The sequence below is a fragment of the Tasmannia lanceolata genome, unplaced genomic scaffold (genome assembly GCF_043159265.1).
Source record: "Tasmannia lanceolata isolate RefF3 unplaced genomic scaffold, GAP_Taslan_0.1 ptg000007l, whole genome shotgun sequence".
Lineage (NCBI taxonomy): Eukaryota > Viridiplantae > Streptophyta > Magnoliopsida > Canellales > Winteraceae > Tasmannia > Tasmannia lanceolata.
Window position 1 is genome coordinate 22,620,423 of NW_027518684.1, and position 144,179 is coordinate 22,764,601.

A 144,179-nucleotide genomic window follows, 5' to 3' on the forward strand; every position below is an offset into this window, starting at 1 on the left:
ACGAGAGCTTTCCCCTAACAAATACAGCCTTTTAGATTTCTGATTCATTGTGCATTTGGATTGCGAGAATAAGCATTGGAATTCAATAAGGGCCCGTTTGGATGCCGATAAGATTTTGATTTGAATTTCTCACCTTTGTAGCTCTTTTTTGCATTTGTGGTTTGGATCTGGATCAAATCCTTGGGTTTTCAAATCAGCATCTGACAGTGAAAAAAAATCAGATTTCCAAATATGCAGTGGAAATAAGTAATTAGAAATCCACAAATCTATTAGTTTCCTCCATCCTCTTTGCTCCTCAACCTCTCCCCTCCAGTAGGAAATATCACCTTCCCTCTCTGTCTCCGTCAACATGAGCTGGCTGATCTATTCATTTTGTATTCAAAACTCAATTCCAAATACAATTACAAAATATGAGTATCCAAATGGGCCCTAAGGGATTCAGTTGTGATTCTAACTCTAGAGTTTGGTAGCTCTAGACCAACATCGGAATGGAAACAAATTCGCAAATAATCCTAATCAATGAGTCTTATTTTTTCCTTTATTTTTGCAAAAAAAAATAAAAAAATGTCAGACAACTAAATCTAATTTATCATGAAAATCGAATCTTATCTTGTCCTTTATATTGCATAAGCTAATTTATCATAATAAAAAATATTTGGTTTCCAGACCTCTCTCACCGATTCTAGAAATTAGTTCAACTCAAAAAGATTCCTGGTTTCTAGACATGGCATAAATCAAACCAGAGAGAGAGAGAGAGAGAGAGATGCTACCGGTCAAATGGAAATCTGCTACAACGTAAAAGGGACCAAGCTTTTCTTAAGAAGTAACCCAGAATAGCACAAGAGAGACCAAGCTTTGTAACTTTGATCGAGAATAGAGAAGGGTGGAAAGTGGGGTTTTATTTTTGGAAATATGGTTGGCGCTTGAGAAAGACGTGTCATTTATTAAGGAAACAATGTTCCATCAATATTCCTGAGACCAAAGGAGAAAGTTGAGCCATGACTCAAGAGAACTTCATGAGAAAGTGCTCTCTCTTTAATTAGGATCTACTCTAGAATCTAGAAATTGGTTAATCGGTAAAGATACATAAAGATAGATATACTTGATATCCCGTGCAAGAAAGAGAGATTATGTATATGCTGTTGATCAGTCTATCCAAGCATGTTTACCCTTCTCATAGGATTGGGAATAACCTCCCACCATCCCTCGGCTAGCTCATTGGGCAGGGACTACAGAAAGGATCCTTTTTTTCTTTTCATTGTCGTGCCGAGTACGTCCTCATTTGCCACCCACCGGTCTCTAGCAAGGTAATTGAATGCTAAGGTGACTCGGAGCCCAGAAGAAGGTGACTCGTGCAGACACCTAGCCTCTTTTCAATAGAAAGGATTAGCCAAACCAACCCAGTTTGTTGGTCGATCTAGAGTTCTTAGCGACCAATCCCAACATTACCAGCACCAGAGGTTTACTAAACTTCTTCCTTAAACCTACTAAGGTGATAGGGTGAAAAGGTTTGCACACATGGTTGAGCCCTTGAGCTCATTCTCCTTTTTTTTCTTCTTTTTCCTTTTGGCCTATGCGGCTTCTCGCATGTGAAGGGTTCACATCAATCTGACTAGTGCTAAAATGAGTTGATTTTTCATGTTCCTACTTCTTCCTACGAATGTTCGTTTTGTAAACTGTTCATTGTTTATAAGCATTTATTCAAACTTCGATATTTGAACCATCGTGCCTACTCTTATCTCTGGGGCAAGGAGTAAGGAACCCTAGATCCACTTATGAAACACCAGAGCAAACTCTAGGGGCCTCCACCAAATGTCATTCACATGGCTTTGCCTGGTAAATAAATGGCTTGGGAATGACATATTTGCCCCATTTTCTCCCCGGGATGGCCCGCTTGTAGGGTAAAAAGAGTAATCATAAATACAGTAGAGGGGGTGGTCCGGGGAAGAATAGGGGGGCGAATATATCACTTCCCAATGGTTTGGATCATTAACCGAGTGGCCCTGACTCGTAATCTTTTGGGGATAAATGCAACTGAAATACTGAGATCCTCCCCTCATATGAACACCATTGATAACAAAGAATGAAAACAACAAACGCTTTTATTGTAATCAAATTAAATTACAACTAGAAGGGGACAACAGAATTCAAGATGGGAGGCATAAGGAATTAGATTTCTTCAATTTCCTGCAGAAATGATGTTACATACAAGAATAAATTAGGTAGAAAAGTTAAAACCAAATCAAGCACAGATTAGTTTAACCCCAGAACTGACCCTTTAACACAAAATCTGGACCCAGAATCCAGTTTCTCCAGCATATCTATACAATGGACTCAGACAATAAAAAAAAAGTCCAAACCCTACTACATCTTCCAATTTCCACAAGTTCTTTCCATTAGCGACAACTGCGAAACTTTTTGCTGTAAGGAACTGCTTAATTAAATGTAATTGGATGCCGTTTCTCCGCTACAAAATCAAATTTTCAGTAACCAGATCAGCCAGCGAATCAAAAGGAGCTTTAACTATTTTGATTTCGTAGAAAACGACACAGAAAGGAGTTACGCAAGGGGCCACCTTCACTCAGAGCCACAGTTCAAGCTATCAAAGTACTTTGGTGAACTACTTTTCTGCTAAAATTAGAGAGAGAAACAATCCCAGTTGCTCACAAAATGGTCAGAAACCTATATGAAATTCTTAAATCGATGGAATTGCCCTTGAAAATTTCCGAGACAAAATGTTTGGAAGCAGTTGTCACTGTTTCAAGGGCCACACTTTTATAAATTTTGAATTTCATGTGGTTTCAGTAGTTTAGCAAAAAAAACCCAATGTGCCATCAATGTTAAGCATCTCTTGATCAAAGGGAAAACAAGTAATAACATCAAGGTGCTTACCTATGGAAGACGTGTATCCCGGTGCCATAGATGAGAACTATGTTCCTTCAGTCACTTCAGCTTCCAATGATCGAATCTTATTCCACAGGTTCCCACTTCGGGTCATTATTGTACAAATGGGTTTTCTTAGCCACAAATAAGATGATAAAATCAAGCGCGCCAGAATCAAAAGAATAATCCAATATGCTCAAAAGCCTGCTCCAAGTGCCGGCTCATCTGATATCATATACCATTGGCACGGCCAAGAGTCGAAGAGCAAGGACTAGGGTTTAGTGATGGATTCGACTTCAAATGATCCCACAAGAGCTGCTGAGAAACGCGATCGGCCAACACGGATTGACCATTATACAGTTCCCGGGTCTCCTCGTGGAGCGCCCTTCCAACCGGATTTCCACGGATATCATTTTCGGATGACATAAGTTCCTGGAAGGCATGAGAACCTGGTTGCATTGCTCGAAAAAGATCAGGGTTGGGATCATGATAGGTGAAGCCATTGGTGAAATGACTGTTAGGGGACCTTGGCATGCTTCCAAAGCCTTCATGTAGGTAGGCTGATTGTTTCAGAAATGGGATGGCGCCATTACCACCAGTCAGAGGTGTGGACGAGCCAGAGGTGGTTCTAGGACTGGATATGGGAGAAGGGGACATCCTTCCATTTACATGTTGTGGAGATCTTGCACGTAGAAGAGGGCTTCCGATGGGAGAGACTGGGCACGATAAGTTGTTCCTTGGAATATTGCTGTCACTGAAAATCAGAACACATTCAAAAGGATCCAATTTAATGCATGGTAGTAATAATTCTTTTTTGAATGGTTGTAATAATTGGTGAAATGGTTTGCAATTATCCAATCTACTTGAATCAGGTGGTCAACAAGTCACCAAAATCAGAAATTTCGGCAAGAGTCCCAAATTTCAGCCGAAATTTCGGTAATTTAGGCCAAATTTTCGGGAAAATATGATTTTTAAGTTTTTTTCAAAATTTCGGCTGAAATTTCGGTACATTAATGAAATTTGCTTCTTTTTTTACCGAATTTCGGCCAAAATTTCGGTCTCGGCTATGTCCGAAACCAAAACCGAAATTTAAATTCTTGGGTGAGACCACTAGCAAAAACGTAGTACACAACGGTCAGATGACACAGTGCCTCGCACACACACAATGTCAGCTCCTATGAACAGTTCTAAATCTTTGATCAAATGTTTGAGATGGTATACATACACCTTTCTGGTCAATATTCTGCTAAAAAAAACAAATCAATCTCAAACTCGAAAGCTAAATACAAGGGGAAAAAGAATCTAGAATTTTATCCTGATATCCAGCTGATGTAAACTCATAACTTCACTAATACATGAGAGAACCCACATCTTGAACATGTGTGTGTGTGTGTGTGTGTGTGTGTGTGTGTGTGTGTGTGAGAGAGAGAGAGAGAGAGAGAGAGAGCTGACCCGGATGGTGGATAAGTTCTTCCCCCTCTAGGTTGCTGGATTGCTAGCCCTTCAATGTCCAAGGAGGAAATATTTCTCGCATGTCTAGCACCCTGAAAAAATATCATGCAAAGATTGAATATTCAGAAAGCAACCACGAAAGACAACAGCTTATGTAATCACAAAAATACATATAGTTAAACCTGTGCAACCTTAGTATATGAACTAGAGTTTAAAACTTGGACTCAGATGAAAAATTGGCCACGGAAAAAAGGAGCTGACTCGGCGAATCAAAGGAAGTTTTTATTTATTTGATAGGGCAAAAATGGACTTGGATGAGAACTCGGTCAAGGCAAAAAGCAGTCAACTTGGGCGAGCCGGTGATTAGCTCGGGGAAATTTTAAACCTTGAGCTCGCAGTTTCGATCCCAGCTTACTCACCAAAAAAAAACATTATCAAACTTCAGTCCAAATCTGTACAAGTTTGTATGCAGTGCAAGCCATGGCACTGTGTTCTATTCATGCTTGATTGTGCTATGAGCTTATGTTCCTTGGTTCTCTGAGAGAGTTTCTTCTCAGAAAAAGACAATAATTAAGAGCTTGAGTAGAGCAACAACAATTCTGAAACTTCAGGCCTAATCTCTAAAAGTTTATATGCAGTGCAAGCCATGGCACTGTGTTCTATTCTTTTTTTTCTTTTCTTTTTTTTTTCTTTTTTTTTTTTGAGTGGTAAAAGATTACATTAAAAGGACCAGATGGTCAAAAAATACAAAAAGAAAAATCCAGAAAGAGAAGGCACAAGGCTATAAAAACAGATAAGAATAAACGAACATAAAGATCAAGGAGTTCCAAAGACTCCAAAAGAACCCCTCTCCTAGCTAACTTCTCTACGACTCCATTGGCCAATCTCCTAATATGAGGGAAGGATATACTAGCAATACCCACAAAGTCCTTATCTCATTGAAGAAATCCGCAAATCACCAAGGAAAGATACGAGAGCCGGATAGCCATCGAATCGCATTTAAGGAGTCACCTTCCACCACCAATCGATTGAAATCTTCCCCCACTAGAATTTAACGCCTTGATGGACCGCTCGAACTTCCACCTCGCATGGTTTTAAATTTCGGCCGAAACGTTTCGTTTCGGCCAAAATATTTCGGTTCGGTGGAAAACGAAACGAAATTCATAGTGAGTCGAAAAAGTACCAAATTTCGCCGAAAAGTTTCAGAAATTTCGGCCAAAACGTTTCGTTTCGGTAAAATTTCGGAAATTTCGGTGAAACGTTTCAGAAATTTCCGAAATTTCACCTCGGTGAAATTTTTACAAGATTTCGTCCGAAATTTCGTACCGAAACCGAAACGTTTCGGTTTCGGTTAGGGGTGGCCAGAACCGAACCAGAACCGAAGAACCGAACCGGAACCGAACTGTAAAAAAATATTTTTGGTCCGGTTCGGTTCCACTGATGAAGAACCGAAAAATTTCGGTTCGGTTCCGGGTCTAATGTTCTCGGTTCGGTTCCGGAACCGAAGAACCGAACTTTAAATATATATATATATATATATATATATATATATATATATATATATATATATATATAATATTTTTATATTTCTATTATACATATACTTAATAATATAAATTACTTATAATATTAATAAGTAATAGTTAATACTATTCTTATAATAAGAAAGTAACTTATATTATAACTTTAATTAAAAGTTTTTATAAATTATAATTAATAATTAATAATTACCCATTAGAACCGAAGAACCGAACCGGACCGAACCGATTATGTTCGGTCCGGTTCGGTTCGGTCCTACTGTGTAGTACGGTTCGGTTCGGTTCTTACGGTTCATGGAACCGAGAACCAAGAACCGAAAAAAAATGAACCGAGAATCGAGAACCGAACCGGTTGGCCACCCCTAGTTTCGATGATGACCGAAACCGAAACCGAGATTTAAAACCTTGCCACCTCGTTAGAGTGAGCAACTCCAATATGACCCGCAAACTCCTACCTCGCCACACCTTCCTTATCCCTAAGAACTCCCCCAATACCGGCCGAGCCCGAATTTCCAAGACTAGAGCCATCAAAATTAAGCCTGAGAATTCCCCTCTGCGGCGGAATAGGAGAGAATGGAAGAAAAAGAGGTGGGGGCAGACCGAAAACAACTTGGGTAGAAACAGTGAGAAAAGACTTTATGGCTAGTAACATAACAGAGAACATGGCCTTGGATAGGAGAGAATGGAAGAAAATGATCCATGTAGACGAACCCAACTAGTGTCAGGATAGGACTTAGTCAATTTGAGCCGGGTAGATTCTTTCACCTTCTTCATGAAAAACTTCTAAAGGATCCATTAGCCGACCCCAACTAGTTTGGCACAAAGGCTTAGTTGAGTTGAATTCCGGCAGCTCCCAAACTTGAATTATAGGAAACTTGCTCTGAGAATAAAAACACACCCCCCTCCATCTATTCCACAACTCAAGGGCGGAAACAAAGTTAAAGCTTGGAAGGGATTTAGCCCAAAAGACCTACGCCATCACCTTGGAAGATAAATAGGAGGCACTTTTCGCAAGATCCTTAAAGATTCTTGGGTTCCTTTCATTCCATAATACCCAAATTCCCGCTAGGAATGAGATACACCATAAAATCTTACCTTTCTTCCGCCAAGGGGATAATTGCCAACACTCCAACATCTGGAGGAGATACTTGGGAAAACCCCAAGAAATTCCAAATCTCTCTAAAAGGATGCACCATACGTCCTTAGCCAATTTACAATGAATAAAAAAATGATTCACCAACTCCCCATCTTCAATACAAAGAGCACAGTGGTTTATAATCAACATTTTCCTCTTATTTAAGAAGTCCACTGTCTGAATATGCACTTGAATGGCGGCCCAACCAAAAAAACTCACTCTGGGGGGCAGGGATGGACCAAATTGCATTGTGTTCTATTCATGCTTGATTGTGCTATGAACTAACGTTCCTTGGTTCTCTGAGACAGTTTCTTCTCAGAAAAAGACAATAATTAAGAGCTTGAGTAGAGTAACAGTAGAGTAACAACAATTCTCAAACTTCAGCCCTAATCTCTAAAAGTTTATATGCAGTGCAAGCCATGGCACTGTGTTCTATTCATGTTTGATTGTGCTATGACCTTATGTTCCTTGGTTCTCCGCTGAGAAACTAAGTTTCTTTTCTTTTTTCTTTTTTTTCTTTTTTGAATAGCTGAGCACTAAGTTTATTCACAGAAAAAGAAAATAATTAAGAGCTTGACCTACAATAATCATATGAAATTGCTGATCAGTCTCACAGTAAGTTAACTTGAAAGTTTTATCATGCAATCACAAATAGCTTCCTACCATACCAAATTCGATATATCAAATAATACTAGACGGTAATATCATAAAGTAACAATAAACCATGAGCCATTCAAGATCCCAGGATGTTGAATAAAACTATAGAATTTCCTAGAAGCCATACTCATGCACTCAGCATTCACAGTTTTTCTTCCTTTTTTCTTGTTCGACAATGACCAGGGGCCAAGTTTAGTGGCTAAACCAGACTACGAAACCACCTCTCTAGCTTGGATATGCAACTATAGAAATAACAACTCTTAGATCTCATCCATAGTATGACCAATTCTCCAAGGACCTAGACTACACAATGGCGTCAAAGAAATAACAATCGAAGAATCACCTTCCACGAAAAAATTCTCACCTAATTTTAAAATAAAGAGGAAAATATAAGAGCGCCAAGACATCCACTTCATCAAAATCTTCAACTCCACGCACCCCCACACACACATGACACAAATACTCTTGACATGGGTGGTGGGGACAGTCACGAATATCTACAGTATTTTTGAAAATATCGTGATATGTTGCAGTTTTTTTTATAGAACTTCAGAATCTCGAGATTTTGAAAATCATTGAGATGTCTTTATATTTTATTTTTACTATGAAAATGTCACCATAAATTCAGAATATTATTTGTTGTCCTAATTTGGTTCTTAAATTTTATATTTTAAATATTATATTCTTCAATTCTTTCCCGATATGAACCTAAATATAACAAAAATAAAATGAAATATCCCGAGATAAATCCTAAACAAGAAATTCCTGTGATGAATATTTGTGACTGGATGGGAGGGGAGAGGGAAGCCTGGGTTCCAAAGAAAGTTGGCATCAATTTTTAAGTTTCAAGGATTTATTTAGGAGAAAACACATCACCTCAATGCATCTCTATCCACTACATTCTAATAAGGGCAAAAGATGATTGAGGTACTAATATCGTGCATTACATTCTAAAAAGGGCATACTTTCATCTAAAAAAAACTCTTCTTGCTTTCATTCCATAATCCCTAAAGAACAGCCAAAAGGAGAAATTTCCAGAAATATTGTCACTTCACACCAAACGGTTTGCCTTTTGATTCACCAAAATACGTGTAGTCAACTTGCAAATGACTGAAAATATAGTTGACTAATTCTTGCCCTTCCTTGCACAAGAACTACATCTTTGCCAACCGGAACATTTCTTCTTCAATATAGCGATCATATGTGATCTTGCTAGCGACCGGAGTCCAACAAAAATACTTCCACTCTTAAGAGGCAAAGAGCCAAGGTTTTAAATTTCAGTTTCGGTTTCAATTTCGATCACCAAAGCAACGGCAACATTTGAGTTTTGGTTGGAGATTTCGATAGAAATCCTGTAAAATCAAAGAAATGTATGGAAACATGCAAATGATAAACAACATTTATCATTCAAAAAAATGATAAAACAACAACAAACACCTAGTGACATGAGTTGTCACCGTGTTAGATAATTCAGCAATAACACATTTCACATATAATTCATATAAATATATAAACATAATACATGTAATATATTTCAAATGCAATTTGTATACGATGTTAGATAATTAAGCATGAACAATTTTAAAAAATTAATTCAGCAAAAAGACATTTCACATACAATTCATATAAATATATAAACATAATACATGTATTATATTTCACATGCAATTTGTATACCGTGTTAGATAATTCAGCAACAAGCCAATAACACATTTCACATATAATTCATATAAATATACACACACACACACATAATACATGTATTATATTTCACATGCAATTTGTATACATATATCTAGCGTATGCATGCTGATATAGTATACAACTAATACACTTACGATTTTGGTTACGGTATCAATTTTGGTGGGGAGGGAAACGGAAATATTTCGATCGTTTCGTGTCGGTTTCGGTGAAAATTTAAATCCTGAGAAGAGCACTACACACTTTATCGAAAGAAGAAGAGACCTACGAACGAATCTTAAGAAAACGCTTGATGGCAGAAAAAACTTGATGATTCCATGCCCAAATTCTTCAATCCAGAACTAGGCAGCAAACATGAACCTCCTCAAATAACATAAGAAAATCGATCAAACAAAATTGCCATCTTTAACACTTCTCCTAAAGACCAGACTCCAAACTACCCTTCCACTCTCTCACAACAACATTAAAAACCACCCCATAGAAAATAACAAATGTAAGGATGGACATACATATGGTGCAACAGACTATTAGCATACCACAAGCACTCCACAACTTAATACACTCCTGCTCCAACCCTAACCAAAATGCTTATGTCGGGGATAAAAATCATATTTCTTTCGTGCAATTCCCAGAGAATAACAGGAGAATACAAAAAAATATTTGTTTCCTTAGCATGTCCTCATAGAATTTAAACTGTAACAGAGCACTTCCGGTTATGCAACACTGGTATTTTCCAATAATTAATAACATGCATCTACAAATTAAGGGAAGAATAAGGTATGATCTCCTTCCATGTCTAACGTAGGCACAGACAGCTGAATCAGAGCAAACATGCACGGTACCTAGCTATTGTAATAGTTAACTTGAAAATGGACTTCAATATTGAAATAACAAAAAAAGAAGGGCTGTATTAATCTGGTCGACCGATCAGATAACTTATCTGGTCCATCAACCAAAAACAATGTGGGCCCCCACTGTATTTCTGGTCGATGTACCTCACCCCACTGCATCACCCAGATAAGTCGACCAGAAACACCTCTCTCTCTCTCTCTCTCTCTCTCTCTCTCTCTCTCTCTCTCTCTCTCTATATATATATATATATATATATATATATAGGGAAAGGTGTGCGTACTCGGTCGAGTAGATAAGCTTATCTACTCGGTCGGGTTAAAAACAGTGGGGGCCCACATTTTTGGGGTGATCCAAACCATTCATTTGAAAGGCCCTTACCTAGATAGGGTGTCCACAAAAAATCAGCCCCATAGGATCATCCTAACCCATCCAACAGTGGAGGGAAAAATGGGCAGATTTGTGGAGAAGCTGTGTTTGTCCATTTTTCCCCATTTTTCCCTCCGCTGTTGCATGGGTTAGGATGATCCTATGGGGCTGATTTTTTGTGGACACCCTATCTAGGTAAGGGCCTTTCAAATGAATGGTTTGGATCACCCCAAAAATGTGGGCCCCCACTGTTTTTAACCCGACCAAGTAGATAAGCTTATCTACTCGACCGAGTACGCACACCTTTCCCATATATATATATATATATATATATATATATATATATATATATATATATATATATATATATATATGTATATATATATATATATATATATATGTGTGTGTGTGTGTGTGTGTGTGTGTGTGTGTGTGTGTGTGAGGAAAGTGTTCCTGAGCTTGAGCTCAAAAACACATGTGGCCCCACATTTTTTAGGGGTCCAAATCATTCATTTGAAAGGCCCTTCATTGTATAGTGTAAGCCGGAAGGCTATCGATCACCAACGTTTTGATTGGAACCAAACCCATATTGATTGATCAAACCAATGTCGATTGCCTATCATATGAACGGGTTCAGTACATCGCAGTCAAGCAAGACGACTTGGACACTACAAGAGATCCGCGGAACCTTGGCGCACACAAATCTAAAGTCAATCGAAGTCAACCGAAGATCGAAGTCTCAAGAAGCCCAGAAGAGAAGATGTCATATGCGTATTTTAGATTGTAGAGTCTCTCTTGGGTGTTTTGAGTGTTTTGAGTGTTCTTGGCACTTAGGGAGGTTTAAAATAAACTTAGATATCTCCAGGAATCACTCTCTCTAAAGTAGGCTCAAAGTTCGTAGAAAATTCCCTCAAGAATTATTAAATTAAGTGTTCAGGGGAATTACGGACCTCCGGGTATCTGACGGACGTCCGTCTGAAACCTGAAGGTTTAAATTCAAATAACTGAGAATATTGCGGTCGTCCGGGAATTTTGCGGACGTCCGTGGACGGATTTGGGCACGCGTTTGGAATTTCAAACGCTCTATTTTCCGGACGTCCGGACTTCGTACACGACGCCCAGAAAGACAAAAAAAATTATGGTTTTTGTTCTTCTAACCTATAAATATGCTATTTTGAAAAACCCTAAATACCTCTTGAGCTCTTGAAAAGGTGTTAGCCACCATTTGAAAACCCTAACTCTCACCTACTTTCTTCTTGCCATTTATTATGAGAATAACATACATTTACTTCTCTTGAGTGCCATTACTTTCATTCTCCCAAGAGAGATTCATTAGGGTTTATGTTTTGAGTGAGACAAGAGTTATTGCTTAAGTTCTTACCTTTGTATTTGCCTTAACAAGAGGCTAGTGTGCTTTTACTTCATTCAACCATTGTAAAGAAAGGTTGTGACCCTTGGAGAGTTAAACATGGTTTTAAATTTCGGCCGAAACGTTTCGTTTCGGCCGAAATATTTCGGTTCTGTAGAAAATGAAACGAAATACAGATTGTTTCGGAAACGTACCAAATTTCGCCGAAACGTTATGGAAATTTCAGCCGAAACGTTTCATTTCGATGAAAATTCAGAAATTTCGGTGAAACGTTTCGGAAATTTTTACAAGATTTCATCCGAAATTTCATACCGAAACCGAAACGTTTCAGTTTCGCTGATGACCGAAACCGAGATTTAAAACATTGGAGTTAAAGACTCGGTGTTTGTAAGGAGGCCTCGGACCCGGCCGTGGTGTGGTGTCCGGATAGTGAAGAAACCCAAGGACGACAAACTTAGAACAGTGGAGTAGGTCTTTTGAGAAGACCGAACCACTATAAATCTTCGTGTTCATTGTGGTGTGCCTTCTACTATCTCTCTCATCTCTCTATACTCTTGGTAATATCTTAAACCTTACTCTTTGTAAGTTCAAGTTAGATAACTTCAAAGTAATTGATAGAATCTCTTAAAACAAGTTTTTCAAATCAAATTTATACCGAATTCACTCCCCCCCCCCCCCCCCCCCTCTTAGGTTGCATAGTCTATTTTCACTTGGTATCAGAGCTTGGACTCTTAACATAAGATTTTGCTCACTCAAAATCTTACAAGAGTAAAAGATCATGGCAACCCCTCAAGGAAATGTCGAAGGACAATCCGTGACTAGACCACCTTATTTCAATGGCTCAAACTATGGATATTAGAAAACTATAATGACCTTTTTTCCTTCAATCATATGATTATGAAATGTGGGAACTAATCGAAGATGGATATATTCATCCCACAACCGAAAGAAGTGAGTGGACGACAGCTAAAAAAAAGAGAGCCACCTTAAAAGCCAAAGGAGTAAACACAATTTTTTGTATGTTATCTCCCGAGGAGTTCAATTGCGTCTCTACTTATAAATCGGCCAAAGAAATTTGGACCACCCTCGATACTCACGAGGGGAACCACTCAAGTTAAAAAGACAAAAGTAAAAAAAAATTAATGGTGCGGGGAGGGGAGGAGGATTGGTAGTGCCTTGCTTGTCGCTATCATAACTTTGGATGGAGGTTTAGATGCAGAAGGTGCCCACAGGCTATATTGTTTCCCCCCCCTGCCTACTTGGGGTGGGGAAGGAGTATCGTTAGGGAGACCTAAGCATGTCCAAGACAATAGGCTTGGAGCATAGTTTTGCTCCCCTTGTCAATACCTAAACTATAAATGGAGGATTGATTGTCGCTGGTGTCATTCGACCAGATCACCCTTAAAATGGGTTCCTCGCACTAGCTCATCTAGGGTTCAATCTAAGGGTGACGATAATAATCTTTGGCCTGACTCGGGTAAAATTTATCGCCAAAAAAACTCAGCGGCTCCAACTTTATCAATTTCAGGTAAGGAAGTAGATGTGTGAATAGGTTCCCTCAGATCCTGCTTGATTGAGAAAAAGAAAAATCATAATGAGACTTTGCAGGAGCTTTGAAAATTGGCACAAGTGTCCTGGGAATCCCCATCGTTACATTGCCCTTCTTTACTGGCAAAAGATGAAGTTCTCTTTATGTTTGAATCAGAATCTCAGGCATCACAGATCCTAGCTAAGGGATCTGCGGCCTTGGATAACCATTTGCTCTCCCTCTCACCATGGAACAAGGAATTTATTCAAGGAGAGGAGGCTCTTTGGGTTCGTTTTTATGGCATCCTTTTGCATGCCTGGGCTATTTCTACGGTGGAGGCGTTAAGGGGCCTCTTTGGGAAGGTTGTAGAAACCAAGATGGTGGGTAACCATCAGAATTGTATGAGCTACGTTTCAGCCAAGATTCTAGCCCCTCGCTGGCCCTTCCCTAACTCTTGTGTAAAGCTCAAAATCTTTTACTATCCCATTAGGGTTGAGCTCTCGAAGGAAAACATTGAATTTGTCATCTAGGGTCCGGGTTCCTCCTTGGCGGCGGATCGGCTTCCAGCGAACTCAAGGCCCTTGCCTGGCGAGCCGTTGGGCCCTTTTGAGATTTCAAATTCAAATTCAAATTCTCTTGTTGGGAGGCCTAAGAATGAGCGGTTAGCTGTCCTCGAAAAAGGCGTGATGGGATCTGAAGTGAGGAACTCATATTATTTGGGTTTGTTGGTGAGTTCCAAGAAATCTATCCCTGACAATAAGTGGAAGCATGCTTTGCTGGCAGCCCCTTCTCTTCACCCATGCGCCAGGAAGATTCTCGACAATCGTGCCACTTGCGGTTCTTACAAAGGTTCAATTTTCCCCGTCAGGGGGTTAAGTTCCCAAGAGCATTTCCTTATGAACAAATTGGTTACTCTTTTGGGTTCCAATCCGGGACCAAGGAAGAAATTTAACAGATTGTTTAAGCTCATAAAGTTCTATTCCAGGTCTGCTAGGTTTGGCCCTATCTATAGCTAAACCTATAGCTGGAGTTCCCGGGTTGAAAAAGCTATGGCAATTAAAAGTATTTGAATGTATTGACTTTCGTACTTTCTTTGGTAGTTGGGGAGTTGTATCGCCAGGCTCCTAGCTCTCTTCTCTAGGAGCGGAGGTTTCAAGGCTCTTGAGCCCTTCGGTATGCTATTAAAAGGTCCCCTCCCTCTACTATTGTAGAAAGCTTCCGTGTCAAAGTAGGAATGGCTTCCCCTGAGGATCCGGGACGACCAGCTTCCTTAAGAAGTTGGGTCTCCCTTACTCTTTTGTTCTGGGAGTTCGCCGGGAATTTGGGGATCGACTTATGTGTTGGATGGAGACAAAAACAGTTCCAGATTAAGGCGGTGGGTTGCCGTCTAGTGGAGGAGCAGTTGGCAACCAGCAACTCTCTAGAAGTCCTGGTCCCGATTTCTGGGGTTGTATATCTGCTAGTCCCAAATCCAGCATAGTATGGATGAGTCTCTTTCGGTTTTGACGACTTGCCTAGAAGACCAATCTAAAAGACTACCTAAATGGTGATGACAAGTCTGTTTTGGCTCCCCATTATGGCAATTTTGTTGGATTCGATTCAATTGAGGCCATGGGGTAGTGCTATGGAATAATGAGGGAGTGGTGAAGACACTCTAGGCTGTGATCCTAAATGAAGATTTTGGCACGGAAGTAAAATAATTACTCGACAAGTTAGCAGCGCATGGAAGTGTAGTCCTCACCGGAGCGGATGAATTAGTAGATTTTTCCTTTGGTTTTAGCCGGTCTAGGAGTATGCTCCTGACCATCCTTAATTGATTCTATATATTGCTACTTGGGACTCCCCCAATGTAATTTCCATAGTATCAATAAAATTGTCAATTTTCAAAAAAAAAAAAAGGACAACAGTAAATCTTCTTGTTAGCGATTTTGAAGCTTTCAAAATGAAAAATGATGAAACAATTTCCGAAATGTATACTCGTTTCACTAACATTGTCAATGAGTTGGAAGGACTAGGTAAGGTGTATTCAAATGAAGAAATTGTGAACAAGCTACTTTGATCACTTCCCGCTTCATGGGATCCGAAGATCACTGCCATTGAAGAGGCAAAGAACCTTGACACTATCCTCCTTGAAGAGCTTGTTGGGTCTCTCATTACCCATAAAATGAAGATGGAAAAGAGAGCGGATCAACAAGGTCAAAAGGATGACATTAAGAAGAAGGGCGTCGCATTCAAAGCCAAAGCGGATAGTGAAAGCGAAAGTGAAGGAGAGAACCTCCAAAACCTAGGAGAAGGTCTTGCACTTCTCACGAAGAAGTTCCGTCACTTTTCAAGGAGAAAGAAAGGAAACTTCAAGAAAGGCAAGCCGTCATAGAGAGAGAAAGACGGAAAAGAAGAAGATCCTCCAAGATGAGATGTAAGAAAGTCGGACACATCCGACCTAATTGCCCCCTAAACAAACAAGAGGACAATTCAAAATGAAAGAAGGAAATGAACAAAAGTTTCGGTGCAACTTGGGACGGACTAAGTTGCTCATCCGCAAGTGAGTCAAGCGAAGAAGAGGATCTTAACGTATGCTTCATGGCACTTGAATCCCATGAGGAAGGGTATATGTCGAATCTCTTAAATCTGATAATGAACTAGTTAAAAATGAAAATAACCTTAACAAATCCTTTACATATGATGAACTCTTTGATGCGTGTGAAAAATTTCAAGAAGGTCTTCTTCTTGAAGTCTCGAGGACCAAGAACTTAAAGAGTTCACTTGAGAAAATTACCAAAGAATTTGGAATTGTAACAAGGCAACGAGACTCTCTCGACTTAACAATTGGAAGCTTACCTATGAAAATAACTCTTTGAATCGAAGAATTGAGAATCTTATCTTGAAAAATAAGGAATTGAAAGAAGAGAATGACAAGATATATGAAGATATTGAAAGACTCTATCTTGAAAATAAAGAGTTGAAACAAGATAATGATAAGCTCCAACTAAAGCTTTCTTGCGGAAAATCCAAACTTGATGAAATACTTGAGAGAAATTTTTCCAAAGGAATAGCCGGTATGGGATACCAAAAATTCCAAAAGAAAGAATCTCACAGGAACAAGCTTGTCCAACCGCATAGATAAAAGAAAACTCCAAGGTCATATGTAAAATCTAAAACATTTGTTCCCACTTGTCATTATTGTGGAAAAATTGGACACTACAACTATGCTTGTAGAATGAGAAAACAAACAAATGTGAAATATATATGGGTTAGAAAAGATAAATTGTATGATACTAACATTGAAGGACCCAATAGAACTTGGGTACCTAAGTCAAGAGCATGAACTTTGTCTTGTAGATTTGCTTAAAAGGAGGAATCAACACCGACAAATGGTACTTTGATAGCAGGTGCTCAAGACACATGACTGGAGACCCCTCCAAGTTCTCTTCGATCACCATGGGAAATCAAGGTATAGTCACCTTGGGGACGACAAGAAAGGAAAGATCATCTGTGAAGGTACGATTACTTTTAAAGATATTACAATAACTAATGTTTTGCTTGTTGATAGATTGGCTATGAATTTGCTTAGGATAAGTCAACTTTGTGATTTTGGTAATGAGGTTACTTTTAGGAATGATAAATGTATTGTCAACGGCACACACAGTAACACTGTTAGTTTTACTGCCACTAGAAATAACAATGTTTACACTCTTGCACTAGAATAACTCACAAGCCAAAATGTTAAATGTCATTCTCCTATTGATAACAACTCTTGGACTTGGCATAGAAGATTAGAACATGCACATATGGAATTGTTATCTAAACTTTGCAATAAAGAAATAGTCAATGGTTTGCCTAAGCTCAAATACTTTAATGAAAATGTTTGTAGAGCTTGTCAAAAAGGGAAACAAGCCAAAGACTCATTTAAACCCAAAAGCATCATGTCTACCACTAGACCACTACAACTTCTTCAAATGAATCTTTTTGGTCCTATGAAAACTTGTAGCATCGGTGGCAAAAAATATGTATATGTTATTGTTGATGATTTCTCTAGATTTACATAGGTTATTTTTTTGAGTAGCAAAGATGAGACTTTTCAAATATTTTTCACATTGTGTAATAAAGTTCAAAATGAAAAGGGAACTATAACATCTATAAGAGGTGATCATGGAACCAAATTGAAAATATTGACTTTGAAAATGATTGCACAAAACATGGAATTGACCACAACTTCTCTACACCTAGAACTCCCCAACAAGATGGAGTATTGGAAAGAAAAAATAGAGCTCTTCAAAAAATGACAAGAACTATGTTAAATGACTATGGCACCCCTAGACATTTTTGGGCCGAAGCCGTTAATACCGCATGCTATGTCATTAACAGAGTTCTAATAAGACCAAAAACTCTTAAAACTCCATATGAACTTTGGAAAGGAAGAAAATTTAATATAAGCCATTTTAAAGTCTATAGTTGTAAATGCTATATCCTCAATATCAAAGACAACCTCTATTAATTTGATCCAAAGTCTTTTGTTGAACTTTCAAATGAGGGGGCGAAAATCTACTTTTGGCCCAATGATGACATTGCCTCCACTGGCATTCCTCCTTCCACCGTTTATGCCGATATTTGCAAAGCTTATGACCCTTCTGTTGTAGTTAAAACCCATCATCTTTTGGGCACTGCTCGTATCTACCACTTGATCATCTACAGCAACATCACCCCTAGGGCCGGGTGCAAGGATGAAGTACGCCCTCTTGAGGCGTTTCTCACCTTTGCCCATCTCACCAACACTCCGGTGAATCTTGCATATATCATTTTCCGTCACATGGCCCGAGTTCCAACCAAAGCCCACACTCATCTTCCGTACGGTCTTCTCCTCAACCGTCTCTTTGCATTTCTTGAAATCAATCTTGGAAATGCAAAATCTTCCACCGCTTCCATCGACATTGATCGGACCACTCTTCTTCGCATGCGTATCCCTCAAGTTCTCACCGATTCACCTCCTGCGCATGCCGATTCCGATGTTCATGAGGATAGTCATGATGAGGACGATCCCGTCGCTCCTCCTGTCGACCCAATACCTCCACGGTCGTACTCTTACACCGAGGGTCCTCCTCCACCAACGTTTACTGGCACGGCACGTGACTTCGATATCCTATACCGCGGTCTTCAGAGTTCCTTCGTGCACCACTATGATAGGCTCCAGCATTCAGTGGAGCAACTTCAGTTGGAGAATAAGGCACAGTATGACAGGCTCTCCGGATCCTTCGAGACCCTGTCGGTTGATGTCACGCACCTTCATGAGGAATTCACTGCGTTCCAGGAACGCTACTTTGCTAAACCGCCACCACCACCAAAGGATTAGGACCTGGGGTCCTATTACATTATCTTGCATGCCCGCACTTTAGTTTACACTTCTCTATTCAGTTGGCATGTATTATTCAGGTTCACAGAATGCTTTTACTTTTTCTCTTCCCTGCATCATACTTGATACATTCTAAGGTGCTTTATAGCTCCTTCTCCTGGTTGACTGCACTTTATGGTTGGATGATAGAGTTTCTATCTTCCTTTGGATGTTGTGGATGCAATAGTTTAGATATTTCTTATGTTTGGATGGTATGGATGTTTTGGATGGTAGAATATTGTCACTGGCTATGTTTCCTGCTAGGTTTCTATCTTATTTTGGATGATCATTGCTTCTTGCTATCGTGCATGCCATGCTTGCCTCGGTTATTCCCTTTTTGTTTATGTCAAAGGGAGAGAAGATATCTATTGCACTTGCTTTTATAATTCTATGATTGAATGATATGTAATCGAAGACTCCGAAACTAACTGGCTATTGTTGAGGGGGAGCTTTTGTTGAGGGGGAGCAAACATAACATTTATTCTTGTCTCCTACCTCTCAATCAATCTGGGTTTTGCCATCAATAAAAAAGGGGGAGATTGTAAGCCGGAAGGCTATCGATCACCAACGTTTTGATTGGAACCAAAACCATATTGATTGATCACACCAATGTCGATTGCCTATGATATGAACAGGTTCAATACATCACAGTCAAGGAAGACGACTTGGACACTACAAGCGATCCGCGGAAACCTGACGCACACAAATCTAAAGTCAATCAAAGTCAACCGAAGATCGAAGTCTCAAGAAGCCCAGAAGAGAAGATGTTATATTTGTATTTTAGATTGTAGAGTCTCTCTTGGGTGTTTTAAGTGTTCATGGCACTTAGGAAGGTTTAAAATAAACTTAGATACGTCTAAGAATCACACTCCCTAAAGTAGGCTCAAAGTCCGTAGAAAATTCCCTAAAGAATTATTAAATTAAGTGTCCAGGGGAATTACGGACGTCCGTCTGAAACCTGAACATTTGAAACTGGATAACTGAGAGAATTGCGGACGTCCGGGATTTTGGCGGACGTCCGTCTGAAACTTGAAGGTTTAAATTCAAATAACTGAGAATATTACGGTCGTCCAGAAATTCAAATAAGCGGGAAGGCTATCGATCACCAACATTTTGATTTGAACCAAACCCATATTGATTTATCACACCAATGTCGATTGCCTATGATATGAACGGGTTCGGTACATCGCAATAAAGTAAGACGACTTGGACACTACAAGCGATCCGCGGAACCTTGACGCACACAATCAATCGAAGTCAACCAAAGATCGAAGTCTCAAGAAGCCCAGAAGAGAAGATGTTATATTTGTATTTTAGATTGTAGAGTCTCTCTTGGGTGTTTTGAGTGTTCTTGGCACTTAGGGAGGTTTAAAATAAACTTAGATATCTCTAGGAATCACACTCCCTAAAGTAGGATCAAAGTCCGTAGAAAATTCCCTCAAGAATTATTAAATTAAGTGTCCAGGGGAATTACGGACGTCCGGGTATCAGGCGGACGTCTGTCTGAAACCTGAACATTTGAAACTGGATAACTGAGAGAATTGCAGACGTCTGGGATTTTGGCGGACGTCCGTCTGAAACCTGAAGGTTTAAATTCAAATAACTGAGAATATTGCGGTCGTCCGGAAATTTTGCGGACGTCCATGGACGGATTTGGGCGCGCGTTTGGAATTTCAAACGACTCTATTTTCCGGACGTCCGGACTTCATACATGACGCCCAGAAAGACAAAAAATTAGGGTTTTTGTTCTTCGAACCTATAAATATGCTATTTTGAAAAACCCTAGATACCTCTTAAGCTCTTGAAAAGGTGTTAGCCACCATTTGAAAACCCCAACTCTCACCTACTTTCTTCTTGCCATTTATTGTGAGAATAACATACATTTACTTCTCTTGAGTGCCATTACTTTCATTCTCCCAAGAGAGATTCATTAGGGTTTATGTTTTGAGTGAGACAAGAATTATTGCTTAAGTTAATACCTTTGTATTTGCCTTAACAAGAGGCTAGTGTGCTTTTACTTCATTCAACCATTGTAAAGAAGGGTTGTGACCCTTGGAGAGTTTAAAGACTCGGTGTTTGTAAGAAGGCCTCGGACCCGGACGTGGTATGGTGTCCGGATAGTGAAGAAACCCAATGACGACAAACTTGGAAGAGTGGAGTAGGTCGTTTGAGAAAACCGAACCACTATAAATCTTCATGTTCATTGTGTGCCTCCTAGGCTCCTTCTATCTCTCCATACTCTTGGTAATATCGTAAACCGTACACTTTGTAAGTTCAACTTAGATAGCTTCAAAGTAATTTGTAGAATCTTTTAAAACAAGTTCTTCAAATCAAAAAAAAAAAATTTATACCTAATTCCTTCCCTCTTAGGTTGCCTAGTCTATTTTCATATAATGTGTGTACCAAAAATTAGCCATATAGGATCATCCTAACCCTGCCATTTGTGGAGGGAAAAAATGGGCAAAAACATGGACACACAGTGTCTGTCCATTTTCCCCTCTACCTTTGATTGGGTTTGGATAATCCTATAGGGCTGATTTTTGGTACACACCCTATCCATGGAAGGGCCTTCCAAATGAATGCTTCAGATCCCCCCAAAAATGTGGGGCCACATGTGTTTGTTAGCTTGAGCTCAGATAAGCTTATCTCTCTATCTCTCTCTCTCTCTCTCTCTCTCTCTCTCTCTCTCTCTCTCTCTATATATATATATATATATATATATATATATATAGACACACACATGTGACTTAACAATAACCACAAGCTAATCACCTTAGCAGATCCTACAACTTCTACAACACAATATTACATGGGCGGCATAAGAGAACAAAATTGTAGAACTTATCATGAGGAGGAATTTTTCCATACTGTGCATCTTATTCCATTGGTAGCTCCAGAATGGGGTTCCAACGACTCGGAACCAGGAATGGGTCTTTCCAGTGGTGCTGCATTTTTCACAAAAGGGTGCTCCAAAAGCTGAGAAGCCTTAGGACGATGTACAGGATTGCGTTGCAAACATTGCTTTACAAAATCCTTGCCTTCATCAGAGAGATGATCAGGAATTGCTGGAAGTTCCTTACTATTCCCAATCTTAAACATAGCAGCAACCTTTGGAACAAAACAAGATTAAGCATCAATATGATAAACCAACAAGACAGTAAAAAAATCCAGTCCAACAAGAACTCAAAGTGAGACAGTCAGACGTGCAAGAAACAACTAGATTTCAAATCAATCTATAATAGAATATAAATTAAAAAGCAAAGTCTTCCAACATTAATATCAAAAGACTGACCCCTTCATACTGGCTCCAGGGTGGTTTTGTTGTAGCCATTTCCAAAACAGTGCACCCAAGACTCCAAATATCGACAGCAAGATTGCATCCGTTGGAGTTTTTTATGACCTGAATGATCTATGCTTGTCAGAAGTGCAAGTGGGAGTCTAGAAAGCATGTCATGAACAGAAATTAAAGGCTATGGCAAGAAAATATTCCAACCTCAGGAGCCATCCAGTAAGGGCTTCCCTTGGATGATAGTGGACATGATTGCCCAGTAATCTGAAAAATCGAAAAAAGTGTTGAGGTGTAGCACAAACCAAATCAAGAAATAATAAGAAAGATAGAAAATACAAATATTTATAGTGCAGAAGTATGAATGTATTTTGGTGCCTCATAAATAAGTCCTTAAACTTCCCTCGAGAACAAGGATAGCTTGAAAAGCATATCTTGAGCATGGTTTTAAATTTCGGCCAAAATACAGAAATTTCGGATTTCGGTTGGGACCGAAACCGAAACTACCAAAAATCCAAAATTTCGGCCAGAGTCCAAAATTTAAGCCTGAATTTCGGAAAAATATAATTTTAAACTAGGTCCAAAACTGAAACCGGGATTTTAAACCTTGATCTTGAGACTACATATCTAATCTGGTATACAGTGAAATTACACCACTGTCGGCATCTAGCTTAAGAAACCAACCCATATATGCAATGAGAATTATTGTCACTCGATTCCCAGGCTATGTCAAACCATTCTGTGCTCAGGCATGACGTACAACATTTGTATAGGTACAGTTGTGAAATTTCTCATGGAATTACTGATATAGTTATGTGTTCTCTTTATATTTATACACATTCATGTTGCAACTGTCGTTAATTAGGAGCATAATACCTAAAAATATATAATAAAAGAAGCACTCGCAACCTCATTTTGCCCATCCACCTGTGAATGCAGCAACAATATATGGTGGCTGAAAAATCTTGGGTTCACTTACAATGTTAGGTAGTTGTATCTCACTCTAATTTAGAAGTTGTTCATTAAATATGTAAATATATAAGGAAAGTGTTGGTGAGCTTAAGCTCACCAAACTTATGGTGCGCTAAAGCACCCAATCACATGGGGGCCCACTTTGTTAGGATGATCCAAAGCATTCATTTGAAAGGCCCTATCATAGATGGGGTGTGTACCTAAAAATCAGCTCCATAGGATCATCCTAACCCATCCATTTGTGGAGGTCAAAATGGACAGACATTGTTTGTCCACAAATCTGCCCATTTTTTCCCTCCACAAATGGAGGGGTTAGGATGATCCTATGGAGCTGATTTTTGGTACACACCCTATCTATGATAGGGCCCTGCAAATGAATGGTTTGGATCACCACATAAAATGTGGGACCCATATGATTGGGCGCTTAAGCGCACCATAAGTTTGGCGAGCTTAAGCTCACCAACACTTTCCTCATATATATTATACACGCACTCCCATGTTTTAATGAATACACTCCTCTCTTTATAGTGGACTTCTTTGAGTAGCTGTGATAGGCCATTACAATTCACAAACAGCCATCAACAGAAAAGGAAAATGTTTAATAAAGTGAAGGAGTGCCATTTTCACAACAAGGGAGTGCATATATCCCATTTCAAAAAAAAATAAAAAAAACCATTTCAAAAAAGGGAGTGCATATATCATTTCCCGATATATATAGGGAGAGAGGGCTAGGCGATATCAGAAATCGCATCTCTCTCTCTCTCTCTCTCTCTCTCTCTCTCTCTCTCTCTATATATATATATATATATATATATATATATATATATATATATATTGCAGAAGAGAAAAGGAGAGAATTATTTGAATTTCTCCCAAAATTCTAATAGAATTACACATCAATTTTTTTGACTTTTTTTAACAAAGGCACCCATTCAACCCACATATTTTCAATCCTACCCCCTCCTTTATGCTTTTTAACAAAGGCACCCATTAAAGCCACATTATTTCAATCCTACCCCCCTCCTTTATGCTTTTGTAATAAAAAAAGGGTGATGATATTTTCACCCCCCTTGCATTACTTGCACACTCCCCTTCTAACGTGATTTGACATAAAGTTGCCTACTTTTCACGTCAAATCAGGTTATAAGGAGGGTGTGCACGTAATGCAGGGGGAGTGAAAATATCATCTCGCTAAAAAAAAGTGGACAAAGTTAACATAGTGACGTTTTTTCTTTACAAAATTACGAATTTGGTACATATGTTACATAATACTACGGATTTTTGTGAACATATTACATAATACTACGGATTCAGGACGCCTTTCAAAATATTGACGAATTCCGGGCACCTTAAGAGGAACAACATATTATGGAAACCTCTAAAGATTGGAGGGCTAGGATCAGCCTATGGAAATGATTTTACGGGCACAACCTATTTCTGTTGTGTTCCATCACATGGATGGTATGGATCAACCTATGATGTAGTCCATACAGTTCTTTGTCCGCCCGTGCATCGCACGGGGTTTTTTACTAGTGTGTGTGTGTGTGTGTATAGAGAGAGAGAGAGAGAGAGAGAGAGAGTTAAGTGAAGCTACACATACGTGTAGCTAACTTAGCTACACCGACAGCTTAAAATATAGTGGGCCCACATTGTTTGGGTGATCCAAACCATTCATTTGATAGGCCCTCACATTGATAGGGTGTGCCCAAAAAATCAGCTCCATAGGATGATCCCTACCCTTCAAACTGTGGAGGCAAAAATGGACAGATTTGTGAAAGTTTTTACAAGTCCATTTTTGCCTCCACAATCGTAGGGTTGGGATGATCCTATGGAGCTGATTTTTTTGGCACACCCTATCTATGTGAGGGCCCATCAAATGAATGGTTTGTATCACCCAAACAATGTGGGGCCCACTATGTTTTAAGCCGTCGGTGTAGCTAAGTTAGCTACACGTATGTGTAGCTACACTTTTCTCATATATATATATATATATATATATATATCAGAAATTTTGGATACATAGATATCAGAAGTGTGGCGTTTAAATAGGCCCCATACATGTATTGCGAAAATTTTAAGTCATCAAGTGATTAGTGCTTTTGTTGAGGGTTTTAGAACTTCTAGTTATCTTTCTTTTCTTATATATATGTAGCCTCATGGCACTTTTCTAGAATGCTATGCAATGGAATGAACAAAGATTTGAAGCTTCTCTCTCTATCTCTCGTGTGGATTGAATGCCTTTGGAAGTGTGGTGCTTCATATTAGGTCAGTTTTCTATCCATAAACTCATCGTTCTCTCTTTTTTTATCTTCTCCTCCATATTTTCTCCTATCACTTTTCTCACCCTCACCGGTTGGGTATATAAATCACTCTCTTTTTTCTTTTCTTTTTTGAAAGATGACATATTTTCATTGATAGTATAATAATTACAATGGGGACCAGGAGTCCCACCTGGCATTACATAATATCAAATAAAACTGGTCAGGGCATACCCTAAGCCAGAAAGACTAAAACAAAACAAAAACTGGGCCCTTTCTTTCTGACAGTCATATCATTTGCAATTCTTACACTCCAATCAAAAAGAAGCTTTCTTCCTCCACCTACATCCACCATCTTCCTCCACCTACATCCACCAAGTTTTCAGGAAGTTTTGTTAAATCTATTGTAAGCCTACACCAAAAAAGTCTCTATTCCTTTGGGGAACTTCTTCTTCACCCATCCTTAAACTGGCCCCCCAGCATATTTGTCTAGCCCTGGAACTCATAATTAATAAACACAATATATGCTTCCTCTTAATTGTTTATGTATTGCATTTATAGTCCCTCCCCTCCATCAAAATCTCATTGCCACGCCAACCCTGTAGAACTAGACTAAAATGTGCATTTTCCAAGTTCGTCCAGAAGACTTTGAAGGTGGGTAATCGGCAGACCCATGACAACCACATCTAGATTTCTTTCCAAAAAGCCAGGACTTCTTTGAGTTTCAATTTCTTCCTCCAGATGAGCAGTAGCCACCTCCCTCGAAAGGTCCCATAGTCTCTTCTATCCTCTAGTAATTCTCCAGAGATCTCTTGATGTGTGGGGTCGTTGATGGAGGCTATCATTTCATCATAAGTCATCATCCTCATCCTGTGAAGGATTTTTTCCAGCACCATGAGCTCCATGAACAACTTCCTCTTGCGCCGCCCTGGGCATGAAGATGATTGTTGCTGCAAGAGGTCTTGTTCTTCCATCTTTCCTTAGATATGAAGGATACCCATAAAATCTTGCATATTCCAGTCAGTTCGAATTATAAATTGTGTCAGTGCCATAAGACCACTGATCGTGTCCCATCCCGAAATACTTTTGCGGTTACAATTAATTATTACTTTTGGCGAGCCATCCCATCCGAGAGAACCTTCTCACCTTCCCAAGATGAGGATTGAAAGCAATTGCATGGGTCAGAAATTTGAAGATGACTTACGCATTTTCCAAAATAGAAATCCCCCTGCCCATCCCACCTCTGACCCAAAGTTAACTAAGGAAAAAAATTAAGCACTACTAACCCAACCCTAGATCCAAACACCTATCCGGCTCCAGGGTATAGACCCAAGACTAGGGGTAACAACCAAAGCTGGCCAAGGAGGCCGCAATGGAGTCCGTGTCATTCACCTTAGTTTTGGAGGTTAGCTTCTGTGACAAGCAATGGGGTAAATTTCGAGGTCTGGATCCTAACCCGAACGGATGGGCAGGGGGATTTCTGTTTTGGAAAATGCGCAAGTCATCTTCAAATCTATGAACCATGCAATTGCTTTCAATCCTCATCTTGGGAAGGCGAGATAGTTCCCTTGGATGGGATGGCTCACCAAAAGTAATAATTAATTTGTAACGGCAAAAGTATTTCGGAATCGGACACTTGGGTTCAGGTCAGTGGTCTTATGGCGGTGACATAGTTTATAATTCGAACTAACTTGAATATGCAAGATTTTATGGGTATCCTTCATATCTAAGTAAAGATGGAAGAACAAGACCCCCTTGCAGTATGAACCATCTTCATGCCCAGAGGGGGGCGCAAGAGGAAGTTGTTCGTGGAGATCATGGTGCTGGAAAAAATCCTTCACACCAACATTCAAAGTCTTCTGGACGAACTTGGAAAATGCACCTTTTAGTCGAGCTCTGCAGGGTTGGGATGGCAATGAGATTCTGATGGAGGGGATGGACTATGAATGCAATACATAAACAATTAGGAGGAAGCATATATTGTGTTCATCAATTACGAGTTCCAGGGCTAGACAAATATGCTGGGGGGGAGGGCAATTTGAGGATGGGTCTCTCTTTTCTATCTCTATCTTTCGCTATTTTCTTGATCTTGATCTTCTTTTCCTTTCTTGATCTTGATCTCTCTTCCAGATCATGATCACTCTTCTTGATTTTCTCTTCATGATCTTGATCACTTTTTTTTATCTTGATCTCTCATTTGGATCACGATCAATTTTATTGATCTTGATCTCTCTCTTCTTGATCTCGATCTCTTTTCTTGGTATTGATTCCCTTTTCTTGATCTTGATTTTCTACTTCAGTTCTCTCTCTTTCTCTTGGTTGTCATTGATTCATATCATATATCGAAGTGGAGAATCTAACAGACCACTAAACTCCTTTATCCCCAGAACCATCAAACTATGAAGGAGAAATAGCTGCTTCCTCTCCTTCCAAACTAGCCATAGAGTAGCAACCAAGGTTGGACTCTAGAGAATCCTACCTCTCTCTTAGGCGACAGGGCATAAGCGCATGCGCGAATTAGCTCATGAATGTGCTCAGGAAGGACCCATTGAACCTCAAAGATGGATAGGAGAAACCACCAAACTCATTCATAAAGCAGCAGTGAATGAAGATGTAATACACCGTCTCTTTGGTCATGCCACACAAGCAGCCACTGTTTGCTTTTGAAATATATTTGGCTACGTACAGTGTAAATATTGCCAGCCATTAGGGGTGTAAACGAGCCGAGCCGAGCCGAGCTTGGCCAGGCTCGGCTCGGCTCGTTAAGCTCAAATACCAGGCTCGGGCTCGGCTCGGGCTCGAACCAGGCTCGGGCTCGGCTCGGCTCGGCAGGCTCGGTCAGGCTCGCGAGCCGCTCACGAGCTTTGGGTTTATCGAGTTTCGCATATGGCAAATGGTGGTAGCAAAGGTAAAGGTTCGTAGCAAAAGTAGGGGTGTCAATTTTGGCTCGGGCTCGGAGGCTCGCTCGAGCTCGGCTCGAAAAAAGCTCGGCTCGAGCTCGGCTCGAATCCTTAACGAGCCGAGCCGAGCCGGCTCGTTAAGCTTAACGAGCCGAGCCCGAGTTAGGCCAGGCTCGGCTCGGCTCGGCTCGTTAAAGCTCGTAAAGTAAAGATAATATGAAAAAGCAAAAATAACGTACTGATCGTAGGTGAGGGTAGGTATGTTATGTCAACATCACCGCAAATCAAACGGTTCAAAATTAATTTTTTTTCGTAATTGTCATAATTTTTATCATTTTTTGGTATTTATTTATTAATTATCATAACATAGTGCCTGTTCTTCGTAATTTTTCATTTCAAACTATATAAATCAGCTATTTTACATTTTCAAAAGTAATGATTACTTTTTTTTTTACTTTTGCTACGAACCTTTACCTTTGCTACCACCATTTGCCATATGCGAAACTCGATAAACCCAAAGCTCGTGAGCGGCTCGCGAGCCTGACCGAGCCTGCCGAGCCTGGCCAAGCTCGGCTCGGCTCGTTTACACCCCTAAGCAAAAGTAAAAAAAAAAGTAATCATTACTTTTGAAAATGTAAAATAGCTGATTTATATAGTTTGAAATGAAAAATTACGAAGAACAGGCACTATGTTATGACAATTAATAAATAAATACCAAAAAATGATAAAAATTATGACAATTACGAAAAAAAATTAATTTTGAACCGTTTGATTTGCGGTGATGTTGACATAACATACCTACCCTCACCTACCATCAGTACGTTATTTTTGCTTTTTCATATTATCTTTACTTTACGAGCTTTAACGAGCCGAGCCGAGCCGAGCCTGGCCTAACTCGGGCTCGGCTCGTTAAGCTTAACGAGCCGGCTCGGCTCGGCTCGTTAAGCTTAACGAGCCGGCTCGGCTCGGCTCGTTAAGGATTCGAGCCGAGCTTTTTTCGAGCCGAGCTCGAGCGAGCCTCCGAGCCCGAGCCAAAATTGACACCCCTACCAGCCATACAACCTCAAGAGAAAGTGACACATACATTGGTATTACATCACATCATACTAAGTTTGTGTAGTTCTTACCAATTAAGAGAGATACAAAAGGGATTTATGAAAATATTTTGATGTGTGCATCAAGTCCGAATTCAGAATTAGTGAGTTGGATTATGAAGATAAGAAGGGATTTTTTACTAGACACGAACCTATATCTACATTTAGATCGAGATCTACGTGGCTACATCATGATATCAATCTATAATTCTATATCAATGTTTACAAACTCCCCAAGTCAATCATCGAATCTTCCAAGTCAACTCAATTTACCTTGTCCGAATACAAAAAAAGACACTTCAGCCCAAAGCACCAACTTCAAATGTAAGGGAGAGGAAAAGAAGATTCAACTAAAACATCTAGTTTTACAAGCTATAATAATATTCAACTAGGGTTACTTCAAACTAGTTATATCGGATGCCTTCTTACACAAGCGAAAATAAATGAGGGAAAAGTTCATGTTCTAAAGCATGCGTCAGCAGAGCTCTGAAGCAAACACAACATAAACTAAGTCATGCAACAGCAGCAGTAGTTGAAACTATATCTTTCTTTTTTTAATGGTAACTTCTTCTTTTTTGAAACTATAACTTATTAGCCGCATGTCACAAATATAAATGACATACACAATATGAATTCTTACATGCTTTGCCATCCCAAAATCTGCAAGCTTAACACGGCCATTGGGGTCTACAAGAATATTTGCACCTTTGATGTCCCTGAAGAGGAAATATGGTTTAGCTACAAGTATGAAGGATGCCTGCCTAGAAACAGGAAAATCATACAGGAACCATGCAAAAGAGGTTATTAATATTATTATTAAATGCTTGGAAATACTAAATCCCACCTATTAGTTTTAAATGAGTATAAGAGTTGGAAGTACACCCACCTATGCACAGTATTCTTAGCATGCAAATATGCGAGACCCGAAAGGATTTGTTGGGTGTAGCTCTGAATCGCTAGTTCCCCGAACTGCCCATACTCTTGAAGAAGCTTATAGATGGAACCACCAGATACATATTCCAGGTAGATATACAATCTGTCATCAACCTGTTCATGGGGTGGAGAATCACGTCACTGAAAGAGCACTAAACAACTCTGACATTTGAGCACAAACAGCAGCTTGATATATTCTTAATTGAAAGAAACTCCACAGGTGCAATTTAAATACTATCAAAAATTGATTATTCAGATCTTGGCATAAAAAAAAGAAGGTTCAAAAGTAAAATCCTTTAATTTGTGATCAAACTGCAAGCAACAGAGATAAAGTCTTGTTAACTGTACCAATAGACATTTGAAATTAATAGCGAAATAGAATGTGGATTTCTACAAGGCTGTGTTTGGATTACAGAAACTAGGAATCAGAATCAAAACCAGGAATCAGAATCAGTATCCTAATCCAATTCCCATTCTTATTACCTTGGAAATGGAATGGAAAAAAATAAAATAAAAAATATAATTCGAAAAAAATTAATAAAAATTTCATTCCGACCGGGGCAGAATCAGAATATCACCTATTGGGGTGACAAACAGATTCAACCTTTTTTACCCATTTAATTCCACCTCAATGTCATTTTCGCCCCTTTATTCCGTTCCTTTTGTTTAACCAGAAAGCGGAATTGGAATAAGATACGGATTCCAACTCTAATTCTGGCAATCCAAATGCAACCTAAGGTTTATACTTTTAACCAAAAGAATGGACCTCCCTAAGCCTGATGGAGTGGACTTTTGCTCGTCGGACAATTTGGATCGGGTCTTTTTAGAGAAGTCCTTTGGGCAGTCAACATTGCAGATTTCCATCTGTTCGGTGGGGTACTTATATGAAGTGTTGGCTAAAGTTCTGGTGGGGCGGTTAAAGAAGTTCTTGCCAAAGATCATATCCAGTAACCAATCCGCTTTTATTTAGGAGAGGCAAATTTTTTACAGTGCACTGATAGTAAATGACGTGGTGGATTATAACTTCAAGCATAGTATGTAAATTGGACATGGAAAATGCAGTGGAATGAGAATGCTAGGACTATCTTTTGGGACAGATGGGATTTAAGGCGAGGTGGAGGGCTTGAGTTATGATGTGTGTGTGTGTGTGGGCGCGCGCGCATGTCTTCAGATTGGTTCTTCTAGATTCGGGTTAACGGAACACCAAAAGGTTTATTTAAATCTTCCAGAAGCATGAGGGGAGGAAGATCCCTATCCCTTTTTATTTTGATTGTTGTTGAGACTCTTAACAGAATGATAGATAAAGGCAGAAGGCATGGCCTCATAGATGGCTTCAAAATTGAGATCCAGGGGATGGTACCATCTCATCTTCAGTTTGCTGATGATACTGTGGTCTTTAGTGATGCTGAAGAAGAAAAGGTGTTGAAGCTTAAGGCTAGTTTCCAATGTTATGAAGTAGTGGAAGGGCAAAGATTTAAGCTTCGAAAGTCTACGCTGCTCGGTATCCACATCTCAGAGGAAGAAATCGACCGGATAGTGAGGTTACTCGGGTGTTCAATTGATCAATTTCTGACAACATCCGGTTACTCAGGTGTTCAATGGATTAATTTCTGACGACATATCTTGGTCTTCCCCTATGTGAGGTGAGGCCCCAGAAGAGGTTTGGGATCCGAATGTAGAAAGGGTGGAGAGAAGATTGGATACGTGGAAGCGAAATCTCGTCTTACTAAGGGGCAGAATCACTCTCATTAAGGAGGTGCTTGCTAATATTCCCATCTACTATCTATCGTTTTTTTTTTATATTCGATTAGTGTTATTAATCGCATCTAGCAAATTAAGAGACTCCTTTGGGGTGGTTCTGAGGATAAGAACTTTCATCTTGTTAGTTTGGCGGAGGTGTGCAAACCCACCAGAGCTGATGGCTTGGGCTTTAGGAGATTGAAAGGTGTTAACAAAGCTATCCTTGGGAAGTGGTTATGGAGGTATGGAGAAGGAAGGAATCAACTCTGAACTAAAGTCATTTATAGCAAACATGGGTCAGCGCCTGGCAAATGAATTTTTGACGATAAGTACAGATTTAAGGGGCTAATTGTGTGGAAGGACATCCTGGATCAAAAGCACAAGTTCAACGAGGAGATAGATTCAGAGCCTGTAAGGGTGATAGAATTAAATTTTGGCACAATAGATAGTGTGAAGAGACTCCGTTGGTAGAGCTTTACCCTGATTTGTTGGTTGTCGCTTCTAATAAGGATCCTTTCGTCCAAAAGATTCTTTGGAGTTGGTGGAAGGGTGGGTCTCTTGGAAGATTAATTTCAGGCAGAAATTTTTTGACAGAAAGATCGAACGAGTGGGCGAGTTTTTGGAAACTCGAGATTTTTACCATATTACAAAGACTAACAACAACAAAAAGGTTTAGATCTGCATCTCTTCTGGGGTCTCCAATGTCAAATCATTCTACCACATATCATTACGTGTCCCCTTTCCTCACACTTGATTTGAGTGTGGAGCATTCCTGCTCCTCTCAGGATTTGCACATTCGGTTGGACTGCCTTTCTTGATAGGATCCTAACAGTGAACCATATGCGGAACAATAAGATGCTTATTTTGACCATTGCGTTCTATGTGTGGAGGCAAGAGAGTTAGCGAACCACCATTTTTTCATTGCACATTGGCCAGATGTGTGGAGCCGCATCCTAAGGAGACTTGGGATGTCTTGGGTCTTCCCTTCTCGTTTTGTCAATCTATTGGAGTGTAGTTTTTCACCCCCCCTTGGGAGAGGAAAGGGCGAATTTTATGGAATGTAGTTCTCTTGGCAACCAGTTGGGTCATTTGGAAGGAAAGGAATACTCGGGTCTTTAGAAGCTCGGTCAAAGGCTCGCACTTCATCTATTCTAAGTTGATTTTGCTTACCACATCCTAGGTGAAAATCCTTCCTTGTTTCATGTTCATATCTGCGTTCTTAGACATGGTTTGAGAGAGATTGGTGTTAGTAGGGAGCAGGTAGAGACTCATTCAATCCGGTGGGTCCCTCTTGGACCATGGCAATTGAAGCTTAACTTTAGTGGATTGAGTTTGGATAACCTAGAGCCTTCTAGAGTAGGAGTTCTAAGGGACGAGAGTGTTGCAACCAGGTGGGTCTTCTCGGACCCCATTAGGATTACAGATTCCAATAAAGAGGAAGCAAGGGCGATTACAGGGCAAAAGGATCATCGAGAGGAGAAACCTAGGCAGTTTGATCGTCGAGGGAGATTTCCTCAATGTTATCGGGTGGTTGGATGAGAGCCGCCCTCACCCTTGGAGATTTGTATCGATGATCAATTAGATTTAGGATCGAGTGGCGGATCTCTCAATTACATTTCAGCACGTGAGGAGATTTGCTAACAATGACACAAATTGATTAGCCCAGGCAGGAGTCGGAAAGGATATTTTGGCGATTTTTTATTCTCTTCCCCTTGACGGGCTCTGCTCTATGCTGTATTTTGTTCTCTCTCTCTCTCTCTCTCTCTCTCTCTCTCTCTCTCTCTCTCTCTCTCTCTCTCGTTCACAGGGCTTTCCCGTTTCTTTCCTTAATAAATTATCTATCATTCCAAAGATAAAAAATAAAGGCCGGTCCTATCAAATGTAGCTTCCTCTGACACATTCCAAGAGATGAGTGTTTTTACGTTAGTAACTTCATACTTATGAAAGGAGTACCTTTTAACAATTCATAAATAAGATATTATAGAAAGATTCATCTACCCTGCAAATACCATCTTACAGCTAACTTCCTGACTTCGCCAATATTAATATCCAAAACATGACTTCTCTGATATTAAAATCCAAAACCAAGTCACCAGGATACTAAAAGTTCATCAGCACATGTGACAAAATGATGAAACCACAGAGAAGAAAGAAGTTCTAGCAAATAGAATAAGAGAGGGGAAATACAAAGAACACAACTGACCGGGTCATTTATTAGTCTTATTCTCAAGCAGAAAAAAATAACAAAATTTCAGAACATAAAACTCCTAAAAGAGTGAAACAACAATTAAAAGCTACACACTAAACACCTATTTGAACTCCATGTAAATAAAATGCCACAAATAGTCAAATGCCAAAAAGGCAAGGGCTTTTGAATTTGAGATCAAAAGGACCAATAGTGAGCCCCCTCTTCTGATGTCTTCATGGCATCATCAGTTCAGCCTGTTTTCAGGCCCTTCATCTTTCACAAGTAGTCCTGTTATCAGATTGGAGAGGCTGATCAAGTTCAAGGTTTTAAATTTTGGTTTCGGTGTCGGTTTCGGCCACCACCAAAACTGAAATGTTTCGGTTTCGGCCAAAATCATGTAAAAAATATAATAATGATTTCGTTTTTCTTTTTCAAATTTCGATCGAAATGTCTGAAATTTTGGTGTAAATTTCGGCTATTTCGGTGGAAATTTTGTAAAAAAAAAAGGGCTAAAATGAATTTAAAAGAAATTTTGGCGACATTTCGGCGAAATTCAGGAATTTCGGTAAAATTTTGCCTAAATCTTGTAAAGAAACGACTTCATGTAAATTCCATTTTAGCCTAAACTGAAATATTTCGGCCATTTCTTTTCGTTTCGGCTGAAATTTAAAACCATGGTCAAGTTCAGCATTTTAAATAACTGCATGCCATGTAAAACCATATTCTGCAAGTTGAATCGAGTGTACCGCCAACGATAGAGTGGTTCGAGTGATTCAGACCAGAGGGAAACTATTATGTTGATATAGAAATAACGAAATGCCACTGTTCTTTCCGGCCCTTATAAGAGCCTTGCAAAGAGCTATAAGCCTCTGTTGCTTCAGAGGAATCTTTTAAATATCAACTTTTGTATTGGATTGGTGTATGCAATAACTTTTCTGAGTGTCGAAGACCTTTGGTTGAATGGGTTAAAGTTAAACTCCCTCGATGGGAGTGATAAAGGACTGCTCAAGCTCAATTATTTCAGATTATGATTGCTCAGTGGATGAGGGATAGGCTGTTGAGGCAGAATCAAGCGGCACGAATTCAAAACTAATAACGTTAGGAATGAAAGTGATTCGTCTCTAGGAATCAAACTGCTAAAGGAGGCACCAGCCGTGAAGATTGTTTCAACTTGCCAAACAAATGGATTTCTTTCCAGGAATTTGAAGAAGTTTGTCCTGGCAAAATTTTGGCGTAAGTGTAACAAGATTTTTTTGGCGCGCTGTCTCAAGTATTGTTTTCGTTTCGTCCACTTTTTTTCTTTTTCTTTTTTTTTCAGTGGCGGCGGGGGCCAAGAAGAGGAAGGATCAATCAGCAATCAGCGCCATTCCAGTTAATATAAATGTAAAATGCACTAATTGCAGCAAATTGACAGCACTAACCAACATGATAGCAACTAAATGATGGAAGTACATTAGAAGCTATTCTACATTTCTAAATACAGGCATACAGCGATCATAGACAAAGTAGTACTGAATGAATGAGCTTACTATAACAGAAGAAACATTTGGGAATGCCAAAGTCATGAAATAGAACGATGAAAAGTTTCTAAATTTTAATCAGATTTAAAGAATATGCATATTAAAAATGCCTCAAGGAGGTACAAAATAAAACGTTAGCAATTGGCAGAAATCAAAACAGACAAGTGTACCGTCTCAGATCCATAATACTGCACTATGTTCTGATGTCGCAAGCGACTCAAGAGAGCTATTTCCTGTCAGAATAGCAGAGAAAAAAAATAAGAAACTGTCACCAAGAAATTATACAACATACAATAAAAGAAGTTGCAAAAAGGAAAAAATAACAAAAAATAAAGTTCAAACTTCAGGTAAGTACTTCCCCAGTAATTATAGTAATTATAGTAGTTGGGAAAAAACACTTACTTGCATCAATTGCTTGGCACTTTCTTTTGACTTAGCATCATCAGAAAATAGTGTAACTTCCTTCATTGCACACATTTCACCACTTTCACTAAAATCAAGACAACAAAGTAAGAATGTGCATGCCCAGATGGATAGATAAAACACAAAACAACTCTAGGAAGTGCTCGGAAGATGCAAATGACTGGCGTATAGCTTCTTCCACTCCCATTTGGAAAATACCGGAATAACTTGGAAATAGCCTCCCCGAGGAAATAAAAGCAAAATATGCGACCGCGCCATGGTTTTAAAAGGAATAATATGTGATTGGGCCATGGTTTCAAAATATATAGAACGTATGGACAGTGGTAGCTTATTTACGGGTGATTGTGTGCATCCATAGGGATTAGTCCCATCCTAAATGGGTTAGGGATACCCTATGTCATCAAAAACACAAAGGGGGGACTGTGGTAGCTTCATAAAAAAAAAATCCAACAAGCCCTTCACATGAATGAAAACAAATGAAAGGAATAATATGACTACCAACAGCAATTATTTGACACGGCTAACATGTGAGCACACTAAAGCAATAACAAAAACAGTGTATGCAAACATCAATTTCCTTCAAAGTTCTCAAAAGATGAGAAGCCCACCTGTTAAAACCAGCGTAAACATGTCCGAATGTGCCTCTGCCCAGTAGCCTTCCTTTCTTCCATCGTGAACCGGGGCTTGTGGGATTCTCAGCCCTCCCAGGACTCCGTGGAACGGAGGATGAGGTTGCTCCTGGTGAATTTGATGGAGAAAAGGGATAAGAATTACATATTGTTGTTGGGGGAAGTGGAAGCCGGTGGCTTTGTTGTTTCCCATCATCGGGCCAGCTTGTGGGAGATTCCGGTGCTGTGCCTCCAGCCCGAGGGTGCAGAGGAGTGACAGCACCACTATGTATTCTAGAGCTAGGCCCAGGACTTGTCATCATAGGGCTAGGTATTGGAGAACACTCTGGGCTACCCCTACTGGGCTGCCAAAATAACTGTCCTGACATATCTCCGCCCATCGAATTATGGCCAGAACCTGGGCTGGAGCAGTGGCCAGATCCAAGTAGAGAGACATCTGGGTAAGGCTTTGCGGCCCAAAAGGCAGAGGATGTAAAATGTTCAGGGCAAACCACTCTCATCGGACTCCTAGAAGGACTCGACATTGAACTATCAGGAGCACTTCCGATCCCAAATGCACCAGGATGAGGAATCTGTAAGTTGGACGGGTAAGTGTTTAAAAGTCCTTGTTTGGGCAATGTAGAGAAACCTTGGCTATTGAAACAAGGATTAGATGGAATCAGTGTCTTCTTTGAGTTCCTACGGGTGATAATAGAGGGTCGATCCTTATGCATCAAGCTGCATCATAGATTGACAAATAAGATGTTAGGAATGGGTCGAGACGCACAAGAGAACCAATGAAAAATATAATAACAGATAAGAAACCGAGAGTGGAACCAAGAGTACAAACGAAGAAATCCCTACATGCCATATGGCATGAGAGGGGAAGTTTTGCCATTTAAAGGGGGAAAGGCCAAAAAATCAGGACAAAAAATCATTAAGGTGTGAAGAGGCTATTTGTTTGGTTCCACTCACGGTCCACCTCTCATTCTCCATATCATTATTCCCAGATAAATTATACATAATGGTATTTCCTCCGCAACACAATCCTTATCACAAGCATTGTCGTATTCAATCACAACATAAGCAAACTCACTTGGATGGGCTGCTTCCAACAGTTCTGCACCCATTTTCGTACTCATTTCCCTGCGGGCTAAGCAGCCGAGAATCAACTGGGTCCTCACTATCAATGGAGCTAACACTAGAAACAGAGGCAGTAGCCAGGTCTCCATCAATGTCTGTAGCATCTGGCCTATTAAGGATCCGATCAGGTTTTGGAAGAGGCAACAACATTGATGGTTTGCCACATTTTTCAGATGCTAGTCTCGATATAGTGACTCCCGAGGCAGTACGCCCAATGGTTGAGGGGTGCAACCCAGGAAGTGGAAGTGGCTGTGCATGTGGTCTCTCCGCAAAACTTTGACAGCGTGATACTTGAGTAGAGGGTGATGGTGATCTTGACTCTGCTCGGGATCTAGACCCTTTTTCTGAAGCAATGTCACTAGTACGTCTCCTAGGCGCTCCTGGTTTAATATTTCCTTTCTCTTCAGATGGAGTCTTAAATTTACGGTGTAATGTATCAATGAAGTTCTCCTTGCTTGTCTTCTTTTTAACTTCTTTGGATGAAGATTTCCCCCACCATGAAGGCATGTTTTAATGAAACAAAGCTCCTGAAAATGATGACTGAGCTGCACCAACGTTAATGCATTTTTGGTTCAATCCAGGTCTAAAGATACCCAGCAATGCCCAATTACAAGAATTAAACCATCGGACCTTCTCATGCATGTGGCTCGGAATTCATAGTGCCAGCTACAATTACAGGAATAAAAAAATCATGGATGTGAATATGTGACATACATGAGCTCTAATTGTAAAAGTTAGGCTGGCATAAAATAAATTGTACAACACAGTTTTCAGTGGAAGAATCAATAGTAGCACTTAAAATAAGCAGGTACAAATAAACTTATAAAAGCAACCATACGAAACAACTTTGGTAACTGCAGTAAAGTGTAGGTAGAAACTAAAAAAAAAAACATCATCAGGTAGAAAAAAATTAGAAAGACAAGAAATTAGGGTTTTCTTTTCTTTTCTTTTTTTCAGCAATGACTTAAGATATTAGTACTTATACTTTTAGAATAAAGTGGCATCACACTGACATTCTTTTAATAAATTGCATCCCAAACAAAATAAATTGGTGTTACACTTCCAGAGCCCAGTTTGAAAATTCTGGTGATAAGAATTTTAGAAGACTGGGATAGAGAAGAATTGAAAGAAAGTTACACGTGTGAACAAAAACCAAACCCCACGAGCTGTTTGTATTCATTTACTCCCATTCTTCAGCAGTATTATATAATAAATCATCATTAAACCCATTAAACTTTCCCAAGCCAGAGGTCAAAGTGACAAATGATGAAAATCAGAAAACTTGGAGTGGTGTCAAAAGGTAGACTATTTCACAATACATTGGAGCTGAGAGTATAAAAAATAAGATGATTAACTTCAATATACAGATACTCGAATAGAAACAAGAAGTTGACTGTTAGCTTAGTCACTGGAACATCACATGCCTTACGCAACAATCAATTTGCGTATATAAAAAAAATACAATGTCTAACATCAAGAACACTAGAACCAAGGCAAATGCTCATTAGATTCATTACTATAATGCAATCATGGTAGGGTGCCCTGAGAAAACTATGTTGTATGTAATCCAATAAACGAATAAAAATCCTTACCCTCTAGAAAAGATTGAATATGTCAAACCGACTGTTAATGTGTATTGATATTGTGTGAGGATGCAGTCAGCCAGTCACTGAGAAAAAGAGATCCTTCCACTACTAAAATGGGTTTGCAAGCACTTAAACTGCAAGGAGACAAATTCAGGTAAAGTGATAAATTTTGCATACATCATTTCAAAAACACCTTCAACAGCTCAGTTTTTTTTAAAAAGCGCTATCAATGATCCAACAGCTGAGAACTAATACCCATATGGGCCATATCAGCTATTCACTCGCCAATTCAAATTGGTCTGTGTTAATCATAAACTGAAAAGTCAAGAGGTCTTAAAATAACAAAGAAGCTTCGTGGGATGCCAATGTTTAAACACTTGGTGTTCAATTGTTGACTCAGCTGATCTGACACCGTTTCAATAAAAAATCGAAAAAACCATCCGGATCAAGGCCAATGAAGAACCCCTTCAACTCAGCCAAGTCAAGAATTGACTTGGACAAGTTGAATCCCCCGGGCCACTGAAAAAAGCCCATGTCCAAGACTGAGTATTTAAACATGCCAAAACACGAAGAGCATGAGCAATATAAATATTTCATCATCGATTGAAAACTCAAGAGGTCTTAAACTAACAAAATATTTCTTGAGAAGACCAATATTTAAAACAGTTGGCAGGTCAACTGTTGACTCAGCTGAGCGCACTTGGTTTTAGCCCCACCAAATCGATCAAAAAATTGGTCAGAGCAAGGCCTATGAAGAACTCATTCGACTCAGCAAAGTCAGCAAGGTCAATAATGAGTCAACTGACATAGCCATTGAGCAAGTCCACATCTAACAATGAGCAAGAGCAATATAGATATTTGTACATGCTTATATATACACACAAATATATATATATATATATATATATATATATATATATATATATTTATATAAGGAAAGAGAGAGAGAGAGAGAGAGAGATGTAAAGAATAAATCAGACCTATATTTAGTAAGAGTTATGAACGAAAAGCAAGGAATGGTTTACCAACATAGGATTCTATTTACTGATTGGGTTGATAAACATAGCTTGTAATATCGATGGAATTGAAAGTTAATAGGTAACAACATACAACCCATAAAATAGAACATAGGTGGGACCTCAAAACAAGTAACACAGAGAGCAAGAAAACTTCTCCAACACATACACATAAGGACTCATCATGGCACAAGTGTAGTTAAGAACAGGTAAGCAGGAGAGCAGCAGTGAAGTGGAAAATTATAACCTATGCATCTAAGAAATGCACGATTTAGATGCTGGAGCTGTGAACAAAGTAGAATATCGTGCAACTATAAGCCCAACACCAAAATCTCAGACATTTTGTCTCTTTAAAATGTTATCAAGCTTCCTTCTAGTCAATCTTCAGATAATTTTCCATGTTTTCACTGATCCCCCAAACAGGGTATACCCCAAACTGCTTTCCTTTGCTGTATGGCAAAATAGATCATGAACTATGCCAAAACCCCTCCAATTCCATAACCAAATTAATTATAAATGTTATCGTTCATTTTGTGCCCAAATTTATTGAAACAACAGATAAAAAAACAAAATCCCAGAATCTTAAATTAAATCATCAAATGCCAACAACAACCACACAGAGCCCACCTAATATTTTAACTATTCCTCTAAAAAACCCATCAAATTCCAAACTATTACATCACTAATCTCCCATTATTTTGCAGTTTTTTAAAGAAAAATCTGAAAAAAAAAAACATCATTTTTCCTACCATCTCAGCACGCAACTCATCATCATACTTAATTTCAAAATTCACATTATTAAATGCCAACAACAACCACACAGATCCCACCTAATATTTTAACTATTCCTCTAAGAACCCCATCAAATTCCAAACTATTACATCACTAATCCCCCATTATCTTCCATCATGTTAAAGAAAAATCTGAAGAAAAAAAAAATCATTTTTCCTCTCATTTCAGCTCAAAACTAATAATCATACTTAATTTCAAAACTGAATTTCACCAGATCACCCTCTCATATACAACCTACTAAACATTACTCAATCATTGACTTAACTTTACACAGTCATGGATCATTATCAACACAGATCTAAGAATTTAAAACACTACATAAAAGAAAAATACATAAATTAAAGAAAAAAACCAGAAAAAATCCACATAAAATCAAATAAAAAACTCTTACTTACCTATAAGATCCGAAATCGATAAAAACCCTAGAACATACCGATTTGTCAGGAAGACCAAGAAGAACGCAGACCCGCCAGTGGCGAGATCGTAATTTTCACTAAACTGAAGAGCCGAACCAGAGCAAAAACCGGCTTAAATCTTCCGAGCCGGTAAAACCCTAGAATGACCATGGAGTGTCGTTATCAATTGAAGAGAAAAAAACGAAATTTCTTTGATCCTTCAGCTGAGAGTTGAGATCTTGGAAAGAAATAGTGAAACCCTAGAAACCCTAGATATAGTTGAGAGAAAATGGAGAGTAATTGAGGTGGCAGGAGGGGATTTAGAAGAGATTTGGAGAATTCTAGAGGGGCAGTTTTGGAAGAAAGGAGCTCAAAAGAGGAGAAATGAGAGGAGAGAGAGAGAGAGAGAGAGAGAGAGAGAGAGGAGTCTTTGCTGGGAAGAAAATAGAAATGGAGGTCTCTGAGTGAGGATTTTAGTATTGTATTTAAAAGGGAATATTAAAAATAAGGAAGATGAGTTTTTCGCCTCACTGTAGGATAATGCGCCCCACTGGTAACATGGTTTGATGTCGAAAATCGGCAAAGTCTGCCCCACAATTCACGTTTAACAGTGGGGCGTATTATCCTACAAAGGGCGAAAAAATCATGTTCTTAATAATTGAGAAAATGGAATAAAATAGTCGGAGACTCGCTCTGTGAGCGCATTGGGTCTCCTCAGTTTCAATCAAATTCTCTCTCTAATTACGGAAATTAGGTGTAATGTCTTTAACATTTTGTCTGCTTAGAAAAATACTCTTAGTGGGGTGAAATACCCTTTATAGCCTTCTAAGAGTTTATATATTACAGATCACATTTTGAAGTAGGGATTTGCCAGGGACCATCGCGGCAGCTGGCTATTGCATGAGAGAGCAGCTACCGTGAATTAATGAATAAGACAAAATCTCCTTAAATCCCTTTTAAATCTCTTCGAAGTATTTACCGTCGAGGATTTTTTTGCTATAAAATCCTAATTTGCAAAGTAATTTCCCATCTAGCTCAGATAATAGAGGTGTTGGGGTTCCACGCAAAAGCAAATAGTCCCACATCGGTGAAAACCAAGTGGATGTGGTTGGGTTATAAGGGAATGGGCACCCTCCCTCTAATGGCTAGCTTTTAGGGGTGAGTTCTACTCGGTTAAATTCCCTACAAATAGTATCAGAGCGAGATGGTCCACATTGCTTCCATGTGAAGAGGGAGATTGTTGGGGTTCCACATAAAAGCAAATAGTCCCACATCGGTAAAAACCAAGTGGATGTGGTTGGGTTATAAGAGAATGGGCACCCTCCCTCTAATGGCTAGCTTTTAGGGGTGCGTTCTACCCGATTAAATTCCCTAAACCAGGTCCGGCAGGTATTCTAAAGAGCCTACTCGTCTACTCGAGCTTGATTAAATGGGCCTTTTATGGACCGATTGAAATCACGAATTCGAACAAGTAGGTATTCTAAAGAGACTACTCGTCTACTCGAGCTTGATTAAATGGGCCTTTTATGGACCGATTGAAATCACGAATTCGAACAAGTAGGTATTCTAAAGGGACTACTCGTCTACTCGAGCTTGATTAAATGGGCCTTTTATGGACCAATTGAAATCACAAATTCGAACAAGTTGGAAGTGAGAGCTATTCTACAGGGGATCAGACTTTTAGCAGATATGGATATGCATTCTCTCACTGTAGAGGGAGATTCCCTTAACATGATTAAGGAGGTCGAATGGGAGGTCGCCTCATCTCTATAGATTTTCTCAGTTTATTGATGAGATCTTATATCGATTAGAGGAGCTTCCGATTTGTTTTCATCACGTTCGTAGATCGGCTAATACAAAAGCAGATCAGCTTTCTTGAGACGGGCTACAGTGGCTTGAGAAAATTGTAGTCATTTACCCCCTTGATTCCGAAGTTTATTTTGTGGTCTTGTTGATTTTATTTTCTTGTCTTCATGGCCTTCTCGGTCATGGCTTTGCAGATTAATATAATTCCCACCATTTTTTAAAAAAAAGAAAAAAATTAATCTGTGTTCTTCAACCCTCTTATTCTCCATTTTTAGGGCTTGACAAAACGGAATGGGTAGAATCGTGCAATGGTGCAATTCGTTTCAAAAAACAGATGGTTTTGGTTGCTAGGAATTAGATTTAGAGAAATGAGCAGAGCTGTCTGAGTTTGGGGAATATCATCAATTGGAAAGGGTATTTTAGAAAACGTAATTTCTTTTGTCGTTAAATAAGTGGAGTCCACTGAGTCGAGATATATGCCCGAATTATACGGGCTGCTGCCGAGAGGAACGTGTGGGGTCACGTGACTTACACCCCAGCCATGGGCCCACACGGTTGAATTGTGGGACCCTTTCCTTTTTCCTAGCTGGCTTTCTGCCACCTGGCAATTAGCCCCACACGAATTCAAGCTTTCTCACGTGTACACGGAACTGTGAGGGAGTTGAAATTCTTTTTGCTGTCATGATCTACATCTCTGATCAATTGTGTGTGGGACCCACAAGATCCAATGGTCCTAATCTCAACCCATGAGCAGAAATCAGATCGTGGATTGGGGTAGGCCTTAGCAAAACCTATAAAATAATTCATAAGCCATCAATTTGGCACCCCAACCGACCCTACATTTGGATGATCTAATCAATCAGAACTGTCCAACTAATGGCCCACGCTGTTGTGACCGTTCCATCCTAACATATAAATGAGAATCTTAGACATTGAATCGTCTTCTTTTCTTCGATTGTCAATGTCTTAAGCAATGAATGGTTAGGGCACCGCCCCATCGGTCATTAGACTCATTACCAATATGTGTGCCAAAATATTAAGGGTGGGACCTATTGCTCTTCCCTCTTTCTTTTTTTATCCTTCTCATTAGGGGTGTAAACGAGCCGAGCTTGGCCAGGCTCGGCTCGGCTCGGCTCGTTAAGCTCAAAAGCTGGACTCGGGCTCGAACCAGGCTCGAGCTCGGTTCGGCTCGGTCAGGCTCGACCAGGCTCGCGAGCCTTACCGAGCCTGGGTTATATTAAGTTCACACCCCTCATCTTCCCTGGACAGCCCTATATAGTGTAATTTGACTACTTTTTTTACACTATGAGGAGTGGTTCAAGTAACAAATGAGGTTCCTAAAATGAAGTGACATATTTTGCTAACCCCTTTCACTCCCTGGACAACCCTTTTAGTGTATATATTAATATATAATATATATATTTAAATATATTAAATTCTTAACGAGCCTTAACGAGCCGAGCCGAGTTGAGCCTGGCCTAAATCGGGCTCGGCTCGGCTCATTAAGGATTAGAGCCGAGCTCGAGCGAGCTTCCGAGCCCGAGCCAAAATTGACACCCTTACTTCTCATTATTATGTATATTTTCCGGCTGTTCCATCCCATTGGCATATAAAATGCAAACGGCGGTGTTGATACACGCAGAATGCAAACGACTCTTAGGATCGAGAATTATCCGATTAGTCTTTTAATAAAATGTCACAAAGAAACACAATACGGGTGATAGAGAATTAAAGAGAGATACGCACCTGAGAAGATAAATTCATATTTCCTTATTTCGATCTAACAAGTTACAGACTTACAGCTACGAAAAGTAAATGACAGTGCGGAAAAGCAAATGATAAAAAAAAAATGCCGAAAACATGTTTGCATTTGAATTTGGGACCTCTTTTTTCTGAGGCGGTCATCTCTTTTTTTATAACATTTTCATTTGTAACTGCTCAACACTGTCTCACCTTCTCGTGGAAGGACCTTCTAAAAACTTCAAGCTCCATTCTTCATACGTTCTCTTCTTTCATGATGAGCTCTACCCGCATCGTCCAGAAAATGACACTTGGCATGTAACTTGGTCTCCCACAGCCGATTTTAAATTAAAAAACAGGTGTATATAATTACATAATAATTAAATTTGATATTATTGCAATAAGTAGAGGGTAATGATATTTTGACTCCCCCTGCAGTACGCATCCGCTCCCCTTTTAACGTGATTTGACATAAAAAAACGTTAAAGTTGCCCACTGTTAACGTTATATGAGTCCGTTAATTTCAAAAATATCAAGATAATTTTTTATAATTTTGAAAAAAAATATTTTAATTATCTTAACTAGATATGAGAATTTTTTTTCACCCAATCTATTATTTTAATTATATATATATATATATATATATATATATATATATATATATATATATAATTGGTTTTTTCCTTGTTTTTAAGCCACTTCTCTTCCTCTACTCATTGGTGTCCTCTCAAGTCTCATCATCTCACACTCTCTCACCACTTAAAAAGCTTTATTTATCACCAAAAAAAAATTCATAGTTGCCAAACATGGCCTAAATTCTTTGCGAAGGCGAACAAAGAACATATTTGGATTTATTTTTTTTTCATAAGATTCAGACATAAGTTTTTGGTTGCCTTCATTATAAGAACGAGATCTTCATCCAATATGAAACTTGGAGTTACTGCATCACATGGTGATGATCCATCTGAACAAGTGTTACACTCGCCAATCATGGATGCTATTAGGCTTAAAATCGGTAATAGATATGACAGTGACGTAAGGGCCGGATTGGGGGACCCGAGAAGCCGAGGCGAGGGAAAAAGAGTCCGGATGAAATGTGTTCTGCACAGAAGCAAACGAGGTCAGAATGACCGACCCGGAGTGTACTCCGGATAGGCCCTTCGACACTCAAGTCAGTATGAGCCGGAGTGAAGAGGGAGTTTTAAGAGTGGTGGGTGAGAAGTTATTACCCTGATTTATGAGCTTTGGAAGCCCTTTTATAGAGGAAATTTGGGGTAGGTGGGGAGTTAATGCTCCAACGCAGGTGTCGGCCAACCATAGGTCCGAGCTCACCTACTTTGAGGTAATTACCGAACTATCCTTGCTGACGCGGGATCTGCAGTGGGCTCACCTCGGGATACGTGTCTGCAGCTGATAGGCTGGTCTGCGGTGGGCCCTCCCCGAGACACGTGGCGGCAGCTGATAGGCTGGTCTGCGGTGGGTCCTTCCCGAGACACGTGTCGGAAGCCGATAGGCTGCAGCATTTTTACACCCCATCACATGCCACATGTAAAATGAGCTCGTGCTTGTGGCAGCCCCAGAATACAGTAGGCCCCATATTATTTATGTGATCTAAACCATTCATTTGTTGGACCATGACATAGATCCAGAAAATCTTCTCTGCAGGATGATCCTAACCCCCATCCATGGAGCTTTCTATGCCGTGCCATTCAATTTAAACCTCTACAAATCAGAGGGGTTGGACCATAGTAAGGAAAAGATTTTCAGGATCTATGTCAGGACTCAACAAATGAATAGTCTAGATCACCCAAATACTGTGGGTCCGCATGCATGCACTGCCGTACAGCCTATAAATTCTGAACCTGAGACCTATACCCCATCCTCTTGGTAATATATGGCCTTCGAATAGGTTATATGGTAGACTGCCATCCATGCAAATGGAGCCCTAAAAAGCAGTGGGGCCAACATTTTTTGGGTAATCCAAACCGTTCATTTGTTGGGCCCTGACGTACATAGGGTGTGCCCAAAAAAACTTCTCCGTAGGATGCTCCTAACCCTTCAATTTGTGGAGTTTAAAAATGGACGGCACAATATAAAAACCTCAGAGTTAGGATCATCCTACTGAGAAGATCTTCTGGGCTCACCCTAGCTACGTCAGGGCCCAACAAATGAATGGTTTGGATCACCCAAACAATGCGGGCCCCACTGTTTTTTGGCTGGGCTCCATACAAATTATCAGATTTTGACGTTGCGAATAAACCAAACCTAAAATGCGGAAACTTACAAAAAAAAACCCTCTGGTTCTGATATTTATCAAACCTAAAAGGACATTATGGTAAACCCAAAAAGTAGATATATATCGGTATCTTGGCGTTCCATCACGAAGATGAAACGACACGTGTTAAAAGCTCAGCCCTTTTTCAGACAAGCGTTATAAAAATCAGCAACGGATATTTCCCGCTTTCAAAACACCAGAGAGTCTCAATTTGCATGAAGAAAAAACCTCCTTTTATCCTCTCCATGTAGAGAGAGAGAGAGAGAGAGAGAGAGAGAGAGAGAGAGAGATATCTTAAATTTCTGCTGTTGGGTTTATATTCGATCGGCAATGGCGTTTGGAAGTTTGATTTCGAGCCGGAATTTTGGTTCTTTTCTTGGTTCAGGTGAGTTTTATTTGATCTCCATTTTTTATTTATTTTTGCTTATGAAATTGGGTTTCTTGTTTGGATTTTTCCTTTCTATCTGTTGGAAAAAGGGCTTGAATTCATGAATTGGAGAGAATGTAGAGTAGTTTTGTGGATTCAAGTTATCTATGTTACTGCATTTTATTGTAGGGAAATGATATCAGCACAACTATGTTTTGATAATTGCACTAACTCATCTTGTCCTTTATTATTTAAAGAGCTGTCAAAGGTTACTACAGTTCCCAAAAAGCTTTCACAAGCTAGTTAAAAAGGGAAAAGACAAGTTGAGTTTGTGCAATTATTAAAACTTGTAGTGCCAATATCAGTTGCGTTATTTTATTGAGTTGGACTTGGATTGTACTGGAAGCACATGAAAATCGGTCGTTTCGATGATAATTTAGGAAGGAATTGGAAATGCTTGGGGAAAATTTGTGTTTCTTTTTAAGTTATATGAGTATGAGCTGAATTTGTAGCTGCATGCGGTTCAATTTTTTATTTATGTGATCTGGGTGGGAGAAAATTTGTATAGTGTTCGTTAATTGGAGGGTTTGCTGCGCTTTTATGGATTTTGAGCTAATTTATTGGGTGCATTATAGGGGGGATGATGTAGTTTGTGCTTTTTTTTTTTTTTTTTTTTTCGCGAAGTGATGTATTCGCCCCCCTTTTTTTTACTTGGGACAGCCCTCTCTAGTGTGTTTATGGGGATTTGCTAGGGAACATTGCAGAAAGGCATTTCGCGGCTGGCTATTGCATGTGAGCTCAGCCTGTCCCAAGTAAAAAAAGCGGGCGAATATATTATTTCCCATTTGTTTTTATGAATTTGTGTTAAATTTCGTGTGCATGCAAATGGGGACCCTGCAATGGCGGGAGCCTCATGCACTGGGCTGCCTTTTTTTTGTGTGCAAGCAAGCTTCTTTTTTTTGTGTGCAAGCAAGCTTCTTAACAAAGTAGAGAAAAATTTAGGGATGTATTCTTGTTGTTCCTTTTCTTCCTTTGCATAAAAAATAAATTTTTTAATGAAATGGTGGAAAATGTGGTGGATTGGGGACCTTTTCTGCTTCTTTATAGATTTGAGTTTGAATTTCTTGCACATGCAGATTCCTTTTTCAACATAATTAATGCATCATTTTTTTCACAGGCAAAGACGGAGTTTAGGGATTTTTTACTAATTGTTTGCTTTTTTGGAAATAGGTGGGGTGGGGGGATTGGGGAATGTACTCTTTTTTTTTCAACATAAATTTCAACTAAATTTGTGTGCATGCAGCCCATATAATGTGAAATATATCAACAATGCCCTCACTTAGGGGTAAGCAACTAAGATCGGTTCATAGGATCCTATGCTAGAGAACTCATGAAAAAGGTGTTTGTATGCCAAGAGGGTTCATTTGATGGAAAAATTATATGATGAAGGGCCGTATAAACACGTACCCGTCATCCCATCCTCGATATTTGATCCAACAACGGCTCACTTTTTGAGGAGCTGCTGTTGGATCAAATATCAAGGGTGGTAGTTCTGACGTACCACCTTTACGTGTTTATAAGGCCTTTTATCTTATAATTTCTCCATTTGATGACAGAGAGATACATGGATGTGTTAGATGTGTTAACGGCAACTACATCATACACATTCTATGTATGGCTTGTTGCCTTGTTCAGTAATGGCAACTACAGCGTACACATTCTATGTATGGCTTGTTGCCTTGTTCAGTAATGGCAACTACAGCGTACACATTCTATGTGTGGCTTGTTGCCTTGCTCTGTACATACTATGTATAGTTTATTGCTTGTTTAGGTTCTTATTATCCTTATTTGTATTCCCCTAATCAAGGGATTATACCTTTGTAATATCTATAAATACATGTAGCTCATGAATACAGAGAACAAGATTCACAATACAAAAATCTCTTATTCTTTACTCGGTTCACATGGTATCAGAGCCAGGCTCGATCCATCGTCCTTCCCTCTGGCATTCAACGGTGCTGCTCCATTGATTGTTGCTGTTATAGCTATCTGTTCTTTTTCTGCTACTATGCTGAATCCGATCTGTTTCCTTTAACACTTTTCTCTGTGCCGCCTTGCCGTCACCATTCCCATCTTCTACACTCCATCATCCGAGTCTCTTCAACCCGTGGATCCCTTTCCTTATATTCCTTCTAACGCCTCTTCTGAGTCTCCTAATGATCCCCCCACTCTCCTAGATCATCTTCCGGATCCCGATTCTGCTCTGGACAACTTTCGTACCAATAATGCTACCTCTACAAGTGATCCATCACCTGTTGTTCGTACGCATCACTACCCGCAATGCGAACACCATCGTCCAGCCAGGCTTAAGGACTATCATTGTTTTTTATCTACTATTTTGTCTCTTCACGAGCCTCATTCTTACCGAGGGACTGCCTCTGACCCAAAATGGCAGCAAGCTATGATAGAAGAGCTTACAACCTTACAAAATACCAATACTTGGGACCTCGTAGATCTTCCTCCTGGAAAGTCTGTTGTAGGGTGCAGATGGGTTTATAAGATCAAAACCAAATCAGATGGATCCATTGAAACGTACAAACCCCAGTTTGTTACTAAAGGATTTACCCAAGAGTATGGAATTGACGACGAGGAGACATTTGCCCATGTTGCTTGTATGACGACGGTAGGAACACTTATAGCCGTTGCCTCTTCTCGACACTGGTCGTTGCATCAAATGGATGTTAAAAATGTCTTCCTAATGTTGATCTTCATGAAGAAGTATACATGCAGCCTCCTCCTGGTCTTTCACACAATCCATGACGAGTTTGCAAACTTCGTCGTGCCTTATATGGTCTCAAACAAGCCCCTCGCTCCTTGTTTGAGAAATTTCGTACTGCCATTCTCCACTGTGGATTTTCTCAAAGTGCATATGAGTCTGCTATGTTCATCCAAAGATCAATTCGTGGAATCATCATTCTACTTTTATATGTTGATGATATGGTTATTACTGGTGATGAACTACGCTGCATTCATGACGCTAAGAATCAATTGCACAAATGCTTTGAGATGAAAGACCTCGGTATCCTTCGTTACTTTCTTGGGATAGAAGTTGATTCCACGCCCACTGGATATTTTCTTTCGCAAGTGAAGTATGCACCTGATATTGTTAGTCGAGCCAACCTTACTGATGCTAAGGTAGTAGACACTCCTCTTGAATTAAATATGAAGCTTCGACCTTCTGATGGAAACCTTCTTTCTAATCCTACTTTGTATCGCCAGTTGGTCGGGAGTCTTAACTATATCACCATTACTCGACCTGATATCAGTCATGCCGTTTAGGTTGTCAGTTAGTTTATGGCCCCACCTCCCTCTGTTCATTTTGTTGCTGTCCTTAGGATTTTACGATACCTTAAAGGCACGATGTTTCAAGGGATCCTTTACTCTTCCAAGTCACCATTTACTCTTCGCACCTACTCTGATGTTGATTATGCTGGTGATGTTACTGATCGACGTTCCACAACAGGATTTTGTATGTTTCTGGGTGATTCTCTTATTTATGGAAAAGCAAGAAGTAAACAGCGTTGCTCATTCCAGTGCTGAAGCTGAATATCGTGCTCTTGCCCATTCTACTACAGAAGTTATTTGGTTACGTTGGCTTATTTGTGACATGGGTGTTTCTCTTTCTGATCCTACCATTCTCTTCTGCGGTAACATAAGTGTCATTCGATCAATGATGTCTTCCATGAACACACCAAACACATTGAAGTTGACTGTCACTTTATTCGCGATCATGTGTTATGGAAGACGATTTCCTTGCCACTTATCCCATCCGAACACGAGATTGCTGTTCCTAGAAACCATCTACCAAGGATTCTTGACAACCTGGACATGTTCGATATCCACGGTCAAGCTTGAGGGAGAGCATTGAAAGATATGCTTATTTTCAGTTACTAATGCGTAACTTAAGTCAGGGTATTTTGTAATATAAGATGTAATAAAAAATAGGGAATCCCCAAGATGGGATATTACCCTCATTCCAAGATTTTTTGCTCTTCTCTTCTCCTCTCTTCCTTTTCCTTTTTCTCTTCTTCTATTTCTTCCTTTACTCCATTACTTCATGTTGAGAGTTGGAGAAGAGAAGAGAAGGAGTGAGAGAAAGAGTGAGTTGGTGATAGTTCCCTGTCACTTATGGATTTATATACAAGAGAACACAATACAAAGACCATCTTGCCATTAGGCATATATACACTTCTAACACTCCCCCTCAAGCTGGAATGTAGATATCATACATTCCTAGCTTGTTACAAATATCACTTAACTCAAAATTACTCAAAGACTTCGTAAAAACATCAGCTAATTGGTCCACAAATCGAGTGAAGGAAACACATATCTCGCCCTTTTGTATCCTCTCGCATATGAAGTGACAGTCTACCTCTATATGTTTAGTTTGATCATGAAAGATAAGATTGGTAGCAATGTGAATAACAGCCTTATTGTCACAATAAAGCCGAGCTGGAAGAGATGAGGGGAAACTAATCTTAGATAGGAGAGATCACAGCCAGATAAGCTCTCCACTCATATGTGACATGGCTCGATATTCTGCTTCTGCGTTAGATTTGGAAACTATGTCCTGTTTCTTGTTTTGTCATGACACTACGTTACCCCCAACAAAGGTACAATACCCAGTGGTGGATCTCCTATCTGCTGCAGACCCTGCCCAATCCGTATTAGGGGTGGTGATTTCACCCGTGAAAATGGGGATCCGCCCTGCCCTGCACGGGGCGGGGATTCCCTGACTTGGAGTGGGGACGGGGCGTGGACAGGGACAGGGACTTAAAAAATTCCCCGAAGCGGGGACAGGGCGAGGATGGAGATGGACCCGCCCCGCCCCGTTTTAATATGCAAGCCATTATCAATATCCTCTTATTTTAGTAATGTTTTAGTATTTTTTTGTTAACAATAAATATTTCTTTTAGGCTAGTGATATTGGCACTACCATATTTTGATAAGTGCGCAAACACGGCTTGTCTTTTTCTTTTTTATGGGCATTAAAAAGCTTTTTTGAGGTGAGGATTTTTTGTGCGGGGCGGGGATGGGGAATTTTCCTTCCGACGGGGACGGGGACGGGGAATGCAACATCCGGCCCCGCCCTGCCCCGTTGCCAGCCCTAATCCGCATCACAAAAACCTTTTGACTTCTCATGCCCATGCTTCTTGAATAATAGGCCTTTTCCTGGCGCACTTTTCAAGTAGCGAAGAATTTGAATAACTGCTGCCCAATGGGAGGTGCGTGGCATGCTCATAAACTGACTGACTACCCCCATTGCATATGAGATATATGGTGGAGTGACAGTGAGATAGATAAACTTCCCAACAAGTTGTCGATAGCTGCCAGGGTCTTCCATCAAGTCTCCCTCATCTGCAAGCAGTTTGGTATTTGGGTCCATCTGAACAACAGCTGGTTTCATACCCATAGAACCTATCTCCTCCAATAAATCTAGCATATACTTCCTCTATGAGAGACTACTACCAGAGTAAGCTACCTCAATCCCCAGAAAGTATCTTAGATGGCCAAAGTCTTTTGTGGAAAATTCTTTCTGTAGAAGGGCCTTCAACCCCTGTATGCCAGCTGTGTCATTCCCTGTAATGATAATGTCATCCACATACTATGAAAATGACATTTCCAGCATCAGAACGACGGCTAAAGACAGAGTGGTCAACTGCACTTTGCTTCATGCCAAAGTACGTGACAGCATCACTAGAGCTCCCAAACCATGCCCTAGTAGATTGTTTGAGCCCATTTAAAGATTTTCGAAGTCAGCACACTGAGGATGACATCTCCCCCTGAGCAATATACCCAAAAGGTTGCTCCATATAGACCTCCTCAATCAAGTCGCATGGAGAAAAGCATTCATGACATCCAATCGATATAAGGGCCTACCTCGGTTGACAGCAAGAGACAGAAATACAAAAATACTCGCACATATGGGATTTTGGCAATTGCAGAAAATGTCTCGGTGTAGTCAACACCAAATGTCTGGGTATATCCCTTGGCAACTAAGTGCGCTTTAAGGCGTTCCATAGTGCCATTAGGCAAGTATTTGATGGCAAATACGCAACGAGAGCCAACAGACTGAGCACCATGAGGGAGAGGAACCAAACCCCAAGTATGATTGGCCTGAAGGTATCCGTAGCAGCTCCCAGCTGGGGTGATCAAGAGCCTCTAGTACATGCCTGGTCAAAGAGACAGAAGACATGGTGGATACAAAACTGCGAAATGATGGGGTGAGATGATCATAAGAGGCAATAAGCGAAATATGGTGTGCAGTAGAAAGAGAACGTGTACGTGAATCGATGGGTGAATCTAAAGGAAGAGAAGGACATGGAATAAGAGGTACCTATGAAAGGGGTGGTATCTCCTACTGAGAAGAGGATGGCTCGTGCTGAGATGGAGGACCGGGCCTTGAGCGCTGCTGATAAACCTTCAAAGGAGCTGAAGGAGCCAAAGTAACCTCTAATGGTGCCGAAGAAACCGATACCGATGCAGTAGGAGACGTAACATGATCAATTAGTATGGGTAGAGGGAGGGAAATCGAATAGGCTGGCTGAGGGCTGCTCAGAGGAGCAGTGACGAAGGAGACCGACTCAAAAAGGTGACATCGGCAGAAATATAATGGCGTCAGAGACGAGGACTATAATAGCGATAACCTTTTTGGGTACGAGAATACCCTAAGAAGATACATCTCTCTGCCCTAGGATCTAAGTTATCCGGGCTAGGGGAGAGGTAGTGAACAAAGTAGACACAACCAAAGACTCGGGGTGGGATGGGAAATGGATCTCCCGGAGGATGTAAGATCGAGAAGGGAGAAGAGCTACCTAAAACTGAGGATGAAAGACGATTAGCCAGAAAACAGGCTGTAAGGATGACATCGCTCCAGTAGGGTTTGGGAACCCATATCTCAAAGAGGAGTGCTAGCCATATCAAGAAAAATACCTGAGTTTCCTCTCGGGTACACAATTTTGCGGAGAGGTGTATGCACAAGAGAACTGATGAATAATGCCATGGCTATATAAAAATCTCGAAAGTCTGTAGAGAAGTACTCCCTAGCATTATCAGTGCAAAGACTTTTAACACCATATTGTGCGTGGAAGATTTAGTTGAATCATTAAAAAAAAAAACTTTTAACAACATAATTATATTGGTTAGTAACCTCAGCATGAAAGTTGCGAAAAGCATGAAAGACCTCAGTGCGGTCTTTAAGCAAAAATAACCAAGTCATACGAGAATATTCATCCACAAAAATGATAAAATATTTATATCCAAAAAGTGACATGGCCCTCAAGAGACCCTAAATCAAAAGGATGCGAGGCTCTATTAACCACTCTAGAGGGAAAAGACATACGTCGGTGACATGACTCGCAATGAAAAGACTGAACATAAGAAGAAACAACAGATGACTATCGATAGATGGGTGGCCAAGACGACAATGCCACAAATATGAATCTGTGGAGCTATGCAAAATAGTGTGTGGAGGTTACAGTCGAGGCGATAGAGGCCATCCACCTCGCGACCTGATCCAATCGTCCTCCCACTTGAGAGATCTTGAAAAACATATTAAGATAGAAAGAATGAGACTGAGTAGTTAAGATGTTTAGTAATTTGACTAACAGAAATCAAATTGAAATGGGACTTCGGTACATAAAGTACTTAAGATAAAGTAAAACCGGAATGTGGTGAAAGAGTACTAATACCAAAGATGGGAGTAGTGGTCCCATCAGCTAAGGTAACAGAATGAGAAGCAAAATGGAAGGGTCGAAAGGAACCAAGGGAAGTAGAATTAACAGTCAGGTGGTTCGAGGCTCCGGAATCAATAATCCAGGAGCTGGAGCTACTAAGGAGACAAGCAGGCGAACTACTTGGCTGTGCAAAACCTGCAGTAGGGGGCCAACTGCTCAAGTTGAGATGTTAGAACTCCTCATAGTCGGCCCTAAAGAGTGTAAATGTATCACCCGGTGCTGGTGCGGCTGTAATGGGCGGTGAGATGCACAGAGCAGAAGGCACAGAGCTCATGATCGAGAGCAAAGCAGGTCTTAATATGATGTCCCTCCCTCTGACATGAGTAAAGTACGGGCGGCCACGACCACCAACACTGCGGCCACCACCACAGCCTCAACGGCCTCTGCCACATGCAAAGGAACCACCTCTTCGGCCAGAGCGGTCCACGCCATCATAGGCAGCAAGAGCGGAGCTGTCAACAAAGAGAGGAGTGGAGGGGTTGGCCGGGAGACACTGCTGTGCACAAGAATATACCTCCGTGAGAGAGGGGATAGACCCTGAGCCAATAATCTGATGTCGAAAGGGCAGAAAGTCGAGGACCAAGGTGTCCAGAAAGTGAATAACACGGAGCTGCTCTCGTTGTCGGGTGAGGATGACCATATCAGTAGTGAGAGGCATGAAGGCATCAAGTTGCTGGCAGAGAGACACAAAGCGACTATAGTGGTCAGAGAGGGGGTACCACCGCACTGGAGGCACAACTGGTCGGAGTAGGTGGCGCAAATACGAGTGGGGTTATTAACCGCAGAATACAAAATGGAAGTGTGATCCCATATGGCCTTCGAAGTCCGCAGGGATCATCATCGTACGAGCCACCTGAGGGGTCATGCTCTGCCAAAGGAGGGTGCGGATCAAGGAATCATCCTGTCGCCACTGGTCATAGGATGGATCTGAAAGGGATGGAGGATCCCGCTCAATGAGAGCGACCTTACCTCGAGCAAGGAGGTAGGTCTCAACGACTAGACTCCAACTATAGTAGTTGGAGCCGTCAAGTCGCTCGGAAGTCATTTGTGGGTAAGAGTGATCCATAGAGGGTGAATAAGTAAAAGGAGAGTGAGAAGAAGATGATAATGGGGTCGTAGATGGAGGAGCTGTGCTGACAATAGGAGGAGAGGGGATAGGAGAATCCATAATAACAGGAGGATCCATTAAAACAGAGGGAGAAGGAGGCTCTCAACCACTACGGTGAAAAGGAATAAAAGGGAGTTGAAAAATAGAGATAAGGATCACAGGATGAAACCTGCCTGGAGACCGGGGCCCCGATAAAGAGACATGGTAGGAAAGAACCGATAAAGACTAGCCCACATGTGAGAAGAGGGGCTAGGAGACACAATCGGAGCCACGAAAAGGGAGGAAGAGGACATCAAGATGAATTTAGTCCATAGGAAAGGGAAAAGAAGAGAAAGAACGGTGCTAAGAACGCTTTTATAAGTAGAGAAGGGGTTTAGGGTGTCAAGGGAGAAGTGTAAGAACTGTTAAGTTAGGGTTTGGGTCTCCAAAGGGAGAGGACATGAGAAAGTAGGAGTGAAGAGAGTGGAGGGATGAGGAATAGGTGGCGGCAAGGGGTGGGAGATGGTAGAGAGGGAGGAGGGAGTGAGGCGGGAGTTGGGAGAGAGGCGGGAGTGGGCAAGGGGCTGCGAGGGTGTAGGCAAGGGGTAGGGAGTGGCATGACGGTAGGGACCCTAGCGTGGGAGGAGTGCAAGGAGAAGAAGAAGGAGAAGGAGAAGGAGAAGGAGAAGGAGAAGAGATGGGTCTCTTCAATGGTGGTCCCTAGGGCACCACAACCCTAGGGCTTTGATACCATGTTGAGAGAAGGAATGAGAGAAAGAGTGAGTTGGTGATCGCTCCCCTCACTTCTGTATTTATATAAAAGAGAACACAATACAAAGACCATCTTGCCCTTAGGCATATGCACACTTCTAACACTTCAAATTCCATACAGTAGTGAATAACTTCAAGTTTTGAACTATGAGTCGGATTTGAATATTCAAGTCTTTTGTACATGCTACGAAAATAGAGTTCCTTCTAAGAAATTCAATTCCTAACTAAGTCTCCTTTTTCTAATCAAATTCAACAACCAATGTTGACAACTTGTTACTGGAAGCCTGGAATGAAACTAAAAACATAACTCCCTATTAGAAATCCGTCTATATATAATCTAAAAATCCAAAATCTTTCATGTACATTATCCATAAATAAAAATGTCAAGTGTTGTGGAGTTTGATACTTTGATCGCAAATGTGACCCAAGTTTACCTTCTACTGATGTCAGTATGGTATCACATAAAATATCCTATTTTGGTTAGCTTCTTTTCTTCTTATGTTTCTCTGAAGCTGACCTTGAGCCAGATGAGGCATACAATTTGCGTATGTGGTGTACCCTCTTGCATGCATGCGGAAAATCATATTTTTTTATTCAAAAATAAATTGTATATTCCTGTTCATGGGGAAAATCATATTGCTTTTATTCAAGAATAAAATGTATATTCCTGTTCATGTTTTTGTAGAATGAATCTCTTACACATGTTATGTATTCTTAAGCTTAAACAAAAGAATAGTTCTGAAGCTCTTCTCTGATACTGTTTTGTTGAACCAAAGGTCATTTCCTCTCTAATGGTGGCACAATGATCTCTGCAGGGAAAGTTTATCAAACAGAACAGCCTCTTACACATCATAGTAGTTCGGAGAATTTGGGATTCTCTGAAGCAAGATTTTCACGTGGCAGGATTCTCTACAACAAAATGCCTATCCCAACTTATGTGTCTAGGCTCTCTCATTTCCCAGTTCATTTTGTTTATCCTCCATATAAGAGAACTATGAAACTCAAGGTCGCATTTCTCGGAGAAATGGGCCATGATCTCTCAAATTCTCTTGGAAATAGTTTTACCGGAAAGTTCCAACATAAGTGTAGGTTGTCTAGAAAATGTGAATGCTTTCTTTCTGCAGAACCATTGAATAGTGGTTGGTTTCAGCCAAGGAAATTGGATAAGCTTGGTAGACTTGATGGCCATTGCCAGCAATCGGAGAATCGTTTGACAATTAGGGCGAATGCTGACTTCAAATCAGAGCCGTACGACGTACCTGGACCAAAGCTGGACTCATTAAAGTCTTATTGGTGGGAGAAGTTTCCAAAGCGCTGGGTGATCGTACTTCTTTGTTTTACAGCATTTCTTCTCTGCAATATGGATCGAGTAAGCCGCTTTCTGGTTTTCTTAACTTTTTTCCTGTTCCAATTGATGGTTAAACCTTTCCAAGTGTATATAAATTTCCAATATTTTATGTGCTCCATATTTTGTTTTAACTATATCTCTGTAGCAGCTTTTATCTCAATAACAAATATTTCTACTTCTGATGATAAATGTTTCATTTTGCGAGATGATAGAATGGAAAATACATTTTTCTTGGCAGTATAGAACTATAGGAAATGGTGAAAAACTGAATTATCTGTGTAGAGGTCAAAATATCTCATAATAAAGGAATATATCTAGACAAAAATAAAGGGAATTTACAACCTCAGAGATTCAACATGTGTTGTCTAATGTATGAAATTTGTACTCTTTCATCCTTGCATATTAGCTAATGATAAATAATTTTCTATGGGTTAACATGAGCATTGCAATCCTTCCGATTTAAGCTGGCTTTCTTACCTTTTTCTAGTTCCAATTTATGGTTAAACCTTTCAAAATATATATAGATTTCCAATATTTATCTGATCCATATTTAGTCTCACCATCTGTAGCAGTTTTTTCTCAATAACACATACTTCTGATGATAAATATTTCATTTGAGAGATGATATAATGGAATGCACATAGAATTATAGGAAATTGTGAAAGACCGAATTATCTTTGCAGAGGTCAAAATATCTCATAATAAAGGAGTGTGTCAAGACAAAAAATAAGAAAGGGAGGGATTGGGCCCAGAGCTCAACTGGTTGAGGCTTTGTATCTCAACCTTGAGGTCGTAGGTTCAATCCTAGCTTACCTACCGAAGCAAAGAAAGGGAATATTGAACTTTAGAGCTTCATCATGCATTGTATAATGTATAGAATTTGTAATATTTCATCTTTGCATATTATCTAATGATAACTAATTTTCTGCAGGTTAACATGAGCATTGCAATCCTTCCAATGTCAGCTGAGTTCAATTGGAATCCTGCTACTGTTGGTTTGATTCAATCTTCTTTTTTCTGGGGCTACCTACTCACTCAGGTCTGTCATGATCATTGGTTTCCTTAATCTTCAATGTTATTGGAACAATATGAGGAGTGATCTTATGAGCTTGGTATTTTATCTCAATATTTCTGATGTTTAGGGTTTGGGTTTGTTGCTGAAGTAGATTGAATTGCTTAAAGTCGAATGCTTGAACATTTGAGATATACCAGTTTGTTGGAAATATATTTTAAAGCACTTATTGGATAAATATAATAAGGATTATGGGCAAGGATTTGGGGCCTTTTTGGATACCTCTAGAAATTATTTGCGTATAATCTTGTATGCACATACTTTTGAAGTTAAATATGATTATTTGCAAATATTAATTGTAATAGTCCTAGGAATCTTGCAGTGATAACATATTGAGTGTCTGATATTGCATTGTATTAGTTTTTACTTTAAACATTTACGATATTAAGATTAAATTGTTATACATAGGCTTTATATTTGTAAAAAAATACTCATATTATTATGTTAGTTGTAACATTTTGGGTGTCAGATAATTCATTGTATTCATTTATTTTAAACATTTGAGATATTAAGATAAAATTGTTATATGTACGCACAATTAATTTTCCCATCTTTTTCAGGTTCTACCTTTTCGAGCAACAAAAGAAAAAAAAGGAGATTTAGACTTGAGAGCCAAGCAATATGTGCTCTCAAATCAGGATTTTGATCCTTGATTCTAACCGAAATCTAGCTAAGAAACTTCCATAGGTGTTTAAATGTGAAGCTCCGCGATTGATCTCTAAGTCATTTGGTGGTCCAAAGGAAAATAGTTCCTTGTTTTTTGCCATTCAAGTTTGTATATGATGCAAGTAAACTACAAGAAATCCACCAAAAGTATTAAACTTTTCAGAAAATTAAACAATCATACACAATCAAATAAATCTTCACAAACAGTGCTAGAGAGGGATAAATCGACAAGATATTTGATCAAACCATGACCAAATGCAGTAAAACCCAAAAGGAAAATTTTGCTACTATTCGTTAACCTCTACAAGTCAATCAGAACATCATATATATTCAAATCCTAAGCATTGGCTTATAATTAATTTCATCCCTTTGATCAACCAATACAAATGTTACTATCTCTCTACTTCTATCCTGTGGATATTCCTATGGCTCCCCATGATTACAATTGGGCCCGAAGGAGGGGTTATTTATGTCATGTGAAGGTCATATTGTTTCCTTTTTTGGGAGAAATTGTTGTACTGAGATTATGGTTTGGGTTCTATATTAGGTCTTGGCTGTAGACCTTTGGATATGTTGTACTTTGTGGAAGCTCTTGGATTGCCTTTGCCCATGGATGCATCACACAACATGATTAACGACGTAAAGTACTTGTATTTTACAGTTGTTTTCATTCAAATTTCTCTTTTTCATTTTGCAGTTCCATCAAACCCTAGATTGATGGTTTTCACAAAATAAACATTAGTACTGTAACAAAAGTTTATTACATGTTGCTGTCCAAGAAACCCAAAAGGCCAACTTATAAAATTATAGAACTCCCAAATTTAGACTCTTTACTTACTAAACTCAATTAAGGGCTCTTTCCCCAATCACAAATTACTTATCCCATCCCAATTATACCACTTTCTCCACTTGAAAACTTTCCAATTTAAAAAGACTCCAAGTTCTTACCAAAAAATACTATTCGTTCTTTTTTATTGGGTTCGCCAACACCTAATTAAAATTTACCCAAAAATTAAATGAGAATCATGAAAGATCTCCGCTTATCATAAATTCATAATGACCAAGCCTGCCAATTTTTATGACGAACGGAGCTCTAATGGGCCTAATATTGACATTAACATGATGTTTATGTAGCCTTTAGGCCTACTTTTAGGTCTATGTTGACCCTCTTCTTCTCTTGGATCATCTTTTCTGAATTATGGACCTGTAAATGATTTCACTTGCATCAATCTCTTTATATCCGTGTTGAATCACTCAAATGTCATAACTCACATCATCTTCTTTTTTTTCCAAACCTAAGTCTCCATCACTTTTCCACCATTTGTCTTACAATTTTGACATTCCATGTGAGTTATTTTCATAGTTTCCTTAATTCTTTTGTCCACCCTAAATCTTAGTTCTCAAACCATAACCTCTAGATCTGAAAGCTTTCGCACCCCAAAAAAAGGAAAGTATGTCTTGACACTTTAAGTTAAACTAGATACTACAACTACCCAAAAACGGAAGGTTTTACCAATAAACATCACAATTTTCACAAGTAGGCAAGACATACACTATCGTATACTACTGTAGCATTTTCACATTGGCTCACTCGAGTCAACTCCCTTTTACCAACTCGAGTTCTCGTCCGAGTCCGAGTTTTAAACACTGGCCAATAGAGCTGCTTGATCCTTTCTATATTGGATTCAACTCTTATTGCCATCATTTCTCTTTTTATAACCTATCAGTTTCTGCGTTCATTTTAGATATCTATTTTATTGGTTGGTATTTTCTACTAATATTGCATCCCTTTTTTTTGAACTATAAAAAATCAAATCTGTTGCTGGATTTTTTTTCCAATTTTAACTGTTTTTTTCTTTGAATTTATAGATTGTTGGAGGTATTTGGGCAGATAAGATTGGTGGTAAGCTCGTATTGGGTTTTGGAGTCATCTGGTGGTCAGTTGCAACAATTCTCACACCTATAGCTGCAAAGTTTGGGCTTCCTTACTTACTTGTCATGCGTGCTTTTATGGGGGTTGGTGAGGTTGGCTTCTTCCAATGATTTTTTCTATTCAATATCTTCATTGCACTGCATGGAAATGACCAACATTTATTTGTTCTAGACTCTAGAAGAAATTATATGATGCAAATCAGTTCCTATGTAGGATCAGCGGACTGATTTACTAGTTGGAAACACTAAAACTGGGATGAGTTATAATCACTATCAGCACCAAACTAGAGAGAGTAAAGCTAGAGAGAGAGAGAGAGAAAATAAGCTCAGAAGATTTGAGCATCTTAAACTTCATAAATTTCTTTGCCGGAATTATATTCTATTGGTGACTGCCAACAAGCATTTATAAAGAGTCCCCATAAAACAAAAAAAACTCTTATTCACTATAATTTCCCTTTTACAGACATCCTCAAGAATTCTCAAACATAATTTTTTTTTTTGAATGTTAATTAATAAAAATTATGACTTGTAATGATTAATGCTTGTTAAAAACGGAATAACGGCAATCTTTTTATGGTTTTCAATATTTTAATGCTGTATTTTATTTTTTGTTAGAGAACAGTAGACCTGATCACACACAAATTGCTACATGTACACATATTTATCCTTGATCACTACAATTACTATGTTGTATGTACATTATACGGTGATTAAGTTAGCCTTGTTGGCCCCACTTTACATGCTCCATACTTGTCGAAATAGCAGCAACCACATGATCTTATCCATCCAATCATGGCTGCTATTGCTCTAGACAATACAAATCATAGTTTTAAAACTCCTCCGTGTCTGCGTCGACTCCCCCGAGTAGACTCCCTTTTACCTTGGCCACGTTTCGCGTTGGCGCTCTATAGAGTCAATAAAAACTCCTTTGACTCTCTCGAATTATGACCGCTTCAACCGAGTACTCAGCCGCGTCAACTGAGTACTCGACCGTGTCTTGCCGAGTCGACTAGGATTTTCTTTGGCCGCATTCTGCGCCGCATCTGCATTTTTAAACACTGATACAAATGATGGTGAGTCCAGACAATACAAATTGTGGCTGAGAAGATCAATGGCCTTAATTGTAAAGAAGTCGAAGAAGATGAAGTAGAGTAAGGAGCAGGGAAGAGAGATGGGAGAGACCACACAATTCATGAGGGGATCTTCTATTCAATATGCTGATGTACACACAATAAATCACTTGTATATTATGTCATGATAAATGACCTATATACCATTGAACTAATGAATCTAGGTCTAGGGTTTGTAAGAAGACGAGAAAGAAGAAAGAAAGAGAAAGGAAACAATGGGAGAAAGGGTGACCGTAAGTGGTCTCCCCATAGTCGCTATTCACTTTATTAATATGATAATGGGTTTAGACAGCAATACTCGCACTGACAAGTAAATATAAAATCAAAGCTAAACCTTAAGAATATTACAATATAACCATTGAGAAAACTCCCCCTCAATCTAGTGTAAAGATATCTATCATGCCCAACTTTAAATTCTCTTTTAGACAAGTCTTGCTAACATCCTTGGTCAACACATCTGCATCTTGCTCACGTGTTTTACCATATGATGTGCAAATTTGACCAGCTTGTAACTTAAGTATTTGTCTACCTCTATATGCTTTGTTTGACCATGCTAGACTTGATTATTTGCAATAATTATTGGTTCTCGAATTCCATCACCTATCTCATGCAGCAATATCATTAGAGCTCACACACTCCGTGTGCCATGGATCTATATTCCACCTTTATGCGTGATTTAGCCACTCTTGATTGCTTTTTCTCCAATTAAACAGACCCCCAACAAGGGAACAATAGGTAGATGTAGACCTACGATTTGTAGTCGAGCCTGCTGAATCTTCATTAGTGTATGCGTCAACTCTTGTGTGCCCATGATTTTGGAAATTTCGGCACAAGTTTGAAATTTGTTTTTTTTTTTACCAAATTTCGGCCAAAATTTTGGTATTTCAGCTATGTCCGAAACCGAAACCGAAGCCAAAATTTTAAACCTTGACTAGGGCCCAAAGTTTGACTCTGATCATAATCGAACTTTGATCCCATATGGTTTCAAATCAGGTTATGAGATTGCAAGGTGTTAGACACCTACCCTGTCCATCCATAAGCCAATCTTTACTAATACCCGTAAGCCTTTTCTAATGTATAAACATGGTAAATGGCTATTGCCGTTAATGGTGTTCAATGGCTTTGCCATTGGGATGAAAAACACAAGATTGCATTTACGAGGTGTAAGACCAAACACTACATTGCAATGGCTGATAAGAACAGTCTCTTGCCTCAGATGAAGACACCTTGAAGCACATAGAAGAAGCCCCCTTTGGAGAAGGAGAAATCCCTTTGCCACTGTAGCCCCATCGATCTCTTATTGGAGGAAAATTCAAAGCCTTGCCTCACCTCACCTCAATCCCGTTTTTGCGATGATCATGTTCTTCATTCCTTGTCTTTGCTTCTTCAATCTTTATATGGACTAACCTCTTCAGGTTCATCAGCATCTCTTGCATTTTCGATTTTTATATGGACTGAACTCTGCAGGTTCACCACCTTTGATTGTAATCCAACATTCTTTGTAATTGATTACTGAACGAGAACACAGACTAAACTATGGTAATTTAACTTGTTACATGAATATAACTAGATATGGATAAGATTAATGGAGAGAGGAAGAAGAACACGTAGGCATGATCACATAATTAATGCATGAGATCGACTTAATATGGCATGGAATGGCAACTAATAGGATGATGGACCTGTATACTAACATGTATGGAGATGAGAATATGAAAGACTATCAAAACACATGACAACATATGAAAAAAGGTGACCTATTTGGAACTAAAGAAAGAAAGAGGGACATCAATCCTTGTCGATCGTCCTTGGGATGTATTCAATTCATTTAGGTTGTAATTCAAATTTCAGGCAAAAGATCCAAAGTTTTTTGCTAACGATCAAAGATGGACTTAAGGAACAAATGTTAGACTACTAGAGAATCAAAACCTAAATTAGAATCAAGTATAACTAATGAAAGATGATGATCTAACTGCCTTTTATAAATGTGATCTAAACAAAAAAATTGAATTTGAATACATTTAATCATTTATAACTCAATAACTTTAAAAAATCCATTAAAAATAACTTTAAAAACATGATAGAAACTTCTTTTCTAGCTTGGGAAGGCAATCTAAAACATAACCAAAAACATACTATGCATGAAAACTAGAAAGAAAGCTATAAACTAAGAAAAACTTGAAAACAATCACTAGAAGGAGAAGATAGAGGGGGTGAGGTTGTGCCTCCCTCTAGTTTCCACTTAGGGGAGCTATAGAAATCAAGTTGGATCCTTGAGAAGCCTCTTTGTGCTTCTTTTTCTCTCTCTTAAGAATTTGTTCTGTTCTTCTCCATGTATCATATCTTCTCTTTTATAGAGTGTGGGTTTTAAAAAAATGAGTTAAGAGCAATGTGAGGCTAAGTTTGCTCTTAAAACTAACTTTAGAGATGTTTTTCTTTGAGTTTCAACAAAGATCCCAGTGGTGGATCTCCAGGATTGAATTTGATAAAGATATGATTGATTTTTGATAAGTATGAATTGATCAGATTAAAACTAGGTTTTCGCATGAGTCTAGACTTCCCTAGAATTTAAATAGGTCATTTTGAAAGAGTCCCAAATCCATTTGAAAAAAAGCACTTCGGATTCGGTTTGGCCAATTTCCAAACTCGATTTCTGCTGTCAAGCTACGTTCTAATTAGATTGTAACTCAAATCGGTCGATCAACCACTTTTACCCCCGATCAATTAGTTTTACCCTTGATCAACCAGTTTTACTGTCGATAGATGGGATTTTACTGTCACTCGACGAGTTTTATGGTCAATCAAAAAGATTTTACCCATGATGGACATGATTGGTTTAAATAAGAATTTTTGGAAGAGTCCCATATGGTATACTGTAGATTGGCGGGGGTTCATATTTGTTACTCCATTTGTGTTAGCTTTAGTTGTTGAATTTTTTCACATGATAGTGACTGCATATAGATTCAAGGCATAATGAAATATCATGCCTCAAGTGTGATGCGCCTTTTGCTCCATTCAGTTATATGTGCTTCTTCTGAATTTGTGGCTAATGATATACTTTTCTTTAAATTTTTCTGCATTTATACTTTATACCTTTTATTTATACAATTTGCATTGCTTAAAATTTGGTTTATATAATTTCCAGGGTGTAGCTATGCCTGCTATGAATAATATAATCTCAAAGTGGATTCCAGTATCAGAGAGAAGTAGATCACTTGCACTAGTATACAGTGGGATGTACCTTGGTTCTGTCACAGGCTTGGCCTTTTCGCCCATGCTAATCCACAAATTTGGTTGGCCATCCGTCTTTTATTCGTTTGGCTCTCTTGGAAGTATCTGGTTCGTATTATGGCTGAGTAAAGTAAGTGATAAAGATCCCTACCCACATTGATATAACTCATCTAAATTGAGGTAATAAGTTATAAATGATTTTTGTTGGTGTATCAAAACCATCTAAGCTTTCTTCCTGTCAAGAAAATTGAACCCAAGAGTGTTTTATCATACTATAATCACCACTGTAACAACTTGCTGAGTCACAGTTATTCTTCATATTTACTAATTTGATTTGTGGAATGCCTTTTGTTTCTTTTCTTTTGAATTTGATGTTTGTTGGAATAAAAACAGTGTTGGATTTGTTTCTCCAACACTTGGTAAGAGGATTACAATCTTTATGAACTAGATTTCGATCCTGGCTAGATAAGGAATATATTTTCTCCATGATGAGTATGCTGCTTCAAAGAATCTTTGAAAAATCTGTTCACGTTTTGTGCTCATGCTGTCTTTTTGTCGTGGAAAATAACTCTTTTCTCTCAGTCATATAATCATTTTTAACAACAATTTTTATAGCATGCATAATACCTTCTGTTTTCCAATGCTGGATGGAAAATTCTTTTCCTGAATCTTTGTATATTTTCACCCCTTAGGCACACAGTTCGCCACAAGAAGACCCGGATCTTCGTGCTGAGGAAAGGAAGCTTATCTTGGGGGGCAGTGTCGCAAAAGAACCTGTTTCAACCATTCCGTGGAGATTAATTTTATCAAAGCCACCGGTTTGGGCTCTAATAATATCTCACTTCTGTCATAATTGGGGGACTTTTATTCTTCTAACCTGGATGCCGACTTACTACAACCAGGTATTTGACATATTACGAAGTGAGACACACATAATGGTGTGTTTTGATCACATACTCATGTATTTTAAATGCTCAAACTAGTACCACATACTTTCAAGGTTCTAGATAGGTAAAGACATGCATACTGACTTGCTATGCCATTTTCATTCAAAAAGAATTTGACATGGGCACATTCATGTGTTAGCAATATATGGTATGGAGCAAGCTCCCTGATGTGTGTGTGTGTGTGTATATATATATATATCTTTGTGTCAAATTTGAATCACATGTTCGTATTTGTTTATGTTGAAAGTATTACAGACTACAGGCCACTCTCAATGGCTTGGACACAACAATAATGTGATGAGTAAGAACCTAGAGAACAATAATGGATTATTCTGTTTTCAAGCAAATACAGCTCTCACAATGTCATATACTCATATCTGTGTTGATAATATGTTGGTTGAAGCAAGATCTATGACATTAAAATCCTAGTGATGAGTTTGAGAGTAATATTTCTTTGTTTTCATTCCATAACTGTGAAGAGACTTTATAGTTTGTTACTATTTGATTATATATATATATATATATATATATATATATATATATATATATATATATATATATATATGTTATATTCGTGTGTGTTTTAGTGATGTAGCTACAGAGGAAGCCGATCAGTTTACGGATTGATGGGAGGGCCAGAAGGCCCAGAATGCTTTAAGCAAATAGTTTTCGAACTTTGGAAAAGTGTGCAGAAGGTGCTCGAGAACTTAGTTGACTTTAATAAGTATCTACTTTGGAAATTATGGTTTTGGTTTCATAAGTGTTTTGGTTATGGTATGATTTTTTGGGGGACTGGGGATGGAAAGAAAAACACTTAGGTTATTTTTGTGTGGCTTTTAGGGGAAATTTAAAGCCATGGCTTGGAGGTAGCTTAATTTCTTTTATTCACTAACTAAAGTTATGTTTTAAATTCTTCACTTATAACCTGGGAGATATGGCGGGAGAGATGCAATAAGCGAATGGTGGGTTCTTTTAAGCCAATTGATTTGTCAATTAAAGTTGTAACTACCTGGGAAAACGCTTGCCTATTCATTATCTCGTCATCTTAGGATTGCTCTTCTTGGGAAGAGATGGCTCTTGGCGACATTGAGATATTTCCTAAACCATTGAAAAGCCTTAGAGTTACTCATGTTTGCTAGGAAAGACCCAAGCTAGGTGAGCTAAAATTGAATACTGATGGGTGTCAAAGGACAATCCTGGCTTATCTGGGATGGTGGGATCATTAGAAATCATGATGGAAGGTATTGGCATTCTCTCATTATTATGGTGTGGGAAGTAATATCCAGGCAGAGCATTCTTGATGACCGTAGATTTTGTAAATCCTTTGGATTCTTGAATGTTTGGGTGGAGTCAGACAATAAGGTCTTAATTGGTATGATCATTTCTAACAAGGATCCTCCTTGCTCGATTAAATACTATTGGCAGGAGCTTCTGTCTCTTATCCTTGATTTAAAGCCTAAAATGATACAATAGTTCAAAGATGTTAACTAGGTTGCGGATAATCTTGCTAACTATGCTTGTAAGTGTAAGAAAAATAATGTAGTGTGTTGAATAAAATTGTGTATGTGCCCACCCCTCTATAGCGGCAGTCATGTCATTCTCTTTGTACACACACATATATATTAATACATTGGGTGCGTTAGAGATTTATCTCTCATTCACTCGTTCTCCCAAACTCTCTTGTCCTCTCTTATATCTCGTATCTTCATCTCCATTGTACTCGTAAGTCATAACATGGTATCCGAGCGTCAAGATTGGACATCAAGATCAAAGGTACCTAATACTAACCCTAAACCTACAAACCCTAAATCGACAGACCCTAATCCAACATAACCCTAATCCAACATAACCCTAATCCTAGCAATTGCCGCAACCCCCCTAACCCTAACCCTAACCTGTTTGTACCAACCATCATTGCCGCAGCCCTCCCTTATTTTCTCTTCCCTCCTTGCCGCCTCTCTGACCCCTCTTACACTGCTGCAACCCTATAACTTAAACCCTAACACCATTTTCTTACTACAGACCTTACCACAACCATCCCTTGCTGTCCATACCATTGCCGCAGCCCCATAACTCAAACCCTAACACCATTTTCTCCCTGCAGACCTTGCCGCAACCATCCTTTTCTTTCCCTACCATTGCCTCAACCCCTAAACTTCTGTTACCACGGTTCCATCTCTTTCCATTCATGTTCTAAACAACTCTTTATGGATGTTTTTCATCTTGTAGTAGGTTCCGGGCAGTTATTTAGTGTTCTTTTTATGATAATAATGTTTGCTCATGGTTTTGGTGCTTCTTTATATCCTGGAGCCGTATGTTCGATTGTGATATAGCATTGGTGGATACTGCTTCTTGGAGGTTTGTTTGTATTTGATGGAGATCAGTTGTTGGTGATTCCTATGGTTGATTGGTGGTGTTTTATTTTGTGGTTTGTGGTTTGTGGTTGGTAGTGATTGTTGGTGATCAACGTACACTGATGGTTGTTATTTGTGTACTGATGATTATGTTTGGTTGATGTTTGTACTGATGGATCTACGTGAACCTATTCGGGTTATTGTCGTTGGTATTGGTAGTGATTGGAGATGCTTAGTAGTTGTTGGCTTGTTGATGTGATTCTTAGTTGGTTGAATATAGTTTTGTGAGTGGTGCTTGGCAGCCATTGTTGCTTGTCAGTGCTATTGCCGCTGACTCAAAGATCCATGAACTGTGATTCATTGTGGTTATTCGAAATGGCTGTGCCTTTCACATCGTCTAGAGTCCCTAGTTCGTTTCCTGTGACCTCTATGACATCCATCAAGCTATCCTGCATAGAGTACATTTGTTCAGCTTTATCTTCGAGGGCAGGGTAAGTTGAGCTTTATTACATCGGATCCACCAAACCCTAAGGAATCCTCTTACGACAAGTACAGTCGGGAGGATGCTCTTCTTTAGTCCATCTTATGTCGTATGGAACCCAAGATTGCTAGTCATATGTTGTTTCTAGATACTTCTCTTGCAGTTTGGTTACGTGCAGAGATTCTATTCGGGAGATCATGTCCTCCAGCCCCCTCACAGCTCGCTGGACCGCCCACTGCGCCTGAGGTAATTGATTCTCCTGGTGAAGCCCCGATTGCATCTCGTATACGGTCTCATACTACTCATCATCCTATCTCTGATGTGGTTTCCTACGCTCTTCTGTCGCTCTCTTATAGTTCATTTTTGTCATCTATGTCTTTAGTCTCTATTCCCCACCCTGTTGTCGAGGCTTTGGCTAATCCAGGTTGGCGAGCAGCTATGGATTCATAGATGGGCGCTATAAAGGAGAATCACACATGGCAGTTGGTCCCTCTTCCACCGGGGCTCAGGCGGTTGGCTGTAAGTGGGTATTCATAATGAAATATCTACCATATGGGATAGTAGAAAGACTGAAGGCTCGATTGGTTGCAAAAGGGTATACACAGACATATGGCATTGATTACACGGACACATTCTCTCCAGTGGCCAAGATTCTCGCCATCAGAGTTCTGATATCTCTTGCAGTCAACAGGTCGTGGCCTCGTCATCAGTTAGATGTCAAGAATGCCTTCTTGCATGGTGATAGGCCTGAAGTTGCTCAGGGGGAGATGAAAAATGTTGTCTGCAGGTTACAAAAGGCAATACATGGTCTTAAGCAATCCCCTCGTCCTTGGTTTGGAAGATTTAGTGAGATAGTGATACGATTTGGAATGAAACAATGTGCAGTAGACCACTTAGTGTTTAGCTCTCAGGGCAAAGTGGGAGGACCTTCCTGATTGTTTATGTTGATGATATCATAATTACAGGAAGTGACAAAGTAGGTATACAAAGGCTGAAGGACTTTCTTCAGAAGGAATTCTGCACCAAGGATCTTGGTCGTCTGAGATACTTTCTAGGGATAGAGGTAGCATATTCACGTGGAGGACTATCTCTATCACATATAAAGTATGATTTGGATATATTGGAGGAGACTGGTCTTCCATGGACCCAAATGTCAAGCTTTCACCTGATCAAGGGAAGTTATTAGAGGATCCAGGTACATATAGACGTTTAGTTGGGAGGTTGATTTACCTCACTGTTACATGTCGGATATTGCTTATGTAGTGGGCGTGGTTAGTAAGTATATGAGTGCTCCACGGACATCTTATTGGTTGGCAGTTATTCGGATAGTGAAATATCTGAAGAAAGCTCCTAGTAAAGGACTTCTCTTCAGAAAACATAATCACATGAGGATTGAGGGATATTCATATGCAGACTGGGTAGGATCTCCTGCAGACAGGAGGTCTACAAATGGCCACGCAGACAGGAGGTCTACAAATGGCCACTGTACTTTTGTTGGAGGTAACCTAGTGTCATGGAAAGGTAAGAAACAGGATGTTGTATCACGATCTAGTGCAAAAGCTGAGTACAGAGCCATCGCCTATACCGATTGCGAGTTGATTTGGTTGAGGTCATTCATGTCAGAGATTGGGCTGTCCTACTCGTCCTCTGCGTCGCTTTACTATGACAACAAGTCCGCCATTCATATAGCCATGAATCTAGTCTTTCATGAGTGGACAAAACATATAGAGGTGGATTGCTACTTTATTCATCATCGAATTCAAGAATGGGAGATATGCACTGTGTTTACAAGGTCGAATGATCAAATAGCGGACATGTTTACAAAACCATTGAGTAGAGCTCGATTGAGCGATTTATGTAACAAGCTGGGAATGTATGATATACATACTCCAGCACGGGGGGAGTGTTGAATAAAGTTGTGTATGTGCGCACCTCTCTATAGGGGCAGTTATGTCATTCTCTATGTATACACATACATACATACTCAACTCAACTCAACAAAGCCTTTGTCCCAAACTAGTTGAGGTCGGCTAAATGAATCCTTTAGAAAAATTTCATGAAGAATGTGAAAGGAATCGATCTGGCTCTAATCTTGGCTCTAGTTGGGTTATTCTACGTGGATCATTTTCTTCCATTCTATCCTATCCAAGGTCATGTTCCATATATATATATATATATATATATATATATATGAGAAAACAGTTCCTACACATATGTGTAGAGAGTTCTCTACACACTAGCTTAAAATACAGTGGGGGCCCACATTGTTTGGGTGATCCAAGCCATCCATTTTAAAGGCCCTCACATAGATAGGGTGTCTACAAAAAATCAGATCCATAGGATCATCCCAACCCTACAATTTGTGGAGGTAAAATGGATGTCTTTAAACCTTCACAAATTAGTCCATTTTTTGCCTCCACAGTTCGAATGGTTAGGATGATCCTATGGATCTGATTTTTTGTGGACACCCTATCTATGTGAGGGCCTTAAAAATGAATGGTTTGGATCACCCAAATAATGTGGCCCCTACTGTATTTTAAGCTAGTGTGTAGATAACTTATCTACACATATGTGTAGGAACCGTTTTCTCTCTCTCTCTCTCTCTCTCTCTATATATATATATATATATATATATATATATATAGAGAGAGAGAGAGAAAACGGTTATATATATATAATTAGTTCATTTTTTGCCTCCAAAGTTCGAATGGTTAGGATGATCCTATGGATCTGATTTTTTGTGGACACCCTATCTATGAGAGGGCCTTAAAAATGAATGGTTTGGATCACCCAAATAATGTGCCCCCCACTGTATTTTAAGCTAGTGTGTAGATAACTTATCTACACATGTGTGTAGGAACCAGTGTTTAAAAACGCGGATTTGACGCGGAACGCGGCCAAGAAAAATCCTTGTTGACTCGGCGCGGACGCGGCCAAGAACGCGGTTAACACGGTTGACAAGGTCATAACTCGGGAGAGTCAAAGGAGTTTATTGACTCTGTAAGGCAAAACGCGGAACGCGGATGTGGTGAAACGCGGAATGCGGCCGAGGTAAAAAGGAGTCGACTCGGGCGAGTTCCTTGCCGAGTCAAGGAGTTTTTAAACACTGGTAGGAACCGTTCTCTCTCTCTCTCTCTATATATATATATATATATATTAATACATAGGTTGCGTGAGAGGTATCTCTCATTCACTCGTTCTCCCAAACTCTCTTCTCTCTCGTATCTTCATCTCCAATGTAGTCATAAGTCATAACATAGTGTATATATGATGCATACATATTCTATGAGTTACTTGTGAAATATAGTTTGTATACTCTCTCGTATCTTCATCTCCAATGTAGTGATAAGTCATACCATAGTGTATATATTATGTATAAATATTCTATGAGTTACTTGTGAAATACAGTTTGTACATAATTTTTTTTTGAAAGACGACGAAATTTCATTAATACTTTAAAAATTACATTGGGGACCAGGAGTCCCTCCTGTCATTACATAGTAATAGACAAAGCTGGCGAGGACATTCCCTGAGCTAGAAAGTCAAACAAAAACAACAAAAAACAAGACCCTTTCTTCTTGCACCAAGCTATGGGCAGACCTTACACTACACCCAGACCAAAAACTCAATTCCCTTTCAAAACCCTTAGAAGGATTGTCTTCTCCTAGCATCGAACCCCTTCTGAAACCTTTAGAAGCCTAAGCAAGATCCTTTATTTCTTGAGTTCCCACTCCCAACTTTGCAAATCGGGAGGAAAGGCATGGCATTCATCAAAACAGACTTGTCATCACCATCTAGATAGTCATTTAGTTTGTACTTTTAGACGAGTCGTCTATGCCAAACACTTTTCCAACTCCTCCATAATATGCTGGATTTGGAAATCTGGCATATCAAGGAGGAGGTCCTCCGGAACCCGATCCAAAAATTCAGGATTTTTTCTGTTCGCAATCCTTTCTTCCACTAGCCACCCACCGCCTTATTAGCTTCCAACTTTTTCGTCCTCGCAGCCCTTTCTTCATTCAACAGTAGTTTGAAGAAAGAGTGTTTGTACAACGACGAATAGGGGTGTAAACGAGCCGAGCCGAGCCGAGCTTGGCTCGGCTCGGCTCGGCTCGGCTCGGCTCATTAAGCTCAATGCCTGAGCTCGGGCTCGGCTCAGCTCGGGCTTGAACCAGGCTCGTGAGCGGCTCGCAAGCCTTACCGAGCCAAGCTATGTGTGAAATCTGCAGAGGAGTAAAACCCCAGTCGAGCTATGATCGATGAAGATGATGGCGGCTATGATGGGTGAAATTTGCAGAGAAGATGGTGGTTCGACAGATCTGTGGCGAGTGAAGGAAGGACAATGGAGGTTTAGTCCGGCGAGATTCTTGTCTCCGGCGAGATTCTTGCCGGAATCAATGGAAGTGGCTGTTGATAGAAGGGGTTTGATGGAGGTAGACTCAAGGGGTAGTGATGGCTGATTTAAATAGAGGTGAGGCTAGATCTAATGGCGGGGTCGGAGGAGCTCGCCGGCGGGGAAGTGTGGCCGGAGAAGACAAACCCCAAACCCTTTTCTCCCTCTCCATCTCTCTTTTTCTACTCTCTGCTCTATCTCCCCCTTTTAACTAAAAAATGAGGCCTCCCTTTGAAACCCTAATAGTAGGTTTCTTTATAAAGGGAAATGATAAATTAACATCTCCCCTTTGCTCCCTAGACAGCCCGTTTGACTGTATATATGACTATTCTTTTTGTTACAGGGGGTGCCTGGGTAAAAACCAGAATTAGCTAATGGGCAACTCCAATTCGGATGATTCACCCCTTTAATGAGCCAAGCCGAGCCGAGCCTGGCCTAGCTTGGGCTCTGCTCGTTAAGCTTAACGAGCCTGGCCAGCCAGCTCGGCTCGGCTCGTTAAGGATTCGAGCCGAGCTTTTACCGACCCGAGCTCGAGCGAGCTTCAGAGCTCGAGCGAGCTTCAGAGCTCGAGCCAAAATTGACACCCTTAACGGCGAATGGGTTTCTTTGACTATGGCAAACCCACAGAGGCTATACAATGTGAATGGCCTGTCATGAGACTCTAACTTGAGTAGTTTCCATTGCTTACGAAGAAGATCTCCCGACAATTCTTTGTGGGTTGGGTCGTTGATGGAAGCCCTCTCTTCATCATAGATCATCGATCTCATCCTATTAAGGATATTTTCTAATACGAAGATTTCCATGAATAGCCGTTTGCTTCATCCTCCAGAGCAAGAAGAAGATTCGCCTGTATTACCGTGGTTTTCCATTCCTACTTTGTTGAGGGTGACGATAAATAATACTAGGAAGATCCGATGAAATCTTTTTTCTTGGTGGACAGATCCAAGTAGACAACTTTCTGCCTAGGGGCAGGAGGTTTTGGCCTAATTGACTCGGGACCCACCAAGGACAGACAGTTTTGACCTAAGTTCCTATTTTCAGGTCCCACCACACCTTTTTCGAGTCCTATCTTAGGTCCATCCTTGGGCGCTACAATTGGAAGATTTGATTGGTTAGGTTTGAAATTTGAAATCATCAAGGGAGCCGAAGGCTGACTGGGAAGCCAGTCCTGAATCGCCGGGGATCGTGCAGCCGACGAGTGGTTGCCCAAGCCAGTAAGGCCCAAGGAGGTAGAGGACTTAGGAATGTATGAACAATCACATTTTTTATTTTCCTGAAGATCAACCACGATGGTATAGATCTGATCTAAAATCCTGATTTTAACACGGGAACTGGGAAAATGCCAACGGGGGGCTAGGATTTTGGGCGAGATAAAACTCATACAATGCTGGTGGTTGCCTTCCATCTTGGTTTCCACAACCTTACCAAAGAGACTCCCTATAGCCTCCACCGTTGATACGGCCCAAACGTGCAATGGGATACCATAAATTAACACAATGAGCTTCCTCACCTTGAAGAAACCACCTTTTCCAGAGAGAGAGAGAGAGAGAGAGAGAGCAAGTGATTACCCAAAGCCTCAGATCCCTTAGCGAGAATCTGTGATGCTTGCATTTCTGTTTCAAACATAAAAAGGATCTCGTTCTCCGCCAAGATAGAAGGGCATTGTAAAGATGGAATGTCCCAAGACTTTTGTGCCCAAATCCAGAGATCTCTAGGGTCCCATTATGATCTTTCTTTTTCCCTATCAAGCAGGCTTTTAGGGTATCCATTCGTACATCCACTTCCCTACCCGAGATAGATAAAGATTGTCTCCCTGAACCCTTATGTGGGAAAATTTTGCCAGAGTCCGGCCATCGATCATCCTCACCACAATCAACCTCTAGCCGAGGAATTGAGCTAGCACGGGATACCCATTCTGAAGGGTTTTTGGTTCTTGACACCAACGACATTTCTCACGCCACCTGAAGTTAAGGTATTTACAGGGAGAGCAAGACCAGACCCCGGATCTATTACCTTCTCCAGGCTTAGATCTCCCTTTGGAGGGGATCGATTTCACTTTGGCTTGCGTGCAACTTCTGCATCTTTTCCGCCATCTGAAGTTGTGATAGAGGCAATAGGGGCACTGCCAATCCTCCGACCATCTAGTTGAACTCTTTTCCGCCATCCCATATAGTTTGTATATAATTATCAAACATTCTATGAGTTATGCAATGAGTTACGCGAGCCTTGGCGCAACGGTAAGGTTACTCCATTGTGACCTGGTGGTCACGGGTTCGAGTCACTGAAACAGCCTCTCTACAAAGCAGGGGTAAGGCTGTGTACATCTAGCCCTCCTCAGACCCCGCAATGGCAGGAGCCTCGTGCACTGGGCCGCCCTTTATAGAATTATCAGACATGCATGAGGTCACTAGGTATTTGATGTTTTTTTTTTTCCTATGAGATGTTTTTTGAGTGTGTATTTTTGCTTATTATAGCACCCACTAAAATTTCATTTTAAATTTCCATCATTTGCAGGTGTTTAAATATATTTTCGTAATTTATAGGATTTCCACCTTAATTTCCATCCAAAATCAACATGTCTCCATATCCATCACAAATGAAAGTATGAAACACATACCTTGAACCTTGGGTGCATACAATTTATACAATCACTAGGTATTTGATGTTGTTAAACCATCAAGGGTGGGTTTTTTTTTCCTATGAGAAGTTTTTTGAGTGTGTATTTTTGCTTATTCTAGCACCCACTAAAGTTTCATTTTAAATTTCCACCATTTTCAGGTGTTTAAATATATTTTCGTAATTTATAGGATTTCCACCTTAATTTCCATCCAAAATCGACATGTCTCCATATCCATCACAAATGAAACAAATACCTTGAACCTTGGGTGCATACAATTTATACATTATCTTAAAAACTATTTTGCCTCATACCTATTGATGTGGACAACTAAGTATGAGTCACTGAGCTTATTTCAGGAAGCAGAGGAAGTGAGGAGAAGTAAAATCAACGAGTTAGGAGCAACTGAACTGCTGACAGTAGTAGTTGCCCGCATGATCAGTTGGGGCAGAAACTTTTACAACAACTGCTGTTTTTATGTAGTTTGTTTCTAGATTTTATGGAATAATTAAAAGCCATACTTGGAAAGTTTCTAATGATCAACTCACCTAGGATTTGGAATAATCCAACTGCGGAGGGAGTGCACAACATATCTTCGAAGATTTTAAACTGGATTTTGTTGGTAGTGTTTTAAATATATTATAAAAGATTTTCCACAAATCACTTTATTTTTATTTGTTTTTGTAAAAAGTTACTAAGGTTATTTTTGTAGTTTAATTTACTTAGGCAAACTAATTTTTCACCCTAATGCTTAGTCTCATATAAAAAAGAAATGAGAACTCAAGCCTCTTACAAGTATATATAAGAAGACTTTGGCTGGAGAGGTTTTCTGCACACAATGTACTTGTAAAACTGAATAGGACATCAACCCAATTCGAGTTAGAAAACTAGTGCGCTAATCCAAGAGCTAACCCCAAGATGGTGGGCCCATTTGACAGAGCAGGGGTCAAACCATTTAGAGAGAGAATAGTGTGATTGCTGATTATATATAGTAGGCCTCACTTCTTTGTCTTTGATGAGGACCGCACCATCATAGACATTGCTGACCGAGCGGAGGAGGTCTTACATGACCTTGGACACACTAAGGCCCTAAGGAAGTCGGCTAGGCTCAAGGAAAAGGCTGCTAGGGACCTGGAGAGCGCAGCTAAGGACATGGCATCTATGTGATGGAGCTTCAATGGATGGCCAGTGCTGTAATTTTCTCTTTTGGTAGGGAGTGGCAGTCTTGAATTGGAGTGCTTGTATCCGAGATGTGGGAGAGAGAATACTTGTAAAAGGGGATGTTGATTGGTGTTAGAAAGGAAACCTTGTTCAAAGAAGGCCTTCCATTTCTTCATGGCAGATTGAAGTTTCAACTGAGCTAAGTTCTCTTTTATTGTTACTTTTCAATGAAATTCAGTAAAGAATCAGTTCATCTCCGTTCTTGCTCATCATCTTGTATTTTTCTTGCATATTTTAGTTTTTTAAATGGAAGAGCTAGTGTTAGAATTGAAGATTGTAGAGATTTAGTTTCTATTTTAGTAGTTTATAATTTTTGGAGTCAGGGAATCATCTACAAATAAAGCTATGACTGCCCCAGAGAGGGGGGAGGGGGGTATTTTATCATGTTCAAGTTTCTTTACTTTTCTATTTTTCTTCAGAACCTATTATATTTTATGCTGCTTTCCTCTCCATATAGTGTGTTGCTGCTACTCATTTTTACTTTTTCATTGGCGTTTGACACTTTGACTCGAGGATAGCCACGGAGACATAATTTTTGTGGGATGGAATTTTGTTTTGCGCTATTTATACTTAGATTTTCTTATCTAGAGGATTTCTTTCTTGCTATGACTGCCCTAGAGGGGGGGGGTGGGGTGGGTATTTTATCATGTTCAAGTTTCTTTACTTTTCTATTTTTCTTCAGAACCTATTATATTTTATGCTGCTTTCCTCTCCATATAGTGTGTTGCTGCTACTCATTTTTACTTTTTCATTGGCGTTTGACACTTTGACTCGAGGATAGCCACGGAGACATAATTTATTGTGGGATGGAATTTTGTTTTGCGCTATTTATACTTAGATTTTCTGATCTAGAGGATTTCTTTCTTGCTATGACTGCCCTAGAGAGGGGGGGGGCGGGGTATTTTATCATGTTCAAGTTTCTTTACTTTTCTATTTTTCTTCAGAACCTATTATATATTATGCTGCTTTCCTCTCTAGATAGTGTGTTGCTGCTACTCATTTTTACTTCTTCATTGGCGTTTGACTCGAGGATAGCCACGGAGACATAATTTCTTGTGGGATGGAATTTTGTTTTGTGCTATTTATACTCAGATTCTCTGATCTAGAGGATTTCTTTCGTGAAAATTTGTTCTTTCACTGATTACAGTGTTTTGAACTTTTCTCTAAGATAATGTTCTTTCACAGATCTCTACAGTTTCCACATTAAGTTTTCTAGAGGTAGAACCTTCAGTTATGATTATTCTTAGAAATCTGATCTCGAATACTATGAGAATATGTTTTTTGTGTCATCTCTTTGAATATTAGGATTTGATATTTTTGGTAATTTGGTTCTAATCTTGTTGGAGGATAAGTTCTTGATGCAAAGGGAGTTCAACTTCAAATTATTGCATTTTTCTTCATTGTCTTCGCAACATAGTATTATAGCTAAAATAACAAGATGACTAATCATTTCTTGTATTTGACTGGTTTTGCTTAGGTGTTGAAGTTTAACCTCACCGAGTCGGGACTATTCTGTGTCTTGCCATGGCTAACCATGGCTTTGTTTGCAAACATAGGAGGATGGATAGCAGATACACTTGTGAGCAAAGGCTTTTCCATAACTACAGTTCGTAAGGTAACTAATTACTAATATATCCAGAACTAACCATGGAACAGAGATGCAGAATTTTAGAAATCCCAGTTCCATTACTCGAAGCTTCTGTCTTCTGTTGCTTACTGTGCTGCATTTTTGGTCATGCACCATTGTGGGATATATCATACCCAATGATGGTTGACAGAAATCATTATAAATGATATTAGAGGGATAATCTTTGTCTATGTTACAAACTAAGGTCCTGTTTGGTTTGCTGGAAATTTGTGGAAAAGTTTGGAAAGGGAAAAAATGTAAAATTGCCTCCTTTTTTTATCCATGAAAAAAAATTACTTGAACCAACCTTGTTCAATTTTTATTTAGAGGGACCTTCAGTTTATGATGATATTCCTCTAAATTAACCATAATCACATTATTTCCCTCTAAATTGTGGAAAGAAAAAAATTTCTAGAAAAAATATTCCATCAGAAAAGTTTTTCTTGCAATCCAAACAGGGCCTGAGTGTTACTGACTTCTACTGTGTCAAGCATACTTTTCCTCTGAAACGTTCCTACTTTGCAGGTTATGCAATCAATAGGGTTTCTGGGCCCCGCCTTCTTTCTCACACAGCTGAGCAATGTCCGTACTCCAGCCTTAGCGGTCTTATGCATGGCATGCAGTCAGGTTAGTGTCATTGATTAGAAGGTTTAATGTGGACTCATTTATATTCTGACTCCTCAAATGTATGTAATGTACTGCTTTGATATCATAACTTAGTTAGTCTGGTGTTTTGAATTTTCCAAGGACCCTAGGATTTTGTGTAACTTTGTTAGTTTTGGTGTGAATTTTCCATGGACCCTGGGATTGTCTGGTCTACCAACATCCTGAAATATACAAAATTTGTAGACCAGACTTCATATTTCTGACTTTGTGTTTGTGAAAATTCATAATATCTCATTATTCTGATTAATCAACATTATTATTGCAAAGATGCAAATTTAAAGAACTCATACTCGATTAAAATATAAATATTGAGTTCAATTCAGATAAGTCAGTGCAAATCTTGCTTTGTAAAAACAATTGGGCCAATACTTTATAAAATCACTTTGATTTCCTTTACATTCTGTGTGCTGGAAATTTTTATTTATTTGATACTGCCATTTGATTAGAGACTACATACTTATATTGGAGTATATCCTTCCAACAGGGAAGTGATGCGTTCTCTCAGTCTGGTCTGTATTCTAATCATCAAGATATTGGGCCGCGTTATGCTGTAAGCTTCCTTTTCCTTCTCCCTATGTCATAGTTTCTTTGCATTTTTTGTGATACAAGCTATTGAAAAAAAATTGAGACCCTTCTCAACTAACCCATCAAATAGAATACTCAGTGGCACTGGTAGCTTGAGATTATTTTTATCCTTAGTTGTAAATTTTGTTCCGGTGACCATTTCGTTTTGGTCATCAGAATGAAATTTGTTAACTTACCAATTTCTCCGAAAGCTTCAGTTGTTGGAGAAAGGTGTTATTTATCTTTTATACTTTTCAGAATCAGAATCATCTCACAACCCAAGAGTGCCAGGGGGTTCACTTTTTTTACAGAGCCCGCAGGCATTTATAGAATTGGCGGCCATAAGCTTTCAAAATCCTTATCTTTTCGGTATCTTTTACAAAACTTATCTGGTATGGCTAAGTATGTGAGAATGCACATAACTCACCCATAGCTATTCTTGAGGTAACACTCCCCCGCACGTGTGGCCCACTTGGCAAACACGTAGCACATGTGGTCCCACATTGTGCCGACCATTGCATGTGGATTTTTGCTATCCGGGAGGTTTGAACTCAAGCCCTTTGGCTCTGATACCATGTTAACTTACCAACTTCTCCAAAAGCTTAAGCTGTTGGAGAAAGGCATTATTTATCTTTTATACTTTAACAAAATTTACCGGCCATTCCGGTCAAATTTCGTTCGAAACTTTTCGGTCATAGAAAAAATAGTAAAAAATATAAGAAAAATCCCAAAAAATCTAATATTGCTAGAAAAATATAAAAAACAAGTAAATGAACCAAAATATGTAAAAAAAAACTAAATTGTCTTGCACAAGTGCAAGTGATAAATAGAAAAAAGGATATACATGATATCATCTCTCATACATATATGGCTCTCAAGATCAACTCTCATTCATAGCCCGGATGATCATACTTATGTCTTCGTCGCCGCCACCACCACCACCACCACCACCACCACCAGTAGGAGGAACATCTTCTTCAAGAGGTATGTCGTCGCCGTTGTCGTTGGCTCCAACCATAGTAGGTGTTTCAAGATTTTCCCAACCAATATCTTCTGGCGTGAAACTAACATCATCTTCTTCCGCAATCCGCAATCCATTCGATCATAAGTAACATCCACATGATCTATACTCAAAGGGTCGCTAATGGTAGAAGATTTCCTCGACAAGTCCCTGAAAGCATTAAGTTTAATGTTTAAACTTAACTTAAAGTTTAAAGTTATGAGGTGAGAGTTGAAAACATTAAATTAATTTCAATTTAATTAAGTTGTATACCTCTGCCGTAAATTGGGGTTGTAATGGACAAACACCATGTCATTCAATCTCTGATGCTCCAGCCTGTTTCTCTTTGTGGAGTAGATGTTTTCAAGGTGCTCCAGTTCCTTTCACATCCAATCACATTACAGGTCTGATTGAGGATTCTAAAGGCAAAGCTCTGTAATTTCTCCACGTCACCTCTGTAAAGTAACCAATAGTTAAGCATTTATTTGTTGAGAAACTGAAAGTTAAAATGATATAAACTTAGTTAAACTAACAAATCAAATATACCTGGTCCCCATGGTTTTAAATTTCGACTGAAATTCGAAATTTAGGATTTCGGTCAATCCCGAAACCAAAATCGTAAATACCAGAAACGTTACACGATTTGGACCGAAATTTAAGGAAAATCAACCAAAAATCTCGATTTTATAAATTATTTAATATTTTCCCGACTTTGATCGGTTGCAAATTGCAAGTTTCATTCCAAACATACCGGTAGCCTCTAGATAACTCTCAAGTTTATTGCTGATGAGGAAATGTGTAGCTCCATCACGTAATAATTGAGTGACGTCCAACAAGCCTTTGGTGACTTCACTATGCTTGGAGAAGGTAGGAGTAAAAAAGAGAGCAAGGTTAAGAATATATCCTGCTGCATGGAGGAGATAGTGAAGTTGTTTATCCCATGTTTGGTCGAGAACCCTCCAGATGGGCATATAATCTGATGAAATTTGGGGCATTGTTGTAAATTGTGGCAAAAAAGTTGAAAACTAGCAGTTATTGGAGATTTCGGATGAAATTTTGGCTATTTTCGGAAAATTTCGGACAAAATGTCCGGAATAGAACGAAATTCCCTCCGGAACGAAATTTTGGAAGTTTCGTTCCGTTTTTCGAATGAAACTGAATAGTTTCATCCATTTCGGATGAAACGAAACAATTTTTACAACTAAGTTTTCATCCTACAAAAATAATAGTAATTCTGCATGAAGATATCGGAAAACATTTGTTAAGAAAAATTTGACACAAAAAGTAGTCAATTTTTTGCCGAGTAGTCCCAAACAGACTATTACTGTCTCTCTGAAGGAGTAGTAGATGATTAGGAAGTCAGACAATTAGACTGCCTCTCTTAGAGAGCAAGTAATCTATGCAAAAAAAACTAGGCGAACAGACTGGCTTCTCTAGGAAGTAGTAATCTACCCAGCGACTAGCAGACTGTCTTCTCTGGGAGGTAGTAATCTACCCACCGATTAGCCTGGCATAGACATCTATCATATTTTACCCATGTTGACAACTAGAGTGTCTCTCTTAATTTAGCCAGCAGAGCCAAATAGACTGCTTTTCCCAGAAATCATTAAACAAGTCATTAACTAGCCCGGCCTTTGCCGATAGAAAAGAAATTTACAGGCCAATCGACTTCCTTCCCTAGTAAGCAGTAAACCAACCAATGATTAGCCTGGCTTCAGCTGGTATGAGATTTGATTAGCTCGGAACAGTCATAAAAATGTATATACTAGCCTGGTTCAAAGCAGAATAAGATGTTTGATTAGCCATAACAGCATATTGATGCGCCAATAAGGATGATGCATTAGAAACAAAAGAAAAAGCATAAAAGGAAAGAATGCTTATTAGTCCACAGATGAAGCATTTCTTCTCAAAATGCATTAAAAAAATATAAATATATGCAAAAAACAAAGGGTAGAAGGTCTATTATACACCATTTTTCAATCTGAGATGGTCTCTATCCTGAATTTAGAAAGCTCCCGACTCTCATTAAGGAAATAGGTCAGAATGAAGTTAGCCCATTCTTTGCCTTCTAAAATATTTGCTGCACTTCTATGATGTATTATTTTCGTTAAGAAATAAGAATCTAGATTTGTCTTCAGGTATATATAATTGTTAAGATTTCTTTCAATCTTAGATATAGAATTTCATAATTTCTCTGAGTGCGAATTTTTTTTAAGGATAATCTGGCTGTTATCCTTGATATTTTGAGAAAAAAAGTTTAGTTCAATAAAAATATCAAGACCTGGACGATTCTCTTTGAGAATTCTTCTAAAATTGATACGTGTACATGTGGATCTTTCCAGAGACATCTCGCCTGTTTTGAGACAGGGAGTGTTTGGGGATATCAAAGGCACCAATGTGAGGCACTAATAAGACTTGTTTGATGTTAACATGATCTAAACTGTTCCTACCCTATGTCACAAATATCGTTCTCGGGAATTTTTCGGAAAGGGAAAATCTCGTGATATATTAATTTTTTAATATTTTTTGGTTTTATATCTGAAAAAAAATAAAATTAATTAAAAATATATAAATTAAGAAAAAAAAATAAAAAAAATTGTAAAATGTCGTTATATTATCATGATAAATGAAAATATCTCTACTTTTTAAATTCTCGGAATTATATCAGGATTTTGTCGTTTTATCAAAATATCCTGATTAAATCCATGGTTTTAAATTTCGGTCTTACCCAAAACCGAAATTTCTGCCGAAATCCCAAAATTTCGGGCGAAATTTGGTAGATAGCGTCAAATTCTGGATTTTTAGGGCTGAAATTTCGACCGAAATTACAGAAATTTGGGCCGAAATTTCGTCTGAAATTTTGTAACCAAATAAAAAATAATAATATTTTTTTTTGAAAATTTCGACGAAATAGCTGAAATTTTCGAAATTTTGACTGAAATTAATTTGGTAAATGTTGCCCATTTTGTTTCGGTTTCGGTCGAAATTTCGGATAAACCATGATTAAATCTCTATATTTTGAAAATATTGGAGATATTTGTGACAAAGTTCCGACATGTCTAAACATGGTGTTAAGGTATAAATGATTAAGTAACACAAACTCTTACAGCTTAAACTTTTGGAGTAATTGGTTTTTTGCAAGGTATCAGAGCTACTGGCTCATGGCAGGTCCTAGGTCCTGGGTTCAAAACCCAAAAACTCATTGATGTTAAAAATCCACATGTACGGCCAACCCAAAAGAGGGACCAAATGTGCCACGTGTACGGCCAACCCAAAAAAAAAGGGGACACATGTGAGGGGGAGTGTTGACGTATAAATTATTAAACAACACAAACTCTAACAGCTTAAGCTTTTGGAGCTTTACACATGGATAAGCTAGTAAATATTTGATAATATGTCATAGTTTTGCTGCTTTCATTTCCTGATTCCCTTCTTTTCTTACTTCTCTTTTTATTTTTTACTGTATTATAGTGTGTAGGACTTTTTTTTAGCTTTTAGACATCTCACCTGTTTTGAGACAGGGAGTTTTGCTGGGGCTATCAAACACCGCTGGAGTGCTTGCCGGTGTCTTAGGCACAGCCGCGACTGGATACATTCTCCAACGTGGTATGCCCTTCACTACCGGCTGTATTTTTCTCAATTTAATTTCCAGCAATGAGGCAGTTCTTCTCCGATTTTTCTTTTTTTTCTACCCCGCGCAAGTTAGATTTCAATGTTCGAAAATCCAATTTTGCAGGTTCATGGGACACCGTCTTTCAGGTCTCAGTTGCATTGTACCTCATTGGCACGATTGTCTGGAACGTGTTTTCGACCGGAGAGAAAATTCTTGACTAAATCAAAGAAGGAACAGCAAAATGCAAGCCATAATCAAGAAATATCAATTTGTTCAAAAGAGAGAAAAAATAAAGAAAGAAATAAACTCCCAATAACGGTATGTTGCTGCCATTCTCAAGCCCATCAACTGTCCTTGTGCAAGTGGTCTGTCACCCTTTCGGATCGCCTGAAGGTCAATGCTCCCCACAAGGTCATTTTTTTTTTTTTTTTTGTAATTTTCATCTTATGTATTTACTTTTATTTTAAACAGTTTGAGTTTTTCTTTGGTAAGTATTAAATAGATGATCATTGTTGAGCCATCCAATGTTGAGCCAAATTACTCAGAAATCTTTTATTGAGTCTAGACATTGAACAAATATTACATGAAATATATAGATGATCATGTCAACCATAGATCATTCACTCTGCCTACTACATACAGTATCAGATTGGCACTGTGTACAATGTGAAGTGGAAATATTACAATGTGTTGGATATTGCCAGATTTCAAGATTTCCAGACTATTGTAGATTTTTAGGGAAAAATTCTTGAAATCCTTGCAGATCTGTTCAGGACCTGGAATTTTGTGATCAGACCTGGAGTTTTCTTGAAAATGAATAGAAAATGTGCAGGAAATTCAAGAAATCGAGCAGAATTTCAAGAAAAGTGCAGGAAATTCAATTTGATATGTAAAGATTATTGAAAATGGCAATTTTATTGAATCTGAAAAATGAAATACAGCAAGAATTGAAATTAAACTCGGTTGCAATCACAAAACTGAGAGCAAGAAGTGAAGGAAGCAGTGGTGTAATGCCCACCACCAACTTAGCCGAGGCAGTGGTGTATAGTGTCTGTCACTGTCCATGAATGCTCTACTCATCTATGTTTTGTCTTTCTCCACGTAAATCGCTGGTCTCAGCCATTATAGGGTCAACTCTAGAAATGGCTACTTATAGAAAGTATCTGTTACATCTGCTGTCCACTCATCTGGCCCAATATGGTCTTCCTCTGCAGATGATATGGGTTCATGCTCATCATGGTGTAACATGGAAGAAGAATCCTCTATGGCATGACCCTTTGTATCTGCTCAGGCCCAAAGCTGCACCCTAGCTCATGGCTACGATCTGTTTCAGTGCAAACCTTTGCCATTGGCTCACTAATCTCATCTTGATCAACGGAGGAATTGACAGAGCAGATAGAGGATCTGATTTCTATTAATGGTCCGGGAGAGATTGAGGCGTCTACTTTTGGCACGGACTCATTTGAGGTGCCAGTAGAGCCCACTGATACAGGGGGACATCTGGATCTATATATCTTTAAATAGGAGAATCTTTCTCAAAAAATCTCTCTGGCAAAACACAATTCGTCGATTTCAATCAAAAGTGCACCTCACCATTAGTCTCAACATACATTTCATCATCCTCATATGTAGGAATACAAGACGTTTGTGCCGGACTCGTTGCCTCTGTAACTGAGACAAGTTCTTGGCTCACTTTGCCTCACTTTGGGCCCCGTCGCTCTCCCCTGGCCTCGTCTTCTCATTTCCACTTCAGCCGTAACTCCTCAAATTCTCTTCCTTCAGTTTCTTGTCTCCGCTTAGCCTCTTGCTCCCTATTGGCAATGGGTGCATAAAGTCTCAGGAAATGGTCTCGAACCTCTCCCCATCGAGGAAGAGAAGATCTACGCTGTTCACAGCAATCCTTCAGTAAATCGACTGATGAGAGCTTAGCATCTCGATCAGTCTCTCGGACACGCCGTATAGTTTCTTGATGGTCCTGATCATAGTATTCATAATACTCCTCAAGTGCATTGATCCTTTGCAAGCAAGCGGCTTCACAGTCTTCATGATCAGATTCCATGTCGAACCATGGTACATATGGTGGATCCATGACTTCGACTGCAAGAAAGGCTCAGCTCTCAATGCTTAAATAGATAGGTAATCAAATGAGCAGAATAGCCAAAACCAATTTCGTAAATGGTGCTTGCTGCTACAATTGTGAAGCGCTGCTGCTTACAGTTTCTGCTTACAGTCCCACAAAAAGAAATTCTTGAGCCTGAAAAGAACTTCGCTGATACCACTTTTGATGTGGTTAAAAGAAGAGACTGACAGAAATAGAGCATTTTGTGATGCTCTATTTTTCGTCAAAAATCACCAACACTGGTGATTTGTGTTGCTAACACTCAGCAAATGATGATGAATTGAAATGAAGAACAGTCACAATGAAGAGGCTTCTGAGCTTCTCTTTTGATTGGTTAAGAGCCTTGGAATTGAAAAGGAAACTTCCATGAAAATCTTGTTAGATCCAGAGAGTTTCGATACTTGGAAGAAATGAAATAAAACAAGTGCAGGAAATTCAAGAAAATATGTATAGACTGATGGAAATGGTAATTTTATTGAATCTAAAAAATAAAATACAGCGAGAATTGAATCTAAGCTTAGCTGCAATCGCAAAACTGAGAAGAAGTGAAGTAAGGCCTTACAAATCCGGATTTTTCTCTCTGACTTCCATCATGTTTTCTCCCTTTCAAATGTTTACAAAATCACAAAAGCTCCTAAATGACTGAATTCCATCATACCTCTCTCCTTGCAGGATGACTTGGGAAATTCTCCCCTCTTCAACATGTTTTCTCCCTTTCAAATGTTTACAAAATCCGGGATTTTATGAATTCTTGGATAAAACTATAGCCTTTTTCTCACATAGAGATGTGAAGTACAACCTTACCATATGGATGCCAACCAAAGCACTCCCGTGGAGATTTCCATGTGATGGAGATCATACAACTAATCTACGAATATCGTGAGAACTGCAGAGAACCTCAACCCCTGCCTGCGCACATGACATTAGCATGATCCATACCAATGAGTTCTCAATCTCAATCCAGGGCCTACGTGATGAACGATTCAGATCATGCTGACTATGTTGTTTTTGGTTGTTTTGATGGTTGCTTGAGTAGGATTTCTTTCTAGGAATTCTTTATGATTAGAGAATTCAGGAATATATTCCTTGGAATTTCAATTTGTATATTTTTGAGTGGTAATCTTTGAGTTTTGTGAATTTTAGAGGGTTATAATGCTTCTCAACTCAGCTCTATATCATTTCTTTACTAGGAATCAGGTTGTTTTGATAATTTATTGATTTCTTCCTTCATGGTGTTCTCAAAAAGAAGTGCATGCATTTGCTTTATTTCAAAAAAAAAAAGGGCAAGTCACGGGTCTCGAACTAGTGCTATTAAAAAGATTAGAGAAATTGTACCTACTATTTCTTGCACAAGCACATAGGAGGTTTGATCGAGGATGAATCTTTGGATTACCTTAAGGTCCAGTGTCCATTACTTAACTTCCAAATTTAGGGTACCATACTATAACTATTTGGTGTAGCGTGGGTATTTCCTTTATCCATTGAATCTGCATGTTTGGATGGGGATTCGGCCCTTTTGGAGAGGCAGGCAAAGCTCTTTAGTGTCACATTCTATATGTTAACGTTGTACATTTGGAATGAACATAGTTCAAGTGTGTATGTCTATTTGCAATGAAAATTTATCTTGGTCTAAAGGAAAAATCGACACTTGCTTATCACCAACAAGTATTGCCTTGAACAATTGGAAATCGATTATATAGAAAAGAATACCCAAGCACAAATCTGCTCTTTTTTGAAAACCACCACCCATAGATGTGATCAAGCTCGACTTTAATGGTAGATCAAAGGGTAACCCCAGATCAACTGAACCAACGGCATATCATGGCCTAAGGGACAGTCTAACAGACCATGGCACCTTACAATTGTTGTGCACATGTCTTGAATTCTGGCATTATATAGGACCCTATATGGGTTTCCCGCAAGGATTTAAACTTCGGTTTCAGCCGTAACCGAATTGGTTTCGGTGGAAATTTAGGGTGAAATCATGTAAAACCTTTATGAAAATTTTGTTTTGTTTTTTATTTTTAAAGTGATCTGCACCTTCCATTAATAGGGTGGTAAAAAATCAAATATCCTAACCATCCAATAAGGGGCCTTCCAGCATCCAAAAAGTTTGGGATTGTCCCATGGGTGCAACTTTTGGGTCATGGCCCATCCATGGTGGGACCCACCGAATGCTTGATATTCAGCAAAGAAATCCCACTTAATAGGATGATCGAAACCGTTCATTTGTGGAAATATTATTTAGTAACTTTAATTTTTGTAATTTAGTAGTAATAAGTTTAGTTTGTTAATTAGTGGGTTTTTTCAGGTTTTAGAAAGTGCGGCATTTTAGAAACTATTTCTCATTTGCTTTTTTAGTTAGTTTTGGGTATCTTCGAAAACAGGCAAAACCGTATATAGAAAGTGGTTTCGTTTATAAATAGTGAAGTGAGACAAACACCTGAAATCATCTACTGTTCTTTTGCTCTCTCTCTCTCTCTCTCTCTCTCTCTCTCTCTCTCTCTCGTTGAGATATCAAAGCCTTTGTTTTTCAACAGATCAAAATGCCGATTCTTGACTCGCCCCGTAACACCAACATCCGTAATTACGTGAAGGCTTTGGGATGGTCATCCATGACCGAGTCAGAGTGTCAATTAGGCCGGTTCGACTCGGAGATATTCCCAACAAACTCCAATTCCTCGGCGAGTTTTGGTGGGAGGAGCCCGGAAGAATTTCACCCCACTCTCTCACCCATTTTCACCTCAATCTCTTGCTCTTCACCCTCCAATGAACTAGGCCCAATTAACCAGGTGTGTGTGTGTGTTTCTCAGCTGTTATTTCCGGATTTCTTTGTGTTTAAAAAAAATTAAAGTAGCTTTTGGGTCTTTGTGGGTTTCCTTTTCTGATGAACAAAATGCAATTTCATGTTTTAGTGGGTTGATTTTTATTTAGATTCACAATTATTCTTTTCTTCTTTGATCACTTTTTACTTTCAGGATTTCTGGGTCTCTCTCTCTCTCTCTCTGTTTTTGGATTCTGGTTATTTGAACTTTTGAAGGCTAAAGATATTGGGACTACAATGTTTTGATAATTGCACTAATTCACCTTGTCTTTTCTTTTCTCATTGGCTTTCTAGATCTTTTTGAGAATTCCAATAACTTTTGACAGCTAGTTAAATGATAAAAGACAAGATGAGTTAGTGCAATTATCAAAACATGGTAGTGTTAATATCAGTACCCTATTTGTCTTACGTGTTGAATTTTGAGACGAAAGATATATGTCCTCTTCTATAATGGATTGATTCTATGTGGATTTTTAGATATCCAAACAATCTTTGATTCATCTCTTGCTTTTGAATCTTCAGAGCTCTTGCATTGTCACTAATGATGGTAAGAAATCAGCATCAGCTAAACAAGAAGAAGAAACACATAAGACCAAGTCCAAAGGCAAATCAACTAGAACAATTGGAGGGCAGTTTGGACTTGAAGATGAAAAACGCTCTTTGCCATTGGTTAGCAGTGAATCAAAGGACAATCAACTTAATAGAGAACAAGATGAAAGGGGATGCAATAAGAATCATAACGGACGGTCTGATGACCCTCAATCTCATGGGTCCACTTCACTCCAAGGTACATATGGTTTTAACTATTTTCCTATGAGTTTCTTTGAAAGACTATAACATATATACTGTATCACAGCCCAACCCAAACCCGACTGGTTCAACCAGATTTCTACTCAGGGTTGGGAAAAGCCAACCAATTTAATACCAGGTTATGGTATTTTTTTTTCTGTTCTTGGGCTAACCCGAACCCAATTGTGTCCAATTTGGAAAACCAGGTTAGATGGGTTGGGTTAGGGTTGAGAGATTTAAAGTCAGGTTTGGTTAGGGTTGACCCTCCTCAAGCCGATGTTCGGGTTGGGTTGACCCGAGTTGCACCCCGACTTTGTGGCCACCAACCCCACCTTCTTTGCATTAAAATCCAGTGTAAATTAACACTACACATTAGCTCATTCTCAGAATAAAAAGCTACAGTAATCAGATTTTATTGCTATTTCCTAATTCTCTGTTGGTAAATTGTATTTTATTTTCAGTATCAGAAGGTTATATGGGCCGTAACTTGAGTAGACACGAGGATTCAGACTTGGAAAGCTCAATCAACGAACATCAGAGATCTGGGACCCCAGCGCCCTTCGTAGACTTCATGTCTGAAGTTAAGAAGAACGAAATTGAGGCCAAGAATACTGAATGGAAGGCAGCTAAAGCTCTAAAGCAGGCCAAGATTACTGCATGGAAGGCATCTAAAGCTCTAAAGCTCACCAACAAGTACATTTCCCCCCTCACTTGATTGAAGTATAATTGATTGAATAACACCATTTCTTAGAGCTTAAGGCCCTGTTTGCTTAAGATTATTACAACCGATTGTGAGTGCTGACCCGACTATTGGAGTCAAATTTAAACTTAATTTTGAATTCAACAATCCATTTGGCACTCACAATCTGTTGTCATACTAAGGCCATGTTCATTTGAGATTATGATAGCCACAGTTTCTTTTCATTAGCTAATATGACTCAATGGCCATGTAAGCATAGAAATTTGATTCGCATGCCTGAGCTTATTATGGGTTATGGAGAATTGATTGCATGTGTACACATACATAAATTTGCAGGCATGGATGTCGACATACCTACACTTACATACATGCATACATACATACATACATAGGAAAATGATATTTCCACTCTAGTTTTTTGCTTTTTTTTGTTTCTAAAATCTTCACCTCCTCTTTCTGCAGGCTAAGAAGCAAGGAGTCAGAAATCAGTGATTGGGAGTTAAGACAGATTTACAAGGCGAGGACCGACATGAAGGAATTTGAGGTACTCACTTTAGATTAATAATTATAGAACTGTTTTTAAACGAGAGAGAATTAATCAGCCCTTGAATGTCAATTAGAATTGTAAAGTCACTAAGGCCCTGTTTGGATTGCAGGAATTTCCTAGAAAAGTTTGGAAATGTAAAATATTTTGGAAATTTCCTTCTTTAACACATGAAAAAACATAACTTCACCCAACCCAATTCAATTTTTTTTAGAGGGCCTTCAATTTATAATGATATCCCTCTAAATTAATCATAATCATATAATTTACCTAAATTGAGGAAAGAAAAAAATTTCCTAACAAAAAAAAAATTCCATGAGAAATGTTTTTCTTGCAATCTAAACAGGGTGGTTATAATTAAAATTTGAAAATCAGTAGCAAGTTTGTAATTTTGTGGACAATGAAATGTTGGAAATGAGGGATAATACATGTTAGGAAACAACCAATTACTACAAAAGCTTCAGCTGTTGGAGATAGAGTTATTTAATCTTTTATACTTTAACACATATATCGTGGCAGATCAAAATGGAAGAGAAACATATGTTGTGGCAGAGAAAAATGGAAGAGAATCGGGAGAAGGCTTTGGAGAAGATGGAGCAGAGGATAAATGAGGCAAGAAGGAAGGCCGAAGAAAAGAAGGTAAAGAAGAGAAATGAAGCTCTCAAGAAGATATCCCAAGTCTCTCAATTCGCTGAGAAGATGGGAGCCACAGGAAAGAGTCCTGTTTTTCTTATGATACTTTGGAAGATGAAAGGTTGAATTATTGTTTAGAGTTTTTACTAGTTTTGTTTTGTATGATCTCCTTACATTTGATGTTTGTAAAATGGACAGTCAATCTATAGTAAGAAGGCAATGGTGCAAATTTCTCAAGAAATGATGGCGTTACAATTATTTTTTTCCTCATTTTGAACTTGAAAATTGTCTTTGACTTTCCACTGCTTCCAAAGACATGAACTTAATGGACTATAGGATAAAAACCATAGTCAATGAAACATTAGAGAGGGTAAAACTATGGTAGGTACCGCTTGTGCAATGATCCACACCATTCATTTATCGGTCGTGATACATAATCTTTTCCATTGGATATGTTGAGAAAATCCGTTGGGCAAAACAATCCGACGGTGCACAAATTTAAAGGAAAAGTAAAATAAACCAAGCAAGCCACAAGATGAACATCAAGATTTGACTTGGTTCGGCCAAGCCGACTTCACAAGCGAGAAACACGATCATCCGGCCGCTATGAGAAAAACAAAATACAAGGATTACAATGGATTAATCACAAACCCGCTACCCTTTCCTTGCTTCTCAAATCAAGACCGTACAAGAGAGTAACCCAAGAGATACCCCAAGAGAAAACCCAAAAGAAAACCCACAAGAAGAAGACCCGCTTCTCTCTCTCTCTCTCTCTCTCTCTCTGCAGTTCGAACACACAAAAAGAGACAACTTCACGCCACACACAAAGCCTTTTTGCTGCTGTACCAACTCGTGAACTTTTAAGGCTTTGTTTTATACACTAGATTTTACAAAAACATAGGAAAAACAACTTTCTTATTTTGGCTTTTCCTGCCTTTCCACCCAAGCAAGTCACGTGGATGGGAATAAGGTAACTTTCCCAACAATTTTCACCTCGGCTTATTTCATAGCCACTTGAAGATTTTCCACTGATGTCGCCACCGGTCTGCTATTTTCGCCAACCATCATTGGCTTTTCAAAGCACCAGCTACACCCCTCGAATCACTTTGGTTCTTACCTGATGCACGTAGTTTACATGTGATTGCATGCATCCGAAGGAATAGTCCCGCCCTAAAAAATTGGGGTGGGGATACTCTATGTCATAAAAAAGGAGAGTCCATGTCAGCAGACAAGCAATTATTACATGGGAGACCGCCAAAGGGGAGTCTAATGCTATTTTGGCAACCAAACGTGGAATGGCATGCCAAATCCAAGCTATGTTCCGAGCCTTTGTGCAACCAAACACACCAAAATAGATTGTAACCCTTTGCCAGCATAAGGACCAATAGTGAGCAAAATGTGATACAGCAGGAAAAAAAAGGTAGGGAAAAATTCAGGTTTAATACCGTATTGGTTCCAAATTTTTTTTCAAATAAATGGATAAAATTCCCCTTTTAACGTTTTCCGTGAGAATGGTTCACTGCTTGAGGATAAATTCACCCCTTTAACGTTTTTTCCTTACGTTTGAAAGTTAACGGATAACGTTGAGAGAGAAGAGGGGGGGGGGGGGTATCATTTCCCTAAGTTTTTGTTTACGAGAAACGGATTAAAAAATGAATATATGTGTATATTTGTGCTCGTGTATCAATATATATATGTAAAACCAAAATGCTAAAAATAACATTAACTTTAATAGAAAACTATAGGGAAGTGATAAATTCATCCATTTTTCTTCCTTGGGCCAGCCCCATATAGTATATTTATGACTATCCTTTTACACTGAAAGGGAGTGGCCCAAAGGAATAAAAGAGGGTGAATATATCATTTGCCAAATTCTATCAGAAACTATGACAAAATATAATGGGTTTAAGTTGAAAAGTTTACCAAAAAAGCATTTAGGACCCGTTTGGATGCCAAGAAGATTTGGATTTGGATTTCTCACATTTGCAGCCCTTTTTTGCATTGTAATTTGGATCCGATCAAATTCTTGAATTCCTAATTCAGCAGCTGACAGTGAAAAAAATCAGATTTATAAATATGCTGTGTAAAAAAGAAATTGGAAATCCATAGATCTGGCAGTTTCCTTCACCCTCTTTGCTCCTCAACCTCTCCCCTCCACTAGGAAGTACCCTCTCTCTCTCTCCATGAGCTGCCGGATCTACTCATTTTGTATTCAAAACTCAAATTCCAAATCCAAATATAAAATGGGAGGTATCCAAACGGGCCCTTAATGCGCCTTAAATCCGTTTTAAATTTGTCTTCAAAAAATGAAGTTTTATTTTCTTTAAAAAAGTGTTAGATGGAGTATTAAACATCAGCACTACAAAACATGTTTATGTTTAAAACGGTGTTTTGCTAACTATGGAGGGACCTGAGGATCTCTTATAGATCCATGAGATACATGTTTTTGGTTGAACTAAAGTCAGGATGGCTTAGGAATTTTGCTTGGCCTTTGGGTGCAACATCAGTAAAGTCCCTAACTGAAACCAAGGCCCTGTTTGGATCGCAAGAAAATTATTTCTGATGAAAATTTTTTCTCGTGAAAATTATTTCTTTCCACAATTTAGAAGGAAATAAAATGATTTTGGTCAATTTAAATGGATATCATTATAAATTAAAGGTTCCTCTGTTTAAAAATTGAATAGAATTGGTTTTATCTTTTCCGGGCCATCACCCACTCTAGTGTAAAAGAGTAGTTAGAAATACACTAGAGGGGCTTGGTCTAGGAAGAAAAGGGGACGAATATATCACTTCCCTAGTGATCGACATCATTATCGTCTAAACTGTGGGCCCCATAATTGATTTGCCAAAGCCAAAAAATTGTCACAATTATGATAACGTCGGCTCGTAAACATACAATTAAGGTACTCACAATTTTTCTAAGATTAGGTTGCCTATCATCCCAGCCATGTTAGTTGCTTTGATTGGTTGGCAAACGAAAATTGAAAGCCTAGACGACTCGTCTTTTGTCTTGTTCTTGTGCGTTGATGTGTCACCCTTCTCTCCTCCCAATCAAATCCAAGCCAAAAAGGTGTTTTTTACTTGGATTTCTTGAGAATGATGCTTTTTCTCTCTTTTCTCTTCTCTCTGTATAGTTAATGACACTCCCTACCACTACTCTACGAGGTTGGAAAACAAACACTAATTACCACCGTTCTACGAGTTAAGTTTCATTAATTGTTTTCATTAGTAAAAAATGGTCATAGTATTGTCATGGACCGATTGCCACGTGTACGGTGATTGGTTGCATGAATATTGCTAGACATAAAAAGTTTGGTGTCTTGCCATGGGTCCAATCCATATCACCTTTGATCAAGCATAATAAAAAGACGTCGTAATTACGATGACTTTCAGCCGTTGATTTTCCCAGATCTCATTCTAATTCAATTAGTTAAAAGGCAACACTTAATTAAAAATCTCAAATAAGGGGCCGTTTGGGTAAAAGGATTTTATAATCCATGATTGTAAAATCCTAAGTTTTAAAAGCCAAAATCTGGATTTTACTAGCTAAAAATTGGATTTTACAATCTTGAAAATATAAAATCCAGGTTTTAGCTTGTTAGGAATGAGTGATGCAAGTGTGTTTTTTTTTACTCGAGAACTATTAAGGCCTATCAACAACTGTTTTGATCACCAAATCACAAAAACCCACATTTACTTTTGCCGGTCAATATTTAATCATGTTTGTTTGCTAAGATTCTAGCACTAGGTCTGATCGAGATCCCATGGCGGCTAGAAAGATTACATGAAAACTTCTCTCATGATCGACGCTGAAAAAAAAAGAGAAACCAGAAAGGTGATGATTGAATCTTTTTCATGAAGATTTTATGGATTTTAATGCAAAGATAAAGGATGCCACCCAAACATTATAATTTGAATTTTTTTTCTTCTATCTCGTTAGTTCATAATAATTTTTTTAGTGACAAAATATAACTGGCAACAGACAAAAGCTGCCGATGAATTCAATTTTTTTTAAAAGAAATTAATTTGGTTATTAGCTGTCACCAATTATATCTAGCGACGGTAAAAATAAACCATCGCTAGTAAATTTAGAGAGGGTTTAATGACATTTTTATGAAAAAAAGGGAAATGATATCGGCGCCAAGTGTTTCGATAAACATGCGCTCCGCTTGTTTGTCGTGTAGTATTTAAAGGGTTTAAAGAGCTTTTTGAGAACTATAATATCATTTGACATTCCTTTAAATACTACATGACAAACAAGTGGAGCGCTTGTCTATCGAAACACTTTGGCACATATATCATTTCCCAAAAAAAATTTACTTTATATATTATAGAAAACTCAGAAAGATATTTATTTATGCTTGTAACCGAATGAGCCGTTATGTGACCGTTGAATCATTCAACGGTGTGAGGGGGTGTGAAAGGAATGAGAAAAGCCATGATGAAAGGCTATGATGAAAGGCCATGGTGAAAGGCCAAAAGGCATGTGTGGTCTTCTATAAGAAGAACCCATTCCTCGCTCTTGAGATTCATTCGAATAAGTCTTGATTCTGCCACAGTCACACACTGATTTTCTTATTGGAAGAAATATCAAAGTACTCCCTCTCCATTCTCTCATCTCATAGCATTTCTCTAATTATTTTTGAATTTGATAATCTCTCTCTGGTTATAGAGAGAGTTTTCTTCTGAGTTTTTTCTTCACTCCGCTACAATATCCCCTGAATCTCTGTTGGCAAAGTTGTTGCTGCCTTCATTTTTGGCCTCCGACCTCCCACCCACACTAAATTATGACCAATCTTGTATTACATCGCCGTCTTCATAAACCCAATCAATGGTCATCTATTTTTATAAGGATTATGAAATCCCAGTAGGTCAACTCAAGAGGGGGGTGAATTGGTTAATTAAAATTTTTGCCTTTAATTAAATGCAATGTTGAAATCAATTTATCAATTTAAGTAATTTAGATCTAACCCTTGTTAATCAAGCAAGATAATAAAACTAGGGTTTAGATATTACAGATCACCACGTGCAAGGCAAGGAGAAGAAGCACACCACAAGGAACACAAGATTTTTATAGTGTAACGTTAAGTCTATCAACAAGACCTACTCCACTCTTTCAAGTTTATCTCCTTGGGTACTCCACTAATGTTGAGATTCAACAATAGCCGAATCTCCTATCCGTACAAACACCTTCTCCGCCTCCAAGGGATCAAACCCTATTTGCTCCTGTAGACACCCCATTTTGGCCAGACCCTAAAAGCCCCCAAAATTGAATAAATTCCCAAAACCGAATTTTGAAATTTCAGAAAAATTGAATCCTGAGTGTGAAATAAACCCGAAGAGTTCTCATTGGTGGATAATTTTCGAAATCTCTTGAAGCTTGAATGGTTCCCAAGCGCCTATTGAGACCCTTGTTTAGTCGCCCCAATATCCTTGACCATTGTTATGAAGCTCAAATGGCTTTGATGTTGGTACCCCATTATTCGAGTCTTGAATTGTTGTCTTTGATACCTCGCGCTTAAGTGTGCAATTCAGGTCTTCTCAAATTAAAATTGTTATGAGAAAATGAGCTTAATTGGCCTGAACCTGATTCGATTTTATGTTAAAAGCATAGCTTGAATCCCAGAAAATTGACATGAGTGGTACCCGAACCCATGTTTGGGGTGTAGGACGAGCTTAAGCTGAAATAGCATAGAAGGGGGGTGGGATATCCATCAGGAGAGTGCCAATACCAATCCTTTGTGTAGCAAAAGAGTGTTTAAATGTTAATCCTTTTCCCTTACCCAAGGTCACCCCTAGCAAGGAAAAAGGATGTCAAAATTCATGTAAAGTGGATGTCCAAGTGAAAGAAGGAGTTGAATTTATCATCACTTTGCTTATGAAGGGCTTATTTCTTACCCGAGAGCCCCCTTTGTAGTATAAAAGAGTAGTAGTGAATACACTATAGGGCTGTCCAAGGAGGAAAGGGGCGTCTGTTATATCATTTCCCTTTAGGGCCATCCGAACTAGGGTTTTAAGGAGGGATCTTTCTCATTTTCTCTCCCAACAGGGGTTTCATTGGCAAAAGCAGAGAGGGAGAGAACGAGAGCTGCTAGCTACTATCCCCTCCACCAAGCCACCACCAAACCCTTGAAATCCGTCCACCTCCGACCACCACCTTCCTCTTCCTCTTCTTCTTCTTCTCCGATCACCTCCACCTTCTCCTCCTCTGTTCAGCTCCACCAAGCCACCACCGAACCCTTGAAATCCGTCCACCTCCGACCACCACCTTCCATCTTTCCCATTTCACCTCCATCTTCCACCTCCGACCATCATCTCCGGCCGAATCCCACCACCAATCTCCAACCGGGCTTGCAACCTTCACCAAATCCCTCTTCATTTAAAACCCCCATCATCTCTTTCACCCAAACCCAAATCCGGTCATAAACCTCGTTGAATTCGACCAAACCCCTATCAAAACCTCTCCATTAAAATTCCAACAGACCCTATCTTCTCCAACTCCTTCACCCATTTTCCCCAAACCCTTTTGTCACAACCTGTCATCATCTTGGTCTAGCAAATCCACCCCACCTCCATCATCTTTTCTGTTCATCTTCTCCACAAGAACCCACTTCATTTCCTCATTTATCTCTGTCCATTTTCGCCTAGATCTAAGCCACCACCATTAGATCCTTCTCCGGCAACCTCACCGACCTCGCCACGGTCTTCAATCTCAAGTTCCGATCACCTCAAACCCTTTCACTTTCTGATCTATTTTCTTATCCATTGATCCAACTGCCCAAAACCCTTCGTATCACCATCATTTCCTTCTCTAATTCAATCTCAAGACATTGATTCCGGCGATCATTCTTCGATAGCATTAAATTGGTATTTCTTAGTCAATCTCGTTGGACAAGAAGGTAATTATCCTAACCTCTTTTGATTATGCTTAATCTTGGATTAATTTCCATATGCCTTGCAGTGAGATGGTCGTGTGTGATGATTTTATGTTTATGAACGAGTTTCATCTAATATTTTTTTTTATAAATTAGCTCTAGTCTCACTTAATTTTGGTTTTTAACATTTCCAAAATACTGAGAATCAGAGGAGTTCATGGCCAAATTCTTAGTCCAATTTTCATTGCAATTTTTGACCTGTATACTTGGGATAGCATGCTGCTCTATTTTCCTTATTGGTGTTAAACATTGCTTAATTGACGTTTGATACATGTGTGATTCCTTTTCCCATGGTTCATGGATGTTCTTATTATCGGGTCCCAATAATAAAATGAGCTAGTATCTTTCATGATTTAGGTTTCTTGATTTAAAACAGGGTGATGCTTATATCAGGAGTTTGAAATGCAAGAATCAATTGATCTCATCTCTTTGTTTTCTTTTGGAGAATCTATAGTTTTCTCAAGCTTGAAATTGTTATATATGTTGGTTAGTTCCTTCTTAGGCTAATCACTCATATTCATCTTTTAATTGGAAAATGTTGTAGAGCATGCATTTTGGCTAGCAATGTTGTTCGGTTTTGTCTGATGGTGAAAAATTTGGTCAATGATGGTAGATGATCTATGTGCATTACATTCATTGGTAGCCAAATAATCATTGGTTAGCGATTGGTATAATAGAGGTTCTTGAAATGATTTTATGCCTTTACAGTAGGTGCGAGCCCTGTTTGGTTCAGGTCATGGCTATAGGCTAATGTGAATTTTTAGTATATAATTATAATTGAAACCCTGCATTAGGACAAAATTCCACCAAGGAGATTGCAAGAGTTGGAGCAGAAATGCTTAGATTCCCTCTTCAGTGAGGCTTACAAGTAAAAAAATAAAGTTTAGAATGGTGGAATTATAGTTGATCATTTACTAAGATTGTCTATAGAGTGTTGCCCTATGGACATTCGCAATAGCAATAAGGAAGAGGTTTATTGGTCATAACCGTGAGCTGAATCGTGTCATACACTTGTAATCACGCAGTTGGTAAGTTCTCACATACACAGAGCGCAGAGTATAACTGGTAGAATCATTAGTCATGTTTACAAGTTATTGCTTCGATTATTAGTCTAAGAGGTTATGAGAAAATTATTTAATGGCTATAATATGAAAGGCCCCATAGTATGATACTTTAGCCGCTGCTTAAGGAGACCCGCTCCAAAACCACAAGCTGCTGTCCCCACTGCTGTTCCAGTTACTTCTATGAGTGGTCATCGCCCTTTTATACGTTCTCAAGCTGCCCGAGGTCAAACTTCCACTAGTAGGCCACAAGTGAGATGCCATGGTTGTGGTTCTTTTGGACATTACCTAAGGGCCTGCCCTAAGCAGCGCCAACAAATGCTAGTGCATGAAGATGAATTGCTTTTGGTTGACGAAGATGGACAACTAGACCTTGCGATGTAACAAGATGCCGAGGAAACTCATATATTGGGAGCCGATGAGGTTGGGCAAAGCTTGGTGACGAGGCGAGTCTACTTGACTCCTGAGCAGAGGCATGAAGAGCCACTTCCCCATTCTATATTCATGACTCAATGTACTATCCTAGACAAGCTTTGCAAGGTCATTGTAGACTCCGGAAGTTGTGAGAATCTCATTGCTAGTGATGCGGTTCATCGGATTGGTCTTCATGTCATCCCTCTTCCACATCCATATCCAATGGTTTGGCTTAGCTATGTCGATGAGGTAATGGTCTCTAACCGATGTTTGGTATCATTTTCAATTGGAAAAGTTTATGAGGATGAGATTTGGTGTGACATGCTTGACATGGATGCACGCCATTTGCTTTTGGGGCGTCCATGGCAATATGATCGTAAAGCGGTTTATGATGGCTTCGCGAGCACCTATTCCTTTTACATTGGAAGCAAGAAATTTTTGTTGGAACCATGTAAAGAGGGAAAAAAGTTCGGCCCAAGTGAAAAGGGCAAAGTCATAGTCACTCTCTCAAGGAAGAAGTTAGAGGAAAATGTGCAAGTGCTAGCACTAAGCACAAATCTTGTTGATAAGATGAAAAATGGCATTGAGCAAGAGCATATCAATTTGAAAATGGAAGATGTTAACCAAGCATGCAAGTGTTACAAGACTCATTAGGGAGTCAAGTTAAAACCTTGATGTTTATGCATATAAACCCCGAAGTTAATTCTATTGGAAAGATTATTAGCATGCTTAAGTTTGTTGAGAGGATGGCCGCAATAGAGCTCGGGGCAGCTCGCTCTAATGAGAAGCAGGTGAAACCAAAGAGGAGACCTCAAATTTGAAATTAGCATTGAAGAGAAAGGAAGCTGAAGTGGAGCAATCAAGAGGAGCTAGTATTTGTCAGAATGGTCAGGAGGCTATTCGGACATTATCACCTTTGTATTTTACCAAGGCGTGATCTTTATGCTAACTTGAAATCTGAAATCAGTCAGCGGCCTATGGATGGCACTAGAACCATTGAGGTTAGAAGTTGTCCTTCGAAGAAGCAAAGAAAACCCTATTTTCCCTCAGGACTTTTAGATAGGGAGGTTGATCCGCAGTGTATGTTCTAAGGCGATGAAGGCGTTAGCCCAAGCCCATCATTAGGGGACTTGCTCAGTCCAAGTAGCACTCCCCTCTTTATTTAGTAAACTTTCCAAGTCCTTTTAGATACCTTTAGATATTTGATTCCCCCATTAGGAGACGTGTTTTGTCTCGAAAGGCAGTTCTCTTTCAGAGACAAGCCTTGTTGTTTAGAGTCTATCCCATAGGAAGGTTACCTTAGTTTTGTAGGGAGTTTTCTCGTATGAGGCATGTCTTGCCTCATTTATAGAGTCCCTGTTTAGAGACAAGCCTTTTCTCATATAGGGAGTTTTCCTTTTAAGAGGCGTATCCAGCCTCATGTTAGAATAACCCTTTCTTCTAGCGAGTCTTTGACTATTTTTTTATCCCATTCTTGGTAGCATTATTAGAGAGTCATTGACTAATTTGCACCCCTCTTTAGTGTTATTAGTTAGGAGTTTCTCCTTTAGAGTTGTCATTACTTCACTTTGATTAGAGACTAACTCAATCTTATTAGAGCTTTGCTCGTTTGAGATCTTTGATTCGTTTTCTCTGTTCTTGGGGCACTTCTTTACGTGTTGTGTTTCGTCTCTTTGAGATGCTTGTTGTTTGTTCGGGGTTTCCCCTTTAGAGTTAGGACTTTGCCCTAGTTTGTGGTTATGCTTGCGTGTTCCCTTGAAAGGTGAAAACATCTAAAGATCCAAAAGTATTGGAATATTTTAAAATTCAAAAAAACAATTGAATATTTTAAAATTCAAAAACATCGAAAATTTAAAATATAAAAAAGATTTGAAAACGTCAAAGGCCTTAAATCATTTGAGATGTTAAGTTTTAGTAGTAATTAGGAGAGTTCGTTTCGAACTACGTTGGCTTGATCCTCTTCCACGAGGAACGTAGTGCAGCTTGGGATCTTTATCCCAAGTCCAGCCAAACTTTGTAAATAAATATACTTTAACTCTTTTTCTTTAAAACCGTGTTTTCAAAAAGCTCTTCCTCTAGAGTTAGGAGTTTCTCCTAGATAGAGAGTTTCTTTTAGAGTTAGGAAGTTTTTCTTTGATTTGTTGTGTGCTTGTGTGTGTTTGTTTTAGAGTTAGGGGTTTGTCCTAGAGTTATAGGAGCTCATCCGTCCGGTCAGTTGGGCGATCCACATCACCGACTGATGACTAGAATAAGATGCATTAGTGATCCCATAGTTTTTCTTATGAAACACAGCCTAGTTACACATAGGTTGTAGGAACCACCTGCATTAGCTTAAGGCTAACCTGCATTTTAGTTAGGGCATATAGGGTGTCCTAAAATTCACAATTCACTAAAATCTAAGTGATCGCTCAAGAAGCTTTAAGAACTAGTCTGGTCTTTTAGGTCGAGTATAGGATAGAGGTCTAGGTGTCTTAGGCATCCTAGCTTAGAATAGGCGTGAAGAACTACGTTGCTCTGATTCTCGTGGAGGCGGAGATACGTAGGCTTCTTTGGATGAACATCAGACCATCCGAGGACTCGGGCTCAATCGTTTAGAGTCTTAGGATTTGTTGTGTTGTCATGTTGCGTATTTTGGTGTGTTCTCTTACTTTTCATGCGCATACCTTATACCTTTAGCTGTAGCATGCAATGCGTTTGTCCACCAGAACTCAGACACCATTTAGGCATGTCACTCATAACTTAGCTGTGTTTAGGCGACACATCTTTTATTTTGTCTTGTATGTGCTTATTATTTCATCTTCGAGTCATGTATGATTAGGTAGATGTCTTCGGGGATATTTCGTTCCCATTTAATAAGATTTTCGCCCGAAACTCTTTGAGGTTAATAATAAATGGCATGAGAGACGAATTGGGGGTGCTCTTCGGACCTTTTCCATTCGTAATCAGGCACAGACCTTTTGTATCTCTGGTTATCCGTTGGAGACAGAGCATTTGTTTTGGTTCCATGGCGTATCCATGGATGGCGACTCTGAGTTATTTTTAGGTATATCTTGGTTTCGAGCCTTCGCTCCGGATCAAGATGTATCTCATTCGTTACGCATCGCCACTCATGCTATGCTGTGAGAGTGGCACCTATTTTGAGAGTTCCTTTGTGGAGATCTTTGAGGATTGCAGGGGATCTCGAGTCTCTCGTCGCACCCGTCCTCTCGGATCGGGGTCCACAGCTCCGGATTCACCTTTGTTAACGACCCGAATCGAAGACCCTCTTACAATCAAGTTTCTCTTTTCTCAAAGGTCGAAGCGAAAACCCTATTCACAATCTTGATTCACCTTTCTTACCGGGTCGAATCGAAGACCCTCTTTACAATAAAGAACAATAATGAAAACTCTCTTAGCCTCTTGATTGAACTTGATACAAAGATTATAGCTCACAAAAATCTCCAAAAGATAATAAATGTAAAAGCCTATGGAGATCCTCTTGATGAATGTGAAATGCACAAATCAAAGCATAGAAGAGGAGAAAACTAAAAACCTTCGATTTGAAGGTGTAAGCTCAAAATGATGTTAAATGATCTTGCAAAAGGTTATTTAGATGGTCATGGATAGGGTATATATAGCCCAAGTAAAAATATGACCGTTTGGGGGCAGTATGGTAAATAACTGTTAAGAAAAAGTCAAGCCGCGCAAGCCCCAACGGCTAGTTTTCTAGACGGGGTCAGTCGACCGAAGTGTCGCGGTCGCCCACCCTATCGGACATACTTTTTTATTTTCAAAATTCAAGTTGCCAGGGTCGACCGAACCTGTCGCGGTCGCCCGACGAGGACTTTCTGGACGATTTAATTTTGGTCCAAGAACCTATCCGCTGTCGCTCGGCCCTATGGCGGTCGACCGGCCCAACCATGATGGATTGTTTTTGGATTTCCAGAAACACATCCGCAGTCGCCTGAGAGACCCCGGTCGACCGGGAGACCATGTTTCGGTAGGTGCTGGATTTCCAGCACACTTACCGCGGTCGCCCGGGATACCCCGGTCGACCGGCCCTGCTTTGAAATCTGATTTTAAATACTAAAGTTCTAGGGCTTTGGGCCATGGTCTTTGGGCTTTTGTCCAAGATTTTGAAATGCATTTTGGGGAGTATAGATGGTTTCCAAAGATGTTAAATTTGTTTATGAAAACCATTTGAAAACCTTTTGAACATGCAAATACATTTAAACAAGAGGGCTCCAATACAATCTAAAAGAATAAAACCTTGAGTCTTCTTAGATTGTCTTGGCTCCTTAGCACTTTTTTGGACATCCCTGACTTGTGAGTGAACTCTTCAACTTTCTTTGGGTCATGTGACTTCCTCCATTCTTTGAACATCTTCAATGGTCCAGGAGGAGGTCATCAATACTAGTTCATCTCCAAGCTTGTACTGGCACTTGCAAGGCATGCTTGTGGGATCTTTGACTTGAGCTCTTGACTTGAACATCTTCCAGGGATGATGTCTCAAATGTATGTGCAGGCTCTTTGGTTCCTTTGTGTATGCTGATCCGCAAGCCATGTGTTGTGTAATGGTGATATGACATGTAAAGTTCCTATCTAAAGCACAACACTACAAAGCAACACATTAGTGCAAAAATACTAATCAATTTGGGTTTGTTAGCATCAAAACAACAAGGTAAAGGTGAATGGTTGAACCCATGGGGACCCTTGGGCTAACATTCTCTCCATTTTTGATGATGGCAAACCAAATTGATTAGAAGGCAGGATATATCAGCATAAAAGATAAATAAGTTGAAATAGTCAAGAGGGGGGGGGGGGTGAATTGATTTTAAGAACAATTTATACCTTTTTAAATTTAAGTATTGAACCTAATTTGATTTTTCTTCTCCTGATTAGATTTTGGTTAGTTCAAATAAGATCAAACAAAATGAACTGCCAAACCAAAATAAAAAATGAAAGTGCAAGACAAAGAAGGAACACACCGATATATAGTGGTTCGGGCAAAGCCCTACTCCACTCTTCTTAAGATCGTCCTTAAGGATTTTCACTATGTGAGACCTCCACGATGCCCGGCTCCGAGGCGATTACACTTCCAAGGGGTATTAAATGAGGATGCCCTTGACACCTTTACACCGACTCTCCTTCTTCGCCGAGTTCTAAGCGATACTCCCTAGGGTATTAAGATAGGATGCCCTAGCCACCTTTACAAGAATGGAAGATGAATTGCTTGGCTTCTCTTGAAAGCTTGATGCACGATGTAGTCCCCTTGAATGCTTCTCCACAATAGGATGCAAATGAAAGCCCTAAATCCAAACTCCAAAGATTTGTAAGTGCAAGGCAAGTTTGGGGAGAAAAACAAATTCTTAAGCTAAAATGAGTTGCAAGTTGTTTGAATGCTTAAGGAGGTTTTTCAAATATTCAAGAGAGAAAAATAATCCTCTTGAATGTGTTTTTATAGCCTCTTAACAAAATATGACCGTTTGGGAGTGTAAAGATTAAAAACCAATTTTTAATTTGAAAACCAACGGCTCTATTTTGAGCTGTCGCGACGTACTCGGAGTTCCGAGAACCATTCTCGGAGTTCCGAGATAAATTCTCGGAGTTCCGAGAGAACGGCCAGAAGAAGAAAAATTTCTACTGGACCATTTCTCGGAGTTCTGAGAAAATTTCTCGGAGTTCCGAGCTCGGAGCTCCGAGAAGCCTAAAATAAGCAGATTTTTATGTTTTTATTGCTTATTTGATTTTGGGCTTTTGGAACTCAATTCCTATGATAATTTTGGAATGTTTATGAGGGTCCCAACATGTTGGTCCACCACATAAACATTCACTTAACCATTTTAGTTCTTAAGTGGTTTTAGAAACTATTTTGAAAACTTTGCCTTGACTTAGAAATCTAAAGAGAAAAGATGTACAATGAAATTTAGGTAACCTTCAACTTCTCTTTAGCCTTGGTCTTCAATTGGTCTTCCATTTTGTGTATGCTTGCTTGAGAGATAATGTGAGCTCCAGTTAGCTCCTTTGACTCTTGTGTGGTACATCTTCAAGTATGACCATGTGGTGTGTTGGTTCCTTCAATGATCAACCTATCTTAACACAACACTTCAAGGCAAATTGATTAGTATTCAAGAATATAATCAATTATGTTTAGAATCATCAAAACAAGATAGGAGAGTAGACCCTTGGGCTTACAATCTTCCCCTTTTTGATGATGACAAAAAAAATTGATTATGAGGTGTGTGTGGAGTGACATGATAGGCAAGTGAACTCTCAATATATACACAATGATAAACGATAACAATTAAAAGCATATAGTGCATATAGGCAAGTGAATAGATAATCAATTTCATACTTCTCCCCCTTTTGTCATCGACAGAAAGAGCGAACTAAAATGTGTAGCAATTAGGAGTGAATGAAGATTGAGTTAGGTACTCCCCCTAAATCAATGCTTATGGTATAAAATATGTAGCCAAGTAATGCACATATACCTGTTCATGATCGAGATGTTGACATATTGTCAAATTGTTAAGTATTTTAATTAAGGTGAAGGTACATCTCCATCTTAGAGAACTAAGAAGGCTAAGAGTACCAATTGAGTGATTTTTAAGATTAATGTTTGACATCTCATTCATGCAGATACTACCAAACAAGGATAATATATATATATATATATATATACTTTATAGATAAGCTGGTGAAAGGCACAAAGTATTTATCTGGCAATTTCTTTGACTTGATCCGCGCTCCAAATGTTCAAGGCACTTCGGATATAACATATTCTATCATTACTAAGGGGTTTTGTAAAGATATCAGCCAATTGTTCCTCAGTGTTGATATATTTTAAGCAAATATCCCCTTTTTGTGAGTGATCTCTAATGAAGTGGTGCCTAATCTCAATATGTTTGGTTCTAGAGTGTTGTATGGGGTTCTTTTTCAAGTTTATAGCACTAGTATTGTCACATTGGATGAGAATATTTTTCATTTTAATTTCATAGTCCATCAATGTGCTTTTCATCCATAGGACTTGTGCACATCAAGCTCCAGCTGCCACATATTTTGTTTCTGTTGTGGATAGAGCTACTGAATTCTGTTTCTTGGTAAACCATGAAACAAGTGATTTGCCCAAGAATTGACAAGTCCCACTAGTGCTTTTCCTATCCACTCTACATCCAGCAAAGTCTGCATCTGAATATCCAATGAGAGTGAAGGCAGTAGATCTTTCATACCATAGTTCCAGACTTTGGGTTCCTCTTAAGTACTTGAAGATCTTCTTGACTGCCGATAGGTGAGACTCCTTTGGATCCGATTGAAATCGAGCACAGAGATAGAAAGTAAACATAGCTGGCTGTCAAATAGAGTAGGCTACATATCATACCCCTATATATCTTTTGGTCCACAGATTTGCCAAATTCATCATTTTCTAACTTAGCAGTTGTATTCATGGGAATTCTTGATGTCTTACTGCTATCCATACCATACTTCTTTAATAACTCCTTTGTATATTTTTCTTGATTTATAAATATCCTATTTTGGTATTGTTTGATTTGGAGTCCTAAGAAGTAGGTTAACTCACCCATCATGCTCATTTCAAATTTATTTTTCATTAGAGTTGCAAATTCATCACACATTTTTTGATTAGTCGAGCCACAGATGGTGTCATCCACATAAATTTGGACAAGGAGGATATCTTGATTTTCTCTTTTGATAAATAGTGTTTTATCCACCTTTCCCATCTCAAAACCTTTTTCTAGTAGGAAGGTGCAAAGCCTCTCATACCAAGCTCTAGGAGCTTGTTTCAACCCATATAAAGCTTTATCAAGCTTGAAGACATGATTTGGATGTTTGTAATCTTCAAAATCTGGAGGTTGCTCAACATACACTTCCTCTTGGATATAGCCATTTAGGAAGGCACTTTTGACATTCATTTGATATAGTTTAAATTCTTTATGAGATGCATATGCCAAGAGTATCCTAATAGCTTCCATACGGGCAACAGGAGCAAATGTCTTATCATAGTCTATTCCTTCCTCCTGATTGTACCCTTAGGCTACAAGCCTAGCTTTATTTCTAGTGATAATTCTATTTTCATCCATTTTATTTCTATACACCCATCTTGTGCCAATGACTGGATGATCACTAGGCCTAGGCACTAGCCTCCACACCTTGTTCCTTTCGAATTGACTTAACTCTTCTTGCATAGCCATCAACCAATATTCATCATTTTCTGCTTTCTTGATGGACTTTGGTTCTAATTCGGATAGGAATGCCAAGTTGTTACTCACACTTCGATAGTATGATCTAGTTCTTACCGGCGATGTGGCATCACCTAAGATTTGGGATTCAGGATGATCTACCAATATTCTCCTATCCCTAGGTAATGAGTTATCATCTACACTCTCAACTTTCTCACTAGGTAATGTATTACTTGTAGATGCATGGGGAGGAGCATTTGTCTTAGGTAAGAGATGTTCAATAGGTTCATCCTCATCATGTGGCATTTCTTGAGGTGTTGGCTCTCTCTCATCAAATGTAACATGTATGGATTCTTCTACAACTAGGGTTCTTCTATTAAATACTCTATATGCCTTGCTATGTGCAGAATACCCTAAGAATATGCCATCATCCGACTTCTTATCAAATTTGTGTAAGTTATCTTTAATGTTCAAGATGTAGCATTTACAACTAAACACTCTAAAGTAGCTTATATTTGGTTACAAGTTTTTCCAAAGCTCATAAGGTGTTTTCTTAGCAATTGATCTCATATATACCCTATTTATGAAATAGCAAGCGGTGCTAACCGCCTCCGCCCAAAAGTATCTAGGGAGATCATTTTCATGTAACATGGTTCTAGCCATTTCTTGGAGGGTTTGATTCTTTCTTTCTACAACCCCATTTTGTTGAGGTGTCCTACGTGCCGAAAAGTTGTGTTTGATGCCATGTTCATTACAGTAAGTGTCAAAGTGTACATTTTAAAATTCCGTTCCATGGTCACTCCTAATGTAAGATATGACAATACCTTTCTCATTTTGGACTTGATTACACAACTTAAGAAAATTTTCATAGGTTTCATCTTTATGTGCTAAAAATATGACCCATGTAAATCTTGAGAAGTCATCTATAACGACAAACACGTACCTCTTTCCACCAAGGCTACTTGTCTTCATTGGTCCAAAAAGATCCATATGAAGTAGTTGCAAAGGGTAAGTGGTAGAGATCATATTTTTAGGAGCAAATGAGCTCTTCAATTGTTTGCCTAATTGACAAGTTCTACAAATGTGATCTTTGGTGTACTTGAACTTAGGCAATCCTCTAACAATGTCTTTTGAGGAGAGGGTTGAAATAAGATCCATTTCGGCATGACCCAACCTCCTATGCCATAACCAAGAATCTTTACTAATGGCATTAAGACAAGTCACATTTTGGAGTCTAAGATCATCTAGTCCAATAGTGTAAATGTTATTGTCTCTAGAACCTATGAATTGCACTTTTCCATCTATCTTATTTTTAACAATGCATTTGTCAGAGTTGAAGACTACTTCAAAACCATTGTCACACAATTGACTAATGCTAATAAGATTATGAGATAAGCCATCAACATAAAGTACATCATGTATGGGAGAGGTAGAGTTACCTATGGTGCCTTCTCCTTTGACTTTTCCTTTTTTATCATCTCCAAAAGTAACATCTCCACCATCATTGAATGATAGGGTTGCAAATTGAGTGAGGTCTCCGGTCATGTGTCTAGAGCATCCACTATGAAGGTACCATGTGTTCTTCTTGTTATGGCTTTTAAGGCATACCTACATATGAATAGGCAAATGAGATCCCTTAGGTACCCAAATCTTCCTAATTTTGCTAAGTTCATTTATTTTTACTTTAGAGTTCAATTTGATTTTATCCTGTTTAGCATACATGCAAGCAACCTTATAATGTCCTTCTAGACCGCAATAAAAGCAAATTTTAGTACCACTAGAAGAAGCCTTTACAAATTTATTTTTATAGTTTGACAATGTAGTATTCCATTTATGTCCAAGTCCACTTTTATCATGTGATAATCTTTGAATATCAACAAGCCTATCCAATTTTAGTGAACCATGTTCAAATCTTTCAAAAAGTTTCTTTAACTCATCATATTCATGAGATAATTTACTATTTTCATGCTTTAGTTTGTTGTTTTCAATAGATACTTCTTGTCGATTTTCATTTAAAATCTTGATGGTAGCATTTAAATCATGAATTTCAAGTTTATATTTTTCATTTTCATCATCTAAAAACTCATGATCTTTCTTTAACCAACCAAATTCTTTTGTCATGTTAGAAAGAGAATTTTCAAGTGATGCATTTTTATCAAATTCAATTTCAAGTTCATCATGTGCATTTTGCAAGGAATCAAGAACTTCTTTTAAAATAATAACATCATTTAAAGTACTTACCTCTTGATTGTCATTTGTTGAGGTCATGAAGCAAACATTTTTTGCTATCAATCATTCTTCTCCATCATTTGGTTCACCTTCACTTTCATTGTCCTCATCCCATGTGGCGGTTATTCCTTTTTGGATTTAGGGCTTTTATTTGCAATCCTTTTGGGGAGAATATTCAAGGAGCAATCATTGTGTATCAAGCTTTCAAGAGAGGCAAAGCAATCTTCTTTCCATTCATTTTAAAGGTGGCTAGGGCATTCTATTCTTAATACCCTAAGGAGTAGCGCTTAGACCTCGGCGAAGAAGGAGAGTTAGTGTAAAGGTGGCAATGGCATCCTTATTTAATACCCTTGAGAGTGTAATCGCCTCAGAGCCTTCTCTTCTCTTGAAACGATTGTTTGAAGTAGGGTCATTGTTGAGTAGACAATCGGGGCGAATGTGTCCAAGTTTCTTGCATCCGTAGCATCGGGGTTGAGATGATCCGTCACCGAGCTCTTCTTTCTTCTTGAATGGAGGATTGGTTCTTCTATTTCTCATGCCTCCCATATTCCTTTGTAAGAACTTGATCCTTCTTGTTAGGAGGGCTACCTCATCTTCCATGTCTTCCTTTGCCTCTTCATCATCACCTAAATTGCAAGCAAAAGCAACATCTTTTCCTTTTTCAATTTTATTTTCAATTTCGGGTGCTTTTGTTTTGAAAATCATCTCATGGGTTATCAAGGACCTTATAAGTTCATCTAGGTTTAATGTGTTCATGTCTTTGGCTTCGGTGATTGCGGAGGTTTTGGATTCCCATGATAAAGGTAGGGATCTAAGGATTTTGGTCACTAAATCTCTATTTGAAAATTATTTTCCAAGTCCCCTTAGTCCATTTACTAGGTTAGTGAATCTAGTGTACATGTTGGCAATAGTTTCATCGGGTGTCATTTGAAAAAGTTCATATTGCCTAAATAAATGATTCATTTTAGATTCCTTAACTTGGTTAGTTCTCTCATGTGTAACTTCTAAGGTGTCCCAAATTTCCTTTGCCAAATTCAAGTTTGAAACTCTATTGAATTCTCCGGGTGACAAAGCACAAATAAGGGAATTCATGGCTTTGGCATTGTAGTTTGAGGCTTGTTGTTCAGCTTCGGTCCAATCATTTAGATTTCTAGTGGGCAATGTATATCTATTATGAATGGCTCTCCACATTTGGTAATCTTGGGTTAAAAAGATTTTCATTTTGGTTTTCCAAAATCCATAGTTGGTTCCATCAAAATAAGGTGGCCCAGTGTTTGAGTATCCTTCATGGTATTGATGGTAGTTTGCCATTTTGTTTAGAATCTTTTCTCTAGACCGGTTAGGGTTTTAAATAAAGTAGAGACGAGGCTCTGATACCAATTGAAATAGTCAAGAGGGGGGGTGAATTGATTTTAAGAACAATTTATACCTTTTTAAATTTAAGTATTGAACCTAATTTGATTTTTCTTCTCTTGATTAGATTTTGGTTAGTTCAAATAAGATCAAACAAAATGAACTGCCAAACCAAAATAAAAAATGAAAGTGCAAGACAAAGAAGGAACACACCGATATATAGTGGTTCGGGCAAAGCCCTACTCTATTCTTCTTAAGATCGTCCTTAAGGATTTTCACTATGCGAGACCTTCACGATGCCCGGCTCCGAGGCGACTACACTTCCAAGGGGTATTAAATGAGGATGCCCTTGACACCTTTACACCGACTCTCCTTCTTCGCCGAGTTCTAAGCGATACTCCCTAGGGTATTAAGATAGGATGCCCTAGCCACCTTTACAAGAATAGAAGATGAATTGCTTGGCTTCTCTTGAAAGCTTGATGCACGATGTAGTCCCCTTGAATGCTTCTCCACAATAGGATGCAAATGACAGCCCTAAATCCAAACTCCAAAGATTTGCAAGTGCAAGGCAAGTTTAGGGAGAAAAAATAAATTCTTAAGCTAAAATGAGTTGCAAGTTGTTTGAATGCTTAAGGAGGTTTTTCAAATATTCAAGAGAGAAAAATAATCCTCTTGAATGTGTTTTTATTGGCTCTTAACAAAATATGACCGTTTGGGGGTGTAAAGATTAAAAACCAATTTCTAATTTGAAAACCAACGGCTCTATTTTGAGCTGTCGCGACTTTCTCGGAGCTCTGAGAAATTCTCGGAGTTCCGAGACAAATTCTCGGAGTTCCGAGAGAACGACCAGAAGAAGAAAAATTCTACTGGACCATTTCTCGGAGTTCCGAGAAAATGGCGAGAAGTTGGAAAATACTACTGGACCATTTCTCGGAGTTCTGAGCTCGGAGCTCTGAGAAAAATCTCGGAGTTCCGAGAAGCCTAAAATAAGCAGATTTTTATGTTTTTATTGCTTATTTGATTTTGGGATTTTGGAACTCAATTACTATGATAATTTTGGAATGTTTATGAGGGTCCTTACATGTTAGTCCACCACATAACCATTCACTTAACCATTTTAGTTCTTAAGTGATTTTAGAAACTATTTTGAAAACTTTTTCTTGACTTAGAAATCTAAAAAGAAAAGATGTATAATAAAATCTAGGTAACCTTCAACTTCTCTTTAGCCTTGGTCTTCAATTGGTCTTCCATTTTGTGTATGCTTGCTTGAGAGATAATGTGAGCTCCAGTTAGCTCCTTTGACTCTTGTGTGGTACATCTTCAAGCATGACCATGTGGTGTGTTGGTTCCTTCAATGATCAACCTATCTTAACACAACACTTCAAGGCAAATTGATTAGTATTCAAGAACATAATCAATTATGTTTAGAATCATCGAAAGAAGATAGGAGAGTAGACCATTGGGCTTACATAAGCATTATACACTATAAACTATGAAGCAATGCTCCCCCTAACTATATGCACAAGTGTAATATAACAAAAGAAAGCAAACATTGCATATAGACTATGGACTGCCTAATCAATTCCAAAATTCTTCCACTTTTGGCAGCAGTAAAAAGGACGGATTCGACAGTGAAAGTTCAAACTGTAGTGTCATTATTACTTCCCCTATCTACTTATCATGATTATGATATGTTAGAAGTGAAATATGCATGATAAGAATAATCAAACATAGACATGTGAGATAACAGTGTGAAACACTTCTATGTTAGTGTATGGGTATAGGTAAAGGGTATTGTGGATCCCATCCGGGAGGTCGGTCCCACGGGGGTGTTTTTTTTTTATGATGATAGCACCTTTGTCCATTGGATTTGAATATGGTTGCTTTTCTCATAAATTTGGGATAAAAATCCTAATTTACTAGAGAAGTCAGGACCAAAGTCGCCACCAAGATTAGGGATCTAGGACCCATGATTAACTCTGTATATTTGGTCTACGATTTAAATTCTGGGTAAGTTATCTGATTACGAGATCAGAAGGTGTACCGCACGAAGTGTACAACATCTATCTTGCCTGACGAAAGTCAGACTTTACCTTTTAAATGCTTTAGTTGTTTAAGTTTTAACTAAATGGGGTAATTATGAGTTTTATTTGGGAAATCTAAATATTACTAATGATTTGGCCGTTCACAGTTTAGACTCATGCGGGCCAGGAGTGCATCCTACATGCAACTACATGCCTATGTGCCTATGTGATTGTTTCGAGATTGATGAGATTTGACTTGAGTTGAAATTGATTAATTGATTTGAGGTGAAGTGACCTACGCTATATGAGCCTAGATCTAATGCGATGGACCTAAGTTACATTTTTAGTATTCTTGTGAAGTTTGGACTCTAAAAGTTCTATTGTGAAATTTCTAAGTTTTAGAACCTAAGGTATTTATGTTCTTGGAATTTAAGATTTTGGAGTAGTGATTTTCCAATGATGTGAGTTCTTAGGTTCTTTTAGATTTTTAAATTCTTTTAGAGTTTCAACAACACAAATAACTAAGCATACCAACAATTATTCTAACAGAAACAAATAACCTAGCATGCGATTCCTAAGCATAACAAGCAAGCAACATATTATTTCTAGCATAGGATGAGAACAATTATCAAACAAAGAAATCTAAACATGCAATTACTCATACAACTAGAATATAAAAAGAAACATCTAGCATGCAAAAAGGTTTACGGAAAAGGAAAGGGTGAAAAGGGGAATGAAAGAGATGAGCAAGGGTGTAGGGGAACGAGAAGGATGGAGAAGGGTACGACTGAACTTGGGAGTGCTAAGTTGCCTACGTACCCCATGGTGGCGATCAAGCCACACGTAGTTCCATAGGAAGATTTGAGCTTGGGATTTGAGATGAGATCTTGGATTGAAGACTCAGGTTTGGATTTTGGAATTGGGCCTTCGGATTTGGATTTGAATTTAAGCTTTGAAAGAATCATCAAGAAATTGGATTGTGAGGATTTAAGAGGCGAATCTATGAGATAGGCCAGGTGAGATCGGTTTTGAAACCATTGGGAATTTGGCCAGTGGGTTTTGACTTTGGTTTGAACTGGACAAATTGGTTTCGAAAAATGGTTGTGATTCGGTTATGAGGAGTATGACTTGGTTAGGAAGTTGGGGACACAACTCGGTTACTCAGTTGAGTCATTGGGTTGCGACTTGATTGGGTTGGAGAATATAAAAAGATGACTCGGTTTGAATTAATTGGGTTCGGTTGGATCCTTACACACTGCTGGGTTTTGAGAACATTCATGTACATGTGTTGCTGGGCATAAGATATAGCATGGTTCATGTGTTATGGGTATGATGAGGTATGGGGAGGAAATATACAGAATGAGTCATGAGCATGGTTGATGAGGGATAGTGAAAGTTGGTGGAAGATTGCCATGGAGAGGGGTTGGCTATAAGGTCAGAACCTGGTTGGGCCTTGGTTCAGCCATGAGACCATGATTTTGTTGGGTTGGTTGGTTGGGTCGAGTTCAAGTTGAACTGGGTCAAGTCGGATTGGGTCCAAGTGGGTCGGGTTAGATCCAAATGGTCTGGTTGGGGTTGAGTTGGGTCTGGGTAGGACCGTATTGGAATGGGTTGGAAGGGCTGGTCCGGGTTGAACAGGATTGGCTCGGGTTGGTTTTGGTTGGTTGGGCTGAACTTGGGTTAACGGGTTGACTCGGCTTAGACCGGGTTGGACTCGGTTACGAATTCGGGTTACAAATTGAGTTGCGGTTCGGGTTCAGGTTCAAGGTGACTCAGTTAGGTGATTCAATTAGGTGACTTTGTTATGGCGACTCGCTTGGGTTGAATGGGAGAGGAAACTGTTGGGTCGGTTTAGGGTGAATGGTCGAGTGATGTGGAATATAATGGGTTAGGGTATGGGGATAAGCATGTTGGGTCTGTTGGAATGTATGTGATGATGTATGGTGTATGGGATGGGGATAAGGCATCCAATAGATGGAGCATGGGAGTGTATGAGGTCTGTGGATGGCTATTGTAGGCTACTGGTGGTGGTGGGATGTGAATCTGGATATTAGTGGATGGAAGTAGGGTGTTGGGTTAGGTTCGGTTGGATCAAGTCAAATGGGTCATGGGGTACGACTTGATGAGTATTGTGTGGCCATGGGTTCTGGGCATAGGATTGGATACATCGGCGTGGGTATGAGCATTGGGATGGATAAGTAGTGTAGTTTCGGGTATGGGTCTATGTCGAGATCGGTGTCGGGGTCGGGCTAGGTCCGGGATGGACCAATTAGATTGAGCTGAACTGGGTTTACTTGGATGGGCTGGGTTGAACCGATTTCGGAAAGGTTGGGTCTGGGGTGTTGGGTACGGATTGGGTCAAGGCTGGATAAGCCAAGAATTCGGGCGAAGACCATGGGTTTGGGTTAAGGCCAGATAGGCCGCGGGTTTTCGGTTCGGGTTCGGAATTTGGATACAGCTTAGGGGCAAATGAGTCGGGTCTAAGTTAGGGGCAAACCCGAGACTAGCCAGGGTCTAACTAGGGGCTAACCAGGGGCAAGTAGGGTGTGAACCAGGGTGCAACCAGGGGCTAAGCAGGATGCAAGCAGGGTACGAATCAGCAGGGAACAAGGGTGAAACCAGGGCCTAAGCAGGATGCAACCAGGGTGTGAACCAGCAAGGAACCAGGGTGCAGTCAGGGGCTAAGCAGGGTGCAACCAGCAGGGAACCAGGATGAACCAAGGGCTAAGCAGGGTGCAACCCAAGTTGGGTTGGGGTGCAGGGTGAGGGGGGCAGCAGAGTGCAACCCGAGTTGGGTTGGGTCCGGGAAGGATCAGGTTGCGGGGCTGATGTGAGGTCAAGTTAGGGGCTGCGGGTTCGAGTTGGGGATCCGGGCTGATTCGGGTCGGGTTGTATGATGATTCGAGTTGGGGTTGAACCGGGTTGGATTAGGGCTAAAGGAGCAGCGGGGTTTGGGGTTGAGGACGGGTTCGGGCTTAGGTTAACCTGGTTGGATTAGGGTGACTTAGTTCAGCTCATATACAACACAGGCACATCACCTGATGTATTTAATGCACATGGAAACAGGTCGTTTGTCCAATTATGAGCACAATACATATAGCATATGTAATGTACACAGTGCGTTTAATCTCGGTTTGGTTGCACAGATACATAACACACACACATTTAAGTACACAGTGAATGGGACAAGGTCAATTCCATATGGCTTTTAGTATTTTGGTTACTCAAAACAAGAAGATTAGACTGAAGGAAACATGGCCGAGTGGTTCATGTAATCCTATTTGGTTGGGAGCCTCTTGAATTTGTACTGCTGGGCCAAGCAAACCATGGGTCATGAGTTGGCACTTAATTTTGCGTTCATAGGCCAGCATGCCATTTGTCCTTTTGGGATTATTGGATTGGTTAGGGTGAGTTCGGATCGCTAGGAGTGAGGATTGGACCGGTTGGGCTTAATTGCGACTTGATTAAACCATTGGTAAGGGCTCATACTAGAGGGTTCAAAGGATCCGATCCCTTAGGATAGGCAAAAAAAAAAATCAAAATAAAGAGATAGTAAGAAATGATTAAACTAAAACATATGTAAACATTTTCTTACCTCTTTCGGACGTCGATTCCCACGCTCTTGAATCCCTTTTATTGAAACCCCTATGATGGAGACTTGAATTGCGATGATGAATACCTTGTTGGTCTGAAACTCAAATCATGTCCTTTGATTTGAAGATATTGAAGGTGGAGGAACGGATATAGAAACCCAGCCAAGGGTTTTGGGAAAGAGGGGGTTCGACCAAGGTTGGTGGGCCAAAGTGAAAGGGGAGTGGGGATGGTGGTCGGCTAGCTATGGAGAGGGAGAGGGTGGGTTTGGATGAATTTTTGGGAAGGGAGAATGGCCAAGAGAGTCCTCTTTTTTTCTCCTCTTTTGGATGGAGCAATGAAAGGGTATTTATAGGAGAATGGGTGAGCAAGGTTACTAAGTTAGGAGGAGAGGAAAATCAAGGGTTGTGATTGAAATGATCAATTTTTGGAAATAAAGGCAATGGTGGGATGATAAAAGGAGTAGAATGTTCCTTTTTTATTTTGGGCAACTTCCTTTGATAACCACACATACATCCAAATTGGGCGTGAGCATTGAAAAATTAGAAAGGATTTGTGAGGCTAGGATTACTTATAAAAATTGGGAAACAACTTCAAGGTTTATGATGATGCCACTTGTCCCCACAAAATCTTTCAACTTAGAAACAATTAGAGAGCAAAAGGAAACTTCCCATATGGAGAGATATGATGAACTTCTAGTAATAATTTCTCCCAATAGGATGAGGACAAGTGTCATTTTCAATTTTGGGCAATGCTTTGAACTAATGAGCTTTCAACACATGTCTCTTCCAATTTGCAACATATTTTCACAAAATCTCAAAAATCCTCCCAATTTCTAAAAAAATATGGATGATGTCAGCAAGGGCACATTTTCCCATGCATGGGAAAATGTATATAAAGAGAGAGAAAATGGGAATAGAAAATGTAGAAAATGCGAATTTACGGGAGATTTTGGTGTCTGTTTTCAATGATTTTTTCGCCTTTGGAATCCTTGATTTTTCCTCTTTCATTGAAGCCCAATATTGCCATAGAAATATTGATTTCAAATTTTTGATGAATGAGAGCCGTCGATCTTCCTCGGCAGATCGTTTTTCCAAAGATTGAGCAAATCGGCGATCCAAATGAACCAACCGATTCGATCAATTTTGGATCAACGGTTAAAACTATTAAACCATGACATCAAAACCAATTAAGACTTTAAATTTTTTTGTTATCGATGATTTAGTGGAATAATTTCAACAGGTTCTCATTCATCATGCCTTGATCCGTGATTTTTCACTTGATTTTTGCTCAATTAAGTGACACAATGTTTAATCTGAATTTGAGATTAACCTTGATCGATCTTATTTTGACTAAATGTTCACAAATTCTTGGTAAGGAAAGACACCCAGGTCAAGATCTGCCCTTGATCTAACGATTTACGGAAATCGGGTCTCAGAATGGAATCAGGTCCCGGCCTATCATCCCAGCCATGCTAGTTGCTTTGATTGGTTGGCAAACGAAAATTGAAAGCCTAGACGACTCGTCTTTTGTCTTGTTCTTGTGCGTTGATGTGTCACCCTTCTCTCCTCCCAATAAAATCCAAGCCAAAAAGGTGTTTTTTACTTGGATTTCTTGAGAATGATGCTTTTTCTCTCTTTTCTCTTCTGTCTCTATAGTTAATGACACTCCCTACCACTACTCTACGAGGTTGGAAAACAAACACTAATTACCACTGTTCTACGAGTTAAGTTTCAGATAAATCCAAGGCTCATCTCATCCATGTTGACACCGCAACTACTGTACGAGTTAAATACCTGCAACCAAACAAGAAGTTCTTTCTTTGATTTTGCCAAGAACTTGCTTCTTCCACTTCTCATAGTTCAAGGTCAAAACCATTTAAATCTACCTTCATGGACCTCACAATTTTTTTATAAGCTTTCAACAACCGATGAGTGAAAGCCCAAAAAATGAAGAAAAGAATTTCTTTTTGAATGATTATTGTTTTCATTAATAAAAATGGTCATAGTATCGTCATGGACCGATCGCCACGTGTACGGTGATTGGTTGCATGAATATTGCTAGACATAAAAAGTTTGGTGTCTTGCCATGGGTCCAATCCATATCACCTTTGATCAAGCATAATAAAAAGACGTCGTAATTACGATGACTTTCAGCCGTTGATTTTCCCAGATCTCATTCTAATTCAATTAGTTAAAAGGCAACAGTTAATTAAAAATCTCAAATAAGGGGCCGTTTGGGTAAAAGGATTTTATAATCCATGAATGTAAAATCCTAAATTTTAAAAGCCAAAATCTGGATTTTACTAGCTAAAAATTGGATTTTACAATCTTGAAAATATAAAATCCAGGTTTTAGCTTGTAAAATCTATGAAGGGTTAGGAATGAGCGATGCAAGTGTTTTTTTTTTTACTCGAGAACTATTAAGGCCTATCAACAACTGTTTTGATCACCAAATCACAAAAACCCGCATATACTTTTCCCGGTCAATATTTAATCATGTTTGTTTGCTAAGATTCTAGCACTAGGTCTGATCGAGATCCCATGGCGGCTAGAAAGATTACATGAAAACTTCTCTCATGATCGACGCTGAAAAAAATAGAGAAACCAGAAAGGTGATGATTGAATCTTTTTCATGAAAATTTTATGGATTTTAATGCAAAGATAAAGGATGCCATCCAAACATTATAATTTGAATTTTTTTTTCTATCTCGTTAGTTCATAATAATTTTTTTAGTGACAAAATATAACTGGCAACAGACAAAAGCTGCCGATGAATTCAATTTTTTTAAAAAGAAATTAATTTGGTTATTAGCTGTCTCCAATTATATCAAGCGACGGTAAAAAGGAACCATCGCTAGTAAATATAGAGACGGTTTAATGACAATTTTATGAAAAAAAGGGAAATGATATAGGTGCCAAGTGTTTCGATAAACATGCGCTCTACTTGTTTGTCGTGTAGTATTTAAAGGGTTTAAAGAGCATTTTGAGAACTATAATATCCTTTGACATTCCTTTAAATACTACATGACAAACAAGTGGAGCGCTTGTTTATCGAAACACTTTGGCACATATATCATTTCCCAAAAAAAAAATTACTTTATATATTATAGAAAACTCAGAAAGATATTTATTTATGCTTGTAACCGAATGAGCCGTTATGTGACCGTTGAATCATTCAACGGTGTGAGGGGGTGTGAAAGGAATGAGAAAAGCAATGATGAAAGGCTATGGTGAAAGGCCATGGTGAAAGGCCATGAAGGCCAAAAGGCATGTGTGGTCTTCTATAAGAAGAACCCATTCCTCGCTCTTGAGATTCATTCAATAAGTCTTGATTCTGCCACAGTCACACAATGATTTTCTTATTGGAAGAAATATCAAAGTACTCCCTCTCCATTCTCTCATCTCATAGCATTTCTCTAATTATTTTTGAATTTGATAATCTCTCTCTGGTTATAGAGAGAGTTTTCTTCTGAGTTTTTTCTTCACTCCGCTACAATATCCCCTGAATCTCTGTTGGCAAAGTTGTTGCTGCCTTCATTTTTGGCCTCCGACCTCCCACCCACACTAAATTATGACCAATCTTGTATTACATCGCCGTCTTCATAAACCCAATCAATGGTCATCTATTTTTATAAGGATTATGAAATCCCAGTAGGGCAACTCAAGAGGGGGGGTGAATTGGTTAATTAAAATTTTTGCCTTTAATTAAATGCAATGTTGAAATCAATTTATCAATTTAAGTAATTTAGATCTAACCCTTGTTAATCAAGCAAGATAATAAAACTAGGGTTTAGATATTACAGATCACCACGTGCAAGGCAAGGAGAAGAAGCACACCACAAGGAACACAAGATTTTTATAGTGTAACGTTAAGTCTATTAACAAGACCTACTCCACTCTTCCAAGTTTATCTCCTTGGGTACTCCACTAATGTTGAGATTCAACAATAGCCGAATCTCCTATCCGTACAAACACCTTCTCCGCCTCCAAGGGATCAAACCCTATTTGCTCCTGTAGACACCCCATTTTGGCCAGACCCTAAAAGCCCCCAAAATTGAATAAATTCCCAAAACCGAATTTTGAAATTTCAGAAAAATTGAATCCTGAGTGTGAAATAAACCCGAAGAGTTCTCATTGGTGGATAATTTTCGAAATCTCTTGAAGCTTGAATGGTCCCCAAGCACCTATTGAGACCCTTGTTTAGTCGCCCCAATATCCTTGACCATTGTTATGAAGCTCAAATGGCTTTGATGTTGGTACCCCATTATTCGAGTCTTGAATTGTTGTCTTTGATACCTCGCGCTTAAGTGTGCAATTCAGGTCTTCTCAAATTAAAATTTTTATGAGAAAATGAGCTTAATTGGCCTGAACCTGATTCGATTTTATGTTAAAAGCATAGCTTGAATCCCAGAAAATTGACATGAGTGGTACCCGAACCCATGTTTGGGGTGTAGGACGAGCTTAAGCTGAAATAGCATAGAAGGGGGGTGGGATATCCATCAGGAGAGTGCCAATACCAATCCTTTGTGTAGCAAAAGAGTGTTTAAATGTTAATCCTTTTCCCTTACCCAAGGTCACCCCTAGCAAGGAAAAAGGATGTCAAAATTCATGTAAAGTGGATGTCCAAGTGAAAGTAGGAGTTGAATTTATCATCACTTTGCTTATGAAGGGCTTATTTCTTACCCGAGAGCCCCCTTTGTAGTATAAAAGAGTAGTAGTGAATACACTATAGGGCTGTCCAAGGAGGAAAGGGGCGTCTGTTATATCATTTCCCTTTAGGGCCATCCGAACTAGGGTTTTAAGGAGGGATCTTTCTCATTTTCTCTCCCAACAGGGGTTTCATTGGCAAAAGTAGAGAGGGAGAGAACGAGAGCTGCTAGCTGCTATCCCCTCCACCAAGCCACCACCAAACCCTTGAAATCCGTCCACCTCCGACCACCACCTTCCTCTTCCTCTTCTTCTTCTTCTCCGATCACCTCCACCTTCTCCTCCTCTGTTCAGCTCCACCAAGCCACCACCGAACCCTTGAAATCCGTCCACCTCCGACCACCACCTTCCATCTTCCCCATTTCACCTCCATCTTCCACCTCCGACCATCATCTCCGGCCGAATCCCACCACCAATCTCCAACCGGGCTTGCAACCTTCACCAAATCCCTCTTCATTAAAAACCCCCATCATCTCTTTCACCCAAACCCAAATCCGGTCATAAACCTCGTTGAATTCGACCAAACCCCTCTCAAAACCTCTCCATTAAAATTCCAACAGACCCTATCTTCTCCAACTCCTTCACCCATTTTCCCCAAACCCTTTTGCCACAACCTATCATCATCTTGGTCTAGCAAATCCACCCCACCTCCATCATCTTTTCTGTTCATCTTCTCCACAAGAACCCACTTCATTTCCTCATTTATCTCTGTCCATTTCCGCCTAGATCTAAGCCACCACCATTAGATCCTTCTCCGGCAACCTCACCGACCTCGCCACGGTCTTCAATCTCAAGTTCCGATCACCTCAAACCCTTTCACTTTCTGATCTATTTTCTTATCCATTGATCCAACTGCCCAAAACCCTTCGTATCACCATCATTTCCTTCTCTAATTCAATCTCAAGACATTGATTCCGGCGATCATTCTCCGATAGCATTAAATTGGTATTTCTTAGTCAATCTCGTTGGACAAGAAGGTAATTATCCTAACCTCTTTTGATTATGCTTAATCTTGGATTAATTTCCATATGCCTTGCAGTGAGATGGTCGTGTGTGATGATTTTCTGTTTATGAACGAGTTTCATCTAATATTTTTTTTTATAAATTAGCTCTAGTCTCACTTAATTTTGGTTTTTAACATTTCCAAAATACTGAGAATCAGAGGAGTTCATGGCCAAATTCTTAGTCCAATTTTCATTGCAATTTTTGACCTGTATACTTGGGATAGCATGCTGCTCTATTTTCCTTATTGGTGTTAAACATTGCTTAATTGACGTTTGATACATGTGTGATTCATTTTCCCATGGTTCATGGATGTTCTTATTATCGGGTCCCAATAATAAAATGAGCTAGTATCTTTCATGATTTAGGTTTCTTGATTAAAACAGGGTGATGCTTATATCAGGAGTTTGAAATGCAAGAATCAATTGATCTCATCTCTTTGTTTTCTTTTGGAGAATCTATAGTTTTCTCAAGCTTGAAATTGTTATATATGTTGGTTAGTTCCTTCTTGGGCTAATCACTCATATTCATCTTTTAATTGGAAAATGTTGTAGAGCATGCATTTTGGCTAGCAATGTTGTTCGGTTTTGTCTGATGGTGAAAAATTTGGTCAATGATGGTAGATGATCTATGTGCATTACATTCATTGGTAGCCAAATAATCATTGGTTAGTGATTGGTATAATAGAGGTTCTTGAAATGATTTTATGCCTTTACAGTAGGTGCGGGCCCTGTTTGGTTCAGGTCATGGCTATAGGCTAATGTGAATTTTTAGTATATAATTATAATTGAAACCCTGCATTAGGACAAAATTCCACCAAGGAGATTGCAAGAGTTGGAGCAGAAATGCTTAGATTCCCTCTTCAGTGAGGCTTACAAGTAAAAAAATAAAGTTTAGAATGGTGGAATTATAGTTGATCATTTACTAAGATTGTCTATAGAGTGTTGCCCTATGGACATTCGCAATAGCAATAAGGAAGAGGTTTATTGGTCATAACCGTGAGCTGAATCGTGTCATACACTTGTAATCACGCAGTTGGTAAGTTCTCACATACACAGAGCGCAGAGTATAACTGGTAGAATCATTAGTCATGTTTACAAGTTATTGCTTCGATTATTAGTCTAAGAGGTTATGAGAAAATTATTTAATGGCTATAATATGAAAGGCCCCATAGTATGATACTTTAGCCGCTGCTTAAGGAGACCCGCTCCAAAACCACAAGCTGCTGTCCCCACTGCTGTTCCAGTTACTTCTATGAGTGGTCATCGCCCTTTTATACGTTCTCAAGCTGCCCGAGGTCAAACTTCCACTAGTAGGCCACAAGTGAGATGCCATGGTTGTGGTTCTTTTGGACATTACCTAAGGGCCTGCCCTAAGCAGCGCCAACAAATGCTAGTGCATGAAGATGAATTGCTTTTGGTTGACGAAGATGGACAACTAGACCTTGCGATGTAACAAGATGCCGAGGAAACTCATATATTGGGAGCCGATGAGGTTGGGCAAAGCTTGGTGACGAGGCGAGTCTACTTGACTCCTGAGCAGAGGCATGAAGAGCCACTTCCCCATTCTATATTCATGACTCGATGTACTATCCTAGACAAGCTTTGCAAGGTCATTGTAGACTTCGGAAGTTGTGAGAATCTCATTGCTAGTGATGCGGTTCATCGGATTGGTCTTCATGTCATCCCTCATCCACATCCATATCCAATGGTTTGGCTTAGCTATGCCGACGAGGTAATGGTCTCTAACCGATGTTTGGTATCATTTTCAATTGGAAAAGTTTATGAGGATGAGATTTGGTGTGACATGCTTGACATGGATGCACGCCATTTGCTTTTGGGGCGTCCATGGCAATATGATCGTAAAGCGGTTTATGATGGCTTCGCGAGCACTTATTCCTTTTACATTGGAAGCAAGAAATTTTTGTTGGAACCATGTAAAGAGGGAAAAAAGTTCGGCCCAAGTGAAAAGGGCAAAGTCATAGTCACTCTCTCAAGGAAGAAGTTAGAGGAAAATGTGCAAGTGCTAGCACTAAGCACAAATCTTGTTGATAAGATGAAAAATGGCATTGAGCAAGAGCATAGCAATTTGAAAATGGAAGATGTTAACCAAGCATGCAAGTGTTACAAGACTCATTAGGGAGTCAAGTTAAAACCTTGATGTTTATGCATATAAACCCCGAAGTTAATTCTATTGGAAAGATTATTAGCATGCTTAAGTTTGTTGAGAGGATGGCCGCAATAGAGCTCGGGGCAGCTCGCTCTAATGAGAAGCAGGTGAAACCAAAGAGGAGACCTCAAATTTGAAATTAGCATTGAAGAGAAAGGAAGCTGAAGTGGAGCAATCAAGAGGAGCTAGTATTTGTCAGAATGGTCAGGAGGCTATTCGGACATTATCACCTTTGTATTTTACCAAGGCGTGATCTTTATGCTAACTTGAAATCTGAAATCAGTCAGCGGCCTATGGATGGCACTAGAACCATTGAGGTTAGAAGTTGTCCTTCGAAGAAGCAAAGAAAACCCTATTTTCCCTCAGGACTTTTAGATAGGGAGGTTGATCCGCAGTGTATGTTCTAAGGCGATGAAGGCGTTAGCCCAAGCCCATCATTAGGGGACTTGCTCAGTCCAAGTAGCACTCCCCTCTTTATTTAGTAGACTTTCCAAGTCCTTTTAGATACCTTTAGATATTTGATTCCCCCATTAGGAGACGTGTTTTGTCTCGAAAGGCAGTTCTCTTTCAGAGACAAGCCTTGTTGTTTAGAGTCTATCCCATAGGAAGGTTACCTTAGTTTGGTAGGGAGTTTTCTCGTATGAGGCATGTCTTGCCTCATTTATAGAGTCCCTGTTTAGAGACAAGCCTTTTCTCATATAGGGAGTTTTCCTTTTAAGAGGCGTATCCAGCCTCATGTTAGAATAACCCTTTCTTCTAGCGAGTCTTTGACTATTTTTTTATCCCATTCTTGGTAGCATTATTAGAGAGTCATTGACTCATTTGCACCCCTCTTTAGTGTTATTAGTTAGGAGTTTCTCCTTTAGAGTTGTCATTACTTCACTTTGATTAGAGACTAACTCAGTCTTATTAGAGCTTTGCTCGTTTGAGATCTTTGATTCGTTTTCTCTGTTCTTGGGGCACTTCTTTACGTGTTGTGTTTCGTCTCTTTGAGATGCTTGTTGTTTGTTCGGGGTTTCCCCTTTAGAGTTAGGACTTTGCCCTAGTTTGTGGTTATGCTTGCGTGTTCCCTTGAAGGGTGAAAACATCTAAAGATCCAAAAGTATTGGAATATTTTAAAATTCAAAAAAACAATTGAATATTTTAAAATTCAAAAACATCGAAAATATAAAATATAAAAAAGATTTGAAAACGTCAAAGGCCTTAAATCATTTGAGATGTTAAGTTTTAGTAGTAATTAGGAGAGTTCGTTTCGAACTACGTTGGCTTGATCCTCTTCCACGAGGAACGTAGTGCAGCTTGGGATCTTTATCCCAAGTCCAGCCAAACTTTGTAAATAAATATACTTTAACTCTTTTTCTTTAAAACCGTGTTTTCAAAAAGCTCTTCCTCTAGAGTTAGGAGTTTCTCCTAGATAGAGAGTTTCTTTTAGAGTTAGGAAGTTTGTCTTTGATTTGTTGTGTGCTTGTGTGTGTTTGTTTTAGAGTTAGGGGTTTGTCCTAGAGTTATAGGAGCTCCTCCGTCCTGTCAGTTGGGCGATCCACATCACCGACTGATGACTAGAATAAGATGCATTAGTGATCCCATAGTTTTTCTTATGAAACACAGCCTAGTTACACATAGGTTGTAGGAACCACCTGCATTAGCTTAAGGCTAACCTGCATTTTAGTTAGGGCATATAGGGTGTCCTAAAATTCACAATTCACTAAAATCTAAGTGATCGCTCAAGAAGCTTTAAGAACTAGTCTGGTCTTTTAGGTCGAGTATAGGATAGAGGTCTAGGTGTCTTAGGCATCCTAGCTTAGAATAGGCGTGAAGAACTACGTTGCTCTAATTCTCGTGGAGGCGGAGATACGTAGGCTTCTTTGGATGAACATCAGACCATCCGAGGACTCGGGCTCAATCGTTTAGAGTCTTAGGATTTGTTGTGTTGTCATGTTGCGTATTTTGGTGTGTTCTCTTACTTTTCATGCGCATACCTTATACCTTTAGCTGTAGCATGCAATGCGTTTGTCCACCAGAACTCAGACACCATTTAGGCATGTCACTCATAACTTAGCTGTGTTTAGGCGACACATCTTTTATTTTGTCTTGTATGTGCTTATTATTTCATCCTCGAGTCATGTATGATTAGGTAGACGTCTTCTCGGGGATATTTCGTTCCCATTTAATAAGATTTTCGCCCGAAACTCTTTGAGGTTAATAATAAATGGCATGAGAGACGAATTGGGGGTGCTCTTCGGACCTTTTCCATTCGTAATCAGGCACATACCTTTTGTATCTCTGGTTATCCGTTGGAGACAGAGCATTTGTTTTGGTTCCATGGCGTATCCATGGATGGCGACTCTGAGTTATTTTTAGGTATATATTGGTTTCGAGCCTTCGCTCCGGATCAAGATGTATCTCATTCGTTACGCATCGCCACTCATGCTATGCTGTGAGAGTGTCACCTATTTTGAGAGTTCCTTTGTGGAGATCTTTGAGGATTGCAGGGGATCTCGAGTCTCTCGTCGCACCCGTCCTCTCGGATCGGGGTCCACAGCTCCGGATTCACCTTTGTTAACGACCCGAATCGAAGACCCTCTTACAATCAAGTTTCTCTTTTCTCAAAGGTCGAAGCGAAAACCCTATTCACAATCTTGATTCACCTTTCTTACCGGGTCGAATCGAAGACCCTCTTTACAATAAAGAACAATAATGAAAACTCTCTTAGCCTCTTGATTGAACTTGATACAAAGATTATAGCTCACAAAAATCTCCAAAAGATAATAAATGTAAAAGCCTATGGAGATCCTCTTGATGAATGTGAAATGCACAAATCAAAGCATAGAAGAGGAGAAAACTAAAAACCTTCGATTTGAAGGTGTAAGCTCAAAATGATGTTAAATGATCTTGCAAAAGGTTATTTAGATGGTCATGGATCGGGTATATATAGCCCAAGTAAAAATATGACCGTTTGGGGGCAGTATGGTAAATAACTGTTAAGAAAAAGTCAAGCCGCGCAAGCCCCAACGGCTAGTTTTCTAGACGGGGTCAGTCGACTGAAGTGTCGCGGTCGCCCACCCTATCGGACATGCTTTTTTATTTTCAAAATTCAAGTTGCTAGGGTCGACCGAACCTGTCGCGGTCGCCCGAGGAGGACTTTCTGGACGATTTAATTTCGGTCCAAGAACCTATCCGCTGTCGCTCGGCCCTATGGCGGTCGACCGGCCCAACCATGATGGATTGTTTTTGGATTTCCAGAAACACATCCGCAGTCGCCTGAGAGACCCCGGTCGACCGGGAGACCATGTTTCGGTAGGTGCTGGATTTCCAGCACACTTACCGCGGTCGCCCGGGATACCCCGGTCGACCGGCCCTGCTTTGAAATCTGATTTTAAATACTAAAGTTCTAGGGCTTTGGGCCATGGTCTTTGGGCTTTTGTCCAAGATTTTGAAATGCATTTTGGGGAGTATAGATGGTTTCCAAAGATGTTAAATTTGTTTATGAAAACCATTTGAAAACCTTTTGAACATGCAAATACATTTAAACAAGAGGACTCCAATACAATCTAAAAGAATAAAACCTTGAGTCTTCTTAGATTGTCTTGGCTCCTTAGCACTTTTTTGGACATCCCTGACTTGTGAGTGAACTCTTCAACTTTCTTTGGGTCATGTGACTTCCTCCATTCTTTGAACATCTTCAATGGTCCAGGAGGAGGTCATCAATACTAGTTCATCTCCAAGCTTGTACTGGCACTTGCAAGGCATGCTTGTGGGATCTTTGACTTGAACATCTTCCAGGGATGATGTCTCAAATGTATGTGCAGGCTCTTTGGTTCCTTTGTGTATGCTGATCCGCAAGCCATGTATTGTGTAATGGTGATATGACATGTAAAGTTCCTATCTAAAGCACAACACTACAAAGCAACACATTAGTGCAAAAATACTAATCAATTTGGGTTTGTTAGCATCAAAACAACAAGGTAAAGGTGAATGGTTGAACCCATGGGGACCCTTGGGCTAACATTCTCTCCATTTTTGATGATGGCAAACCAAATTGATTAGAAGGCAGGATATATCAGCATAAAAGATAAATAAGTTGAAATAGTCAAGAGGGGGGGGGGGTGAATTGATTTTAAGAACAATTTATACCTTTTTAAATTTAAGTATTGAACCTAATTTGATTTTTCTTCTCCTGATTAGATTTTGGTTAGTTCAAACAAAATGAACTGCCAAACCAAAATAAAAAATGAAAGTGCAAGACAAAGAAGGAACACACCGATATATAGTGGTTCGGGCAAAGCCCTACTCCACTCTTCTTAAGATCGTCCTTAAGGATTTTCACTATGCGAGACCTCCACGATGCCCGGCTCCGAGGCGATTACACTTCCAAGGGGTATTAAATGAGGATGCCCTTGACACCTTTACACCGACTCTCCTTCTTCGCCGAGTTCTAAGCGATACTCCCCAGGGTATTAAGATAGGATGCCCTAGCCACCTTTACAAGAATGGAAGATGAATTGCTTGGCTTCTCTTGAAAGCTTGATGCACGATGTAGTCCCCTTGAATGCTTCTCCACAATAGGATGCAAATGAAAGCCCTAAATCCAAACTCCAAAGATTTGCAAGTGCAAGGCAAGTTTGGGGAGAAAAACAAATTCTTAAGCTAAAATGAGTTGCAAGTTGTTTGAATGCTTAAGGAGGTTTTTCAAATATTCAAGAGAGAAAAATAATCCTCTTGAATGTGTTTTTATAGCCTCTTAACAAAATATGACCGTTTGGGGGTGTAAAGATTAAAAACCAATTTTTAATTTGAAAACCAACGGCTCTATTTTGAGCTGTCGCGACGTACTCGGAGTTCCGAGAACCATTCTCGGAGCTCCGAGAAATTCTCGGAGTTCCGAGACAAATTCTCGGAGTTCCGAGAGAACGGCCAGAAGAAGAAAAATTTCTACTGGACCATTTCTCGGAGTTCTGAGAAAATTTCTCGGAGTTCCGAGCTCGGAGCTCCGAGAAGCCTAAAATAAGCAGATTTTTATGTTTTTATTGCTTATTTGATTTTGGGCTTTTGGAACTCAATTCCTATGATAATTTTGGAATGTTTATGAGGGTCCCAACATGTTGGTCCACCACATAAACATTCACTTAACCATTTTAGTTCTTAAGTGGTTTTAGAAACTATTTTGAAAACTTTGCCTTGACTTAGAAATCTAAAGAGAAAAGATGTACAATGAAATTTAGGTAACCTTCAACTTCTCTTTAGCCTTGGTCTTCGATTGGTCTTCCATTTTGTGTATGCTTGCTTGAGAGATAATGTGAGCTCCAGTTAGCTCCTTTGACTCTTGTGTGGTACATCTTCAAGTATGACCATGTGGTGTGTTGGTTCCTTCAATGATCAACCTATCTTAACACAACACTTCAAGGCAAATTGATTAGTATTCAAGAATATAATCAATTATGTTTAGAATCATCAAAACAAGATAGGAGAGTAGACCCTTGGGCTTACAATCTTCCCCTTTTTGATGATGACAAACAAAATTGATTATGAGGTGTGTGTGGAGTGACATGATAGGCAAGTGAACCCTCAATATATACACAATGATAAACGATAACAATTAAAAGCATATAGTGCATATAGGCAAGTGAATAGATAATCAATTTCATACTTCTCCCCCTTTTGTCATCGACAGAAAGAGCGAACTAAAATGTGTAGCAATTAGGAGTGAATGAAGATTGAGTTAGGTACTCCCCCTAAATCAATGCTTATGGTATAAAATATGTAGCCAAGTAATGCACATATACCTGTTCATGATCGAGATGTTGACATATTATCAAATTGTTAAGTATTTTAATTAAGGTGAAGGTACATCTCCATCTTAGAGAACTAAGAAGGCTAAGAGTACCAATTGAGTGATTTTTAAGATTAATGTTTGACATCTCATTCATGCAGATACTACAAAACAAGGATAATATATATATATATATATATATATATATATATATATATATATATACTTTATAGATAAGCTGGTGAAAAGCACAAAGTATTTATCTGGCAATTTCTTTGACTTGATCCGCGCTCCAAATGTTCAAGGCACTTCGGATATAACATATTCTATCATTACTAAGGGGTTTTGTAAAGATATCAGCCAATTGTTCCTCAGTGTTGATATATTTTAAGCAAATATCCCCTTTTTGTGAGTGATCTCTAATGAAGTGGTGCCTAATCTCAATATGTTTGGTTCTAGAGTGTTGTATGGGGTTCTTTGTCAAGTTTATAGCACTAGTATTGTCACATTGGATGAGAATATTTTTCATTTTAATTTCATAGTCCATCAATGTGCTTTTCATCCATAGGACTTGTGCACATCAAGCTCCAGCTGCCACATATTTTGTTTCTGTTGTGGATAGAGCTACTGAATTCTGTTTCTTGCTAAACCATGAAACAAGTGATTTGCCCAAGAATTGACAAGTCCCACTAGTGCTTTTCCTATCCACTCTACATCCAGCAAAGTCTGCATCTGAATATCCAATGAGAGTGAAGGCAGTAGATCTTTCATACCATAGTTCCAGACTTTGGGTTCCTCTTAAGTACTTGAAGATCTTCTTGACTGCCGATAGGTGAGACTCCTTTGGATCCGATTGAAATCGAGCACATAGATAGAAAGTAAACATAGCTGGTTGTCAAATAGAGTAGGCTACATATCATACCCCTATATATCTTTTGGTCCACAGATTTGCCAAATTCATCATTTTCTAACTTAGCAGTTGTATTCATGGGAATTCTTGATGTCTTACTGCTATCCATACCATACTTCTTTAATAACTCCTTTGTATATTTTTCTTGATTTATAAATATCCTATTTTGGTATTGTTTGATTTGGAGTCCTAAGAAGTAGGTTAACTCACCCATCATGCTCATTTCAAATTTATTTTTCATTAGAGTTGCAAATTCATCACACATTTTTTGATTAGTCGAGCCACAGATGGTGTCATCCACATAAATTTGGACAAGGAGGATATCTTGATTTTCTCTTTTGATAAATAGTGTTTTATCCACCTTTCCCATCTCAAAACCTTTTTCCAGTAGGAAGGTGCAAAGCCTCTCATACCAAGCTCTAGGAGCTTGTTTCAACCCATATAAAGCTTTATCAAGCTTGAAGACATGATTTGGATGTTTGTAATCTTCAAAACCTGGAGGTTGCTCAACATACACTTCCTCTTGGATATAGCCATTTAGGAAGGCACTTTTGACATTCATTTGATATAGTTTAAATTCTTTATGAGATGCATATGCCAAGAGTATCCTAATAGCTTCCATACGGGTAACAGGAGCAAATGTCTTATCATAGTCTATTCCTTCCTCCTGATTGTACCCTTAGGCTACAAGCCTAGCTTTATTTCTAGTGATAATTCTATTTTCATCCATTTTATTTCTATACACCCATCTTGTGCCAATGACTGGATGATCACTAGGCCTAGGCACTAGCCTCCACACCTTGTTCCTTTCGAATTGACTTAACTCTTCTTGCATAGCCATCAACCAATATTCATCATTTTCTGCTTTCTTGATGGACTTTGGTTCTAATTCGGATAGGAATGCCAAGTTGTTACTCACACTTCGATAGTATGATCTAGTTCTTACCGGCGATGTGGCATCACCTAAGATTTGGGATTCAGGATGATCTACCAATATTCTCCTATCCCTAGGTAATGAGTCATCATCTACACTCTCAACTTTCTCACTAGGTAATGTATTACTTGTAGATGCATGGGGAGGAGCATTTGTCTTAGGTAAGAGATGTTCAATAGGTTCATCCTCATCATGTGGCATTTCTTGAGGTGTTGGCTCTCTCTCATCAAATGTAACATGTATGGATTCTTCTACAACTAGGGTTCTTCTATTAAATACTCTATATGCCTTGCTATGTGCAGAATACCCTAAGAATATGCCATCATCCGACTTCTTATCAAATTTGTGTAAGTTATCTTTAATGTTCAAGATGTAGCATTTACAACTAAACACTCTAAAGTAGCTTATATTTGGTTACAAGTTTTTCCAAAGCTCATAAGGTGTTTTCTTAGCAATTGGTCTCATATATACCCTATTTATGAAATAGTAAGCGGTGCTAACCGCCTCCGCCCAAAAGTATCTAGGGAGATCATTTTCATGTAACATGGTTCTAACCATTTCTTGGAGGGTTTGGTTCTTTCTTTCTGCAACCCCATTTTGTTGAGGTGTCCTACGTGCCGAAAAGTTGTGTTTGATGCCATGTTCATTACAGTAAGTGTCAAAGTGTACATTTTAAAATTCCGTTCCATGGTCACTCCTAATGTAAGATATGACAATACCTTTCTCATTTTGGACTTGATTACACAACTTAAGAAAATTTTCATAGGTTTCATCTTTATGTGCTAAAAATATGACCCATGTAAATCGTGAGAAGTCATCTATAACGACAAACACGTACCTCTTTCCACTAAGGCTACTTGTCTTCATTGGTCCAAAAAGATCCATATGAAGTAGTTGCAAGGGGTAAGTGGTAGAGATCATATTTTTAGGAGCAAATGAGCTCTTCAATTATTTGTCTAATTGACAAGTTCTACAAATGTGATCTTTGGTGTACTTGAACTTAGGCAATCCTCTAACAATGTCTTTTGAGGAGAGGGTTGAAATAAGATCCATTCCGGCATGACCCAACCTCCTATGCCATAACCAAGAATCTTTACTAATGGCATTAAGACAAGTCACATTTTGGAGTCTAAGATCATCTAGTCCAATAGTGTAAATGTTATTGTCTCTAGAACCTATGAATTGCACTTTTCCATCTATCTTATTTTTAACAATGCATTTGTCGGAGTTGAAGACTACTTCAAAACCATTGTCACACAATTGACTAATGCTAATAAGATTATGAGATAAGCCATCAACATAAAGTACATCATGTATGGGAGAGGTAGAGTTACCTATGGTGCCTTCTCCTTTGACTTTTCCTTTTTTATCATCTCCAAAGGTAACATCTCCACCATCATTGAATGATAGGGTTGCAAATTGAGTGAGGTCTCCGGTCATGTGTCTAGAGCATCCACTATCAAGGTACCATGTGTTCTTCTTGTTATGGCTTTTAAGGCATACCTACATATGAATAGGCAAATGAGATCCCTTAGGTACCCAAATCTTCCTAATTTTGCTAAGTTCATTTATTTTTACTTTAGAGTTCAATTTGATTTTATCCTGTTTAGCATACATGCAAGCAACCTTATAATGTCCTTCTAGACCGCAATAAAAGCAAGTTTTAGTACCACTAGAAGAAGCCTTTACAAATTTATTTTTATAGTTTGACAATGTAGTATTCCATTTATGTCCAAGTCCACTTTTATCATGTGATAATCTTTGAATATCAACAAGCCTATCCAATTTTAGTGAACCATGTTCAAATCTTTCAAAAAGTTTCTTTAACTCATCATATTCATGAGATAATTTACTATTTTCATGCTTTAGTTTGTTGTTTTCAATAGATAGTTCTTGTCGATTTTCATTTAAAATCTTGATGGTAGCATTTAAATCATGAATTTCAAGTTTATATTTTTCATTTTCATCATCTAAAAACTCATGATCTTTCTTTAACCAACCAAATTCTTTTGTCATGTTAGAAAGAGAATTTTCAAGTGATGCATTTTTATCAAATTCAATTTCAAGTTCATCATGTGCATTTTGCAAGGAATCAAGAACTTCTTTTAAAATAATAACATCATTTAAAGTACTTACCTCTTGATTGTCATTTGTTGAGGTCATGAAGCAAACATTTTTTGCTATCAAGCATTCTTCTCCATCATTTGGTTCACCTTCACTTTCATTGTCCTCATCCCATGTGGCGGTTATTCCTTTTTGGATTTAGGGCTTTTATTTGCAATCCTTTTGGGGAGAATATTCAAGGAGCAATCATTGTGTATCAAGCTTTCAAGAGAGGCAAAGCAATCTTCTTTCCATTCATTTTAAAGGTGGCTAGGGCATTCTATTCTTAATACCCTAAGGAGTAGCGCTTAGACCTCGGCGAAGAAGGAGAGTTAGTGTAAAGGTGGCAATGGCATCCTTATTTAATACCCTTGAGAGTGTAATCGCCTCAGAGCCTTCTCTTCTCTTGAAACGATTGTTTGAAGTAGGGTCATTGTTGAGTAGACAATCGGGGTGAATGTGTCCAAGTTTCTTGCATCCGTAGCATCGGGGTTGAGATGATCCGTCACCGAGCTCTTCTTTCTTCTTGAATGGAGGATTGGTTCTTCTATTTCTTATGCCTCCCATATTCCTTTGTAAGAACTTGATCCTTCTTGTTAGGAGGGCTACCTCATCTTCCATGTCTTCCTTTGCCTCTTCATCATCACCTAAATTGCAAGCAAAAGCAACATCTTTTCCTTTTTCAATTTAATTTTCAATTTCGGGTGCTTTTGTTTTGAAAATCATCTCATGGGTTATCAAGGACCTTATAAGTTCATCTAGGTTTAATGTGTTCATGTCCTTGGCTTCGGTGATTGCGGAGGTTTTGGATTCCCATGATAAAGGTAGGGATCTAAGGATTTTGGTCACTAAATCTCTATTTGAAAATTGTTTTCCAAGTCCCCTTAGTCCATTTACTAGGTTAGTGAATCTAGTGTACATGTCGGCAATAGTTTCATCGGGTGTCATTTGAAAAAGTTCATATTGCCTAAATAAATGATTCATTTTAGATTCCTTAACTTGGTTAGTTCTCTCATGTGTAACTTCTAAGGTGTCCCAAATTTCCTTTGCCGAATTCAAGTTTGAAACTCTATTGAATTCTCCGGGTGACAAAGCACAAATAAGGGAATTCATGGCTTTGGCATTGTAGTTTGAGGCTTGTTGTTCAGCTTCGGTCCAATCATTTAGATTTTTAGTGGGCAATGTATATCTATTATGAATGGCTCTCCACATTTGGTAATCTTGGGTTAAAAAGATTTTCATTTTGGTTTTCCAAAATCCATAGTTGGTTCCATCAAAATAAGGTGGCCCAGTGTTTATCCTTCATGGTATTGATGGTAGTTTGCCATTTTGTTTAGAATCTTTTCTCTAGACCGGTTAGGGTTTTAAATAAAGTAGAGACGAGGCTCTGATACCAATTGAAATAGTCAAGAGGGGGGTGAATTGATTTTAAGAACAATTTATACCTTTTTAAATTTAAGTATTGAACCTAATTTGATTTTTCTTCTCTTGATTAGATTTTGGTTAGTTCAAATAAGATCAAACAAAATGAACTGCCAAACCAAAATAAAAAATGAAAGTGCAAGACAAAGAAGGAACACACCGATATATAGTGGTTCGGGCAAAGCCCTACTCTATTCTTCTTAAGATCGTCCTTAAGGATTTTCACTATGCGAGACCTCCACGATGCCCGGCTCCGAGGCGATTACACTTCCAAGGGGTATTAAATGAGGATGCCCTTGACACCTTTACACCGACTCTCCTTTTTCGCCGAGTTCTAAGCGATACTCCCTAGGGTATTAAGATAGGATGCCCTAGCCACCTTTACAAGAATAGAAGATGAATTGCTTGGCTTCTCTTGAAAGCTTGATGCACGATGTAGTCCCCTTGAATGCTTCTCCACAATAGGATGCAAATGACAGCCCTAAATCCAAACTCCAAAGATTTGCAAGTGCAAGGCAAGTTTAGGGAGAAAAAATAAATTCTTAAGCTAAAATGAGTTGCAAGTTGTTTGAATGCTTAAGGAGGTTTTTCAAATATTCAAGAGAGAAAAATAATACTCTTGAATGTGTTTTTATAGGCTCTTAACAAAATATGACCGTTTGGGGGTGTAAAGATTAAAAACCAATTTCTAATTTGAAAACCAACGGCTCTATTTTGAGCTGTCGCGACTTTCTCGGAGCTCTGAGAAATTCTCGGAGTTCCGAGAGAACGACCAGAAGAAGAAAAATTCTACTCGACCATTTCTCGGAGTTCCGAGAAAATGGCGAGAAGTTGGAAAATACTACTGGACCATTTCTCGGAGTTCTGAGCTCGGAGCTCTGAGAAAAATCTCGGAGTTCCGAGAAGCCTAAAATAAGCAGATTTTTATGTTTTTATTGCTTATTTGATTTTGGGATTTTAGAACTCAATTATTATGATAATTTTGGAATGTTTATGAGGGTCCCAACATGTTAGTCCACCACATAACCATTTAGTTAACCATTTTAGTTCTTAAGTGATTTTAGAAACTATTTTGAAAACTTTTTCTTGACTTAGAAATCTAAAAAGAAAAGATGTATAATAAAATCTAGGTAACCTTCAACTTCTCTTTAGCCTTGGTCTTCAATTGGTTTTCCATTTTGTGTATGCTTGCTTGAGAGATAATGTGAGCTCCAGTTAGCTCATTTGACTCTTGTGTGGTACATCTTCAAGCATGACCATGTGGTGTGTCGGTTCCTTCAATGATCAACCTATCTTAACACAACACTTCAAGGCAAATTGATTAGTATTCAAGAACATAATCAATTATGTTTAGAATCATCAAAAGAAGATAGGAGAGTAGACCATTGGGCTTACATAAGCATTAAACACTATAAACTATGAAGCAATGCTCCCCCTAACTATATGCACAAGTGTAATATAACAAAAGAAAGCAAACACTGCATATAGACTATGGACTGCCTAATCAATTCCAAAATTCTTCCACTTTTGGCAGCAGTAAAAAGGACGGATTCGACAGTGAAAGTTCAAACTGTAGTGTCATTATTACTTACCCTATCTACTTATCATGATTATGATATGTTAGAAGTGAAATATGCATGATAAGAATAATCAAACATAGACATGTGAGATAACAGTGTGAAACACTTCTATGTTAGTGTATGGGTATAGGTAAAGGGTATTGTGGATTCCATCCGGGAGGTCGGTCCCACGAGGGTGTTTTTTTTTTTATGATGATAGCATCTTTGTCCATTGGATTTGAATATGGTTGCTTTTCTCATAAATTTGGGATAAAAATCCTAATTTACTAGAGAAGTCAGGACCAAAGTCGCCACCAAGATTAGGGATCTAGGACCCATGATTAACTCTGTATATTTGGTCTACGATTTAAATTCTTGGTAAGTTATCTGATTACGAGATCAGAAGGTGTACCGCACGAAGTGTACAACATCTATCTTGCCTGACGAAAGTCAGACTTTACCTTTTAAATGCTTTAGTTGTTTAAGTTTTAACTAAATGGGGTAATTGTGAGTTTTATTTGGGAAATCTAAATATTACTAATGATTTGGCCGTTCACAGTTTAGACTCATGCGGGCCAGGAGTGCATCCTACATGCAACTACATGCCTATGTGCCTATGTGATTGTTTCGAGATTGATGAGATTTGACTTGAGTTGAAATTGATTAATTGATTTGAGGTGAAGTGACCTACGCTATATGAGCCTAGATCTAATGCGATGGACCTAAGTTACATTTTTAGTATTCTTGTGAAGTTTGGACTCTAAAAGTTCTATTGTGAAATTTCTAAGTTTTAGAACCTAAGGTATTTATGTTCTTGGAATTTAAGATTTTGGAGTAGTGATTTTCCAATGATGTGAGTTCTTAGGTTCTGTTAGATTTTTAAATTCTTTTAGAGTTTCAACAACACAAATAACTAAGCATACCAACAATTATTCTAACAGAAACAAATAACCTAGCATGCGATTCCTAAGCATAACAAGCAAGCAACATATTATTTCTAGCATAGGATGAGAACAATTATCAAACAAAGAAATCTAAACATGCAATTACTCATACGACTAGAATATAAAAAGAAACATCTAGCATGCAAAAAGGTTTACGGAAAAGGAAAGGGTGAAAAGGGGAATGAAAGAGATGACCAAGGGTGTAGGGGAACGAGAAGGATGGAGAAGGGTGCGACTGAACTTGGGAGTGCCAAGTTGCCTACGTACCCCATGGTGGCGATCAAGCCACACGTAGTTCCATAGGAAGATTTGAGCTTGGGATTTGAGATGAGATCTTGGATTGAAGACTCAGGTTTGGATTTTGGAATTGGGCCTTCGGATTTGGATTTGAATTTAAGCTTTGAAAGAATCATCAAGAAATTGGATTGTGAGGATTTAAGAGGCGAATCTATGAGATAGGCCAAGTGAGATCGGTTTTGAAACCATTGGGAATTTGGCCAGTGGGTTTTGACTTTGGTTTGAACTGGACAAATTGGTTTCGAAAAATGGTTGTGATTCGGTTATGAGGAGTATGACTTGGTTAGGAAGTTGGGGACACAACTCGGTTACTCAGTTGAGTCATTGGGTTGCGACTTGATTGGGTTGGAGAATATAAAAAGATGACTCGGTTTGAATTAATTGGGTTCGGTTGGATCCTTACACACTGCTGGGTTTTGAGAACATTCATGTACATGTGTTGCTGGGCATAAGATATAGCATGGTTCATGTGTTATGGGTATGATGAGGTATGGGGAGGAACTATACAGAATGAGTCATGAGCATGGTTGATGAGGGATAGTGAAAGTTGGTGGAAGATTGCCATGGAGAGGGGTTGGCTATAAGGTCAGAACCTGGTTGGGCCTTGGTTCAGCCATGAGACCATGATTTTGTTGGGTTGGTTGGTTGGGTCGAGTTCAAGTTGAACTGGGTCAAGTCGGATTGGGTCCAAGTGGGTCGGGTTAGATCCAAATGGTCTGGTTGGGGTTGAGTTGGGTCTGGGTAGGACCGGATTGGAATGGGTTGGAAGGGCTGGTCCGGGTTGAACAGGATTGGCTCGGGTTGGTTTTGGTTGGTCGGGCTGAACTCGGGTTAACGGGTTGACTCGGCTTAGACCGGGTTGGACTCGGTTACGAATTCGGGTTACAAATTGAGTTGCGGTTCGGGTTCAGGTTCAAGGTGACTCAGTTAGGTGATTCAATTAGGTGACTTTGTTATGGCGACTCGCTTGGGTTGAATGGGAGAGGAAACTGTTGGGTCGGTTTAGGGTGAATGGTCGAGTGATGTGGAATATAATGGGTTAGGGTATGGGGATAAGCATGTTGGGTCTGTTGGAATGTATGTGATGATGTATGGTGTATGGGATGGGGATAAGGCATCCAATAGATGGAGCATGGGAGTGTATGAGGTCTGTGGATGGCTATTGTAGGCTACTGGTGGTGGTGGGATGTGAATCTGGATATTAGTGGATGGAAGTAGGGTGTTGGGTTAGGTTCGGTTGGATCAAGTCAAATGGGTCATGGGGTATGACTTGATGAGTATTGTGTGGCCATGGGTTCTGGGCATAGGATTGGATACATCGGCGTGGGTATGAGCATTGGGATGGATAAGTAGTGTAGTTTCGGGTATGGGTCTATGTCGAGATCAGTGTCGGGGTCGGGCTAGGTCCGGGATGGACCAATTAGATTGAGCTGAACTGGGTTTACTTGGATGGGCTGGGTTGAACCGATTTCGGAAAGGTTGGGTCTGGGGTGTTGGGTACGGATTGGGTCAAGGCTGGATAAGCCAAGAATTCGGGCGAAGACCATGGGTTTGGGTTAAGGCCAGATAGGCCGCGGGTTTTCGGTTTGAGTTCGGAATTTGGATACAGCTTAGGGGCAAATGAGTCGGGTCTAAGTTAGGGGCAAACCCGAGACTAGCCAGGGTCTAACTAGGGGCTAACCAGGGGCAAGTAGGGTGTGAACCAGGGTGCAACCAGGGGCTAAGCAGGATGCAAGCAGGGTACGAACCAGCAGGGAACAAGGGTGCAACCAGGGCCTAAGCAGGATGCAACCAGGGTGTGAACCAGCAAGGAACCAGGGTGCAGTCAGGGGCTAAGCAGGGTGCAACCAGCAGGGAACCAGGATGAACCAAGGGCTAAGCAGGGTGCAACCCAAGTTGGGTTGGGGTGCAGGGTGAGGGGGGCAGCAGAGTGCAACCCGAGTTGGGTTGGGTCCGGGAAGGATCAGGTTGCGGGGCTGATGTGAGGTCAAGTTAGGGGCTGCGGGTTCGAGTTGGGGATCCGGGCTGATTCGGGTCGGGTTGTATGATGATTCGAGTTGGGGTTGAACCGGGTTGGATTAGGGCTAAAGGAGCAGCGGGGTTTGGGTTTGAGGACGGGTTCGGGCTTAGGTTAACCTGGTTGGATTAGGGTGACTTAGTTCAGCTCATATACAACACAGGCACATCACCTGATGTATTTAATGCACATGGAAACGGGTCGTTTGTCCAATTATGAGCACAATACATATAGCATATGTAATGTACACAGTGCGTTTAATCTCGGTTTGGTTGCACAGATACATAACACACACACATTTAAGTACACAGTGAATGGGACAAGGTCAATTCCATATGGCTTTTAGTATTTTGGTTACTCAAAACAAGAAGATTAGACTGAAGGAAACATGGCCGAGTGGTTCATGTAATCCTATTTGGTTGGGAGCCTCTTGAATTTGTACTGCTGGGCCAAGCAAACCATGGGTCATGAGTTGGCACTTAATTTTGCGTTCATAGGCCAGCATGCCATTTGTCCTTTTGGGATTAT

The 144,179-nt window shown here is 39.2% G+C and overlaps 3 protein-coding genes across 4 annotated transcripts; 2 read left to right on the forward strand and 1 right to left on the reverse strand.

The window, feature by feature from the left end:
• Positions 1–2,155: 2,155 nt before the first annotated feature.
• Positions 2,156–42,138, reverse strand: LOC143882297 (mitogen-activated protein kinase kinase kinase YODA-like). 2 transcript variants are annotated; one of them, XM_077385819.1, is made up of 14 exons: positions 41,760–42,138; positions 39,525–39,652; positions 37,886–38,598; positions 36,790–37,527; positions 36,161–36,248; positions 35,929–35,991; positions 30,264–30,424; positions 30,018–30,093; positions 22,361–22,420; positions 22,160–22,267; positions 21,736–21,975; positions 4,336–4,427; positions 2,893–3,637; positions 2,156–2,467 (listed from the first exon to the last, which is right to left on the reverse strand). In XM_077385819.1, the coding sequence occupies exons 3-13, from the start codon at positions 38,437–38,439 to the stop codon at positions 3,115–3,117; spliced, it is 2,703 nt and encodes a 900-aa protein (XP_077241934.1). In that variant the 5' UTR covers positions 38,440–38,598; positions 39,525–39,652; positions 41,760–42,138; the 3' UTR covers positions 2,156–2,467; positions 2,893–3,114. The 2 variants fall into 2 exon arrangements, with proteins under 2 accessions (XP_077241934.1, XP_077241933.1); XM_077385818.1 differs by lacking the exon at positions 39,525–39,652.
• A 5,565-nt stretch (positions 42,139–47,703) lies between these two features.
• LOC143882298 (ascorbate transporter, chloroplastic-like) lies at positions 47,704–87,060 on the forward strand. Its single transcript, XM_077385820.1, has 11 exons — positions 47,704–47,927; positions 58,379–58,932; positions 59,843–59,950; positions 62,519–62,674; positions 66,857–67,072; positions 67,635–67,844; positions 80,433–80,570; positions 81,108–81,209; positions 81,733–81,798; positions 86,334–86,418; positions 86,549–87,060. Exons 1-11 carry the CDS (start codon positions 47,873–47,875, stop codon positions 86,644–86,646), a joined length of 1,788 nt encoding a protein of 595 aa, XP_077241935.1. The 5' UTR covers positions 47,704–47,872; the 3' UTR covers positions 86,647–87,060.
• A 3,960-nt stretch (positions 87,061–91,020) lies between these two features.
• LOC143881153 (uncharacterized) lies at positions 91,021–94,263 on the forward strand. The gene is made up of 5 exons (XM_077384142.1): positions 91,021–91,336; positions 91,891–92,155; positions 92,619–92,850; positions 93,320–93,401; positions 93,921–94,263. The coding sequence occupies exons 1-5, from the start codon at positions 91,091–91,093 to the stop codon at positions 94,158–94,160; spliced, it is 1,065 nt and encodes a 354-aa protein (XP_077240257.1). The 5' UTR covers positions 91,021–91,090; the 3' UTR covers positions 94,161–94,263.
• The last annotated feature ends 49,916 nt before the right edge of the window (positions 94,264–144,179 follow it).

What these genes read in the sequence shown, in the direction of transcription:
- LOC143882297 (XM_077385818.1), bottom strand. Translation starts at nt 38,439, where the DNA reads ATGCCTTCATGGTGGGGGAAATCTTCATCCAAAGAAGTTAAAAAGAAG. An exon ending in AGTATTATGGATCTGAGACG is followed by an intron (nt 30,425 to 35,928) that starts GTACACTTGTCT and finishes CCCCATGAACAG; the next exon opens with GTTGATGACAGATTGTATAT. An exon ending in CCAATGGAATAAGATGCACA is followed by an intron (nt 4,428 to 21,735) that starts GTATGGAAAAAT and finishes ATATTTTTTCAG; the next exon opens with GGTGCTAGACATGCGAGAAA.
- LOC143882298 (XM_077385820.1), top strand. Translation starts at nt 47,873, where the DNA reads ATGGCGTTTGGAAGTTTGATTTCGAGCCGGAATTTTGGTTCTTTTCTT. An exon ending in TTCTCTGCAATATGGATCGA is followed by an intron (nt 58,933 to 59,842) that starts GTAAGCCGCTTT and finishes AATTTTCTGCAG; the next exon opens with GTTAACATGAGCATTGCAAT. An exon ending in TGGATACATTCTCCAACGTG is followed by an intron (nt 86,419 to 86,548) that starts GTATGCCCTTCA and finishes CCAATTTTGCAG; the next exon opens with GTTCATGGGACACCGTCTTT.
- LOC143881153 (XM_077384142.1), top strand. Translation starts at nt 91,091, where the DNA reads ATGCCGATTCTTGACTCGCCCCGTAACACCAACATCCGTAATTACGTG. An exon ending in AACTAGGCCCAATTAACCAG is followed by an intron (nt 91,337 to 91,890) that starts GTGTGTGTGTGT and finishes TTGAATCTTCAG; the next exon opens with AGCTCTTGCATTGTCACTAA. An exon ending in TGGGTCCACTTCACTCCAAG is followed by an intron (nt 92,156 to 92,618) that starts GTACATATGGTT and finishes TTTTATTTTCAG; the next exon opens with TATCAGAAGGTTATATGGGC.